Below are 144,179 nucleotides of genomic sequence, written 5' to 3'. Positions count from 1 at the left end.
ACTTCGAGTCGGACATATCCGTCGATTCTCTCGATTCCGACTCCGAGTCCGACTCCCAGGAAGAGATAAGCGGTAAGTAGCATTAATTCATTTTCATTAATAATTGAGTAGGTGTACTGTCAGTGCCAAATCAATGGCGGGAATAGGAATTTGTTATGTTTTTGCAATTTTCGAAATTGTATGGCTAGATGTACTCTTGACAGTTGTGATGTTTCAAATGTTAAAAATATCTACCATACCATGATCGACATAGTAGAAACAGCCAACTTCCTTGTTTAGTATTTCATGAAATATGAATCTTAGAAATGATTTGAACATGTTGAAAGAAAGGCTCTCATGGTAGTGAAATTTTAACATGTCAATATGTGGCCTACACGTGCGTTTGCTAAAGTGCAGTATGCAGTAATATTAATGGAAAAATGTCTTTGTTAAAAATTAAATTTATCTTGAAGGACACACTAGTTCACACTTTGGACCTGAAGCCATATTTTTAAAGGAGTATAATGTGTCAGTCCTCATAAATCTGAAAGGTCTTACTTATTTTGAAATATTAAAAATAAATGAATATGTGTCATACATTTTAAATGTAAATTGTTATTGATATATCATTGAGGATGTAGATTAATATTTATTATAACTTACTAAGGGGAAAGGGAGTGGCATTGCACCAAGTGACTGTTGTCCTTGCGCCAATGGGTTGGGGGGTCAGCGCACTGAACAAATGTTCCCTCACCGGGCAGGTAGCCCGGAGCCGCGGAAGCTATGGCCAATTTTTTTATGAAAATTTACCATCATTGTAAAGCTTTTGATTTTAGTTCTAACCCTGAAAATGTTTGTGTCATGATTACACAACTGTTTCCCTGTGACTACTCAAGGAAGCCCTTCATTAGTCATTAATAAATTCATTTGGTGCACATAATGATATGATTATCCTAATCTTATCTTTATCTAGTAGTAATGAAGAATAAGTCTTTCAACATGTTCAATCTGTACTGAAACTAAAAAGGTCAAAGGTTATACATATTAATTAAAAGCAAAATATTAGTCTTGATGAAAATAAAGTTGCCACATGATTATTGATACTGTGTTGTAAAATATGCACTGGATCTACAGGGTCTGAAAAAGTTCCTTCAATAAACTAAATATATGTCTATATGTCTATAGGTCTATGTGTATATATATAATATATTTTTATTTTTATTGAAATTTAAGATTGATAACAAACATAAAATACATTGGAGAAATGACAAACTTCCATGAAGCAATTTGCAAAATGGGAGTACATTCAAGGGAGAGGGACATTAACAAATCAAATTATCTCCCCTTGATCAATAAATTATAATAAAACATGAGTCAGCAGTTGCTGAGTTCCAGTTATGATAAGGAACATCCATGAAAATTTGCAAATGCAGCGATAGAAAAAAACATTTTAGTCCACCAGCGTTAGAAATTGGCACTAGTCCTGTAGTCCTCACCAAACTGCCCAATGGTAAAGGTATCCTAAGGACTAGTAGAAATTGGCCAGTTTTAAGGTTTTGCTGTATGTTATCATTATGAGGACTAATGGACAAAAACTGTTAGTTTCTACCCCTGTCCACTAGTCCATATATTATAATGATAACGTAAAGCAAAACCCTATAATAAGGAATCCTTTCCCTTAGCACTGTTATATGAGATTGTTATTAATAAGAAACATTATTTCAAATTTCAGATCATGAGGAAAACACGGAGAGTGAAGAAGAGGCAGGGGCCAAACCAATGGTCCGTGGCCCCTGGCTGCCCGTGCTGGACACGGACAGCTTTGACCTCGGCAACAGTATTGACTTTGCCGAGGAGTGCGGCCCTGTCAACCCTCCAGGGAAGAGGAAACAGTGTGTTCTCTGCAGAAAGAGACAGAGGGCCATCGATGGCTCTGCAGGAAAGGTCAGGACCTGGTGTCCTGACTGCCACGTTGGCCTCTGTGCACGCTGTTTCCGTCAGTATCACACAGCTGATCACATTGAAGAGTGAAAGGCTGTGTGTACTGGCATATGATGGAACATGACTCATGTTCCATCATATCAACCCTTCAAGCAGTTTCCCCATCTGTGTGCTTCATTGTAAATAACTAGTGAGTGAGTAGGACTTACGCCGCACTTGCAATATTCCAGCAACATCGCAGCGAATCTTTGTAAATAGATGATAAATATATTGTATATATGTACTTATTGTAAATGTTTCATATGTGTGTATATATATTAAAGGATGTTTTTGTGAGAGAGTATGACCTAACGCCGTATTTGCAATATAACAGCAACATCATGGCAATTCATTGTAAATAGATCATTGTCTATTGTATATGATTATACTACTTATTGTAAAGAAGTGAGTTTGTCTTATGCCTCTTTTAGCAATATTGCCGCAAAAATATGGCAGTTTAAGGTACATATGTTCATATTATGTTCTCTATTTATTGTACATGTAATTATTGTGTGTATGTAAGGATCTGTTTATGAGTAGGACTTCCCACTGCATCTGCAATATTCCAGCAACATTGCAGCGAATCTTTGTAAATAGATGATAAATATATTGTATATATGTACTTATTGTAAATGTTTCATATGTGTGTATATATATTAAAGGATGTTTTTGTGAGAGAGTATGACCTAACGCCGTATTTGCAATATAACAGCAACATCATGGCGATTCATTGTAAATAGATCATTGTCTATTGTATATGATTGTGTACTTATTGTAAATGAAGTGAGTTTGTCTTATGCCTCTTTTAGCAATATTCCTGCAAGAATATGGCAGTTTAATGTACTTATGTTCATATTATGTTCTCCATTTATTGTACATGTAATTATTGTGTGTATGTAAGGATCTGTTTATGAGTAGGACTTCCCACTGCATCTGCAATATTCCAGCAACAATGCAGCGAATCTTTGTAAATAGATTGTATATATTGTATATTGGTACTTACTGTAAATACTCTATTTGTATATTTCAGGATATATCTGTGAGAGTATGACTCCATGCTGTATGTGCAATATAGCAGCAACATCACAGCGATTCATTGTAAATAGATTAAATTATATTAATGATATATATAAATATACTTACTGAAAATAGAAAATGGATTTGTGTATATATTAAAGGACATGTTGGTGCGTGAGTATGATTCAACGCCACATTTGCAATATTCCAGTTAATTCGTGGCGATTCATTGTATATGGATTATCTTTTGTTCACAATTATGTACTTCATGTAAATATAGTGAGTATGATTAATGCCGCTTTCAGCAGTATTCCAGCAAAGATGCGGCACTTTTTTAAAACTTTATTGTACATAGTTTATATATTATTCACATGTAAATACTGTCAAATAAATATGTATATATTGAGAGATTTGTACATTTGTCTTATATATCTCATTTAAACAGTTACAAGATTTGTTACTGATGATACTTTTCAAAATATTAAATTAAGGACAGTAAGTATAACAGTAAAGACCTTGGAATAAGAAATAATTTTCTAAGTCTTTCCAATTACAGCCATAAGAAAGTGGCTTATGAAAGTGTTGTTGTTCCTCTGGAATATTAACAAAATATTCAAAAATGTTCACAGATTATTCATGTATGCATTTGTAAGCATACTTTTTAATTATTAATTGATATATATAAATCGATTCTCCAATGTAATCGTAACCAATGACTTACATACATCTACACAACTAAAGAAACTTTTTACTTCTAGTCCTTATTATGATAAACCCTTAAAAATTGAAAATTTCTTCTTGTCCGTATTATACCTTAACTATTGGTCAGTTTGGCAAGGACTATTGGACAAGTGCCACGTCTTTGCCGTAACGTATTCTGATAAAGTTCGCTCAACGGACATAATGTAATCCATAAATTTTAGCGGTAAATGCCACGAGCAAGCGCGGACGTGAGAGAAGACAGCAAGCCGTGAACGTATTTGGTACGGCTTGCGCTAATCTGAAATGATGTTCGTTTTTTTCGGGCGGGTAACCTGTGCCTTTTTTTTACAAATTCTTCATAGATTACCTTTTTTTCAAATTCGTCAAACATTACCAGTTATACATAGATCTAGTTTGATTTGTATTAAATGTCCGTTGAAATATACTTCGGATAATGGTATTCATAACAGCTAGTCTACCACATCGCCATGGAAATCATTCGTTAAAAAGTTCCCGAAAGAAAGATTAATTATCGAGATCAATTTTTATTATACTTTGAACATTTCATGACAAAAATCACATATACATCCAACCGACTGTAAAAATGTTAGCTAATACAGTTCCTTTGGGTTTGTGATCAGTGGATCCATGTCTTTAATACTGCTTGATGGTCACTCAGTGGCCGCTGATGCAAGCAGGGACGGAGAGGGAAATCGGGAAAGTATGACCAGATCGCAACGTTTGAATATTTCATGAATCAATGCGTTTATCATCTCCAAATTACGACAGATTGCAGACCATCACTAGAACACTAAGCTATGCTTACAGAATGATGTTCAAATATACTTACTATCTCGGTTGCTGTCAAAGATGTTATAGTAAATCCAAAATCCCAAACACCGCTGAACACGGTCGACGACATTTTGAAATATTCAAAACTAAAGCTGTCGACAACACAAAAGGCATTTTCGTATTGTTTTTGCTTCATGTGATTTTTTTAAATTGTTTTGTGTTTGTATAATCGTTATTGGTTAAAAATGAAAATAAAACAACGTTATTAAGGATTCATTAAGATACGAGACTAACTCGTTCAAACGTCTGTATGCAAATTTCGTCGACGTGCAAATGGACATGTCCGCCATCGTCCGGTAGGAGTATTTTCAGTGAACCGATTTACATGAGCCGTGAGGAATATTTTTCGGTGCAAGATAAGTAAAAATATGCCATGCATAAGGGCATGTTCTTTGCAGATTACATAGTATGATTTTCTTACTAAAATAATGAATAATGGCCGAAAAGAAAAATCATTTATTGCAAATGAAGAAAACACAACACCGCGTATAAGTTTTATTTTGAAATGCGGTTTCGTTCTCTTCTTTCTAAAAGTACGTAATTTTTAATTTCATAGTTAAAGTTACACATTAAAATTTATATCAGCATGTAGGTAATAAACCACAGATTTTAGGGATAAGATTTTATTCCTAAATCATAAATAGCTTTTTCATTAATATGCATTTTCCGACATGATATGCAAACGATAACGTTACAATTTCACTAATTTACGGACAAAATGGCGTCACACATATTTGAACAAATTCGTAATCGACGATTTCGCGGACGATTTTCCACGGAGATGTTTTATTTTCAACACGGTAATCGAGAAACAAACGGGCTTTCGCAAAATGTTTTTGGTTTTTACATTGGTGGAGATTTACAACCTGACAAGACGCACAAAGTATCCAGTGCGCAATGTCAACAAAACTGCCGCCATGGACATTTTGTAAAAAATCGCATATTCAATACGTTTGCCGAGCTATAAACTACTGGTAATCACTTTATACTTTACAATATTTACATAGACAGTTAGGGAAATGGTTGTACTGTTATAGTGTGAAATTTGAAAATTGTGGGTTTTACCGTTGTTAAGTTACGTCGTTTTTAGACGAAGGTGTGCAGTTTCCAGAACGTCACTCGCAAAAAAACTCGGCACAGCGATAGTACACAGGCTATTTTTAGGTGGCAGCCAGAGGGTTAACGCCGCTTTTAACAGTATTCCAGTTATATCACGGCGTGTCAGCTTAATGTGGATGGAAAGCCCGTAGTGATGCAGGTCTCAGACGTTTACCACTTCGGTTAAACCTACGAGCACGGGTATGGTGCTGATATTACAAACATAACATTTGCAATACAACCCTAAAAGAAATATGGGTTTAAATGAATATTGTTGCGTCTCGGACTTTTTAGTCTGACTTCTCAATTCTACTCCATCCATGAGAGCGTTCATGTATAAAAAAAGCACAGTAAAGTTCTAACTCTCAGGCACAATATAGTAATAATTAAATAAGTGGAGTAAGATTGAACACAGTTTTAATAGGCTAGCGCTTTCAACTCGTACCACGTACGAGTCTCATCAGGCCATAACTGAATAACGGACATGAAGTAGTAACATATAGTTACGTGACGTCATAACATTTAGGAAACTATGACGTCACAATACCAAGGTGACAATGGACAAATAACTTACGCCTTTACATTTAACTTAGGCGCGTATTTATGAATGAAATGTTGCTCTTTTTGAAACAATGTAGATTCATGATAAAAACTTAGCAAATATAGCGGGAAAACTAAAAAGTTGCCGTTTCCACATGTATCTAAATGTTCACTGAGTGGAATCGTGCGGTTGTGTGGCTGCTTTATTTTTGGTATCGTTGAACCATGGATAATGTTTTTTCATGATTAGGGTTGAAGGTAATAACTAGAGTTAAATTATTCCCCATATTGTTTTCTTCAGACTTTTCTTTCAGTTTTAGTTGCTTAATACTTAGCGCCTTCTGTATGCTATCTTCAATTAGCTTTGCGGGATAATTTTGATGCAGTAGGAAACTCTTAAGTTAAGCAAGGCGAGTAGTTTTGACATCATTTCCGGAAACAATGGTACAAATACGTCTTGCGAGACAGTAAGGGATATTTCGTTCAAGGATTCAGTTGGACATCCTCAAGACAATAAAGGTGAGCCCATTCAAAATCCGTACGTTGCAGAAATACAGAATCTTATGGTAGAAAGAGAAGCATATAGACAGAGGAAGTTAATGGAACACCTATGGAAATCTATCCGTAATGCACGGAGTAAAGCTTTTTGGAACTATCTAAATGTGAGAAACCACTGCATCATGTATGAAACGTGGTTGAATGAAGAACACATTATGCTGCCTCTTAAATATCGCATTCGACCAATAGAAGGCAAGAGTGATGAAGCAAAAGATATTCGTATCAAGCTAGCAGTTTAGATATTTCGAAGTAACATTCCGCTGATGCAAATAAACGCGGATAATTATCACCGTAAGTTTGATGACACAGATGAACATATGCGGCAATTGCTACATAGAAGAAATTCAGGGCATGTTCTTGATAAACTTCCTAAAATCTGGAAAAATGAGTGCAACAAAGATGAAGAAAGCGCATTTGAAAAGTGGCGACAAAAAGAAAACTGGTTGCTGAGATATCAAGAAAGATATGGGAATTTTCTTTTTCAAAAATAAGAAGCAAACAGATCACACCCTTCATGCATCTGTTAATAAACCCGTTGTCATGAGGAATCAAGGATCCAAGATAAAAATGCCTCAGACAAATAACAACAAGTCAAAGGTTGTTAAATGCGGGAAAACCTTTGCCGATGCAGTTACAGTTGGGAATTCTGAACCAGTTCATTCACAACAGCAACCCCTTTCTCAAAAAGAGATACGAAGGCGCATTAGTAATAAATACAAAGGTGGGGATAAACTAAAGAATATTAAAACATATGACCGACAACGGGGTCCCAACGGACCAGGACGTGATCATAAAAACAAATCGTATAGAAACAAGTGTGATGGTGACAACGGTACCTACATCGGCAATGCAATAAAGAAATATTTTTTAGGAAGAGGCAGTTTCCACGAAAAGCCAAGACTCCCAGGTTGGAAAAGGCAGGGAATCAAATAAAAGATCCTAAAATCATAAATCTGTCTTGTCATCCCCTCAGTGTAAATGAAGTCAGTTTACTGAAAAAAGGTTTAAAGTTTACACCTACACCTACGCCCAATCCGGAGGCTATCAAACCAGACCTAAAGAACTTTACTCGAAAAGTGAGACTGGCTGAATATTGTGAACCTGAAGTGGACAACGACGTCAAATTGGATGATGACGCAGGCAATAGGAAATATGGTGAAAGTCTGGTGAAAAATAAATCCAGTTTTATACCTCCACGCGGGAGAGAAAAATATTTGGAAGACTTTTGTGATAGACTTGAAAGTGCTCCTATTCATGGAAAACAAACAAAGCCAAACCTATCTGAATGTGAATTGAAAGGCCTTACTAATCTTAAAAATAATACAGACATCGTTATTAAAGAAGCCGATAAGGGGGTTGCTATTGTTATTATGAATAAATCATTTTATCAAAGAAAGAAAATGTCCATTTTAAATGATGATCAATATTATAGCAATTCTAGTGAAAGGCAAGAAAAATCTGTCCAGAATAAGGTTAAGAAATTGTTAGATAAGTATGATGACGAAATTCTAGACAAAGAAAGGGACTATCTTACCAATTTTGAACCTAAAACCGCTAATTTCTTCTGCCTACCCAAAGTAAATAAAAGTAAATGTATTGAAAAGGAAATTAATGATACAAATTGTGAAGTCATTTCTATTGAAAATTCCGAAGATTTACCATTTAGACCAATTGTGGGAGGACCCGAGAGCTGTACTCAGCGTCTTAGCAATTTCATAGATATTATTCTTAAGCCTTTATGTAAACTTGTAAAAAGTTTTCTCAGGGATAACATTGATTTTTTATGTAAATTACCTACTGAGGTACCGGAAGGATCTATGTTAGTTAGTTTTGATGTTGTTAGTTTGTATAGTAATATTGAAACTAAATGTAAAGGCGTAAGTTATTTGTCCATTGTCACCTTGGTATTGTGACGTCATAGTTTCCTAAATGTTATGACGTCACGTAACTATATGTTACTACTTCATGTCCGTTATTCAGTTATGGCCTGATGAGACTCGTACGTGGTACGAGTTGAAAGCGCTAGCCTATTAAAACTGTGTTCAATCTTACTCCACTTATTTAATTATTACTATATATATATACACAAAAATGAGGTAAATGTTCACTCGGTGTACATGTAATATATAATAAAATAATAAAGTCCACGTTAGTCCACCATCTTCTTTATATCAGTTTCATACATAGTACTTTCGCTGTCTCATGACAGCTCTTCAGTGTAACTGACAATGACATATAATGACGTCATACTTATGATGACGTCATAAATTACAAATGTGACGTCATAATGTATTTACACACTCCAGCGACGACACCATGTAATTTAACAATTGTAGGGAGACATTTGAATTAAATATACAGTATTTGTAAAGTAACAGTGCAACATTTACGATTGAAATGACAAATCTATTAATACATTCTAGAGTTCAAGTTTGGTTTCATCAATTGGATAAACATTTGTTCTTTTTCCAGTCTCAGCTGCTTGTTACTTGTATACAATTTATAAAACGGAAAAATAGTAAATTTCCCGTTTCCGCAATCATCAATGTGTTTGCTGACACCTAAGCATCGAACATCAGGGTCTCTAATCTGCTGTTTGTGTACAGTGACTCTATCTTTTAATTCCATGCCGGTTTCACCGATGTAGTTTTCGCCGCATCCCGAACATCTCATAACATACACCACATCTTTGCTGCGGCAGTTCATGTCGGCTTTCACATTGAAACCCTTGCCATTTGCAAAAAGGAAAGTAGTACCTTCACTTATGATGTTACACGTGCCACATCTTGGTGTGTTACATCTACTTACACATGGTACACTCTCTGTACAAGAATATTTGGATGGACAAAGAATTTGCTTGAGATTTTTTGGTTGCCTGGTACTTTTTATAATTTTACATTTATTCAGTCCTTGTTTCATTTTATCGCTTTGCTGTAAAATTGGGAGGTTTTCCCTTATGAGTGGCATGATATCACAGTTATTAGGATTGAAGATGGACACAAACGGTATAATTTGATCGCCCACAGATTTTTCATTAGGTTTCAGGAGAGTATGTCTTGGAATTTTTAAAGACTTTTCTATTGCGTCATTTATGACGCGAAGCGGATATCCTAGCTTTCTGAGATACCCCATCAATTCTTTCAATCTTAAATCTCTTTGATCCGTTTCCGACACGATGGTACATACTCTCCGCGCAAGTGAATAAGGAATGTTAGTTCGTGTATGCCTGGGGTGACATGAACCGAATTGTAGGTATTGATGGGTGTCCGTTGGTTTGTAGTAGATATCAGTTTTCAATTTAGTATCTTCCTTAACTACAAGGACGTCCAGAAATGGAATTTCACTCTCGCTAGACTCCATAGTAAAACTGATGGAAGGATGGAGCTCATTAATAATATCCAGAAAAATGTCTAAATTTTCACGAGTTGAGAGCCAAACTAAAAAGCAGTCGTCCAAGAATCGCTTCCAAGTTTCGCGCACATGTTTGGCAATGGATTCTGACATGGAATCGTGTACCTTCCTGTAAAGAATATCCTCTATGTAACCCATCACAAGTGTAGCGTATGTTGGGGCGACTTTCGTTCCCATGGCCGTTCCCTTTCTTTGATGATAGAATTTTCCGTTGAAACAGAAGGTATTATTTTCTAAGACTAATCTTAAAGATTCCACGATGAAACTTTCCGAAAATTCAGTGTCGATAGCCTCAGGATGTTTTCTCAGCCAAAACTGAACTGCTTCCAATCCCAGATCATGGGGTATGTTGGTAAATAAACTCTTCACATCAAAGGTGGCTAGAGTCGCATCAATCGGTACGGCATCGGGCAGGTGGGAAAGAATGTCTACATCGTCTCTTACAAAACTCGGTACATGCTTTGTTAATGGTTTTAAAATGATATCGACGAGATTACTTAGGCGCTGAGTCGGGCTGTTCGGTCCTCCGACAATCGGCCTGAATGTCAAATCAGGACAGCTGGTAATTTCGATATACTCCGCATTCTGTTCGGCAATAGCATTATTTATCAATTTACTTTTATGGATCTTGGGTAGTCCATAGAAATTAGCCGTCTGCGGGTCACAGTTTATTAAGTAGTCTTTTTCTTTAGGGTGTAGATCCCCAGAGAAGTCATCACTATGTTTTTAATCTTCTTAATTACAGCTTTTTCAGTATTATCTGTTTCAATGTAAAATGAGGTAAATGTTCACTCGGTGTACATGTACTATATAATAAAATAATAAAGTCCACGTTAGTCCATCATCTTATGTCTCCCTACAATTGTTGAATTACTTGGTGTCGTCGCTGGAGTGTGTAAATACATTATGACGTCACAGTTGTAATTTATGACGTCATCATAAATATGACGTCATTATATATCATTCTACCATGAATTTGGAATTTACTCGATTCTGATTGGTCAATCAGAGGCTATTAAATCACAATAAACCCCCTCTGATTGAAACAGCTGGTTTGACGGCCGCATCTCCGCGGAAGCTAATATTCACAGATTAGTACTATTTTCAGTCATTGTCGGTAGGCATATTTAAATAATTATATCTACAATTACAGGTTACGAAATGCACAGATGCGGTTACTACAATATTCAAAGTATGCGTGGCAATACATTTCGTGCAGAAAAACACGACAGAAATCAACAAAGGGATGGTATTTACGTTTTGGAGACAACAGAGCGCTTGGAATTTTGGCGCTTTTCTATATACGACTGTGACGTCATATTTTTGCGTCACAATGAGCGATATGACGTCATAATGGTGACGCGCGATGTAGAGCGAAAGCCTTGCAAAGCTTGCTTTGTTTTCTTTAGGGATGCCCACCTCATGTTAGCTTACCAAGTTGCCGTGCTTATATGCTTTCAATGCCTGTCATATGTTCGAGTGAAGTATAACGGTGTAAACAAACTGCTTGAGTACATACAGCACCATATTTTGTTTGGTGATTCCGTAATTCAGATCGATAACCCACTCAAAACACTGAACTCAACCCATGCCGCTTCACTCAGTATATTTGCTAACACCAAAGAGTTCGCGTTTTATTTAGTCATGGTAGAATGGAGATAAGCATACTGTGTTTTCAATGTAGAGCTAGGTTACCTGTAGATTTAACCGCGCTAAATATAACATTTGAAACCTCACGCTGCGCGTTCGGTTCCAAATTCAATTTAGGGGGGTTAAATCTACAGGTAACCTAGCTCTACATTGAAAACACAGTATGTTTATCTCCTAATTGTCAGTTACACTGAAGAGCTGTCATGAGACAGCGAAAGTACTATGTATGAAACTGATATAAAGAAGATGATGGACTAACGTGGACTTTATTATTTTATTATATATTACATGTACACCGAGTGAACATTTACCTCATTTTTGTATATAAATACGGTGTATATAGTCCAACATGTCCAAAAGAGATTGTCGTTCCAAACCAACCATGAATCCCGTTGAGATGGACGACATTAAAGGGAGACTAGGAGATATTGTTGAAAGACTGGATACCACCAACAATACATTGCAGGATATCTTAACGGAGCTGAAGAACAGCAAGGAAGGAATTGGAAATATTAGTGCAAAAATTCGGGAAAGCGAGAAAGGAAACAACGTATTCACAGAAGGACAGGGACGGTTAATAAAGGTATGTGAAACTTTAACCAAAACCATTACCTCTCTTAATGCTAAGAGTAATGACACGTCGATCAATTCCATGTCTGTTGAACATGAAGCTTACCTGACGAAAAATCGCATGTATTCTGAATGGCAGAGCAATCTGAGTGATAGAAAGATTGCATTCTACAATGCGTACAGCACTAGAAGGAAGATTGAAATATACAAAGACTGGTTAAATAATGAACATCCAATCCTTCCACGTAAATTCTGGATAACTAAAATTCAGGGAGAACCCAAAGAAGAAACTGACATTCGTAAAGACTTGGCAGTTAGAAGATTTCAAACGGAAATCGCTCTTTTTGAGAAGAGACTGACAAGATATGAAAGTACAGTTCAAACCAAAGATGATCATATGGCGTTAGCTTTTCATGATAAATCTTCAACGGAAGTTAAAGAGTTTCTTAATAAACTATGGAAGGAAGATACATGTAAAGCAGAAATGAAGTCTGTTGAAATATGGAGTGGGAAAGAAGTATGGTTTAACTCATATGCAGAGGAGTACTGCAAGGACCAAGTGTGTGTGAAGGAGAGAAAGTGTAAAACTAAGCCGTCAAACTCTAATTGCACAACACCAAGCACCCATCCGTCTAATCGGGCCACCCGAAGTTATGCTAGTGTTGTGAAAACTAACCAGCAAGCTACTTCAAACCACTCTACTCGATTGAAGCGAGGTCAGAGCGCAAGACGGAACGAGGCCGCGATGTCGACGAGACCAAAACATGCAGAATATTTGAACCACTTTAAATCAAATCTCACATACTATCATGGGAACCAGGAAAAACGTTTCCTGCGTGGTACAGGACGCGGAAGAGGACGTGGCAGAGAACAAGGAAGAGTCAATGATATACAGCATGGTGATTACAGCAGACCAAATAATGCACAACGTGAGGATTACAACAGATATTTTTTAGGGTACAGCCACCAAACAAGGCACAGATTCAAAGAAATGTGACTGCTGCAGAAGAAAAACAACGCGTAGACCCGAAAATAATTAATATTTCTAAAAGACAACTCACTACAGCTGAAATAACTTTACTAAAACGGGGTCTAAAGTTCACGCCAACTCCGTCACAGAATCACGAAGAGCTTAAAGTGGACATTCATGCATTCAGTAGAAGACTGAGACTCATGGAATATTTTGAATGCGATGATCAAGAGGATGATATATCCGTTTCCGATAAAAATTCGATCACAAATAGACCAATATTAAGGAACAAAAGCATGTTCAATCCAAAAAAGAACAGGGATAAATACCTTGATGACTACTTAAACAACCTGGAGAAATATCCTCCACGGAACATCAGGAAGTGCCATCCTAACTTATCACTGGAAGAACGTAAAGCTGTGGAGGATCTTAAAAATGACAAATCGATTGTTATTAAGGAAGCAGATAAAGGCGGCGCAGTCGTAATAATGGACTCGGAATATTATGAATCAAAAATTTATGAATTATTGCAAGACAAGGAATTTTACATTTTACATTGAAACAGATAATACTGAAAAAGCTGTAATTAAGAAGATTAAAAAACATAGTGATGACTTCTCTGGAGATCTACACCCTAAAGAAAAAGACTACTTAATAAACTGTGACCCGCAGACGGCTAATTTCTATGGACTACCCAAGATCCATAAAAGTAAATTGATAAATAATGCTATTGCCGAACAGAATGCGGAGTATATCGAAATTACCAGCTGTCCTGATTTGACATTCAGGCCGATTGTCGGAGGACCGAACAGCCCGACTCAGCGCCTAAGTAATCTCGTCGATATCATTTTAAAACCATTAACAAAGCATGTACCGAGTTTTGTAAGAGACGATGTAGACATTCTTTCCCACCTGCCCGATGCCGTACCTATTGATGCGACTCTAGCCACCTTTGATGTGAAGAGTTTATTTACCAACATACCCCATGATCTGGGATTGGAAGCAGTTCAGTTTTGGCTGAGAAAACATCCTGAGGCTATCGACACTGAATTTTCGGAAAGTTTCATCGTGGAATCTTTACGATTAGTCTTAGAAAATAACACCTTCTGTTTCAACGGAAAATTCTATCATCAAAGAAAGGGAACGGCCATGGGAACGAAATTCGCCCCAACATACGCTACACTTGTGATGGGTTACATAGAGGATATTCTTTACAGGAAGGTACACGATTCCATGTCAGAATCCATTGCCAAACATGTGCGCGAAACTTGGAAGCGTTTCTTGGACGACTGCTTTTTAGTTTGGCTCTCAACTCGTGAAAATTTAGACATTTTTCTGGATATTATTAATAAGCTCCATTCTTCCATCAGTTTTACTATGGAGTCTAGCGAGACCGAAATTCCATTTCTGGACGTCCTTGTAGTTAAGGAAGATACTAAATTGAAAACTGATATCTACTACAAACCAACGGACACCCATCAATACCTACAATTCGGTTCATGTCACCTCAGGCATACACGAACTAACATTCCTTATTCACTTGCGCGGAGAGTATGTACCATCGTGTCGGAAACGGATCAAAGAGATTTAAGATTGAAAGAATTGATGGGGTATCTCAGAAAGCTAGGATATCCGCTTCGCGTCATAAATGACGCAATAGAAAAGTCTTTAAAAATTCCAAGACATACTCTCCTGAAACCTAATGAAAAATCTGTGGGCGATCAAATTATACCGTTTGTGTCCATCTTCAATCCTAACAACTGTGATATCATGCCACTCATAAGGGAAAACCTCCCAATTCTACAGCAAAGCGATAAAATGAAACAAGGACTGAATAAATTAAAAATTATAAAAAGTACCAGGCAACCAAAAAATCTCAAGCAAATTCTTTGTCAATCCAAATATTCTTGTACAGAGAGTGTACCATGTGTAAGTAGATGTAACACACCAAGATGTGGCACATGTAACATCATAAGTGAAGGTACTATTTTCCTTTTTGCAAATGGCAAGGGTTTCAATGTGAAAGCCGACATGAACTGCCGCAGCAAAGATGTGGTGTATGTTATGAGATGTTCGGGATGCGGCGAAAACTACATCGGTGAAACCGGCATGGAATTAAAAGATAGAGTCACTGTACACAAACAGCAGATTAGAGACCCTGATGTTCGATGCTTAGGTGTCAGCAAACACATTGATGATTGCGGAAACGGGAAATTTACTATTTTTCCGTTTTATAAATTGTATACAAGTAACAAGCAGCTGAGACTGGAAAAAGAACAAATGTTTATCCAATTGATGAAACCAAACTTGAACTCTAGAATGTATTAATAGATTTGTCATTTCAATCGTAAATGTTGCACTGTTACTTTACAAATACTGTATATTTAATTCAAATGTCTCCCTACAATTGTTAAATTACATGGTGTCGTCGCTGGAGTGTGTAAATACATTATGACATCACAGTTGTAATTTATGACGTCATCATAAGTATGACGTCATTATATGTCATTGTCAGTTACACTGAAGAGCTGTCATGAGACAGCAAAAGTACTATGCGTTGCTTAAGGATGTTGCTAATGCCATTGCGAGAAATGTGGTTTGCACATAAATGTCAATAGTAGGGTTGACTATTGGTCTGGAAATCACTATTGCGATAACTATTAATATTGCAAGAAACTATTGCGATAACTATTGATATTGCAAGCAACTATTGTGATAAATATCGATGGTTTTCAGTGTATCATTGTAGATGGATTTTAGAGTTGAATTAAACCTTGGAACTGAAGTTTCCTTTGAATGTAATAACCACAACAACAAATAATAAGTACAGAGTGAGATATGACTGATTTTCTTTTCTTTTACCTTAATAATTTAAGAAAAAGAAACTTCCACATTATCATGTGTAAATTGCTAACACTCATGATCAAAAGAAAAACAAATTTAAACAGCATTTGACTCAATCGCATGAAATGGTGAATACAATCGAAACTATCGATATTCTTAACTGAAATCGATGCTATTGATCGGAAACTGATTTAACACTCGATTTATTGACTTTAAGTGCTTACCAATAGCAATATATTGATATTTCGATTTATCGTGACACCCCTAGTCAATAGAACAAAGATATTGGTATTCAGTAAAAGTGGAAACCTTCAAGAAAAGGAAGAGTGAGCCCAATAGGGAGAACAATAAGAGATGGGTCGTTAGTTCAACTGTCTAGGGAACACATTCACTCACATTGGCATCTTCTTCTTGTTCTAAAATTCTTGAAGGTACAGGTTTAAAAGCTGTATATGTGTTAAGTCTTTGAATGACATTAAGAAGTGATACACATCTAGAGTTATGTATGTTAACTTCTTTATTATGGAGTGTATGCTTACTCCTTCATCAAGTTCATCAGATATATACTCAGAAATGTTGTGTTTCTCATCATACAGAAGTAGACATCCATGCATAAATTCTCTCGCTGAATGTGTTATTATCACAGATTAAGACCAGTAATGTTTAGTCCCAAAACAGGTTGTCAACTGTTTGACATTTTTTTTAACTTTTACAATGTTATGGATGTGAAGTCTTGGATGTTGTTTATTATAATGCGCCGGACATTGAATTGCAAATGTCAACCTGCAGTTTTGCAATTCTTTTTTCAGTCTTCTTATACGGCGAACTAGGGCGGTACCCTATCATTATTTTAAGATATGTCAGAATTATACAATGTATGGTTTAATTATTTAATACTAATAACAGTTTGTTGGCATTATCCTACAACATATCGTTGCAGTACTGTGAAATGGGTGTTTCAAATTCGGCTTTCCATGTCAAGAATTTTCTTAGTACAACTGTTTCTTATACATATTCATAGTCCTTTCCATTGTAATCCCTAAAGCTTTGTTGTGTATGTTTGAAACAACAGCAAAAAACAACTTCTACGGTACATTTTAGTTAATTTTGACTTTGAAATGTACTTATTTGAAAATATTTGACAATGATTAGAATTTCTTGTCATCAGCTAAACATTTAAACCGGTCGTTACAAAAAAATTGTACAATATTGTAGATATTGTGATTAATGTTATCAGCAATCTGTAGACGCATCCTAAATACAATTTTAGTAGAGTTGAGTACATGATGAAATGTTACAGTGAGACCGCCTCATCTATTTCATCCCTGAAGTCCACGACAGTGATTCATGTTTATTTCTGTAGATTTCGCTGAGATTAATATATGAACATGGGATCGTAAGCTGATTCCAGTATTTACAAATATTGATATTGTGTTATTCCTGATAAATATCTTGTTGAAAGGCCTCAGTCCACAAGACACTGTCGATACCACAAACACCAAGCAGACATTCCTACTGTTAACTTCAGGATACAGCTGAATGGCTTTCCAGTAGTTTTTAGACTATAAGCCGAGGGGTATGTTGATAAAGACGTTGTTTGCCAAAGCGGTCCTGAATAAGTATATCTGATCTGATTTAGGAGGTTATTTCATGTAAGTGGAGCTGTATTAGCAAAGGTTTTATGTCCATATCCCTTAGACCTTACTCTTCAGATGTTAAAGAGTAGCTGATTTTCGGATCTTCGAGAGTGTGATAGGGTGTATAATGTATACCACCAGGAGATCAGACAAGTAAGGCGGGGCGCCCTGTTGATAACATTTGTAGGCTGGGCTAGTATGATGTATAATTTTGGAAGTATAATTTCCTTCACGAGGATTGATGTAATATGATCGTATTTCTTGTTTTTCACGACTGTTCTCGCAGCTGTGTCATGGATAATTTGCGGATGTTGAAGGTGACACTTGGATATGTTGACTACCCAGGAGGTACTGTAGCTGGAGTCTGAGATGACAGATGACATACATGTAACTTTGACTGCAGTGTCACGAGTCAGATATGACCGGAGCTTTCTAGTGCTCCTCAGATGGTATCAGACGGACATTTTCTGACAATCTTGACTGGCCACGCACTGGTCTTCATCTAATAAACAGAACAGAACATGAACGTTATTCCACACAGACTGCTAGAAGCGGGATAAGGGGTACATTGGATGAGGATGTGATAATTATCTACATGAACATAGTATTAAAAAAAATTATAGACAGGTACATTAGGTACACATGTATAAAGGAGGAGGAGGACGGAGGACGGAGGACGGAGGACGGAGATATAGATACGAGTAGTAGAAGGCTTTGTTGATGGGTTGAGCAGAATGTAAATGTACGCAGTCTTTGAGCGCATATTTTGTAGGGCTTTCTCACCATTCCGACTATTTTCTGCTGCATAGGTTGCACATTTTAAGCATATTTGGATGTTTGTATTAATAGGGTGAGAGATATATGCTTATGAGTGTTACTGATTCAAACACTGGACACATGAAAATATCGTGGATACAACATCTACATTTCAATACAGTGCAACATTAACTGCTTTTCAGAGACAAAATATTCTTAAAGTAATTAGTCTTTAATAACTATATATGGCCATATATGATAATTTCTTTCAATCCGCCATATGTTGATTAGTATTAAAGTTTGACTTAAAATCGCCTCTCCTGGGTATAACTGAAACCTTTTCAATGAAAATATGTTGAACAAATTCTATCCAATTATGATTAACATTTACAAAGTAGTGGTAATTTGTGTAAATCAACTTTTGAACTTTCACCACGTAAAAGCTTAAGCTCAGAAACGCAGTATAATTTTTTTAAATGTATATATTAAGGGTTTGTCTCAAAATTCACCATAGATCACATAATTTGGCGTGCTACAGGGAAGCAAAACATTATAGAAATCTCAACGTATTTTTTTCTAGATATTGAGTATTTTCAAATTCCTAAAATTACGAACGTACATAAGAAAAGGCACAAACCTGCATTCAAACAAATCAACTGAAAAGATATTTAACCATAATTGGTATTTTTTTTTCTCGCAAGCAGTGTTAAGTAGAAAACTGTTGTTCGATACAACTTTCTATTGCCATCAAAGTTCAATACAGCAGCTCATGTATACTTATAACGAACTACGGTTATTACGAACTAAAATTAGTGATCCCTTTGAGTTCGTCATAACCGCAGTTTACTGTATTTCGGTTATAGTAACATTGATGCTGAGACGCATGTTACAATAACAATAAAAATGTATATTTCTTTGTTTTAAACATATTTTATTGACATATATGGTCAACGGGATTGGGCAAAAGTTATCCAACTTAGATGGCCCTTTCCCTACTCTATATGTACAGACATTGATTATACATATATATACACATATACGTACACACATACATATACATACGTATACACATAATCATATATACACAATCATACATACTCATACATACATACACATACTCAAATACATATGCACATATTACATTTATAGTAACAAAGAGAAATATAATTACACAAGAATATAAACATAATGTTTGCAAGAATAACATAGACATGCATAAGAATTGCCTAGAGACACAATTTACTTGTATATACACATTAATCCCAAATACATGCAAGATTACATATATAATTACACAATCATACATACACTTATGTACATGTACATATATACACACATACACACACTACATGTACATACATACGCATATACCCTTGAATACGCATGCATACATGTATATATATACACATATTTACACACATACACCAGAATATATATACCCGTAAAAATTATGTTTACAGAAGGAGGTAGAGATACCCATGCATTCATATACATGCATGCAGTCTATTCACTGATGGCGTAATTAATAATAAATGGTACAGATATATTTTGTATTAATGATAATGGGTTACTCGAATCTATTAGTCGACAGTATATATTTTTGAACGCTGTTGAAGATGAGGTTATTGTGACTTTCAGATAGGGATACATCACCGTAGAGAATATTTTGTATTGTACATGAAGTTCCAGCTTTTATAATGCTAGCGAACATGATAGTTCTGGGAATAGTGTAATTGGGACATTCAAGAAAAAAGTATATGTTGTTTTCACATGGGTTTCCACAAGAGCAGGACAAAGTATCAGATAAATTTACTTTAAAGAAGAAGAATGCCTTAGGCGTGTATGTAAATATTAGCTCTACGGTTGCCGATTGAGAAGTATGGAGGTGGAGCTGTAATGGTTTTTTTAATCATATGTTTAAAATTTGATAATGATGTTGCACTTCTGTATTTAGGGGTAACTCATTCCATAATTTGATTGAAGAAGGTATAAATGATTGTTGGTATGTAACTGTTCGTGCTTGCGGCAAATTCAGATTATTCTGATTTCGTAACTCATATCTACTAAAAGTTGATACTTTGGGTGGTAACATGTCATGTAAATATGATGGGCATAGGTTATTAACAATACTGTAGATTGTACAAAGTTTTTTATTTAACCTTCTATAAAATAGTGATTCCCATCCTGTCTCAAAATATAAACTCGATCTTGAGGAGAATTTAGGGAGACCTGTTGCTATGCGAGCGGCTTCGAGTTGAATCATTTCAAGATTTTCGGAATTTTCATGACTGCAGTTGTCCCATACCTCTGAAGCATATTCTAATATAGGCCTTATGAAAACAAGATAGACTTTGGACAGGGTTTGTCTATCAAGCAAATATTTAACGGTTCTTAAAGAACAAATAATTTTTGAAGCTGAGTGGCAAATGTTATCAACGTGAGTTGTCCACTTCATATCATGGGAGAGAGTAACGCCCAGATGTTTGTGCGAGATAGATGCGCTAAGTGCGGTATTGTTATAAATAATATCTGCAGTGCGGTTTTTACAATGAGTGAACAGAATAAACGTTGTTTTGTCCGGGTTAAACTTAACTAGCCATCTATTGGCCAAGGTATTGAGAAGCTCTAGATCACTGTTTAATCTGTGTTCTATAATTTGTAAGTGAAGAGATGATGTACCAATGGAAGTATCGTCTGCAAAAAGGCGAGTGGAATTCACTAGATTATCAGCGAGATCGTTGATGTAAACCAGAAACAAAAAGGGACCTAATACCGAGCCCTGGGGGACACCGGCTCTGGTGAATTTCAAAGATGAAAAGCTGCCAATACAAAAACCTTTTGTCTAATATAGTCTTCTAACCATAGTAATAGCTTGCCCGTTACACCGTATTTTTGTAATTTATGAAGTAATTCTTTATGCCAAACTCTGCCAAATGCTTTCGATATATCACAAAATAACATACAATAGTATTCGTGTTTGTCAACAGATGAGACATTATCATTATAAATTTCTAATAATTGTTAGGTAGTAGAATGTCCTGGTACAAAGCCGGATTGATATTTGTACAGGAGACTATTCCTATTGAAATAGTTGTATAAGCGTTTAAAAACTATTTCTTTACCATTTAGATGAAGTAAAAGTTAATTTGATGTACTGACAAAACACTTTTGTTTTAAGCTGTGCACCATATTTGTGTTTTTCAGAAGTATTAAATAATTTAATGTGAACTTTTGATCTGCCTTTGAACAGCCTTTGCGAAAACCGACTTGTGTTTTGTTTTGTATATTTTATTTATTGGATATTGATTATTTCAGTAAACACGCGTAAGCCACGCGTTTAGAAAAGATGTAAAAGGCAGCTTAGCAGTGTGATTAGTCGGTGATGTTCTGGTTCCTACGAATCTTCTGATCTTTATATAAATATGTTTGATAATGCCAGTAGCCTTATAAATACGTATAAATACATAATAATATAATGCTTGTAGCTCGTGGTCTTTCAGAAACAATGCCAAAACAAGTGGCTCGTGTGACATCTTCAGCTTTGTTGTTAGCTGCCTTACACTCTTTTCATATCGATCTTTTCTAATCTCTTGCAAACCTTTTATGAAAATATAAACTGATTCAGTGATACACAAGCTGGTTTCAGAAACGACTATTCAACAATAATGACCTATACATTTTTTATCCTTTTTATAAATCTACATTAACCTTAAACAAAAACTGTAACCTGCATTTATTGACTTTAGTAAAGCAGTCGAATGTTGGTTTGTGAAAACAATTATTAAAGCGGTATGCGAAGTAAATGTTTCAATCTCTATCCAAACTAATTGTTTTCATTGTCGTAGCTTGCTACAGTGGGCGCTTCCATTGTTGTTGATCTCTGGATTGATTGCTTGCTTTCTGTAGCAACGATGGTCGCATCCGTGTTGAGGCGTGTTATAAACTAAAGAGACAGGAAGAAGTGTATCACTGCAAACACGAAAACGTCGGTTTTTTCCGTATATGGTCATTGGACTGAAAAACGACTAAAGATTCATTAAATTTGATTAATTGGTGAGCGTCTAGAAAGTGTCCAGAAAAGGGTCGAGTTTTTCAAGCGTAAAATGGACGGAAAAACGATGCTTTTTGCTCCGCCTTGTATAACTGTAAACAGCCAATCAGATGGCGCTGGTCCCGCAACGCACGTGATGCCCAAGGCTTCCTTTCGGAAGCTTTAGCTTTCGTATTTCTGGCATGCCTTGCTCTAGTATCTGTCGCGCGAACTGCAGCGAGATTTGCTGATAAGCTAGTTTTAGATGTGTAACATGTTAATGGAATTCAGACACGCGCCAAGAAGTCAAACCAAACCAAGAAGTCTTTGAACTGGCATGTCAGACTTCTATTTCATAACTCAGTTTTATTTGCACTATGGAGGGGTGTGGGGTGTGGGGTGTGGGGTGTGTGGGTGTGTGTGGTGTGTGTGTGTGTGTGGGGGTGGGGTGGGGGGGGGTGGGGGGGGGGGGGGGGGGGTGGGGGTTGGCACGGGTGGCCAAGTCGTCTGAGGCGCCACGATTCGCTGTGCAGAGTTGTGTCCCTTGGGCACGCCAGAAACCTATGATTGTGGGTTCGAATCCCGGTTCGCCCCGATTATGTTTCTAGGTTTGTCAGCACCATACCCGTGCTCGTGTGTTTCACCGAAGTGGTAAACGTCTGAGACCTGCATCACTTCGGGCTTTCCTCCCACATTAAGCTGACACGCCGTGATATAACTTGAATACTGTTAAAAGCGGCGTAAAACCCAACTCACTCACTCACTCACTATGGAAGGGACATTGTCGCGTTGTCGCATTGTCGCATTGACGCCCTTACAAAAACAGGCAAAACGTGTCAAAATTAACAAAAGCGCGACAATTGGCCATTTGTCGCATTGTCGCGTGTTCGCATTGTCGCTCTTTGATAATCCTTTTCTTTATTTTACAAAAGGGCGAAGATGCCGTAACGCGACATTTTCAAGGTCAAAATATGTCTCGTTGTCGCATTGTCGCCCCATCACAAATGTGTATAAAAGGCGTAAAGTTCAGTTATTGTTACAGTTAGGAAACGGTAACTGAGTTACATCTGTCGTAGAAGTTCAACCTGATACATGTACGTCTTGAAATGAAACCACAAGCCTTCCGCGAGTCCATAACGTTTTATTGTGAGCTCTTCTCTAAAAGTGCTTAGTGTTCAACTCCCAGTTCCAAACACGTAGTACCTCATCAACAATCCACATACCTCTAGTGCAGTGGTCTTCCGGAAGATCTTACTCTTGACCGTATTAGACAACTGATGAGCGCACACCTGACCTGTGACCTCGTTGCAACCCTCATGAGGTGTTTGCCGAAGTGAGAGGTGTAGGAAATGTGGGCTCCAGCCCAGCGCAGAGCTCGCGACACACTGTATGCTGATGTATACAGTATATTGCAGTTGATATTCTGTATACTGCATGTGATACTTATTTGCGGAAATGTTACAACTTTCAAGATTCAAGATTCAATTTGCATTTATTTCATATACAACAGACCGCCGTCACTGGAATACTGCTGAGGGCGGCGTTAAAACAATTTGTTTTCATAATGGAGAGCTGCAGTCATTTAAAATTGAACCGTATACATATGTAGTACCAACCCACTCTTTCTGTTTCGAATATTCAGCAGAAAATATATTATTAACCCGGATATCGGGAAGAGATGTCAGATTTTTACAAGCAGCCACATAGGTATGATCAAGGACCCCTCGCTGATTAGGTTCTTGTTTACTTAAGAGCAGAGATGGCCATGTTAGATGATATAACCAAAATCCGGGAGCTCCGGCGGGGGTCAAACTGGTCTTGTTAGTGTATGGTATGAGCTGTGACGTTGACCCAAGAGAATAATGTAAAACATGAAACCAACTCAAGTCTATAATGATTGGGAAAGTCTAGATTTCCACAGCTCTAGCCTGAAATTAAGAATTGTTCTATGCTCCATTTTAATTGTATTATTTTCATTTTGTAGACGTGGATGGACCAACCAGGAAAGAAATTGATGGAATATTAATATCACATGTTACCACACAATAATAATTCATCACACAATAATAAATTAGTATTTGACATTACGGCATTTGATTATTAGGGCATGATCATGTACATGTTCACTGTAGTAATGTACGCACCAGTCAACTTGATTATAATTTTTATCATAGTGTAGCGCGGCATCAACGATTACTTTATGATATCCTCACTTGTCATCGATGCATTGACATCGAACAATGGACGACAATTCGAAATTCTTATACATAGCTTCAATAGGGACAGCGCCGGTGTCAGTACAATTTTCCTAGTTAAAAATCTGTATCTACAAAATATAATCTGAAGCAGACAAGAACAATATGTTTTTATTAATGCTTACTTTCATGGATAGAATTGAGGCAATCTGGGCTTGCCAAATCGTTCTAGACTTGAGCTGGATTCCTTTGAAATTTATTCTGTATGGTCTGGGAACGGCCGTCAGTATTGCATTGAGAACTGGGACAGCCTGAATCAGTGTAATCGGATATGTTGTGTAGTTTCGGTTTAGGGCAAGGGCTCACGAACAAGGGCATCATTTGTTATTGTGATTTGAAATCTCTTTTGGACAATTGCGAGTTATGTATACTCTGTATTCTTTCGTCATGGTAGCATATATATTTTCTATGTTGCTTTTTGAATTATGCACAAATAATGAGAACTACAATGTAAACCTCTCTCTGGAGATATACAATAATACTACTGAAGGGCATATCTGAAAAATATCGACAAATATTTGTTTCTTAAATGCTACCCGTTACAGGTATTCTGATCATTATATCAAACTTTGTACAGTTTAAAAGTCAAATAATGACAAATTGTGTATCTTTCTACATTTTGAATAATTATAATTTCTGCAATAAAACCTTAGCATCAGATAGTGATATAATCGAATATGATCTATACTGTGATAAATGAATTGTCAATTTCGTATTATGAATTAGATATTATACAGAAATATGATAGTAAAACAAATTATTTTATTCTATTCGTGTGAGTAGGTAACGAGAGATCTAGGCAACTCACTAACGTAGCCATTTGTGAAAAATGAAATATTAAAAGTTGAGGGGTTTGAACATGTACTTTGAATGACAGAGGAGAAAGCAACGCAATAATTAAATTATGAATCAAATTATGTTATAAATATAACAGAATATGTAGAAAATATAAGTTTAATTTCTCATTGTTGGAAGGTGTTTAATAATAGGTTTTGTTTGTTTGTTGTTTAACGCCGCACTCAGCAATATACCAGCTGTATGACGGTGGTTCGTAAATAATCCAGTCTGGACCAGACAATCTAGTTATTATCATCAAGAGCACCGATCTACGCATTTGGAATACGATGACATGCATCAACCAAGTCAGCGAGCCTAACCACCCGATCATGTTAGTCGCCTTCGTACAAGCATGGGTTGTTGAAAGCCTATTCCAACCCGGATCTTCACGGGTATTTTTTTAAATAATAAGGTACAATGAAATTCTGTATATGTCCATAATAAGTGTGTATAAGTAGATGGATAATATGTCAATACACGCCAAGTAAATGGTATATGCATTAATTTAAATGCATATGGTTCAATGATGAGTTCTTTCGCAAGTCCATATTTCAGGACATGTATTTGATATTCATAATAACGCCACAAAAGCTACACAATAGCGGCAAAACGGTACCAGCATCACAGATACCAATAATACATGAGATACATATAATTACTTTAAAGTTAAAACATGTATCTAAATAGAAAATTAGAAGGATACACTTCCGACATTTTTCGTATTTTGTTTTCGTTTGGAGAGAGAAGTTGTGATTGGTATCTGATGGGTGCAAACAGGTGTTCCCTTCCGCCCAGGCCTTACGGCAATGCAAAAGTCCAAAATGAAACAAGCCTTGTTTAACAGGTTCAGGCTGAAATTTCCATCCCATTTGGGCTCCTTTTAAATTTAAATATAGTTTCTCGTGTCTCGTTTGTCGTGTCGATATGATAGAAATGAATTAAATATTACAGCACTGGTGAATAGGTTATATGTGCATGTCAGCGTCGATCCTACAATATCCTTTTATGCAAAATACATATATACTGATGAATTAACGTAGTAATACTAGAGTAGACGCAAATATATGTCCAGATGTATACATCAGTATCATCTCGTGATCTTTATTCGTGCTTTAAGCTCTTCTTTCTACCGGAGATTCTGGGGTGTTACATCACACCAGAAAGCCAGTCCAAATTCAAGTAATAATTTCATGGTCCGTCTTGTATGTTGGAAACCAATATCGCAATATGGCTGAATAGTGCTGAACGTGTTATCAACCCGATTACTCACATACTTATTCCATTTTCTACAGTCATCTACGAACACTATCTTTAAGGAGGTATATCTAGATCATCCAAATGTCAATACATATATGTCCACATTTATATGTATAAAGGAAGTCGTCCTGCACTCTTCCTTAAAAGATAAATGCTAAGCATTTCCTCTGTATGTTTTTATATAATGTAAATATCGTTTTAAGGTAATGCTGATGCAGTGAACGTACCGCAGACCTGATGCTTGAATAACATCTAATTTCTGAAATGAACATATTTTCCAGAAAATAAACAGTCGTTAAACAAAAGTTATAAAATATAATAACAAGGAGCCAAGAGCCAAATATTGGGCTGTGTTGGACATATTTGTTTCGGGGTCTTATGACAGACAAACCTGATGCCTTTAAGTATAAAGATAAGTAAGTATAGCTATTGTACATATTCAAATGTGTTTGTGATTAACCCAACCTTGAAAAATATTGAAAGATGAGTGGTAACTATTTATGCCATTATTTCAAATTAGAATGAGAGCACATCAGGAAAGCATGGCACTTTAATATACGTGTCTTGTTAACCAAATATTCTTTTTTAAGTAAGAGCAGCATGTATAACGAGAGTATAGGTTTGGTGCGTGACTTATCACACAGTACTTTCAGAAAGTGTGCATATTCTGTTTATCGGCAATAAATAACATAAGACGATTCATAAGGGTAAATACGATTTACTTCAGAATTAGTATAGATTACTTAAGGTTGGGGGGAAATGTATGTAATTAACAGAACTTTGGCCGGGTTTAAAGGATTTGGGTCCTGGCTTGGGCTTTATGTTGGACGTGTACACGGCATTTTCAGGTTTGACGTATCAATGACCAAAATGATGTCTGATGCAATTCTCTGCCTTTTCGGGTGAACAATTGGCTTGCCTGTGGATGTGTTTGTGGCGGGTGCCACTAGTGGATCGGAATGAGCTCGCGTTTTTGCGAGCATCCAGTGTCATCATTTATTATGATGAATCACGAAACATGCTCCTGATGTTGTCGCAATCGTGCAGTTGGCGCTACTTTTGGCAAGGGTTTCTCATGAGGGTGTTAAATTAGGAAAAAAATACACACTTTAAAATTACCCGTACTTAAATAATGATGACTCCTTGAATAGAATCCGACAGCGGCCATGCTAGTTAAATTCATTTTAGGATTTGAGTTTGGTCTTTCCCGCATATTCTCATAATTTTCTCGTCGGCTATCTGTACCTTTTCCACCAATACCGATTGTCATATCACTCTCACTTTCGGATTCGATTGTTCTGGTATTGCGTTTATCTACCTTCTCCAGAAACATTTATTGGGAACAACTCATTAGCCACATTCCTCTCAAAAATAAGGTCAAATTTACGACGTTTTCAAGTTGCGAGTACATGTTCGAATCTCAATAAATGACGTCATGATAGAACAATGTTTTATCGTGAAATAAATATCGCTTCCTTCTTTGTTCTAATATCATCAAATGTCAATTTCTAATTGCTTTATCATGACGTATCCGTGTTATGTAGCAATAACATACACACATATCGTTGACTTCGACGTAGAATAGTGTCATGAAATATGATTATCCTCTTGTATGCAATATTTCTGGTTGATAAATCTAACATATTCTTACTTTAAGAAATACGACTATACATTATTATATCCCTTATAAGGTCTCTGTAACATTTGCAAAATGATACAAATATAAAAATACAACTGAACCTAAATGTAATGTTTTAATATCCTCACGTTGCTGAGTGCGGCATTAAATAACAAACAAACAAAACATAATATCTTTAAGAATTATGTTAACAATTCCGATGCTGAAAATAATCTCACAATCTCCATACCTCTTTCTCTCTGTTAAATATGAAAACATATTAACTTTTTTTAATAATCTGAAGGAATAATAATGGCAATACTGTCATAATTATCTTCATTATTTATGTTACTTATCCTCAAGTGAAGTAGTCCTCCACACTATTCATTCAGTGAAGAAGACCATGAACATATGAACTATGTAACATACATAAATGGAAATTAGATGAACAGTTGAAGTTAGCAAATGATATTATTCGGTCGAACGTCTATCAGCCATCTATTCTATTCATGAAGAACATTTCAGAACACTATCGACTTGCTAATTATGTTTTTATATTCATGCTAGCTCAAACGATCTATTGCTTTGATTTATTGTTAATGCACTACAAAAGAAGTAGGATTCGATTTTTTCCGTTTTTGTTGAAATAAAACTGAATTATATTAATTTTGCTGTTTACATATCAAAGTTTGCCATATTGTTACAAAATGTTTGCCCACAGCAAGGCTACGTTTTCCCCAACATATTGTGCGAGGCACACTATAACTGGACTGAGGGAGGGCGGCATTCCTCCTTGTGGGTCACCTGCTAGGCAATATGGGACGTGAAAACTGCAGGGGGTGAGGGCAGTTAAGTTGATGGTACAGACAGATAAGAGAGATCATTTTACAAATGTGAAACCTCACTCCACAAAGGAAGAGGCGAAAGCTGAAACTTGGTGAGGTTATTTCTAGTTTCAAAATGACTCTCGAGGATACAGAGAGAGAGAGAGAGAGAGAGAGAAAAGAGAGAGAGAGAGAGAGAGAGAGAGAGAGAGAGAGAGAGAGAGAGGAAAAATGGCTACGTATGTAGTTCGGGTAGATATGTAGAATGCCCGGCCAGTATGACCTTTGAGTCACTACAGTTTCAGTCATTAATATGCGTAAAACAGTATTTGAGTGAAAGAAAACACTTTAAGTGAGTGAAACAAACGACCTCAGTACAGGCACACCCAGTCCCCCAACCCTAAGTCTGCATGTATCAATACTCGTACCTGCGACATCCTCAACCACTTAACTTACTCACACAACCATTTCACAACATGTTCGCCAACACTCGTATCAAAACGCATGCACGCATACACGCACGCACACACACATCACATTCTTCTTTCCCCACCCTTGTGTCTACGTCAGCCATCATGGATCCATGCGATCTCCATTACGAATATCTTAAGTATGAATTAAGATCACAGCTTGCTGTGACGTGTACTGCATTCCTGCAGAATTAGCAATGTCCTTAATTTTATGTCTAAATGCTTATGTAGACAAAGACCCAAATGTATATAGGCATGACCATATTATATACTACGCAAATATCACCACATTTTAAATCATAGCTAGATTGAGTCTTTGAAGGGCATTAAGAACTGATACACACAAGGAAAAATATTTATGGATGTCAACGGAGGAACACAGCGTTTCGGAGTATATACTTTCTCCTTCATCAAGTGAATATTATTAATTGCTATGAGGCAGAGAATATATATATATGTACCTGTAAGAACAACAAAAGTAAAAAGATAGCAAAGAAGGAAACGCAACAAGGGAAGCCAAATGATAACTGGCGCTGATTACCCCGCCTCCCGTTTGCCCATTGTCCATTTCCCGTTACCAATCATTCATAAGTTAAGTTTTGGCTTTTAGTTGTCCATCGATAATCAACCATCAACGTCTATTATCTCAACCCTTAAATGTACGAGAATATGTAGTTTACTGAGAAAGTGTTATCCAAATATAATATGTGTTACTGTTAACCACTTTCTTAATGACATTTTGGGTTCAAAGCTTTCGGCCATAGAAGCCGTGCCATTTTTCACTTGTCAGAGGAGTACACAAAGTATATGTAATCTGGACTAACATTTTTGGTTAGGTGGCTGGGTTAGATCGCTGACTTTACTGGCGATTGGGTGCCTTACTCACAGTGTGGGTTCAAATCCGGACGGGACTCAACCCAAGCAAGTACGAGTATCTGTACTTTATTCAGAAAGTGTTATCCCAATTATAACATTTGTTGTCAAGAAAGCACAATAAATGTATATTCGGCTTTGGATGGGTAATAATATCACAGACATATACGGATATTGATGATAACTTGGAGGAGCTTCGTAACGCACGTCTTCTCAATTCAGGGATTGGTAAATCAAAATGTGGGCCTGTTGGATGTTACATAAAACATTCATCTTGAGCGGGATGGTAGTTGTGTTAACATGTTAGCTATATGATCTTCTTGAGGTAGAGAATGCCGCGCATGAATGTATTAATGAGATTCCTAGGTACGTGGGGCCTTTTCGTCCCCAGGAATACCCACAGTGGAGACTTCAATGGGGGTAGGGTGTACACAATGTGCTACCAGGTAGATTGTGTGTCATCAAACCGGACAACGTTGGTCTTTGACTGATTGTGTCGTAAAACACACTTATTCATTTACTTATATCGGAAATTGAATGTTCATCTTAATTGTTATTGATGAACACGTAATATATTTTTAAAGAAATACAACTGTGACATAATAACTACAACTTAATGTGAGCACGAGTAGCTCTATTGGAATGAGTGAGTGAGTGAATATGGTTTTACGCCGCTTTTAGCAATATTCCAGCATTAGAAATGGACTTCACGCATTGTACCCATGTCGGGAATCGAACCCGGGTCTTCGGCATGACGAGCGAACGCTTTAACCACTAGGCTACCCGACCGCCCCTCTATTGGAATAAATTGAATAAGTCTTATAAAGTTGTAAGCTTCTTCACGACCGTGTAACTATGAATTGACTTTATTGGGTAATCAAAAAAGAAATAGGACCTAAAATAGCCAAATATCATACGATTTCACTTGTCCACCATCTTGGAAGCAAGGCGAAAACATTTCAGCGCGTTTGAAGCCACTGAGAATGCCCCCTGCAGAGTTGGACGAACTTTCTGTGGTTGCGCGGCTGAGTTTACTAGAGGCTGTCAGCAGTATTTCCTGTCCAGGTTATTTAGGTCCGTTGTTTGTTTGTGTGTGTGTGTGTGTGTGTGTGTGCGTGCGTGCGTGCGTGCGTGCGTGCGTGCGTGTGTGGGGTGGGGTCTGGGTGGGGTGGGGGGGGGGCGTGGGGGTGAGAGTGGGGGGATAGATGATAGATTTAGCAACAAGTGAGGTCATATTGAGTAGGACGGTATTCGGAGATGGTATAGCATATGAACTATGATTCTCTTAAGGCAGAAAATGAGGATCCACGATGTTCGACCTGGTAGAAGTGTGTAATCAAACCTCACAGCATTGGTTTTTTGACTGACTGTAACGTCAAAACAAGAAAGGGAGGAGCTTAACGGTATCGTTCTCTCCCAGTAAATTCCGATGTCAAATAACGACGTTATTTGGACGGAAAAACGATGGTTTGAAAACGTCCAAATAACGTCGTTTTTCTGTCCAATGACCATATACGAAAAAACGACGTTTTCGTGTTTGCAGTGATTTCTAGAAGATGTTTCAGTAGTATCAATGAAGCAAGGTTGATTTAATGGATTTCAACTTCTTTATTCTTTCATATATTCTTTCGACTCTTCGGTGCAGATCCTGGTACTTTTATCAGTATTTTCTATCAGTCAACATTGCTATAGTGGTAACCGTTGCTTCCAGAATTGTACAAGTAGCCTCATACCACGCCGCTTGAATTGTTTCAACTTTGTATTGTGCTTTAATTGTTGAAGCCTGCCAAACTGGCTGCTTCCATTGATACAGCTTTCTACCCGTCTGTATTATGTACTTTTGGGATCATTATGGATACTGTCGAAGAATATGCCATAAATGGGCCAAAAGAGAAGAGGAACCTGTCTTTCAGAGTGGGTTAAGACAGTGCGTGATGTTGTCATTCGTAGAATGCAGAAACTTAAAAAGAAGAAACGGAGTTGGAATGAACCCATTCTGTCTCAGCCTGCTGTCATCCAAAGTCTGGCTGCCCCACATGAAAAGTTTGTAGTTGTTCCCACTGACAAGACCTCAATTAACATAACCATTATATGTAAGCATCACTACATTAATTTGATCAACGAACTTGGTATAAATGACATTACGATATCAAATAATGCCACATATTAGGACAGTATATTACCAGAGGAAGAAATCTGCCAAAACCTTAAATCAGTACTGTCAACTTTTGACTTGACTTTAAAACCTGAAGACAAGATTCCAAAGCTGCATAAAATCCGTACAAAGAGAGAGTCCAGTAAATGTACCACAAAATCCCTGTCTCAAAGACTAACCATCATCCTTAATACAATCAAGGAAGGACTTTCTTTATATTCACTGGAAGTATTTGAGACACGTGGAATTGATATTACCATGTGGGATTGTCAAAAACTCAAAGGATTGGTTTGACGTTTTGCAATACCAGTAAAGAACCAGGTTCCATTCTGTCAAAACATTTGTTTTTTCAACTTTGTACACCACTATCCCAAATGACAAACTTAAGGAAAAATTTCATTCCTTTATCCATGCGACGTGTGTTACAAAGCGTGGTGAACACGGATACAGCTACGTATCTATATTTTGCGATTCAGAAAAATCTTTGAAAAATAATAGCAAATGCCATCGGAAGTTTACTGAGACAACAATATGTGAAAGGCTTCACTTCTTCATTGATAACATCTATGTAACATTTAGGCTTAAGACATTTAGGCAAGAAGCAGGCATTCCCATCGACACCAATTGTGCTCCCCTATTTTGGATCTGTTTCTTTATACATATGAATCGGAATTTCTGTTTGGATTGGCAAAGTTAAAACATGGTATTTTGGCTAAGAAGTTTTAACTTAAGCTTCAGGTATATCGATGATCTGATATCGTTCAATAGCAATCACATAGCCAAGTCCCTTCCCTTGATTTACCCTCCTGAACTAGAAATGAAGGCGACCAGTGAGACCGCCTCATCTGTTTCATATTAAGATGTATGCATAAAGATTTAGAGTGACAAAACACTATGTACAAGTCTGTATGACAAGAGGGATGACTTCAACTTTCCAATGGTCAACATTCCCTTCATGTCGAGCAATATTCCAGCAGCTCCAGTTGTTTACATTTCACAACGTTTGAGATACAATCGAGCATGCTCTTTCAAAGAGGGTCATACCACTCTTGCTCAGAAGTTGTTTGATCAAGGTTACAACATTCAAGGCCTCAGTCAAGCTTTCAAAACGTTTTATGGTAGACATATGGATGACATTCCCATATCTGACGCATCAGTGACAAAAATGATGTCTGATGCCATTCCCTATTTTGACTTGTACCATATGCTCCCGTGTTTTTCAGCTGAACAATTGACTTGCCTTTGCACGGGTTTGTGACGGGTGCCACCGGTGGAGCTCACCTTTTCGCGAACTCCTGGTGTCATTACTATTTGAAAGTGGTTCATATACACATGCTTATGATATAGTTGGAATCGTACATGTACTGAACCGGTTCATTTTGATGGTAAGAAAGTTTATATTTGCTGAATTACCAAGGCAAGGCAATCAATTCGACCTTGGTTCTAATGAGGCTAGGGTTCGTTTGCAGAGCATTAACTCAAAATCTGTTAAGTATTTATTTGTGAAACTTTGCATACACATTGGGCAAAGGCTGAAATGCTGCCTGTGTGGTCATCAATAATTCAACAGTTTATACTTTTGAGTTTTCAAGGAAGTAAGTTGGAATTCGGTTCAAATGAAGGAAGAATATGTTTGTGGACGATAACCGTTCAACATTACGTCATGGAACACAATAGAAAAAAGCTGTGTTGGTAACTTTTGCTGTTCTGGAATGTGTTAATGTTTGCTTTGCAAAGACAGCAATATTGACTTAGGCCGATCAACAGTCAAGGGCATATGTCGTATTCCATTAATTCATCATCTTGATGAAACTTCATAATTATACAAATCAGATATCATTTATCATAAACATCTGTGGGGATTCTCTGCTACCTATTGCTATGTCTGACATCGTACCCTTACATGGGGGATAGCCCCGTGAAGGTCCGGGGTAGAACAGGTCTTCAGCAAGTCATGCTTGCCGTAAAAGGTGACTATGCCTGTCGTAAGAGGCGACTAACGTGATCGGGTGGTGAGGCTCGCTGACCTGGTTGATGCATGTCATCGTATCCCAATTGCGTAGATCGATGCTCATGATGTCAATCACTTGATTGTCTGGTCCAAACTCGATTATTTACAGATCGCCGTCATGTTGCTGGAATATTGCTGAGTGCGGCGTAAAACAACAAAAACAACAACATTGGGTATATTGCCCGTAATATCACCGGATATAGTCTGGTCCAGAATAGGTTACTTCTACAATACTTTTACATGGCAATAAATTACCTATTTTTAGGAAAGCTACCTGAACAAAACGACAAATTTTGGTGTCAAGCAAGAAAAATAAAAACAAATTCAACATTTCTGCTACAACTTTATTTATTTGTTTCAGCTGATTGTCCTCGTGATCACATCTTCTCCCGAGGAGCCCATCTGTGTATCAAACCTGGCGTGCAAACTGACTGGCAATCAGCAAACGCCACATGCAGTGATAGTGGGAAGAGACTGATCAAGATAGACACAGACGCGAAACAGAAGCAGATGGCCTACATGTCCTCTGAACTGGGTCAGTTCATGCGTCATTCGTGACCACTCGTATCATTGCGGGGAAAACTGAATGTCAACTCGTACTTCTCTCGTGGCCATGTAATCAACTTGGTTCTGGCCAAAAACTCAACATGTTTTACCGTTTCAGCGATTGCTTTGTTAGTTTTCACGGATCGTTTCTGATATAATGACGTTGCCAATTACAATCACTTGGTATCTAGTTTTGTGATAGTCACGTTGGTATATTTCTAGATACAACAGAAATGTAAAATGAAAATAATTACTAAGGAGGGATTGACCAAAGTACTTGTAATCACTGGAACATTGTGAGGGCATTCTGATGATTTGTTTTTTAATCGTTCATCGTAACATAGGGGGCGAGTCTTGACATTTCTTCACTGGGCAAAAATGCATCCATGCTTTTTGCCACTAAAACTAAGCATCAAACATTGAGTTTATAAAATAAAAATGTGTATTATACACAATACAGATGACAATGCGACGTATACACATACTGTCATGAGACCCGTGAAGATCCGGGGTAGAATACATGTAGGTCTTCAGCAGCCCATGCTTGCAGTGAAAGGAGACTATGCTTGTCGTAAGAGGCGACTAACGGGATCGGGTGGTCAGGATCGCTGACTTGGTTGATGCATGTCATCGATTCCAATTGCGTAGATCGATGCTCATGAGATCAATCACTGGATTGTCTGATCAAGACTCGATTATTTTCAGACCGCTGTCAAAGAGCTGGAATATTTCTGAGTGCGGCGTTAAACAACAAACAAACAAACAAACAAAACACGCTGTCATGAGATGAATTATTTACCCAAGTCATCAAGAGTTGACATGTAATATTTACCCCAAGGATATGAAGCATTAGATTATGTTGGAGATCATTCTAATTTTGCAAAATCGAAGTATAAAATATACACCATACGGGTAAATGTTGTTAACGCCGCTGTTAGCTCTACTATTACTGCTATATCGAGTCTAGGCCAACCGAACGAGAAAGCATAAGCGTCGACGTCCTTCCCATTTGATTCATCTTCTCGGGGCAAGAGCGTTAACTGACTTTGAAAGTCCAGTTTCCACCCTTGCCGAACTGGGCTCGAATTCCTGGGCTCGATCGTATCGCCACCAGTGGTTATTACGAGTTAGGTCCATTCTATGCCTCTCCCATATGGACCAATCAGATTCCACCTCTCGTATCACATGCATTTGCTTCAAACAAAATGGTGGCGCCCAGTCAAGACGATCTGATCTTCCATCATTATCTATTTGGTGATAAAACGGTTCTTCCTTCGCGAAGAACATCAAATTAGGTGCGCGCCGTGATTAAAAACATGAAAAGATTTGGAAAATATCTGTTGACAACGAATTGGCGGTGCACATGCTTTGCAAATCCTGCAATCGACCGAACTGTTTACGAACCGGATTTCGATTTATAATCCCAGCCTAGTTCGGCAAGGGTGGAAACTGGACTTTTATATTCAGTTAACTCTCTTGCCTCGGGAAGTTGATTTGAGTCGGGTGGAATGTGTTTGCATTGAACGATACACGATTGTGGGATGTTTCTAACTACGTTAACTGCCTGACAATATTGGGATCCTTGTTATCCTTCATTGTTTGGTTCAGTACAGATTGCACCGCCCGTGTTATTATAGAACATTGGTCTAAGGTCTCGCAATATTCATAAGCGCGTCAGGATCCACTGATCAAGGCTTCGATCCTGATTATAATTATTAGTTTTCTTTTTGTAAGCACGGTACCCCTGCTCTTGTGTTTTTTGCTCCAACAATCATGATAACAAGCTTAGGATGAACTGAAACACGCTTGGTGTTAAACCGAACTCTCTCACCCACTCACTCATTTTAAGGCATAGTAATGGATAAAAATACATTTTGAAAATTGTTTCCAGGTGACATATGGATGGGGCTGTATCCTATTGACGGCGAGTTCAGATGGACGGACGGCTCCCTGGTTAACTATACCTGCTGGTACCCAGGGCAACCGAGGATATTCTTCGACTTTAAGTGTGTCGTCCTCTATGATCAAGTTCCAAGAGCCTGGCACATCGGGATCTGTGTCTTTCTGCTTCACACTGTGTGTGAGGTGGTGTTGTGAAAAAGAAGACGAGAAAGGAGAATTACTCCAGTTTGGAATTGGACATGAAGCAACCTCCGTCAAGATATGATATACTTTGGTACATGTACTTTTTGTAAACATCGTTAGATGTGCTTATAACGATAATACCAACACCGGATGGTTTAAGAAGAACCTAGAGTCATGTTAAAATGAACATAAAATATTCATTATGGGTCATATAACATATGTCAAGTCAAGGATAATACTTACCGCTGCTGACACGTGAGCAGGTTTCTTAACGATCACTAAAGCTTAAGAAAGCACACTTGTCCAAACGTATTCAAAACCCTTCGATTCAATCCACAGATATCTCTTTGTTCACTTAAGCAAACTTATTAACATATGAAGTTCTTGTTAATTTTAGAAATTATGATTATGAATAATAAATCTTCATATATAGCCCTCAGCAGACATTCCGGGCACCAAGTGATCGATATATTGATTGGAGTAAACAGGTTGCCAATGTATGTCCATGTTTCATGCCTCACTTTGATTAATAAACAAAGCCAGAACACTCAAACACAATTTGTCATTGTCGAAATTGACTTAGCATTAAGGTATCCATATGTTGCAGTAACACTTAAAACCTTATATATATTTCGTTAAGGTTGTTGGATAATCTTACTGAATCTGTTACTTTTAAACAAGAAAGCGCAACGGCCCTAGCTCTGTTTGTAACAGACCGCCTCCGTGGTCTAGTGGTAGAGCATCCGCCCGGAGACGTTAAAAGATGGTACTTGTTGTTACCATGTCTGGCGCTCGGCATTAAGGGGCTAATACAAGGACTGGTCGGCTCGGAGTCAATATACTGTGTCTGAGTGGGGTATTCATGTTAAACTGCGGCATGGTATCTCAGTGTGCTAGCACTATAAATCGGCATCAGTCCGGAATAGGGCGAGCAGCCACACACACACACACACACACACACACACACACACACACACACACACGTACATGCACGTCGCTATAGAAGTGCAATAATCGGGGACGCGACGTTAAAGCCCATTTCACCTCAACTGTTTATAACAATGCTATTAGCACTTCTAGAAAACTCATTCTTACTCGATTGGAACTGTTGTATCAGAAAGTACAAGAATGATAATTCCTTTTTGAATAACTCATTTCAAGTTTCAGAAAAATACATATACCTACTGTAGTAGACATGTAGCGTTTGAAAATTTTCAATTTAACATGGCTGCGAAACAATCTGACCCATGATCTGAGACAAACAACAAAAGATGCCTGGCATCTGATGCTGCTTAACGTGCCAAGTTTGTCAGTCAGATGAGCTGTTCATTCTCTGTCACTGTTGACACAAATGCGATTGTCTGGAAAGAGAAAAACATGGCAAATATGAGAACATCGCTTCCTAAATGTCACGCATGCTTCCCAAGTACCAAAGGGCGTCATGGAAAATAATAAATACATCGTATACAGCCCAAGACCTATCGTGGCCAACAAACCTGATCTTGGCCTGTTTGATAAATCGAATGAAATCATTTATGTCATTGAATTTTCGGTCCCCCTGGACACTGATGTGATTTACAAGATTTAGGAAAAAACTGGGCACATATGCCGACCTCGCTTTCGAAATGTGACGCTCGCATCGAAATAGCCAAGTGGTTCGACTCCCCATTGTTCTCGGTCCTTTAGGTTTGGTACTTCCCAATCAGTTGACTGACATTGGGAGAGGACCCGGGTTTGCTACCAGGAATACAGCCCGTCTAACAATCTGGGTAATGCAGAAGGCTGCAGAGTTGGGGAGTCTTCACATTCTCCGAAAAGTTCTGGGTGGGTTCGACTTGGCAGCGCTTCCTGAGGGAAGTCCCATTCGCTGTCTGGACTGCGTGCAGAGGGGGCAAGGGCCCTGAGCTGAGATGAGCCTAACCAGCCTGACTGTGCCAGGATCACCCAAACCCTCTTTGCTGCATTTATTTTTAAATCTGTACATCTTCCGCCTCCGCTTCCCTCTGGTCCCTAGCTCTAGGTACTATCACCAGTGAAGATATTCGTCGAAGGCCAGGGATGCTTCTTGCAGTCACTGTTGCTGGCTGGAATCGATTTCGTAGGTGTGTTGTTCGAATCAAGTTGTCTTGTCGAATATTGGTTACGCGTGGCCTGCCTCTCCGAGGATGGTCTCTGACTGCATTCGTCTGTTGCCAACGTTGCTATAAACACCAAATGGTGTTTCTATGGACGTTAAATTGTCTTGCAACATCACGTTGACTCGATCCTGCTTCAAGCATACCAATGGCTCGCAGACGCTCATTTTCGGACAGACGTGGCATTTCGTAATGTTGAATAATTGCGTAATTTTGTTGTTTTTCAGGATCACCCAAACCCTCTTTGCTGCATTTGTTGTAAAATCTGTAATCTTCCGCTTCCCTCTGGTCCCTAGCTCTAAGTACTATCAGCAGCCACTTCAACCAGCATGACACCACCTCACTGATTTCAACCACACATTGCCAGATGTTCTCAATTGTCAAAGAAACATTATTAAACTATACTGAACAACAAAAGTTCCTGTGGCATTGAACAAGATTTAATTAAGTTATGTTTTGTACCAAATTCTGAAACAATTTCGGCTTGCAACAAGTAAAAGACTCATGTAAGTGTTCAAATGGTGTAATTTGCCACACTGACTTCAGAAAATGCGTGATTTCATTAAAAAAAACAAAAAAAACATGAACATGACAAAATTTCAATTTACAAATCAAAAGCGTGTGTGTCCACCTCTGATTGCGATGCAAGCAACACATCTTCGTCTCATGGAATGGACCAGGCGTCGCACAAAGTCCTGTTGGATATCTGTCCATATCTGCTGGAGCATGTTTCGAAGTTCCTGGAGTGTCTGTGGAACACGTTGTTGACGTCGAAGGCGCGGATCCATCTCATCCCACATGCCCTCGATTGGTGAGAGATCAGGCCAGGGGATGACATTCACGTTGTTTCTTTGAAGAGAATCCTAAACAAGTCGAGCAATATGAGGCCGGGCGTTGTTATGTTGAAAGGTAATGCCTGGACCATGACGACGCAAAAACGGCAGAACAACAGGGCCGATGATCTCGTCGCGGTAGAGCTGTCCATTGAGATTTCCCTCTACCACTATCAAACGGGTCCTTTGTCTTGCTGTAATCCCACCCCATACAATAACGCTGCCGCCCCCGAACCGACCTTCTTCCATGACACAATGATTGACGTAACGTTCACCTCGACGTCGGTACACTCGAATCCGTCCATCGCTGTGGCTGAGGTGAAAACGAGACTCGTCAGTGAAAAGAAATTGTCCCCACTACATGGCCGTCCAGCGTAGACGATGTCTGCACCACTATAAACGTGCTTGACGGTGGTATCCTGTCAAAATGGGACGTCTGGTGACAATCCCTGCACATCTGAGGCGGCGACGTACGGTTTGTAAAGATATTCGTCGAAGGCCAGGGGTGGTTCTTGCAGTCAATGTTGCTGGCTGGAATCGATTTCGTAGGTGTGTTGTTCGAATCAAGTTGTCTTGTCGATTATTGGTTACGCGTGGCCTGCCACTCCGAGGATGGTCTCTGACTGTTTTCGTCTGTTGCCAACGTTGCCATAAACACCAAATTTTGTTGTTTTTCAGGATCACCCAAACCCGTTTTTATGAGTGGTTGTTGTCAGCACGATGCTGAACAATGCATATGCAATCCCGTTAACGCACGTGCTTTTATACCCATTCTTGGGTAGTGAAATGCATGTGGCTTGCATAAAGGTCAACTTTTGCATGGAAACCTATGATTGTGGGTTCGAATCCCGGTTCGCCCCGATTATGTTTCTAGGTTTGTCAGCACCATACCCGTGCTCGTGGGTGTCACCGAAGTGGTAAACGTCTGAGACCTGCATCACTTCGGGTTTCCTCCCACATTAAGCCGACACGCCGCGATATAACTGGAATACTGTTAAAAGCGGCGTTAAACCCAACTCACTCACTCACTCTCTCTCTGTAATTAAAGCTGAGCGCACATTGGCCTTATAACAGGCTGATTCCGTTTCACTGGCTCCAGTCAATGGTCTAATTCGGTTAAAATTTGGTTAGCAACTACACCACAAAGCGGTTGCATGTATTCACGGGTGATGGAGGAACCTAAATGATGTGTATGTAAACCTTGTACCAAGTCTTCCGTGTGAGAAAAACGCTTTATCTCGGAAAGCGCACGTAAAATCCCCAACTCTCTCTCTCTCTCTCTCTCTCTCTCTCTCTCTCTTTCTCTCTCTCTCTCTCTCTCTCTCTCTCTCTCTCTCTCTCTCTCCATGAGGGGGCACGGGTGGACAAGTCGTCTAAGGCGCCGCGATTTGCTGTGCAGAGTTGCGTCCCTTGGGCACGCAAGAAGCCTATGATTGTGGGTTCGAATCCCGGTTATAATAATACGAATAATACAAGTTTGCTAAAATAGATATGGTAACAATTTTCATTGTTAATGTCATTTAAATATATAATGCCAGTGCTAGAAAATCATAAGTCTAGATTATACGCTGAAACAGATTCAAATTAGCCTAACGAGTGAAATAGCTGTGAAAATATGTGAATGGACGACGGAAAGTCGGTATGACACCAGGTGTTTCCGAAAAGGGTAAACATGTCCTGCCCAACCGGAAGCACCCGCACACAATTTGCATGAAAAAGTAAGTGAGGTGAGGTGAAATGGGGTTTAACGTCGTGTCCAAGATTATTGCACGTATATAGCGACGTGCATGCACGTGTATGTGTGTGTGTGTGTGTGTGTGTGTGTGTACCAGTCCGGACTGATGCCGATTTATAGTGCTAGCTCACTGAGATACCATGCCGCAGTTTAACATGAATACTCCACTCAGACACAGTATACTGACTCCGAGCCGACCAGTCCTTGTTTTAGCCCCTTAATGTCGAGCGCTAGACATGGTAACAACAAGTACCATCTTTTAACGTCTTTTGGTATGACGCGGCTGGGGATCGAACCCCGGACCTTCCGCTCTCCGGGCGGAAAAAGTAAATGAGAAGGGAGGAGCTTGATAATATCGTTCTCGCGAAGAACATTCCGATGTCAAATGAGGACGCATTTTCGGCTGACGAAAACGACGGTAAGAATGCAAGGGACTCTCCAAGGCACATTAACGGAAAATGACGTTTGCAGTGTTAATCTCACGTGGTAAAGGCGGACTGTGTCATCAAAGGTGAAACTATGGTTAAAAAACAGAAATTCTAAATGAATCCGTTCTTAAACGGCCCGCAGTGTTGGATGTTGGAGGACACGTTGACAGAACTAATAACATTGTTTTAAACTGAGCTACAGTCGCAGGAATAGGCTATACGACAACGAGGACTATGACAACATATATAATATTTTTAAACATCACAGTGACCGTATCGCCAGCTATCCATTGTGCTTCGGTTCTACTCAACCAGTCAGACAATCCATGTATTAGACACCGAGTTGTCAGACACTTGAGTGAACAAAACCGTCGGATTACCTGTTGCTGTAATGGACCTGTTAGTCCAAACTAGATGGGCTGATTAGAGTGAGTGGATGAGTTGGGTTTAACGCCGCTTTTAACAGTAATCCAGTCATATCACGGCGTGTCAGCTTAATGTGGGTGGAAAGCCAGAAGTGATGCAGGTCTCTGACGTTTACCACTTTGGTGAAACCCACGAGCACGGGTATGGTGCTGACAAACCTAGAAACATAATCGGGGCGAACCGGGATTCGAACCCACAATCATAGGTTTCTGGCGTGCCTAAGGGACGCAACTCTGCACAGCGAATCGCGGCGCCTTAGACGACTGAGGATAACCAACTAGTGAAAGGGGATTTAAATAACGGAGTTAACCATAAGCTCTCTCAGAAAAGGAAATATAGTGTATAGATACACATGTATCTTATGAGAATGTTAATTTAAAATATTCTTTTGTTTGAGTAATTTCACACCTACATTTGAGACAACCTAATTTAGAATTTAATAAAACAGTAATTTACCAAATCATACTGAGTTCTTACCATTAAAGAGAGGCGGTCGGGTAGCCTCGTGGTTAAACCGTTCGCCCGTCACGCCGAAAACCTGGGCTCGATTCCCGACATGGGTACAATGTGTGAAGCCCATTTCTGGTGTCCCCCGCAATGATATTGCTGTAATATTGCTAAAGGCGGCGTAAAACTATACTCATTCACTCACTCTTACCATTAAAGATGTGAACCCTATATAGTCCTTGCATTGAAAGAGAAGGCAGGATTGCAACAAGTCTAATATATCATGTCATGTAAAGAAACCCCACAGGTAATACTTCCCACGGTTATTTCGTCTAACGCAGTGAGATCCACCAAACATGCACGCATTAGACGTGTACCACTGTTTCCACTGTGGCCAGCTTCTTAGACCACAACCCTCCGCATCCAGATGCATCTCTTCCTGGGTCAACGACAAGGGTTGACGACGACTCCCTGTGCTCGATACTGTTGTGACGAACTAACGACTGGTACCACTGTTTCCACTGTAGGCGACGGCCTGATGTGGCCAGCTTCACAGACCACAACCCTCCGCATCCAGATGCATCTCTTCCTGGGTCAACGACATGGGTTGACGACGACTCCCTGTGCCCGAGACCGCCTCCGTGGTCTAGTGGTACAGCGTCCGCCGGGAGAGCGGAAGGTCCGGGGTTCGATCTCCGGCCGCGTCATACCAAAAGACGTTAAAAGATGGTACTTGTTGTTACCCTGTCTGGCGCTCGACATTAAGGAGCTTAAACAAGGACTGGTCGGCTCGGTCTTACGCGTAGAGACAGGACGGGATGAGAATGTGCCGCACGTACTGTACACAAATAATCATGTATTAATTGCCCATAAAGAGTCGATGATTGTTCATATGTTCTCTCCTTGTATGGATATTTTAGATTAGAGCTTTTGTAACATTATAACCGCCTACGTGGTCTAGTGGTAGAGCGTCCGCCCGGAGAGCGGGAGGTCCGGGGTTCGATCCCAGGTCACGTCATATCAATAGACGTTAAAAGATGGTACTTGTTGTTACCCTGTCTGGCGCTCGACATTAAGGGGCTAAAACAAGGACTGGTCGGCTCAGAGTCAGTATACTGTATCTGATTGGGGTATTCATGTTAAACTGCGGCATGGTATCTCAGTGTGCTACCACTATAAATCAGTCCGGACTAGTACCAGCAGCCACACACACACACACACGTGCATGCACGTCGCTATATAAGTGCAATAATCTTGGACCCGACGTTAAACACCATTTCACCTCACCTCATCATTGTATAAATGAAATTAGCGAATTTTATTTTTCATACAAGGCAATGGTTTATGATAATGTATATTATCAAGCCTAAACCTCACCTAGCACGCTTCAAGTGCCTGCAATGACGTCAACGTATATATGTTTAAGGAACTACAGTAAAGTACGGTTATAACGAACTCAAAGGGACTACTAATTTTAGTTCGTTATAACCGTAGTTCGTCATAAGCATATATACAGTATAACTACAGCAAATAGTCGGGACCAAAAAAGTAAGTTCACTTCGTTATATCCGTCAGTTCGTTATAAGCGTGTTCGTTATAACCGTAGTTTACTGTAAATACATATTTATTTGTGTGTGTATATATTTTTATCTTTTTAATATATTTTAATGTTATATTTTCATGGCACATCACAGAGAACTACAGATCCTTGAGCAATGAGCCACCTGGGTCTATTCAGCTCTGGGGACAATCACAGAACAGTGTGTGTGTGTCCATGCACGAAGTGTATAATCTACAATATAAAAGACGAACCAGCGCGCGTTATTGTACTTGGATGCCCCGCCCGGATCAGTGGATTTGTGAATAGCTCTCGCAATGGTGGAGAGATACTTCCTTGTACCTTAACAGGGGAGATGAGACAAGACGCCTCAATAAATCACTGAAACTAGCCGACGTGAAATGTTCCGGGATCTACGCTAGCCAATGAAACTAGAAAAAACATAACTGCCGCTTTCTTATAATGTTATTGTGTACTGTGTATTTGATACCCGGATAAACAACCACACAACGTATTATGATGAGAGAGCTTCACGCACTCACCATTGTAAAGGCTAAAGTATGTTGATGATATACTATCATAGTATATGGGGCTGTTGGGAAGCCTAGTGGTTAAAGCGTTCGCTCGTCACGCTGAAGCACCGGGTTCGATTCCCCACTGAGTAAAATGTGTGAAGCCAATTTCAGGTTTCCCTCGCCGTGATATTGCTGTAATATTGATAAAATACTCGTAAAACCATACTCACTCACTGATAACTACAATTTATCATTTAACTTAAGCATTTATCCATGACATAAGCTTATGACATAAAAACATGTATGTCATACCCCAATGACATAAGTATGCAAATTAGATATGCAAATTAGATAACCGGAAGAGCGAGCGGTTTGATTTGAAACTATATATTATAAGTGAAGTTACACCAGAGCTATAATCAGATTACTCAGAATCGTTGTTGTTACCGTTATTAAAGTTTCAATTATTACGCAAAAGTCTGTTCCAGTATTTTGTTTAAAATAATCCGAGGAACTTTTTTTCTCAGCGAATTGTTTATTTTGGTTTACATGGCTATGGAAAACATGTATCACTTCGCACGATCTATACGTAAGATTTCGACAAGTTGCTGATGTTAATGTTTAATGCAATTATTCCTTAATTGGGAAGCAAAAATGTGAAAATGATAAATAGAATTCATCACTCGTGTTTTTTAATATGGGAAATATCAACCTCGTCCCGTTAATCGGTATTTGCCTCGCCAAAGGCTCGGCAAATACCGATTAACTAAGACTCGGTTGATATTTCCCATATTAAAAAACACTCGTGATGAATCCTCTATGTATATTAAACACTAACCCGCAACAACTGTTCCGCCCACTAAGACGAGCACCAGGCTGGTCTGTCAAGCATCAACCATTGAAAGGCTTTATAAATGTTGTGTGTTGACAGGCCGCTTTCCCTCCTGCACACTCCCACTCGTGTCAATATATGCACACCCTTGGACACACACGGCCACTCTATCCAGCTTACTTCGTATGCTTGACAGCGGACGCAGGTACAAGCCCCTACGGCTATTAGCAGACACACGCCAGTGTTAGTACACTTTGGCTGAGAGGCAAATATCCACAAGAAGACGAAGATGTATTAAGTCCGATAGCTTTTATCTTATGTATAACATGCTTATATTTTCACTTGTGACCCTATTCACTATTTGACACATTTGTAAATCCATTCGACACCTGGCGAACGTCGTTGCGTTGAATGTTGCACGTGCAGGACATACACACAAGTGAATCATTGACATTTATGAAAGGACAGTTATGATTAAGTTTATTCCCTCTTCCTCTTGTGTGAAATCGCACATTTTACAAATGGCTGCTGGTGAACTGTCATGTTGACCCTTGAGAGTTATTATTCTGTACATCGAACTATTTTCGAAATATAACGTTTGCATTAGCGTCGCTTTTCCATTTCAAACATGTTTCTGCGGCTGTTTGGGAACATTTGCTGGTACTTATTTTGTATAGCATTGTGCATGTTAAGTGTGTTTTGTCGTTTTTAACATTTTAAAAACTTAAAGGCATGCCTTCTTTTGACCCGCAGTTAACGTGAAAACACTTTTTGTGTGATCAACTTTGTTGATGCATTTGCAAATTCTTTAAGACGGCTCATATAACGTTGATATTTGAACAATCGCATTAAAATCAGTTCTCGCTACCGCTTTCTTTATAAGATTGATATTTGAATGAATTTGTAAAAATTTTTTAAGAAGGCTCATATAACATTGACATTTTAACAATAGCATTAAAATCAGTTCTCGCTACCGCTTTCTTTAATACGTTTGATATTTGAATGAAGATTATCATCACCATTGGAAGGGGTTGGGGAGGATGTTTGCAACAGCAGCTTTAAGCCAACTAACAGTTTACCCTAGTTCCGGTGACTAGTGTAATATACGTAATGATTCATTGCATATTTAAAGGTCAGTTTATAGCTACATAAAGTATACAATACTAATTCTTATCAGCTCAGAATCCCGTTTATGTTGCTATTAATCATCCAAAACTGGCTCCCACAGGAGATATCGCTTGGATTAGATCAAGCGATATCTACACTGTAGATAACGCTGCAATGAAATTACATCACAATGCTTTGCAGACCAGTGTGACGTCACTGGTTATCATGACGTCACAATCAAATGACATCACTAATGGCTCTGCTACTAAAGCTGTTTGCGGTACTTTTTACACTGAAGACACTGCTAATTACTGTCAACAAATTGAAAAATTTGGAAGAATGATGTTTGATGATAAATAAAATCTCACCCTCGTGTCTTTAGATATCAAACATATCAACACTCGTTGATGAAAGTGGCAAAAATCCTCGGCAAGCCTCTGAATTTTTCCACTTTTATCAACTCGTGTTGATATATTTGATATCAAAAGACACTCGGGTGAGATTCTCTATATGTATGACAAGAAATATTAAATCTGTTCGACACATAATTAATTCTGCACAGCACACATATCAATGGTATATTCCTAACCGTTTGACCAGAAATACCAAATCTGTTGCGCTATCCCCCAATAAATGAGTTTTTTATTTCGTACGGAATAGCATCTATATAAAACAGAGAATAAATAACATGAAAACATATTCCCAGAACATTTAGTTTTTTTCTGAGAAAATGAAGGGATGGCCGAGGGGAATGAGTGTGAAATATTACCCCCACAAAGGACAAGGACGTGTACATAAAAAAGTGACGTCAACGCCCTGCCCTGAATAAATAATGTATTCAAATTCAGTATAAATGTTACACAATGTAAGACGTGTAGAAAATAGCACACTTGCAAAACCATCACGTTCATAACATAGACGCCTGCTTCGGAAAAAAACAGGTTTACAGCTCAACACAATAACATTAGATCACACTAACCTGGACCACATCAGACAGGGTCACATCCTGGTCTAACATACCCGGGAAGCTATCCCATTGGACACCAGTGTATTGAAACGAGGCTGGCCGTAGGCATACCATATTTCATCCAGGAAGTGTTTACAATTGAAACGAAGATGTGATTGGTCGTGATTAATCAAGGAAATCAAGGTTGTTTTTAACTTGAAATAGGATGTTTCGTCATCGATGAAATACGTCTCCATTGAAAAATACTCAAACTCAAGATAACAATCGAATTAGAGAAAAATTCAGATGGAAAGGACATGTTATACGACGCCCAGGGATATTGTAACAGTGCTAAAATTGCTATATTTTATTCAACTTTTTGTGAAATTCGCCTTCAATTCATAAGTTGTCGGTTAACCATTTAAGACCTGTCGGTACATACAAGTGATATGAAATTGTATAACAACACCTGGCACTTCAGATTTACGCCGCCACAATCAGGTCGGTGGGCGAAACTTTAATTACATGTTGAATAACAACTGGTAGTGGTCAGCGCGTTTGGCACTTACCAGTGTACCGTTATCAGCTATTTAACGGCAACTGACCTAACTAGAAAATTCAAAACGCGAAACCAAACACGAGCTGAGTGATTCTATCGGCATTCATAATCTTCTATTACTCAACTTTCCAAACTGACCGTCTGCTTTGGCTATTAACAGACCAAACCCATCATACAAAAATGTATAACATGTCCAGTCTTTATTAGTCCAAAGTCTCAAATTTCAAACTGGACATGCACATGTAGACTTGCCTTCAGATTAACAAAGGAGGTCTCAGGTATAATATAGGGGACAATCGACTGTTAGACTCCTGCTTTGCCTGTGGCTGCTTGTACTAGTCTCTCTGTTTGTCTTTGAAGGTGTGTTGATCCCGTGGCTAATTCCCCGAAAGTCATTCTAGGTTTTGATCCGTTTTAGTGTAAAAATTAACTATGTTTCAATTTCAAGGTATGAAATGAACTGTTTAGTTTTCTTATCAGTATACACTGACTGCAAGTAATTGGTCTACATGACGCATTTAGGTTCAGGAGGATGTATCAGAAAAAGGCGTGACGTTCATATTTCTGTAAAGTTTCGTTGTGAGACTTGAAAAGGTGAGGTGAGGTGAAATTGGGTTTAACGTCGCGTCCAAGATTATTGCACTTATATAGCGACGTGCATGCACGTGTATGTGTGTGTGTGGCTGCTTGTACTAGTCCGGACTGATGCCGATTTATAGTGCTAGCTCACTGAGATATCATGCCGCAGTTTAACATGAATACCCCACTCAGACACAGTATACTGACTCCGAGCCGACCAGTCCTTGTTTTAGCCCCTTAATGCCGAGCGCCAGACAGGGTAACAACAAGTACAATCTTTTAACGTCTTTATGCATGACGCGGCCCGGGATCGAACCCTGGACCTTCCGCTCTCCGGGCGGACGCTCTACCACAAGACCACGGAGGCGGTCGAGACTTGAAAAGCTATGAACAATACACATACTGCAAACTGCCTAACGCTGTCTGTGACACAGAAATACAACCATAATGTACTCTATGAGCTTCATCCTTTATACATATCGTAAAGAGATAATGACATCTTAGTGAAAGGTTGCATTTCTGTACGGGGCACGTGTGGCAGGGCGTAGGCTGACAGTGAATAGCACATATGTCTATCCTTACGTCCGAAAGACCGCCTCCGTGGTCTAGTGGTAGAGCGTCCGCCCGGAGAGCGGAAGGTCCGGTGTTCGATCCCTGGCTGTGTCATATCAAAATACGTTAAAAGAGGGTACTTGTTGTTACCCTGTCTGGTGTTCGGCATTAAGGGGCTAAAACAAGGACTGGTCGGCTCAGAGTCAGTATACTGTGTCTGAGTGGGGTATTCATGTTAAACTGCGGCGTGGTATCTCAGTGTGCTAGCACTATTAATCTGCATCAGTCCGGACTAGTACAAGCAGCCACACACACGTGCGTGCAAACCACATTTCACCTCACCTCACCTTACGTCTGACGAATCTTACGAAATGAGGATTAACTTTGTATTACAACAGGATTGTTTGTAATTTTCTGTGTGCATGTATCGAAGGACAGTGGTCACAATCTGTATAAAATCTTATTATTTATGGTTAAAGATGCCAGGGTTGCTGCGATTGTAAAGAATAAATAAAAACGTCTTTATTTAATTTTTGTTATTGTACATGTTTTATCTTAAACCTGTTATACAAAATACACGCGAAGTATTGCGTGTTTAGTATAGGACAGCCACATTTGTCACACATACCATGGAAGTATACAAAGGCTTCTTATAACTGTTTCAGTGGAATATAATGTACGCAATGATTAAGCTAGCTGTACACAGAGTATGTATGATATATACGTAACACAAAAACACAAATATAAAGCTGAATTTGTAACGGTAAGGCAGGAATATAAAAGTGAAACAACACTTTCCATAAAAATAAAACAAAAACATCCATTGACCATTGTGCGATTCCCTTTATCTCATAAACATGTGTTTTTTGAATCACTATCAAAATAAACGTATCGTACCTCACCAGTGGAACCCGTCACAAACACATGCAAAGACATGTGCAGTGTTCACGTCAACAAACATTGGAATAAATGGAACATTTCACACTGGGATATTGCTCTTTATGAGCTTTTATAGTGTTGTCTTACAGATGTAGTGTTGTCTTACAGATGTAGTGTTGGAATGCTGTCGTGGTGCTGTTGGTGTAGTGTTGGGATGCTGTCGTGGTGCTGTTGATGTAGTGTTGGGATGCTGTCGTAGTGCTGTCGATGTAGTGTTGGGACGTTGTCGCAGTGTTGTTGGTGTAGTGTAGGGATGCTGTCGCGGTGCTGTTTATGTAGTGTTGGGATGCTGTCGTAGAGCTGTTGATGTAGTGTAGGGATGCTGTCGTGGTGCTGTTGGTGTAGTGTTGGGATGATGTCGTGGTGCTGTTGATGTAGTGTTGGGATGATGTCGTGGTGCTGTTGATGTAGTGTTGGGATGCTGTCGTAGTGCTGTTGATGTAGTGTTGGGATGCTGTCGTAGTGCTGTTGATGTAGTGTAGGGATGCTGTCGTGGTGCTGTTGATGTAGTGTTGGGATGCTGTCGTAGTGCTGTTGATGTAGTGTTGGGATGCTGTCGTAGTGCTGTTGATGTAGTGTTGGGACGTTGTCGCAGTGTTGTTGGTGTAGTGTAGGGATGCTGTCGTAGTGCTGTTGATGTAGTGTTGGGACGTTGTCGTAGTGCTGTTTATGTAGTGTTGGGATGCTGTCGTAGAGCTGTTGATGAAGTGTTGGGATGCTGTCGTAGTGCTGTTGATGTCGTGTTGGGATGCTGTCGTAGAGCTGTTGTATAGTGTTTGGACGTTGTCGTGGTGTTGTTGATGTAGCGTTGGGATGCTGTCGTAGCGCTGTTGATGAAGTGTTGGGATGCTGTCGTAGAGCTGTTGTATAGTGTTTGGACGTTGTCGTGGTGTTGTTGATGTAGCGTTGGGACGTTGTCGCAGAGCTGTTGTATAGTGTAGGGACGTTGTCGTAGTGTTGTTGATGTAGCGTTGGGATGCTGTCGTAGTGCTGCTGATGTAGTGTTGGGATGCTGTCGTAGTAGTTTTGATGTAGTGTTGGGACGTTGTCGCAGAGCTGTTCATGTAGTGTTTGGATGCTGTCGTAGTGCTGTTGATGTAGTGTTGGGACGTTGTCGCAGAGCTGTTCATGTAGTGTTGGGATGCTGTTGTAGTGCTGTTGATGTAGTTTTGGGATGCTGTCGTAGTGCTGTTGATGTAGTGTTGGGACGTTGTCGTAGTGCTGTTGATGTAGTGTAGGGATGCTGTCGTAGTGCTGTTTATGTAGTGTCGGGATGCTGTCGTAGTGCTGTTGATGTAGTGTTGGGATGCTGTCGTAGTGCTGTTGATGTAGTGTTGGGATGCTGTCGTAGTGCTGTTTATGTAGTGTCGGGATGCTGTCGTAGTGCTGTTGATGTAGTGTTGGGATGCTGTCGTAGTGCTGTTGTATAGTGTTGGGACGTTGTCGTGGTGCTGTTGATGTAGCGTTGGGATGCTGTCGTAGTGCTGTTTATGTAGTGTTGGGATGCTGTCGTAGAGCTGTTGTATAGTGTTGGGACGTTGTCGTGGTGCTGTTGATGAAGTGTTGGGATGCTGTCGTAGTGCTGTTGTATAGTGTTGGGACGTTGTCGTAGTGTTGTTGATGTAGCGTTGGGATGCTGTCGTAGCGCTGTTGATGAATTGTTGGGATGCTGTCGTAGTGCTGTTGTATAGTGTTTGGACGTTGTCGTGGTGTTGTTGATGTAGCGTTGGGACGTTGTCGTAGAGCTGTTGTATAGTGTTTGGACGTTGTCGTGGTGTTGTTGATGTAGCGTTGGGACGTTGTCGTAGAGCTGTTGTATAGTGTTTGGACGTTGTCGTGGTGTTGTTGATGTAGCGTTGGGACGTTGTCGTAGAGCTGTTGTATAGTGTTGGGACGTTGTCGCAGAGCTGTTCATGTAGTGTTTGGATGCTGTCGTAGTGCTGTTGATGTAGTGTTGGGATGCTGTCGCAGTGTTGTTGATGTAGCGTTGGGATGGTCCGACATCCACACTAGTGTTGTCAGCATCCTACATTCAGTTGAAAGGATGGGCATAGCGTCATTCAACATTTTACTTCCTTTCAAGTTCGGCAAATGTGACGCACATTCGCTACATCAGCTGGTCGCAGTCTAGTTGTGTACCTCTCGCTGATTTGTCCTCAGAAGCGGATACGCCGACGATTGGGAGGATCGGCAATGTGATAGGCGGCTGTAAAGATATAAATACCCTCGACGCAAGTGAAAGAATAATAAAGAATATCACTGTCCTGGAAACACGTACAAGCGTTGTTCTGTCTCGGGTAAGTTTTACCGAGGAGTTGATTATCGTTACTGTGCATGTGTTATACAGGATGATAACAGGATTGATTAATTTTTATATTGTTCATATTACTTACATATTATATTACATTTATATTGTTCATATTACTGACTTACCTACATGTCGCTATTTATAGAACTAGGTAATATTGCGCATCTGACTATATTTATATACCGGTGTATCCCACTCAGTCAACACATTGATCAATATGCCGGGAATGAAACAACAAATTTTGTTATATTCCCGTTTTTATTAAGAATTACAGTGAGCGATGAGATAGCTCAACGCAACAGATTTAAAATACAAATTATTTATTAAGACGCTTCTAGTGTAATTACATTTTCAAACCTCCTTTTAATTAATATTCATAATTTACATTAACATGCTTTATTGGTTTGACAGTGCATCACTTTAAATAATTAAACGTTACACTGTATGTGTTCATTGTTAAACCTCTTCTCTATCAGGGGCGGTCGGGTAGCCTAGTGGTTAAAGCTTTCGATCGTCCCGAAGACCCGGGTTCGAATCCCGACATGGGTACAATGTGTGAAGCCCATTTCTGGTGTCCCCCGCCGTGATATTGCTGGAATATTGCTAAAAGCGGCGTAACACCAAACTCACTCACTCACTCTTCTCTATCATACACAGTTTATACAGAACAATTTAGTAATTCGTCGCACTCTACTTTAAGTGTTAACGGTGTTCTATTGTCATTATGCAGAACAACAATGATGAAGCCGACAGCGATTAGTTCGCAGCTGATTCTGCTGCTGATGGTGGCTAAAACTAATGCAGCATTGGCCCCCCTCAGCGTCAACTCTGGAAGCCTCAGCAACCTCAGAGAAGCAAGCATCAGCGACAGTAACCCTGCGAGAATCAGCAACCTCAACGCAGCAAGCATCAGCAACCTCAACACTGCGAGTATCAGGCTGAACAAAGTCGAACAGCAAGTTGCTGTTTCTCAGGCACAATTTCAGCTTGAGGCAGAACGGAGTCAGGAAAGTGCCTTTCAGTCGTTAGGTGAGATACGACTCATAGGGTGCAATAGCGTGGTCCAATCTTTTAAATGCACATAGCTGCTCGCTGTTATGGAGCGTTACTCCGAAAGACCATAGAGTCAGTTCTACAAGACTTGTCGCCTTTATGTAACAACTTTAGGCCGTGGTGTGTAAATAAAGCGACAAAACCCTTGCCATACCCAAAAGAAATCTCTGCATAATAAAGCAGAGTCGATGGTACGATTCCAGCTATATCATGAACATCACTATCACAATCACTATCAAATAGTAATGATACTAGGTGTTCGCGAAAAGGTGAGCATATCCTGCCCAACCGGTGGCACCCGTCACAAACACATGCAAAGGCAAGTCAATTGTTCACCTGAAAAAAACACGGGAACATATGATACAAGTCAAAATAGGGAATTGCATCGGACATAATTTTTGTCCCTGATGCGTCAAATTTGGAAATGTCCTCCCCATGTCTACCATAAAACGTTTTGAAAGCTTTACTGAGGCCTTGAATTTTGTAACTTTGAATAAACAACTTCTGAAACTATTGATTTTGTTAAGGTTCATATTAAGCCAGCTGAGATTTGTGTTTATAAATATAAATGAATACATGATTTCCCATGATGTAATATAACCATCCTACGCAGTATCATTGTAAGGTGCATGTATATGGACATTTTACGAAATATATTTCTAGTTATTGTCATTGAAAACAGACACCTGAATGTGTTTTCCTGCATCTTCCAAATAGCACGACATTGAGTCATGTCCTTTTCTTTCCACAGACCGAGCTGCATCAGAACCTGGCTCTACAACGGACCAGCTCAACAAGTTCACATTCACAGCACCTGAGAGTATTATCAAGGGAAACAACCATCGCCTCAATGTCCTCCAAGTTACACAGTTGCTACAGGCGTAAGCATGCTTCCGAATTGAATTATTTATATAAAGTGAGTGAGTGAGCGAGTGAGTTTGTTGCTTAACGCCACACTCAGCAATATTCCAGCTATATGACGGTGGTCTGTAAATAATCGAGTCTGGACCAGACAATCCAGTGATTGACATCATGAGCTTCGTTCCACGCAACTGGGATACGATGACATGCATCAACCAAGTCAGCGAGCCTGACCACCCGATCCCGTTAGTCGCCTCTTAGGACAAGCATAGGCGCCTTAATATAGAGCCTTTTATACTATTTAGTGTCAAGTCAAGTAGCCACATTTCAGAAGTACGATAAGATGCTTCGATGCATAAACCGAAACAACGCATGATATCACAAAAACGATAAACAATTCCCATTCATCGTTTATGTTTTAAATATGTACCAGGAAAATAATTAAGCACCCTTCTGCTCTTGTGTCCTCTATTTATTTATTTATTTATTTATTGGTTTATTGAAACACGTTTGTTATGATTTACAAAGTGACATACCTATATTGAAATACACAAATATTATTATGACTACTTTCCTTCAGGTATCAGTGAAATCTTAAACATTTGATCAAAATGAGGTCAATGTCATATGTAGACATTTAAAAATAAATAAAGGACGTCCAGAGTGTTTACAAATGTAGGAGTGGTTCTTTTTTCAGGTGCATATGTAGTATATAAATAAGGTCGAATAACAGTTAAGCATAACTTTAGTTTGTAAGCGTTGTTTTATATATAAAGTGGGATTAAACATCCATATACGTATTTGGTATAACTTCTTTATCTGCGGTGAGGCTAGCGCCCTTACAACCCTAACAACAGTCATATGGAAATTTACCTTTTCATGTTCTGTCCTAAGTACGTAGTTTACTCAACCGTATGAAGTGTCCTCGAATGTTAATTGCTTTTGTTTGTATGTCCCAGTGTCCTTCGTAACCCTTCGCTGTCGAGAAAGACCATTGGCTAAATTGTTGGTAGACTGTCGGTTAAAATAAACGTAATATTTATTCAAGGATCGGTTATAAATGCCCTCATATTCAAGACATTCGGCAAGACTGCACCTTGTGTGTACATAAACGCGACAAAACATTTCCATGACAAAAGATCCTGTCATATCGACAGCCAGTTCTGTCCCTACATTATAGCTCTCCTATCAGGAGAAATATAATATTATTATGTCTGCCTACACTTAACCGGGACTTCGAGCCATGATACTTGCATACGATTGATGACTACGTGTGACTACTTGCAGATTAAATTTTTTTAATAAGCCGAGAACGTTTAACGTAGATTTTAGTGAGTGAGTTGGGTTTAACGCCGCTTTTAACAGTATTCCAGTCATATCACGGCGTCTCAGACGTTCACCACTTCGGTGAAACCCACGAGCACGGGTATGGTGCTGACAAATCTAGAAACATAATCGTGGCGAACCGGGATTCGAACCCACAATCATAGGTTTCTGGCGTGCCTAAGGGACGCAACTCTTATTTCATAGAACACTTTATATTCGACACAATGCATCGCCTTATTATGCTACCATGGTACAATAGCAATGGTTACATTAAATAAATGCACTTTCAGCCTTTGTTGAAAAATATGAACACTTTCGTTTTTATAGATATTGTACAATTTGAGGTTGGTTCGCTTGGGCCAGTGCCCAAGGGTGCCAGAATTCGCTGTAAAGAATGCCAGGATCCGCTGACCGCCGTGGTTCGAATCCCACATTAATCACAATCTTGATCCGCGGAGCTACACCGAGCTCGTTGGTGTCATCAAGGTTGTACACGCCTGCGATATGTGTCACTTTGAGTCCTCCTCAACCCTTAGTGAGTGAGTGAGTGAGTATGGTTTTACGCCGCTTTTAGCAATATTCCAGCAAAATCACGGCGGGGGACACCAGAAATGGGCTTCACACATTGTACCCATGTCGGGAATCGAACCCAGGTCTTCGGCGCTCCCCAACCCATAACAAGCGGTGATAAATAGAATACTGTTCAAAGCGGCGTTAAATCGAAGGCATACTTAGAATTAAATATTGGCATCGTTTACTAATGCAGGGCGAACATATCACAAGAGGCCATCCCTTCGGTCCTGAAGAGTGGTTTTGGCCCAAGGCTCAACTGCGCTTCCAGCCTTAAGTGTAGCAGGTCATCCAAGTACCGCACAGCTGATGGTTCCTGCAACAACCTGGCGCACACAAGCTGGGGCAAGGCATCCATTCCAATGAGGCGATGGTTGATCCCAGACTATGATGACGGTGAATATTTTGAGAACATGTTTTCTACACAATGTTTTTTAATATAAGTTGGGGCACGGGTGATCCAGTCGTGTTAGGCGCCCTGTGCGAATTTGCGTTCTTTAGGCGTAACAGATACCTATGATCGTGGGTTCGAATCCCCAATTTGTCCTGATGCTTTTTTAAGGATTTTGAGCACCAGACCAGTGCTTGTAAGATTAAACAAAGGGGAAGCAACTCCTGCATCAATTCGGAATTTCCCATAACATCAGGCTGACATGCCGTGATTTATCTGATGAGTGAGTGAGTGAGTATGGTTTTACGCCGCTCTTAGCAATATTCCAGCAATATCACGGCGGGGATTTATCTGATGTACTTTTGAAATCGGTTATATCGGTGAAATCAAATAATCCCATTCTCTCTAAAATACATATTCAAAGCCATTATGATGTCATGTTATGATTAATATTGTTATCATATTAGTGGCTGTGGAATTTTTAATTGAGCACATGATTTCACTACGCAGGGTATACATTATACTATGGTGGTCTTGTAGGATAATCCTTTGGGGTGTGATGGTAATTATTATCTCGTTATTCGGTTCTTTATATAAGGGGACCACAGGTGGCCTAGTCGTCTAAGACGCCGCGATTCGCTGTGCAGAGTTGCGTCCCTTTGGCACGCCAGAAACATATGATTGTGGGTTCGAATCCCGTTCGCCCTGATTATGTTTCTAGGTTTGTCAGCACCATCCCCGTGCTCTTGGGTTTCACCTATGTGGTAAATGTCTGAGACCTACATTACTTCGGGCTTTCCTCCAACATAAAGCTGACACGCCGCTGGAATACTGTTAAAAGTGGCGTTAAACCTAATTCACTCACTCTTTATATAAGTTTCCTAAATCTGGAATCTGTTTTAGGTGTCTCTTCCCCACGAGAAAAAGCCACCCTAGGGTCGTCCTCAAAGTTACCCAGTGCCCGCCTGGTCAGCACGACTGTCCACACCCCGTCAACAAACGCTGACCGCCACGCCTCCTACACCCACATGTTGATGCAGTGGGGTCAGTTCCTGGATCACGACATCACCAGCACGCCAACACAGCAGCTGTCTGGAAGTAAGAGTAAAAGCTTTTGTGAAGATGATATTTAAGAAATGAAATTTGCTCTACCCCTGTGTGTAGTGTAATAAACTAGTATTGATGAAGCACAAGGATGATTATAATAGTTCAGGGCAAACTTTATAACACTACGCATGGAGGTACATTTCTAAGATGCCGAATTTAAAACTAATCAGAGTTTTATTGGAGACAGTGTTTTACTTGCCGTAAATTGAAAATCCTGGAACAGGGCTAACTGACGGGCTGTTCCACTCGAATGCCTGTGCCCTTAGGTTAAGAGACATATTTATGTTTTAAACATAATACAACATCACTAAAATGCGTAGTTTATTATTTAAAAAGGTCATATTTCCTTATCAGTTCATTGTGTGGTTATCCATAAACCCATGAAGCAATAAGGTTTTTTAAATTATTTTTTTATTAATTTGCTTCAATGTAATCACGTGAAACATTCCACAAGTGCATTGTGGGGCCGAGCTAACATGTCAACATAACCGAGGCAAACCCATTGTACTATTCCTACTTATGTCCTTTTCGATACAGGTCCGTATGGCGGTTCTATTGGGTGCTGTGGTTCTAGCTTTCATAAAGGAAAGAGAGCAGCATTTAGAGCACCACCGCTATCACGTCCATTCAACAGGTGGGCACATTACAATTATACCTAGGCTCCTATACATTATCCGCATTTGCCCGTCAACCTTTATCGTTCCGTCAGACATTTTGGGAATCAATGATTACTTTACTTGTAATTGTTTGTATATTACATAATTGAAAATTGTATTTTCCGACGTACACAAAACTAAGATCGCAATGATAGCGATAAGAACGTGAAAATGTCTCGACACACTATGTTCTGACTAGCTGTGCGCTTCTCATCAAAACAAACGTCGTCGCGATCATGATGATATTCTATATTAGTACTTTATATAAATGAGACCTTATTTACTTTTCTTGGTCTTAATACTACCATTCCAGAACACACACAATAGTGGTAAGTCTTTATTAAAGCTTTAAATGTATACACTCTGTCACATTGATCCTTTGTTGTTTTGTAACGATCAGTATTTGGTCCTTGCAGGCCCCAGTGCTTCCCCATCGATATTCCACAACCCGATCGACACTTCAGGTCAACCTGCATGAACTTCGTGCGCTCGGTTCAAGTAGCGAACGCCGACTGCCAAGCAGGTAATGTGATACACATACTTTTATAAGATATTATGACGTTATATACGGGTGACACGGTGTGGTGCCGTGAGTTGGGTTTTACGCCGCTTTGAACAGTATTTCATTTGTATCAGGGTATGTCAGCTTAATGTGAGATGAAGTCCGAAGTGATGCAAATCTTAGACGTTTACCATTTTTGTAAACTACGGTTATAACGAGCACGCTTATAACGAACTGACGGATATAACGAACTTACTTTTTGGCCCCGACTACTTGCTGTAGTCATGCTAGGGGGCACGGGTGGCCCATTCGTCTAAGGCGCCGCGATTCGCTGTGCAGAGTTGCGTCCCTTGGGCACGCCAGAAATCTATGATTGTTGGTTCGAATCCCGGTTCGCCCCGATTATGTTTCTAGGTTTGTCAGCACCGTACCCGTGCCCGTGGGTTTCACCGAAGTGGTAAACGTCTGTGACCTGCATCACTTCGGGCTTTCCTCCCACATTAAGCTGCCACGCCGCGATATAACTGGAATACTGTTAAAAGCGGCGTTTAACCAAACTCACTCACTCACTCACTGTAGTCATGCTGTATATGTACTTATAACGAACTACGGTTATAACGAACTAAAATTAGTAGTCCCTTTGAGTTCGTTATAACCGTACTTTACTGTATTGTAATAATAATCGAGCACAGGTATAACAGGAGTCATGACAAAACAGGCATCAGGGCGAATCTGAGATTCGAACCAACGACATAGGATTCGGGCACGTCTAATGAGGTGAGGTGAGGTGAAATTGGGTTTAACGTCGCGTCCAAGATTATTGCACTTATATAGCGACGTGCATGCACGTGTGTGTGTGTGGCTGCTTGTACTAGTCCGGACTGATGCCGATTTATAGTGCTAGCTCACTGAGATACCATGCCGCAGTTAACATGAATACCCCACTCAGACACAGTATACTGACTCCGAGCCGACCAGTCCTTGTTTTAGCCCCTGAATGTCGAGCGCCAGACAGGGTAACAACAAGTACCATCTTTTAACGTCTTTTGGTATGACGCGGCCGGGGATCGAACCCCGGACCTTCCGCTCTCCGGGCGGACGCTCTACCACAAGACCACGGAGGCACGTCTAATGGAAAGACATTCGGCGAGTTGTGCCGCATGAGACACCTTCCCGTGCCCCGTATGGTGCAGTGACACATACTCGATGTTTCAATGGCACAATATGCTTGTTCCAGCTCCCGTGGAACAGCTGAACCAGATCACAGCCTACATAGACGCCTCACAGGTGTACGGGTCGTCACAGGGGGAACAGAACAAGCTACGCACATTTGTTGACGGTAGGAACGATCATCATAATAATGTTTTCATTTCCTCAAACTTATGACTCATTTATTCCATGTTCCCAAGTCAAGCTTTCGGTGATAATATAAACGAAAGTAACATCTAATCAGAGTTCAGATAGAAATAAAAACACGCTTCACAGAATTCGATAATTCACCACTGTCACATTAAATGTGACCCGTGAAGATCCGGGATAGAATAGGTCTTCAGCAACCGAACGCCGTAAACGGCGACTATGCTTGTCGTAAGACGCGACTAACGGGATCGGATGGTTAGGCTCGCTGACTTGGTTGATGCATGTCACCGTATCCCAATTGCGTGGATCGGTGCTCATGATGTCATTCACTGGATTGTCTGGTCTGGATTCGATTTTTTACAGACCGCCGTCATAGAGCTGGAATATTGCTGAGTGCGGTGTTAAATAACAAACACACACACAAACATATTAAATATAATTTCGAGTAGCGCCTATTATATTGTATAGTATATATATGATATATGTCATAGTTCTTGCAAGAGGTATTGGCGTTGATTTTCGGGTCTCGAAAATTTTCATCTGCTTGTACAATTCTGTTTTGAAGTCCACACTCCGGGGCAGTGATAACTTAACATTACACCACTGCCACAGGCTAATTTGCATATCACGCGACCGGACGTTTCTCTTCTTTGTAATCAAACTCGTTCATTCTGAAATCAGAACAGACTGGCCTTATGCAAGCCTTTCGGTGTGTTTTGCATATTGGTTTGCATAATTACCCTTAAACTGCGACAGTGAGGTGCATGACAATATAATTTGTACATCAAATTATATGACCATATCGCTAGGTCTCCGTTGGGCTTCGATGACAGCACGTGGAGCCGTACAACCAATGTTAACAAGAGATAACTACGCAAATGGAAATAGTTTTTCAATTTTTGTGATATTTCTCAATTAAGTTTAATATTATATGACATATGTTTATCAAGATGCGTAGACTCGTCAAAATGAAACATATGAAAAACATATGCAATATTTGTATAGACTGAGTAAGATGTGACAAATCATCACATGGCGCTGACCTGTGGCGGAAGTACTATGCTGGCCGCATGGAAGTCTGGTAGAAGAGTGGTTGAGGTCACACAAGTTCTTCCGTCATTAACAATGAAAGACGTTACCTACAATATTTCGGAGAATGCAATGAAACCATCGAAACAATGGGACCATAGGATGTGAACAAGTCATCAATCGTGAAGAACTAATAATTATTTTCAGGGAGACTTACGATAACAGTTTTCTTCAGATAAGCAGAACTTCCGTGGTTACGTGGAAACATGAAATCTAAGTCTGCAATCAATCCAATCTTTCAGGAAGTTATAATTACATTGAACCTTGTTTCAGGTCAGCTGAAGATGAAATCGACTCACTTGCCAAGCGATTCAAAACGAAGTTGTACAACACCAAGCAGCCCCAGCTACTGTTTCCTAGCAGGTAGGTAGAGCGTGTACGGACCAAAATATGTGCAGATGTTTTCACACACTGAGTGAGTGAGTTTGGTTAAACGCCGCTTTTAACAGTTTTCCAGTTATATCACGGCGTGTCAGCTTAATGTGGAAGGAAAGCCAGAAGTGATGCAGGTCTCAGACGTTTACCACTTCGGTGAAACCCACGAGCACGGGTATGGCGCTGACAAACCTAGAAACATAATCGGGGCGAACCGGGATTCGAACCCGCAATCATAGGTTTCTGGCGTGCCCAAGGGACGCAACTCTGCACAGCGAATCGCGGAGCCTTAGATGACTGGGCCACCCGTGCCCCCTGTTTCGACATAATATTAAAGTATAGTACTATGGTTATAATTAATATCATGCATTAAACATGATGTGATAAGCTATTGTGTTCTGCTCTTTTTATATTCATGTTCTAGCTCATAATCTGAGAACATTATGAATCATTTAATCGAAGAACGTTGGAAATTTAAAAGGTATGCATGTTGTTGCGTACATGGGAACATAATATGGCATTTCGTGATTGTCCAGTGTACTTCATACATAACTCTATTGAACTTTGATGAATCACTGCGCCAAGGGCATTTTAATACTGGAGACAACGTTTTTCGTCCTTGCAAATGAGCTTGTCAGAAAATAAAAATAACACCAAAAGACCAGAATACTTGTTTTGGCCTAAAGGAACAATTATCTTTCAAGGTGACCACCGAGTGAATGAGAACCCGACTCTACAGAGCCTGCACACCATCTTCATGAGAGAACACAACCGTATAGCAAGGAAGCTGAAGCAACTGAACTGTCACTGGAGTGATGAGAGAATCTTCCAGGAAGCCAGGAAGATAGTCGGCGCTATCATACAGGTTGGTATTTTCTAGTTTTCTAGATTTTACAGATTTTTTCAGCCGCCGTCTATATGTTCATTTATTGTAACTTTTATCGATTATTACGAGGACCCAAAGATCTAGTGCGAATATCGATTTGGGGGCGATTCTCACAGTCGTTCCGCTTATGATTCTTGGTCTGTCTGACCATACTCATCCTCTTGGGTTTCACGAAAATGGTCAGCGACTAAAATCTGCACGATTTTCGTAAGAACTTGACAAGCCATGATTATCTGATGTACTGTTTAATGTATCGATCAACCGCACTCACTCATGTAAATATGACATGTAAACTGATCACGTTATATCTATGTACTGCGAATGAATGTAAATTAAATGTACTCGGGATTTCAGAAAATCACGTACGATGAATACTTGCCTATTATCATGGGCCAGCAAGCCATGACCCAATATGGCTTGCCAATTGGATCTGGGAGCAGTTACGCCAACGTATACAGCACTACGACCGACGCCAGCATCAGGAACGCCTTCGCTACGGCGGCTTTCAGAATGGGACACTCCATGATTCACAGCTTCTTAGCTAGCTACAGCTCTTCATATAGTAATCTCGGCCAGGACCAACTAAGCAAGACCTTCGGCAACACGAATCTCATTTTGAACGCCAACAACAGGAAGGTGGACCATTATTGTAGAGGGCTGGTTAAGGACGGTGTTCAGAATGCAGAACACAAACTGACGCAGGAGGTCACGGACAAGTTGTTTGCTGACAGTAACGGCAATAGTCTGGACCTGGCAGCTCTCAACATCCAGAGAGGAAGAGACCACGGGCTACCGTCTTACACCAAGTGGAGGAAGTACTGTAACGTTCCAACAGCTACATCCTTCGCCGGTCTGGCCTCCACGACACACACAACAACTACAGCGAACCTTTTGAAGAGCGTTTATAAGTGAGTGCGGTCCCTTTTCAGAAGAATATATTTTCTATTGAATCAGGTAGTAAAGTATATGTAATTGTACATGTGCATTTAGCTGTACTTCTTCTTAACAACAGCTTCCTTTGAGTCTAATATAACAATAATTGATAATGAAATGGAAAGACCGCTTACTATTTATATAATCAGTTGGTAGACAGAACAGTTAATCAGAACTCTCATTTTTGCTCTTTGGGACTACTGTTTTATTTAAATGTTTTTGTGGAAAGTGGGAGAGCCAAACGGTTAGAGCGTTCGCTCGTCATGCCGAAGGCCCGGGTTCTAATTCCCACATAGGTAAAATATGTGAAGCCATTACTGGTTGTGCCCCCTCCGTCTTCCTCTGCCGTGATACCGCGGGAATATGTAAAAAGTGGCGGAAGCTGACAAGTAGAAAAGACGTAGAGAGTGCTTTTTCTGCAGATGTAAACGCCTTTGAGCCAACACCCTGAATCACACCGATCCATAGTTACATGTCTCTTTCCAGACACATCGACGACATTGACCTGTTTCCTGGGGCTCTGTCTGAGAAGCCTGTTCCAGGAGGACTTCTGGGACCGACATTTACCTGTCTCCTTGGGAAGCAGTTCCAGGCCCTGAAGGAAGGAGACCGATTCTGGTTTGAAGAGAACAACGCATATGTGAAATTTACTCCGAGTGAGTTATATTATGTTGCGACAGTTAGTGGTATTGAATTACAATAAACTCAATCATTTGTAAAATGATTATATGTACGATTATACGTATGATGGATAATGAATGGAGAGTTGTGTTATGTATATATTTGAGGCAGGCAAAGTATATGTAACATCGCTTTTATAACGATTTATCAACATAAGTGAAGGAGGTTTTTTCTGTCGATGTAGTTCTGCTTTCGCTAACGATCGACTTGGATAGTCGGGAGGAAAATTGACAAAAAATTAATTTGCCTCATGTTAATCTCTCTCTGATCACATACGCAATTGTTGTTACTGTTGATCTTCCGCCTACTATATATATATATATATATATATATATATATATATATATATATATATATATATATATACTGTACCAAGCCTTGCTGGACAACGGTATAAGGATCTATGTGGAAAAAATGAAGTGGTTATACATAAGTTTTGTATGCTTAAAAATCTCACAAGTAATGTTACTCTTGAGTCATAGGTTATAATTAAAAGTATCAGTTTCTTTAATGTATACAATTATGATTATTATCAGACCAGCTGAATGAGATCCGGAAAGCCAGTCTGTCCAGGGTAGTGTGCGACAATACGGACACCTACAAGATTCAGAAGAACGCTTTCATCAAGGGATCTCCGTAAGTAGCATTCAATACTTTGCGTTTATAAAACAATGTGAATTTTCACTTGCAAAATTTTATTAACACGTATACAGCAAAAATACCCGTTTTGCTCATCCACACTTATAATAAGGAATTTTGTGAATTTAACCTATTTTCCAGGGTCTCATGCGGTTCACTGGGTGAAATTAACCTCAACCACTGGAATGAGCCGAGCACAGGCACCTGGAACACCTGGACGTCCTGGGGAACATGCTACTCCAACAGACAAAGTAGGAGACGCTCATGCAAGACCTGTGGCTGCACTGGTCAGAGCTCACAGAGTCGTAAATGTGGAGGATGTAGTTGGTCAAGCTGGGGACAATGGAGTAGCTGTGTGTCCGGAAGAAGAAGTCGCTCACGGTATTGTCCCAACAACCAATGGCGTGGTCGCAGACGGGCGGTGTTGGAGGAGCAACTTCGTCCTAGGTTTCCTATCGATCCTATTGGTCCATATGATCCGATTGGTCCTATTGATCCCATCGATCCTATTGATCCTATTCGTCCATGTTCGTGTAGCGGGTCCAGCAGACAATATGGATCCTGCGGGTGGAACTATGATAGAGGTCCTGTGGACTTTGAAATGGCTAGAGAGGAGAGATTTGCGCCATTGGCATAGTATCTGGATCATGAGAAGAAACAGCCTTGGCTTTACACTGTCGGTAATACTACGGGAAACGAGTGTCGCGTGTTTCTTGTCTGTCAATAGTCTGCTGAAAAAAATAATAATAAAAAATGTCCCTTTGTACTTGATCTTCATGTATGTATTCATCGCAAAATATACCCATTAATATTAGGATAATCATACAAAATATACTATCCATGTCCTTATTTAGTCCCACAAGCTGCGAGTAGCTGTAATATTGCTGATGCGGCGTAAAACAATACTTATTCATTCATTCGTCCCACAAACTTGATCTCGAGTACATTTATTTTTGTTACACTGTCAAATGTATATTGGATAGAAACAATACTCATGTTATTCAGGTCTTTGTTCTTGTCAGTTTGATGAATAAAATTTTGTTGTCACAAGATTTGTGTTATTGTATGTTACTAAAACATTGACTGTGGGTTCTTTCACTGATATGATGAATGAGTGAGTTTGGCTGAACGCTTCTTTGACCAGCATTTCGGTCATTTTACATGACGGCGTGTCAGTTTAACGGGAATGTTAAAAAATACGCTTATCGTAAAGACGCTTACCACTGATGCTGACACATAAGGGCTCGAACCCATGGTCATTGGATCCTGGCGCTAAGGGCCGCAAATGATCCCGGCATAGTTATTGAGACGCCATCTCCACCGTTGTATTGGTAAGCTAATACGTCGTTCCCAAATCTGTTTAATTGTAATATGTCAAAACCGTTGATGTATTTTGTAATTCTCCACCATCGTTGTTGTATACTATTTTAACACGTCACAAGCATTGCTGTACTGTTTAAAACACATGTATACAAAAAAAACGTCATGTAATTGTTGTATAATTAATGTAAACGTCACAAACGTTGCTATATTATTGAAATACGTCACAACCGTTTCTGTATTATTGTAAGACGTCACAACCGTTACTGTCATAATGTATTACGTCACAACCGTTTCTGTATTATTGTAACACGTTACAACCGTTGTTGTAATTTTGTAGTACGTTACAACCGATGCTATATTATTGTAATACGTCACAACCGTTGCTGTAATATTGTAATACGTCACAACCGTTGCTGTATTATTGTAGTACGTCATAACCATTACTGTAATATTGTAATACGTCACAACAGTTACTTTAATATTGTAATACGTCGCAACCGTTGCTGTATTATTGTAATACGTCACAACCGATGCTGTATTATTGTAATAGGTCACAACCGATGCTGTATTATTGTAATACGTCACAACCGTTGCTGTAATACTGTAATACGTCACAACCGTTGCTGTAGTATTGTAATACGTCATAACCATTACTGTAATATTATAATACGTCGCAACCGTTGCTGTATTATTGTAATACGTCACAACCGTTACTGTAATATTGTAATGCGTCACAACCGTTGCTATATTATTGTAATAGGTCACAACCATTACTGTATTTTTTGTAATACGTTACAGACGTTGCTGTACTTTTGTAGAAGGTTACAACCGTTGCTGTATTATTGTAATAGGTCACAACCGTTACTGTAATATTGTAATACGTCACAACCGTTGCTGTATTATTGTAATAGGTCACAACCGTTGCTGTATTTTTTGTAATACGTTACAGACGTTGCTGTACTTTTGTAGAAGGTTACAACCGTTGCTGTATTATTGTAATAGGTCACAACCGTTACTGTAATATTGTAATACGTCACAACCGTTGCTGTATTATTGTAATTGGTCACAACCGTTGCTGTATTTTTTGTAATACGTTACAGACGTTGCTGTACTTTTGTAGAAGGTTACAACCGTTGCTGTAATATTGTAATACGTCACAACCGTTGCTGTATTATTGTAATAGGTCACAACCGTTGCTGTATTTTTTGTAATACGTTACAGACGTTGCTGTACTTTTGTAGAAGGTTACAACCGTTGTTGTATCATTGTAATGCGTCACAACCGTTGCTGTATTATTGTAATGCGTCACAACCGTTACTGTATTATTGTAATGCGTCACAACCATTGCTGTATTATTGTAATGCGTCATAACCGCTACTGTAGTATTGTAATACGTCACAACCTTTGACGTATCATTGTAATACGTAACAACGGTTCAACATAATCTCCCATTATCTTTCAATACACTTCTCATATCGATAGTGAAGCTTTTGAATTCCAGTCAGGAATACGTTTTCTGAAGCCACCCTGAAATACGCATTCAAGGCAGCCTTGAGGTCATCGTTGTGGTCATAGCGCTTTCCATGAACGCGTTCTTTCAGTTTAGGAAACAGGTGTAAATCACTTGGTGTCAGGTCTGGCGAGTATGGAGGGTGGGATAGCTCTTCGAACCCACCTTGTCGCACAGCAGCCTTTGCAAGTGGAGAGGTATAGAAGAGGCATTATCATGAAAAAGTAGAACTCCAGCAGTCAGCGATCCTCGCCGCTTTTCTTTGACAGAATCTCTCAGGCTATGACACAAATCACCATAGCAGGCACCAGTGATAGTCTTTTGACTTTCTAAGTTATCAACAAGAATCACACCCTGTGCATTCCAGAATACAGGGGTCATAACTTTCTTCACTGATCGTAAAGACTTGAATTTCTTTGGTGCTGGAGAAGTGGTACTTGACACATGTTACATGCGGTCATGAATTTCTTGGGGAGTACTTTCTCTATAGTCAAAAACTTGATGACTGCTCGGTTCTCGTTCCTTTCCATTTCTGTGTTCATTTGGACTCCTATCACATTCAACAGACTGTCATTATTATACAAACGGCCTCAACAGACTGTCACTATTATACAAACGGCCTCAACAGACCAAATACACTTGAAATGAACTGCTCAAACAATGTACTACATTGATTAGGTCACTTTTTTATGGCCCAGAGTTGAGAGTTAATCAGGCTTAGAACTATTTGCGAGGGCCTCGTACAACCGTTGCTGTATTATTGAGGTACCACTGTAATACGTAAAAGAGCAATACGCACAATCGCCGTATTCCATTTAAATGTACCAGCACTATGAATATTTATTACATTGTAACATTTATATTTCGCATAAACTTTGAAGGGATATGTTGTGCACAAGTAGACTTTATAGATGATTCTCGTCTATTTTAAAACTTTAATACTATAATACTATTGTATACGTGTTGTATTTAATATATATGTACAAGTATGTTATGACTGCGTCCGTCCATAGGCCTTCTCGTGCGATCATTGTGAATTGACGATGGTGTGCTACCTCGACGTTTCTCCTGTTGAGTCGTCAGTTTATAAAATATTTAACTGAGAATTTAACGCAACAATACCCTGATAAAATCAAATTGATTTGTTTTAAAGTAAAATGTTGTATGTGCATTCGGTGTGCAATATCTACACTTTTAGATTGTCTTTCTGATTAGGTTCATATTCCAGCTATTAACAAATTTCAAGTAAGGATTGTCATCACACCAAGCGCATGTTCATTGGTCTGACACTAGTGCACGGAGTTCCGCGAACGAAGCTGGTGAGGACGCCTGTGGGCACGACGTTGGACTTGATTGACGTGCCACATAGGCTTTTACTGTTACTTGCCTTGGGGCCTTGTCAAAAGTTCAGTGATGCGGAATAAAGAAAGGCGGATGTGTTTCTGTTTCGAGCCCTCGCCCCACTTAAAACTAAATATCATAAACATTGTAATACATGCACTACATTTAAACCAAGACATTGTTTTAACAGGGGACAGTTGAATACTATTGAACACATCGATTTAACATTAAACTAGTTTATTGTCATGACATGTTTTCTGTGAATTGAAAGCACACATGTAACGTCAACGTCGGAGAATAATCAGTGCCTGCTGAAACAGATTTCATTGGAAATAAAAGGCTAAATAGTGATCATGGGCGGATACAGAGCGCACCCCCTTTTTTATTTCGATAAAAATCTTTATTTCTGTATAAATTACCACCAAAGACAATAAATTGATGTTAATTGTGCCCCCCCCACCCCCCCTTTTAAAAAAAGCTGTATCCGCCCCCCCTTTTAAAAAAAGCTGTATCCGCCCATGGTGATGGTGATTATATGAATGGATAACAGAAAATTAGTGATGACACCTGGTGTTCGCAGAAGGTGAGCGTGTCCTTCTCTACCAGGTGCAACCGCCAAGCACACAATGTGCATAAGTAAATATATAATTTCATCCTCTTTCAATCCTAAATTAATTTTTCTCCTTTGAGAAGATCCCTAAGTACACATGTGGGTCACATCGCAGCATGACGCAAAAGGTGTGTTGTCTTCTCGGAAACATTCAGAGTACACTGTCAACATAAAATCCACAGAAACTATTACGCGTTATGTCAAATACAGTGTTGGAGCATAGGGGTCTGAAGTGCCGCAATTTTCCGTGCGGAGTTGCCTCCCTTGGACTGTAATAATGTTTGTTGCGAGACAAGGTTCAGCCTGACTATTCACTCTTCAAAAAATGAAAAGCACAGGTAGATTTTTAGTAAATATATTATGCCTAATAAAGTCGATATATTTAATTTAATATCATAGATACAATTACGAAATTTTGGAGCTCGATAGTCACATGTTGTCGTTGTACAAAGGAATTCAAAACATTTCATTGGCATGTCACATAAGGCCACAATGTTGCGCTGAACTCAGTACCTCTCTGACCGCCCCGGGCAGCAATCACGGCTCTGCATCTGGATAAGTGTATGAATTCTGTCCTGCTGAATTCTGCTTGTAATGTGTTGGCCAGTTGTGGGAGTGTATGTGGTGATCGATTGGGTTGAAATCTGGAGATCTCGACGGCCAGGGCAAGTCGTTGATGTTGGTATTATGAGGTAGTCTACCGTGACACGAGCTGTGTGCGGTGGAGCGTTTCCCTGTTGAAACAACTCCCTCTGGCGGGCAATGATTGGAAGAAGGTGAGGTTGAAGAATTTGAGTCATGTAGCGATTTGCTGTCAAATTTCCCTGAACCACAACCAAGTCAGATCTCGTGGTGTAGGATACGGCCACCCACACCATGACACTATCGCCACCGAATTCGTCGAATTCACGTACACAGTGTGGGGTAAAACGCTCATTTCGACGATGACAAAAACGTTGTCTTCACTCTCGCCGGTGAAGAAGAAACTGTGATTCATTGCTAAACCCCACTCGTCTCCAGTTTCTCATATTCCAAGGCTGTAAGGTATGGCACCAACGCAAACGTCGCTGTCGATGGATCTGTTTCAGAACAGGAACGATGACTGGTCTTCTGGGTCAGATTTCAGCCTCGCGAAGATGGTTCCTGACAATCTGGACCGATATCCCCCTCAAAACAGGATGCGTCCTGCAGTTTTCGTAGCTGTGGCATTGCGAGTACCAGGTGGAACAGTTGAATTTAGCGATCCTGTGCAGGGGTGGTAACTCTTGGTCGGCCGGTACTCGGACGGTCTGCCGTGGAATTGGACTGTGTATGTCGGTCCCAATCCGCGCTGAGTCTCGGCACTTGAAAAATGTTGACAATTGAATGAAAAATATTTGCTTATGCCTTTCTTTTTATAGAAACTACCACGAGTTACGAAGGGCCATAACTTGCACGTGCATTTTGCTTTACTCTTAACCTCCATGACATCGTGTGAAAACAATGCTGTCTAAGAAATTGCAAATCGACAATGGCTGCGTTTTGACGAACCCTTTGTCGAATACAATGTATCAGGCCACCAACATTTTCAAGTAACATATATATATATATATATATATATATATATATATATATATATATATATATATATATATATATACCGGATTTGTTTGTGTAGTTCAGGTTCAATGAACTGCATACTACCTGTGCGTTTCTTTTTTAGAAGAGTGTACTTCTTGGTTGGCCAGTACAATACCCGTGCTGTTTAAAGACTCTGTTCGAGATGTCCTCCCACACATCTAGCTGACAAGCCGCGATATAACTGAAATACTGTTCAAAGTGCCATTGAAACCAACTCAATCATTCATTTGGGTGTTCAGGGTCTGATGAGGACGTACAGACGCTAAAAACAAATAGAGAGAGACGGGCCGAGAAACGGACCGGTCATTAAGTACTTTCAAAGATATATCGCATATGGCCCACGAGCTACGATTGTGGCACCAGGTTTTCCATAAAGACAAATCAATCCTGGCTTGAGTCTGTCGATTGCATGATGAGAGTTTATTCTGAAGACTTCAATGAATTTGAAAACACAGTAGTGTTCGTCTTAATAATAACAAAATGTTTCTCCTAAACAGAACCCAAACGCTTTAGTTTAAACATATCTTATTCACACACGTGAATGGAACTGGTAATGAGCTTTGAATACCAATGCACATAGTTACTTAAATGTGTACAGGGGGCACGGATGGACCAGTCGGCCAAGGCACCGCGATTCGCTGTGTAGATTTGCTCCCTTGGGCACGCCAGAAACCTATGATTGTGGGTTCGAATCCCGGTTCGCCCCGATTATGTTTCTAGGTTTGTCAGCACCATACTCGTGCTCGTGGGCTTCGCCGAAGTGGTAAATGTCTGAGACCTGCATCACTTCGAGCTCTCCTCCCACATTGAGCCGATAAGTCGTGATATAACTGAAATAGTGTTAAAAGCGGCTTTAAACCCAACTCACTCACTCACAAATATGGACAATTATGTAGTCGTGTAAGTTATCTGCATGTCTGCAACCTTTACTCAGACCTCTTTCCTCACTCATTCACTCACCAAGCCACTCACTCACTCGTTGATATTTTATGAAACATTAAGTCTTTGAAAGGCATTTAGAATTTGTGGGTGTTAACTACTTTGTTATGAGGAACACAACGTTTCCGGTATATAACTCACCCGATGAAGGAATAAGTATATACTCCGAAACGTTGTAACCCGTGAAGATCCGGGGTAGAATAGGTCTTCAGCAACCCATACTTGCCGTGAAAGGCGACTACGCTTGTCGTAAAAGGCGACTAACGGGATCGGGTGGTCAGTCACGCTGACTTTGTTGATGCATGTCATCTATCCCGACTGCGTGGCTCGATGCTCATGATGTCAATCACTGGATTGTCTGGTCCAGCCTCGATTATTTACAGACATCCAGTTATTGACATCATGAGCATCTATCCACGCAGTTGGGATCGATGACATGCATCAACCAAGTCCACGCAATTGGGATCGATGATCAGGATTCACGGGTCAGAACCTTTACAACCGCTTCTGGCACTTACAATGTGTAACATGTTCAGAGGGAGATATTTAACACGTAAACATAACACAGTTTTATAATTACATCCCTCTGCTGAGTGTTATAACAGCTATTATACCACACATTGTAGGTATACTCAGTATATTTCTTCGATTTGTGTGATTTGTGAAGGTAAAGCTTTTATTACCATATAGCAACCGATCGGTTTTACATGGCGTATCATATGTTTAAATTGGATAAGCATAAGAATTATTTTATAAACGTTTAAAAAAGCACTATCAACATACAGTGTCTGACACTTGAATAGAAATATTTCATCTTCCGTCACAGGGTTCCTTTTAAGTCCCAGCACAGAGAATCCAATCTCCAACCGACGTATTTTTATGTGCGCTTGTTACATATTTTATTTTCATTAGGAAACAATTATTTTGATTATTTATAACTGGGACTCATGAAGGGTGTCTTTGTGGCGTCACAGGTAAATCAGCAGAATACATGAAACTACTACTTGGACGTACACTCTTACATGTCCAGGTATTTCTGGCTTCATTGATACGTCTATATACAAGTATATGTGACATGTTCATTCACATTTTAAAGAGCAAGAAGCAGCCCTAAAACCGTGTGTACAATAAAGATTGAAGTTGCTATCCTTAATATTCCTTGGCGCGTTGCGGTCGGTGAGATTAAGGGGAGTCATGAAAATACGACACATCAAAAGAGGTGGTCGGCACAATTTTTTCACAACTATGAGGGGAAGACCCGGGAGCACGAAACAATGACACAGTTCGACTTTATGTCAAACTAAAAGTTAAATATTTGAACAATATTTAGGGACTGGTCATAAATTAGGTTGGAGGGGTGTGGGGTGTGTGTGTGTGTGTGTGTGAGTGTGTGTGTGTGTGGGGTGGGGGGGGGGGGGGAGTGGGGGGGGGGGTGGGGTGGGGTGGGGGTGGGGTGGTTGTGTTGACATGTATTTTGGGGGACCGGATAGCAAAATATGATACAGTCCAAAGACCAACCCCATCTCAACTCCCCACCCAGCCCCTATAATAAATGTCCAGTCTCTTAGCTATCATATCATTCTCCATTGACGATTGACAAAATTCATTAAAACAGACATAAAATATATGTACAACACCATTTTCCGAACAATAAGAATATTTTGAAATATTTCTACCACCACTAATGTCAGAGCCTTGAAGATCACGACATGATGTTCGGTGCATGTACACACATTCCGTGTGTATGTGAGATTGTGTGTGGTGTGGGAGAATATGTGTGGTGTGTATAAGAGAGAGAGAGAGTGTGTGTGTGTGTGTTTGTGTGTGAGAGAGAGAGAGAGAGAGAGTATGTGTGTTTGTGTGAGAGAGAGTGTGTGTGTGTGAGAGAGAACTTGTGTGTGTATGTGTGAGAGAGCGTTTGTGAGAGAGAGTACTAGTGTGTGTTTGTGTGAAGGGAGGGTGTGAGAGAGAGCACTAGTGTGTATTTGTGTGTGAGAGAGGGTGTGTGTGAGAGAGAAAGCACTAGTGTGTGTTTGTGTGTGAGAGAGTGTGTGTGTATGTGTGAGAGAGAGTGTGTGTGTGAGTGTTTGTGTGAGAGAGTGTATGTGAGAGAGAACATTGGTGTTTGTGTGAGAGAATGTGTGTGTGTGAGAGAGAGTACTAGTGTGTGTTTGTGAGAAGAGAGTGTGTGTGTGAGAGAGAGCACTAGTGTGTGTTTCTGTGAGAGAGAGTGTGTGAGAGAGCACTAGTGTGTATTTGTGTGAGAGAGAGTGTGTGTGAGTGTGTGTGTAGTCTGTGAGTGTGAGAGAGAGCGCTAGTGTGTATTTGTGTGAGAGAGGGGGCGTTTGTGTGAGAGAGCACTGGTGTGTGTTTGTGTGTGAGAGAGCACTAGTCTGTGTTTGTGTGTGAGAGAGAGAGTGTATGTGTGTGTCAGCGAGAGTGTGTGTGAGTGTGTGTGTGCTGTGTGTGTGTTTGAGAGCACTGGTGTGTGTTTGTGTGTGAGAGAGTGTGTGTGTTTGAGAGCACTAGTGTGTGTTTGTGTGTGTGAGAGAGTGTATATGTGTGTGTGTGTGAGAGAGAGAGAGAGAGAGAGAGAGAGAGAGAGAGAGAGAGAGAGAAAGTGTGTGTGTGTGAGAGAGAGAGAGAGAGCACCGGTGTGTGTTTGTGTAAGAGAGAGTGTGTGAGAGAGAGAGAGCGCTTGTGTGTGTGAGAGAGAGTGCTTGTGTCTGTTTGTATGAGAGAGAGGGTGCGTGGGAGAGAGAGCACTAGTGTGTGTTTGAGTGAGAGAGAGTGTATGTGTGTGCGAGGGAGAAAGTATGTGTGAGTGTGTGTGTGGTGTGTGTGTGAGGGAGAATGTGTGTGTATGTATGTGTGTGTCTGTTTTGTGAAAAAAATGAGTGCTCACTTTTATCAAGAGATCGAACTGCATCCTATCTGTCCATTAAATGTACAGGTGAGGTTATAGGAAGCGACATTGTTCTTCCCATCACCAATATGCCTTCAGCAAATACTTTCACCATAATATATATAGATGTAAGACATAAATGTGGGTTAAAGATTTGATCCCAGTAAGATTTAGCCATTCTTATGTAATTGATCATACCAATAGGAAAAAACACTTATAGGTGAAGGGAAGAAATGGGCCTTGTTGTAAGTTTTGTTTGTTTGTTGTTCAACGCCGCACTCGGCAATATTCCAGCTATATGACGGCAGTCTGTAAATAATCGAGTCTGGACCAGACAATCCAGCGATTGACATCATGAGCATCAATCCACGCCATTAGGATCGATCACATGCTTCAACCAAGTCAGCGGGCCTGATCATGACCACCCGATCCCGTTAGTCGCCTCTCGCGACATAGTCGCCTTTTACGGCAAGCATGGGTTGCTGAAGACCTATTCTAACCTAGATCTTCACGGGTATATTTGTAAGTAATAATAACATGTCCGATGTAATTGTCTTACTACTATTTTAAGTTTTCTGTAAATTCAAAATTTGACATATTCAATGGGACGCAATGCTCTTTACATCTTTTCCCTCGTCCCCCACGTCGCTACCTGAGTGTAATAATCTTGAACGCGAGGTTAAACCCCATTTTACCTCACCTGTTACCCTGACCGATCTTATTCACTTTCAGGTTTCGACAAATCTTGCCATCCATTAAATCTCTTGGCAACTCCGTATTCATCCAAAGAACCCTTAATCAGTTCGTGATTGTCTGTGTTGGGTGTGGGTCTCACTTAGAATCATTATATGTGATTATTCGTTATATCCGTCTATTCGTTAAATCCGACTTCGTAACTCAGATATTTTTGCCTTGGCTAGGAAGACAACCTGGCTTATTCCTCACGACACAGTGGAAACAAATACGTCCAGAACATATAACTGCATTTATTACAAATGTTTAATATACCAAATATGACAAATTGTCAACTGGGTTCATTTCTCCGGCAATATCTGTCTTGACACGGCCTCCTGGAGTCTCAGAGGCTCAGAGGCTCGAAGGCTCAGAGGCTCAGTATTGATCCCAAACTACCAGACACGGCTGCAACAAAAAATAATATGATATACAAGAAAAATGAATATCATTCACTGATGCTGAGCTGACAATGTCATATTTTTGGTTTACCTTTTTGAAAATGACATATACTGGGTTTAGTTTTATTTACCCGACTGTTCTATCTGTGAAGGATTAGATAAATATCGCTCAGTCACTTTTGCTCTGAAAGGAGGAGTCTGCACTTGGTTTAGAACTCATTTCTTCTCAGGACATCAAGTAGATAATTATTTGGATGTAAAACCTGAGGTCAAATTCTTTTGTCCCAGTGTATGCTGAAATAATCATTTTAAAAATCCAGATATCTCAATTGATTTTCATGTTTATACAGTATGGAGAAAGACGTCATTAATTTCTTAGTTTGTCCTGATTAGATTATCGACACGAAAGGTAAAGTTGGATAGATTGGTCAGGCTTTCTGATATTGATGACAGCAAGGCATCGGTCCCGATCGTGTCGGCGTTGCTAATGCCTTCAGTTTCTGGTTTGTCTAGTCTCAAATATTTACAGACATCTGCAAACTTGACCATTTCCATAGTTCGCTAATTAATGTTCAGCTAATGTTACCCATGTTCAGTGGATATCGTTCAGGGAAGTGTTCATTCTCCCGCAGTCAACTTGTCTCTTTATCTTATCTCACATCAGATCTTGATTTGATTTTACCAAACTTCTATGACCAAAACATTCACAGCGATATATGACTTTGTTCACGGTTTAGATGAATCTGAATAGTCTTGCTAATTATTCTTTCCATTTTCCATAAAAAATATAACTGCAGTATATAACATGTTTATTCTGTACACGATCATCGTATCCGTGGAATCGATACATCCTATGTGTAAAACAGTTCATTGCATTTAAGGTGAAAACTCCATGTAGTTATTTTGATCATTGTAATGTCTTGTTTATGAGATGCAATTAATTCCTGATAGTTTTTATTGTATTATTGTTTGTTTGTTTGTTTGTTTGTTGTTTAACGCCACACTCAGCAATTATTTCAGCTATATGACGGTAGCCTGTAAATAATCGAGCTTGGACCAGACAATCCAGTATTTATTATAAAGGAGGGGTAGCCCAGTGGTTAAGGCGTTCGATCGTCACGCTGAAGGGCATCTGGGGTTTAATTCCCAACATTGGTACAATGGAACCCATAATGGTGTCCTTCGTTAAAAACTTCATGAAGTAGCGAAAAACGCGTCTCTCACTACGTTTAGCTTCCGCCAGTAACAAAAGTATCAAAAGAGAAATATCCCAGCTTCATTGCAATTCACTGCATCATAAGATGTCCATACATGTATATGTTTGACGTTGAGAAAATGCCATCAGTGTCTGTGCTGAATAGCAATAATTTGAGCAACAATAAAGGCTTAGATTAAGTTAAGTGAGTTCTGTTCACGCAGCTTTTAAACCCATGTCAGTAATGAACACGCAATGCCATTTAGAAAGAGGTCAAATGTAACAAATGTTATAATTCGGATAACACTTTCTTAGTAAAGTACAGATTCTGATACCGTTTTAGTTGAGGATCTTCTGGGATACGAAACCATACTCAAGAGTGGGGCACCAAAGAGCCAGCACACAAAGTCACCGTTATAACCCACTCAACCATTTCTACCAATATGAAAGTCCGACAACTGTTAGTCTAGATCACGTAGTTTGTGTACCCCTCTGATAAGAGTACATTGGCACGCCTCCCATGGCCGAAAGCTATGCACACACAATGCCATCTGGAGTGAGTGAGTTGGTTTTATGCCGCTTTTAGCAATATTCCAGCACGATCACGGTGTGGGACACCAGAAATGGGCTTTACACATTGTACCCATGTCGGCAATCGAACCCGGGTCTTTGGCGTGACGAGCGAACGTTTCAACCAATAGGCTACCCGACCGCCCCTAAATGCCATTTGAAAAGTGGTCAAATGTAACCATTGTTATATTTAGGATAACTCTTCCTTAGTAAAGTACAAATTCTTGTACTTTAGTGGGTTGAGTCCCATCCTAAATATACCCATGGGGGTTCTGGCGCGACTAACTGACTGCGAAGCAAATGGCGGCGTTGATTGGTTAGAACATACAAAAAAACTTACCATAATCAAATGCATCAGAACCTCCGGAAACGGGGTTGTAGCTGTTGGATTTCGGTCTCACTGTTCGCTGAACCGCCCTGTAGTTATTTACGACGGGCCGAGGACGGAAGATCACGGGGCGTAAGTAACGGACCACTGGTACAACATAACCATCAACTGTTGCCGTGGCAACGACACACGCAAGAAGGATTAGCAGACCTTTCATTTTCCCGAAATCTGTAAAAGTTAAACAAAGCTATGAATTTACCAAGTGATATAAAAATGAACTATGTTTTAATATTGCATGAGATATTCATAAATTAATTCATTTAATTATTTCATAGATCTTAATAAAACTACTATTGCCACAGAAACAATAAACGTGTTCCCTTTGCTATTAGTTTCTATTATTCATATTATCATCTTAACAAATGGGATAGGTATCTGAAATTGCCTTAGGTGTTTCTCTGTCTATATAGAGAATTTAACCCGAGTGCCTTTTGTTATCAAATACATCAACGAGTGTTTGTTATCAAAAGACACGAGTATGAGATTTTATTTATCATCCAACATCATTCTTCCAACTGTTTCAGTTTGTAGACAGTAATAAGCAAGGTCAGTGGCAGAGCCATTAGTGATGTCATATGATTGTGACGTCATGGTAACCGATGACGTCACAATGGTCTGCAAGCATTGTGATACAATTTCAATGCAGCGATATCTACAATGTATATCTCCTGCGGGAGCCAGTTTTGGAAGATAAATCTTCGTCTCATCTTTCCCGGATCCCTATGCACTCTAGTCCAAATTTGTTTTCTGTATTCGTTATTTGAAGTGATTGTGTCTGAATGTTAAAATGCAATGGTCGTCCCGGCCAAATGGGTCCGTCCTACTCCATATACATTCGTGGCTCCTTATATTATTTGTTATAATTATATTTTAAAGAAATAAAAAAGAAGTTGATGACTATAACAGTAAAAAAAATATCTTACAATTGACAAAATCAGCACTTTATGATCCACAGCAACGGAATTGATGTGGCTACATTTCTGGTATAGTCCATGTATATTAATGACAATGAATACGAGACTTACTTGATATTGCACTGGCTTCATGTGTTATCAAAATACGCCGAGGCGGCGAAGTATTTATATGTGATACCGACTTAGAATTAGGTAATACCGCCCGTACTATTATGTAACGCAGTGTGTCCCGGTCTTTGTGAGCAGGATGTGTGTCTATCAACCGTGAATTGATAGGTAGGATTGGTAACAGAATTTTAGTCTGGTCACAGACAGCAATGTGTGTGAGCTGGCATCGTCATAACTCGTGATCATGCACTATTATCCCCTACCAACATGTATTGGAAATACGAAAAGTATTAAGTTTGAATAACATTGCACATATTTTTAATTGTTTTGATCGGGGGATACATTTATGCACGCATACATACATATAATTCATTTCTAAAACAAAACCATTAATATTTTGATCCAAAATATAATTTCCTAACAAACGAACCCCTTGGAAAAACGGGTTAGAATTGGTACCAGAGCCCTATTTTTGGTAGTAAGGATTAATGTTTTCATCGCGAGTCGGACTGTAATTTGGCTGAATACGTCTCATTGAATCCTGATTGCGTACAGCGTTGTTGGTGTTTGTAAAACGTTCGGTATTTGCAGGCTAATATAACAATATTCTGTGGTAAAATCTGCAGTAAAAACATATCCAATTCCCCCTAAAATATTAGTACAAACTCATTTGGAAAAACACGAATCCAAATCGGAAACGAAATTATTCAACAAACTGTTGTTATAAACAGTTATCATTGGATAAGACATACAATGATGCAAGTAAATATACATAGTGTCATTGATATTTCATCATGGTTAGATGTAAAGGTAACTTATATAGTCATAATACCACAAGAATGTTTACAAGTGAGAATTATTTATTTGTAATTTCGTTTTGTCGTAGGATTCATGTTTTGTATGTTTGAAACGCATGTTAAATATTTAGTCATCATTCGTAGGAGAAAAATCGTAAATAATTGTAAATAATGAACATTAGTGTATTGAATGATAACAAAAGGTAGATGCCGCGATTTTTCTGCAATTCCACGATTGTTCTGCAATCCCACAATTGTTCTGCAATTCCACGATAAGTTGTGTCTTCTACAAATCTCCCCGCGATCGCGGAATATTCGTCTGGGACTGATAAATAGACGATTAGTGATTGCCGAGTTAAACAACATTCACTCAGTCCTTCAAAACGATGTATGTATGTACAAGATATTGTATGTACAATATGACATAGTAATATAGATGTTTTGACCATCACACAAGATGATGAATATTCAGATATTGAGATGAACCTTACATAATTCATTCAAAGAACAAAGCAAAGTATACTATTCCATTAAAGTAGATAACATAGTTACAGAATGCTGTGTAATATCAGATGAAATAAATGAGGTGCAGTGACGCATAAATTAATATGTCAGATGATTGCATAATGATTCAATGTCACCAAACGTGACACATTGGTAGATGATTTGGAAGCTATTATGCGCAGAACATGACAAGGAGTTGATGGCAATGAATCTGGTCTGTCATGATCAATAACAAGTACATGAAACGTTGTAATGTTGAAGGACTCATGCATCCATGGAATTCGAAAACATGATCCATCATCAGTTGCAGCTCCACCTGTTGTCTGAACATGAGCCAAAGTCGTGACATCTTGATCTTAAATTAGCAACAACAATACATCTCTTTTTTCTGTTTATAATTGAGCATGGATGTAAATATAATCTATTCGACAAACATATGATTCTCGTATTTCCTTGTTTTGTTTCTCTTGCAAGAAAAATATGATATCCATGCGTGGGTCATGTGGAACTGATATACAGTTTAACGCCGTTAGCAATTCTCCGTTAATCTGGAAACCCGATTTCTGGACGTTTATTGTAGTGCGCATCTTATTGCTCATGTTTTGAGGGGGCACAGTAGGCCCAGTCGTCTAAGACGCCGCGATTCGCTTTGCAGGGTTGCGTCCCTTGGGCACGCCAGGAACCTATGATTGTGAGTTCGAATCCCGGTTCGCCCCGATTATGTTTCTAGGTTTGTCAGCACCATAACCGTGCTCGTGGGTTTCACCGAAGTGGTAAACGTCTGAGACCTGCATCACTTCGGGCTTTCCTCCCACATGAAGCTGACACGTCGTGATATAACTGGAATACTTTTAAAAGCGGCGTTAAACCCAACTCACTCACTCATGTATTGATACTTGTAATAATGCATAATAGTGCTGTACGTTTAAAGTGTAAACTCCATCCGCAAATGCTCGAAACTCTGCATTATTACCTCGGTCACTGGATGTGCAGTTTTCATTATCACCTCCCTGGGGAGTATACAACCTAAGCCGCCTGTGGTGCGCTAGAAGGTTAAACTGTAATCCCCAAAAGCCTCAGTGACAGTGTTTCACTTCATTGCTGTCTGCTGAAACATGCATCAGGTGATAACGAGTCAAAGTAAAATGACATATTCGTGATAGTTGAGATTGTTACAGTTGATGAATGTATGTATTATAAGTACATACGTGTATCACGTGTTATGCATTATTAGTAAATATTAGGCACAGTTTCAATATAGAGACATGACATCACTTGGTCTTTTAGGTACATGCATCTAATTCCGATTTCAGCTTTGAAAAACATTTCCATGTCAGTCGTAATGCCTGTATGGAAGCCATGAAGCCATATACATAGACGTGACGTCACGTGCTTGATACGTCACAATTGCCTGTTTGCACTTTAAATTACTATACCAAACGTCTCCTGGCGGTCACACGATAGATTTAATATGTCACGCAGGATATTTCATGAATAGGAAAGGATGAATCTCACTATTGACCATATGCTTCTTGGTTTTTGCGCAGTTTGTTTTGAAAGTGTAGTTATCTTGACAATGCACGTTTTGTGCTCCCCGTGTTACATTCACACAAAGCAGGTAGTGTGCAGAGGACGCCTATCCTGGTACCTCCCTAAACTGAGCCTTTGATGCATAAAGATCGATCGTATTGTGTATTCGTTTGTACGTGATATTATTTGTCAAAATGTGATGAACTCCATTTATTTAGTAGGGAATGTTGTGCATGAATATGAATGCATAGACCTTGAGCAATATACATGTATGTAGGCACTGAATTTAATATTGTTAATGTAATAATTTGTGCGAGGGGAACTTCCATTATGCACAATCTAACAACTAGGAACATCACCAGATAGTCTGATCAAGACTCAGCTGTATACATGCCGCCGTGGCATGGCAGGAGTACTCATCACTATCCTTATCTTGACTCTTACCAACAACGTCATCACCATCCTTATCTTGATTCTCATCAACAATGGCATCACCATCCTTATCTTGATTCTCATCAACAATGGCATTACCACCCTTATCTTGATTCTCATCAACAATGGCATCACCATCCTTATCTTGATTCTCATCAACAATGGCATTACCACCCTTATCTTGATTCTCATCAACAATGGCATTACCATCCTTATCTGGAATCTCAACAACAATGTCATCACTAACCTTATCTTTATTCTTATCAACAACGTCATCACCATCCTTATCTGGATTCTTGTCGACAATGTCATCACCATCTTTATCTGGCCTCTTGCCAACAACGTCATCACTATCCTTATCTTGATTCTTACCAACAACGGCATCACATCCTTATCTGGACTCTCACCAACAATGTCATCACCATCCTTATCTTGATTCTTACCAACAACGTCATCACCATCCTTATCTTGATTCTCATCAACAATGGCATCACCATCCTTATCTTGATTCTCATCAACAATGGCATTACCACCCTTATCTTGATTCTCATCAACAATGGCATGACCATCCTTATCTGGAATCTCAACAACAATGTCATCACTAACCTTATCTTTATTCTTACCAACAACGTCATCACCATCCTTATCTGGATTCTTGCCGACAATGTCATCACCATCTTTATCTGGCCTCTTGCCAACAACGTCATCACTATCCTTATCTTGATTCTTACCAACAACGGCATCACATCCTTATCTGGACTCTCACCAACTATGTCATCACCATCCTTATCTTGATTCTTACCAACAACGTCATCACCTTCCTTATCTTGATTCTCATCAACAACGTCATCACCATCCTTATCTAGATTCTTACCAACAACGTCATCACCATCCTTATCTGGACTCTCACTAACAACGTCATCACTATCCTTATCTACATTCTCACTAACAATGGCATCACTATCCTTATCATGATTCTTACCAACATCATCATCACTATCCTTATCTTGATTCTCATCAACAGCGCCTTCACTTTCCTTATCTGGCCTCTTGCCAACACCGTCATCACCATCCTTATATGGACTCTTGCCAACAACGTCATCACCATCCTTATCTTGACTCTTCCCAACAATGTCATCACTTTCCTTACCTGGTCTCTTGCCAACAACGTCATCACTTTCCTTATCTGGATTCTTCCCAACAACGTCATCACTTTCCTTATATGGACTCTTGCCATTAACATCACCACCCTTATCTAGACTCTTCCCAACAACGTCATACATATCCGTACATCTTGAAAGTTACCAGAATGCGTCAGCTTCAGCCAGACTTAAGAAACAGTGCTTAGCTACAGCGCAATGTTTTGTTCCGAATGGTGCGTCTGTAACAGTATCAACTGCGCCGCTACCAATGTCGTGTAGAAAACACTCGAGCAGACTATGATGGTGTGAACCTCACTGAAATCGATGCCGACCCTCAACAACTTATCCGTCTTATATATAACCAGTATCATGATCCAATCCCGAACTATTTAGTTTGTTCCAAGTGTGACACTGGGAGCAGTACCGCCAGATGAACACAATCTCAATGTACATGTATATAGCAGGCGAATTCATGTAAGATCAAATCTTTTCGTTATTGTTCATTGTTCCATACTGGTCTATACATCATCCAATAGACATGTACACATGAACATTGAATCCTGTCTCTACTGCATGGAAACCTGTCGCGTTCTTGCCCTTACAAAATCAAGCAAAAAGTATCAAAGTTAACAAAAGCGCGACAATGCGACATATTTTAACCTTGAACAATGTCGCATTGACGCCCTTTGATAAAACTACCAAATATACAAAGCTCGACAACGTGACAACGTGACAATGAGCAAAATGTCACGTTGTCGCATTTCCGCACTGTCGGGCTTTGGTTGATTTTGACACTTTTTTTCCTCTTTTTGTAAGAGCGACAACGCGACAATGTCCTCCTTCTATACCACTGTGATATAAACATTGTCAAAAACAACACTGGCAAAGTTTTTTTCTGTTTTATTGTTTAAAAATGAAATAAAAGAAAAAAACATGGAAAAATATGTGATGTGTCATCAATACATGACCAGGTAAAGTGGATGTGTTATTGCTTGTGGGACAGCGGACAGGGTTGCCTTTCAGGGATGCTGGCATCTTCTAGTGGCATGTCAGCTGCAAACGTCCAACAAACAGCCGGGGAAAAAGTTTCCGAGCCATCAGCGCTGCTCAGTAATAACCCCCTCGTCTTCCTCGTCCTATTAATAAATGAAAATAATAATTACGAATACGGCAATATAGTATAAATAGTGTTGCATTTAAGTGAAACATATTGATATAAGAAGACTGTGAAGCTTATGGCAGCACACGTATGGTACATAACCAAGTATGGACGATCCTTCATGGTCTTGGTACATTTTTCAGTTTAGGCCCAGACGTCCATAAGTGAAAATGCGAAGTGAAAGTAGAGTCATTTTGGCTGCTACAATGACATCTCCGACCAGAGTCGTACACAGCAATGATCATGACTATCAAGAGTGAACATCTAAACATTACCAAAGAATACCGTTACTTCTTTGAACAAATATTGGGATTGTTGATACTTCTCAGGTCGGGTATGGTGCTGATAAACCAAGAAAACATAGTCAGGGACCAAAACCTGCAAATTGAATTGCAATGTCTTTAAGTTGGAAGTTTTTTGCTTCAGCAAAACAAAAGATACAGGTGAATGTGTGCATACCGTAGTCGCCGAAATCAGGGGAGTCACGGCCGTAGTCTCCATAATTATCGTTGTCATAGCCACCATATCGTCCTCGGCCTCCCATTCGGCCGTATCCGTTGTCGTAGCCGTCATATCCGTCATAACCGTCGTAGCCACCGCCGTAGCCACCGCCGCCACCGCGGAATCTACCCATGCCACGACGCCCAATCCCGCGATGCAACATGGGACGGCGGAAACCCATGAAGGCATCACATGTAGTCAAGGCAATCAGACAAAGGGCGACAATCACTGTTGATTGCATGGTTGGTAATATTTGATCTGAAAAGAAGGTCACCGATAATGATGAGTATGTGACTCCAAAATGAATGTGAAGGACGAGGTTTGTATGTTTTTTAGCTATATGACAGCGATCTGTAAATAATCGAGTCTGGATCAGACAATCCAGTGATTGAAACCATGAGCATCGATCTACACAATGGGGATACAATGACATGCATCAACAAAGTCGCCAAATCTGACCGCCCGATCCCGTTAGTCGCTTCTTAGGACAAGCATAGTCGCCTCTTACGACAAGCATGGGTTGCTGGAGACCTATTCTAACCATTATAAACGTTATCTAAACCTTTCTGGGCTAAACACAGACAGCGAAACACTGCAAACTGAAGGCCCAAAACACAACTACGATATACGCACAAAATACATCCCCATTGAATATCCATTTCTTGTTTGTTTCCTTTTAGCCACCTTCAAACATGGGTGTATTTATAAATCATAGTCAAAGGTTGGTATAAACGACGGACGAGCGATGTCAAAACATTACAGAGTCAAAACGAAATTGCCGTAGAATGTTGTTTAAATAGTTCAGTCCACTTTAAGGATAAACCGCATACGTGTCATCGTTCAGATCAACATAGACGGAGGCTCTAAGAACCAAGACTATACTTGTAGACTGGTCTTAACACGGAAGAAAAAACTCGATTAAGGATTGGTACAAACATTATTTCCCGTTATTTTCATTGTTTCACTTTACCAAATACCATTACGGATATTCTTCTGGTTTAGAAATACTTGCAAATAGACATGCCAGTTGACTTAGTCTATCTCACATCAAGCTGATTCAGCTTACCTTCAGATGTGTGTCTTCAACGATGGAACACCAAAGATATGATTGCATGGACAATTTTCGATTATATTTATACCAAAGTCTTGAACATGAATTGTGTACATCGTTGTCGTCACAGGTGTCAATGATTGAAGAAGCAATAACTCTTGGAGTGACAGTGCACTGTGTGTGTGTGAGGCAAACCATTGTTCCGTCATCGTGGCTGATTGATGATGGTCAACTTCCGTCATTGCGTTTGGGCAATCGGTTTTATTGTCATCTGCTTTGTTTTTTTATCATCAAATTTCATTTTTCCGGACAAGGTAAAGTTAAATTTTAGAAACTTTGACAAAAATTACTCAGATATTTAAATGACAACTTTTCATGCGTTTGTTACTTGGATGACGTTTCTTTTGCGGTTCAGCATATAATGACATATTCTTGATTCGTGATAGTTGAGATTGTTACAGTTGATGAATGTATAATAGTAACTCACTGAACACGTCCCATTTTAATTCTGGAAACCCAAAAGTATACTCTACGGTCTTTGCCCAGTCTCGGTCAAAGGTATTTACAAAAATAAACATGCTGTTTTCATGGGAACATACCAAGGAAGAAAAAATGAAAAACAAATTGTTCAAAAACTCAATATTTACACTATGTCGCCCATGGGCCTGCACATGGGCGAAGACTGGCCCATGGGTAGGCCCATCGGCGAGAATATGTTCCTTTACTTAGAATTCATGTTTTTGTTTCGCAAATACATTAAATGTATTCGTTCAAGTATCATGACACAAAATTTAACTCATTTTAAGTTAACTCAACTATTTTATAGCGATATTGGAATATTTCGGTTTAAAAGGTTTGGCCCATGGGCGAGAATATTTTCCTTTACTCAAAACTCATGGTTTTTTTTCGCAAATACATATATGTATATCTTTCAAGTATCATGACACAAAATTTAACTCATTTTAACTTAATTCAACGATTTTATAGCGATATTGGAATATTTCGCCCATGGGCGAGAAAAAGTTTGGCCCATGGGCGAGAATATTTTCCTTTACTCAAAACTTATGTTTTTCTTTCTCAAATACATATATTTATATTTTTCAAGTATCTTGACACAAAACGTAACACATTTTAACTTAATTCAACTATTTTACGGCGTTATTAAAATATTTCGCCCCTGGACGAGAAAGTTTGGCCCATCGGCGAGAATATTTTCCTTTGCTCAACAGTTTTAGTTTCGCAAATACATAAAGGTGTTATAAGCATGACACATGATTCAACTCATTTTAGCTTAATTCAACTATTTTACGGCGTTATTAAAATATTTCGCCCATGTTTTCGTCAGTCCCTTTAAAGCATTACCTAACTGTGTGCAAAGTATATTGTATCATGTGAAATATACTTAATATTATATCATTACATTACTATTTAAAAAGGGCCTTTGGTTGGATGTCTCCTTTACAGAAGTTTTACAAATTTCACCTGTTTTACATATTGTAGCGATCTTTAATGAACCCGGCCTTACCTCTCAAAACGTTTTGAGAGTTTATCATACGAATTCATGCGCGTGTACTCCAATTCATTGGAGTTATTTTCCACAACATTAAAGTTTAGTTAGTTTCTATTTCAATTCCCATTTTATGTCCCGTTGATACATCACACTGGGAAATTAAGTGACACTAGGTATGCAATATACAGGTACGCGTGCGCGTGTTTTAATGGAAAAAAAACTATTCGTCTTTTATTACATAACGACTGGCTGAATATCTCGCATTCCAACGACATCTCGAAATAATTATTTATTTATATGCGGTGTCGAACTGACCAGTGGGAATTATGTTTCAATGCGATTGAGGAACACGTAAGTGAATATTGTGACACTAAAGCAACTTTTCAGGCATTGTCAATTTTGGTATGAAAATGGTAATAGTTAAGAAAAACGCAACAGCCTTCTTCTGATAATTCTCATATTCTCATTAGTACGTTGTATCTAATTACAGTGTCGGCCTTATTTACAGGTGATTCTACAATACCTGCTCTCGGTCAATTACAATCTGCCACACCACGCGTGAATAAACAGTTAAGCAGGTGTTGCTGTGGGCAAATACCTAGCCTGTACATGTATATTTTTGGTGGATACATGTATTACATATTTTCGTTGATATGTGGATATATTAAGCACAAAGACACAAAAAGTTTATGAAAGATTTGGTGCCTTGATATATATATATTCAACGAGAACGAATCTTGTATTTCCTCCGCGGTCCTGATGTGTATCATCGTTTAATGGATCATTCATTAAAAGTATGTTGTGAGGCGATATCAAAGGAGCCGCTCAATTTACACAGTGTCTTCCGTCTCGCGTGAACTACCATCCCACCCTGTCAGTAAGAGTTATGTAATCGGTACACAAATATATTTGATGCGATGTCAGTGTGGAAGGAGTTTGAATTACGTCCGCCACTGGCCACAGAAATCCTCAAAGTATAGTACCAAATCAACAAGGCAAATGCCGTACTAATAACCTAGTGACCCACGTATCAACGGCTATCAATCTGTCTGCTACAGCTACCATACCATCATCCCTGTCACAACTGGCGTATTAACGACTTATTCAAAATATTAATTGCAGAAACGTCGTTAACAGACTAACGTACGTCCTATTCAGTCCTCAAATGGATGTTACATTCCTTATATCAGCAAACAGCCCTGTTTGTGAAAATATTTACTAGACATTAGATTTAAAGACTAATAAAATCAATTGTAAGACCGCTTAGACCATAAAACCGAATAAAATATGTCTTGGTATCATCTCTTGTGTATTAGATGATGTTAATGACCTGAAATGTTATAACGTTAGATTAAGAAGGAGAAACACTAAAGTGTTTTACAATACTTGGAAACATGAGCAATAAGATGTGGCAACATAAACATGCATGGAATAGGGAAACTGGTGAAGAGAAATTGAAAAGGATTTTAATACAAAATTATTGAACTAAATAACGTACCTGAACAGAAGGGGTACCCAAACTTGTTTGACAGTTATTCGTGTGTTGTAGACTGTCGAATGGGACTCATGTGTGGACGTAGGGTACACATATCTATTGCAAGTTTTAGTACTCATACACTTTCTCTTTTTGTGTTGATATGATTTATTGTTTCGTACATGATATGATTTCATTTTTATCTTTGGCTGCTCTGTTTATATATGTTCGAGTAGTTGTCTGCCCCTCATAAATTGACATAGTTCTGCCTCGCTATTGTATCTCTTGACTACAGGAGATCTACAACATATAGCGGATCTAACTGCAATTCTTGTTTTAACCAAGCCCGGGTTTGACATTCCAGGTTGATTGCAAGATATGCAAACATCGCCATAGTGATTGTTGTGAATTCCTCAAAGTTTTGTTTGTTTGTTAGTTGTATAACGCCGCACTTAGCAATGTTTCAGCTGTATGACGGCGGTCTGTAAATAATCGAGTCTTGACCAGACAATCCAGTGATTGACATCATGTGCAACGATCCACGCAATTTGGATACGATGACATGCATCAACCAAGTCAGCGATCCTGACCACCCGATCCCGGTAGTCGCCTCTAACGACAAGCGCTGTCGCCCTTTTACGCCAATAATTATGGAATTATATTACCTCCTTGGAGCCCTCCTTCCCGACCTTTTCTCTACTGCAACAGACCTGTTATCTAATGAATACTAAATGTATAAATAAATCCCTAGCCTCCCTTGTCTACAGAATGCACAGGCGCCGTAAACTTTATATAAACTGTTAGCTTTTATTTTAATTACTTTTTATCCCATCCATAATGTTATGCATTGTCTTATATATGCACGTAGGTGTGTAGGCGGGTGTGTTTATGTACGTTAGTACACAGTGCCTCTCATTTATATCATCTGTTGTATTTAATGTATGTTCATACTGTATTCAGTACGACACTTGTATGGTTGTATTTGTGTATGTATATATGGACTGTGGTGTGAATGGATGGATATATGTATGGTTGTATGTGTGTATGTATATATGGATCGATATGTGTATGGATGGATATAGGTATGGATGTATGGTTGTATGTGTGTTAGTATATTTGGATTGAGGTGTGTTTGAATGGATATAGGTATGGATTTGTGTTAGTATATTTGGATTGAGGTGTGTTTGAACGGACATAGGTATGGATGGACCTGTGTATGTATAATACGGATTGATTTATGTTTGATGGATATAGGTATGTATGTAGGTTGGTTTGTTAGTATGGATGCTGGTTATACATGTAGGTTAGTATACACGATTGATGAATTAAGTTGTGTGTATATGGACGCATATGTGTATAGATGTATGACATGTATGAGATTGCCGTGAGTGTTTTGTATGAGATTGCTGCGAGTGTTCTGAATGAGATTGTTGTGAGTGTTCTGTATGAAATTGTTGTGAGTGTTCTGAATGAGATTGCTGTGAGTGTTCTGTATGAGACTGCTGTGAGTGTCCTGTATGAAATTGCTGTGAGCGTCCTGTATGCTTACCTGTTTGTATGCTTACCTGTTTGAATGCTTTGAGCGGGATTTTAATGCGGATGTGTGTGCGTTGGTGTATCGGTGTGGGTGTGGGTGTGGGTGTGGGTGTGGGTGTGGGTGTGGGTGAGGGTGTGGGTGTGGGTGTGGGTGTGGGTGAGGGTGTGGGTGTGGGTGTGGGTGTGGGTGTGGGTGTGGGTGTGGTAATATACAAAGTTGCAACTAATTTTTCCTTTCTTTTTTTATATATTTTAAATGTACCATTATGTAATTAGTGTCTCGTAGGCCAACTGGCCGGGTGCTGTTTTTTAATGAAATGTTTATATGTCCATATATTTAGTACTGCAGCATGTGACACTTTAATAAAACAATTTTCTTCTTCTTCTTCTTCTTCTTCATGCATCAACAAAGTCAGCGATCCTGACCACCCGATCCCGGTAGTCGCCTCTAACGACAAGCGCTGTCGCCCTTTTACGCCAAGAATGGGTTGTTGTAGATCTGTTCTACCCCGGATCTTCACGGGTCCATTGACGCAGGGATTTGTGTAAAGTCATTCTGACAGCATACAATGCCAACTTAAAAGTTATACTCATTGTCTCCTAAAAGTAATATAGTACGGTACTTAGAGTTCATGTGAGATTATACTCAGGTTAGGGAGATGTTTAATCTATATAACTTGTTATTATTCTACCTAACAATGTATTTAATGAAATGAATGCAAAACAAACTCAACGGCTAAAAGGTTTCATTGAAAAACTACCACTGGTCTTGCCTAATAAAACAACTGACACAGATTAAACGCAACTTACAAAGACAATCATAATCTGGTTAAAATCTGTATCACTCAACGAGTTGGAGTAGCTTACTCTGCCCACAGTATGACAGTATTGGGCAGCTAAGTAATTAGGAGGTAAAACCAGACAGGTACACTGGTCACACTTGACTGGTCTGTCTGATGATTAGGTCGTCTGACAATTGGGAGTGAACCATAGCAAGTACAGCGGGATATCTGCGGAGCTATTTGCTCCTTTTATGGGACCGATAAGTTTAATGACCACGGGCCTCGGCACAAGCGTGGTGTTGGAAGACAAGTTATACATGTACATCCCATATGGTGACTGTTTTTCGCTATTTATATTCTAAATTCATTCATGATACCACAACAATTTAGTACTCCTTGAAACTCTACAATCACTTCAATATGTACAATAGATTGAACGAGAACAAATGATATATTGCAGAATATTCATATTGTCTCTATTATCAGCCGCTACATTTGTATCGTTTGCATTGTACAAAGAAATATTTTGTCTGTCCTTTTGCAGATTTAGCCTCAGAATGTGAACGAAAATAATTGCTTATCATGATATATATGATACAGTTAAAAGTTACTTGTACAGTGTAGATGTATTAACTTTAAAGTCGTATACGACCTTTGCGAGCGAGTTGAATGATTCAGGTTTATTGGAACGAAGTCTAGAAAGGGTGATACAATTTTGTATTTGGTAATGTGTAGGTCTGTTAAATATGATTTTTTTAATTCCTTCTATTCAGAATGTAAAAAAATAATTATGCGCTTAAAAACAGAGCGGACTTGATGGGAGATATGGCGTTAACCACCCGAGATTGTCTGGTGGACACGGTTTAACCTTACTGTGCCCTCAGCCTGGTTGTTGTTGTCGTTGTTATAAGGGATTAAGAGCTACAGCTCATTGCATTTTTGGTTACAGTCTGTCTCACTAAAGTGGACATGTGCAGGTGAACTCTTTTCAATTAGTATATGAAATGCCCAAAAATGTGAACTCCAGACAATAATAACCTGAGAGTAAATCCACGTGCGTCTGCCTTTCCCCTCGTTCACCTTCGAAATCCTTGATTATCATATCATGCCAGAGTTCTGAAATTCAGTAACAATGTTGCTGAACACTACAATCTGATGGACGTATTGTGCAGAACCTGTTTGACACTATGGGTTCGTGGACCACTAACACTGGGAAGAGTGCCACTCTGAGCTGAAAAAAGTTTGGTCCCAACCGCCCCAACATCTACAAGTTTGTAAGCTTGTAGACATCATTAAGAAGAAATTAACAGTCCCATGCTGAGACCTTTCTCAAACTTCAGGCCGGTGGCAGGCTGCCAACAAAGAGAAGAAAGTATCACAACCCCGATACAAGTGTGCTCAGTCAAACAATGAACTGACGATCGGCAGAAAACAACCCCAGTTGAGTATGCCGATGCTGTATCTCAACCGTGTTGGGCTGAAAAATTAAACGTGCTCATTAAATCCATAATCGTATAATTATTTTTAATGGAAACCGTATCTTAATTTGTTCTTGCACTGTATCATATCGTGTATTTCATCTGTATATGTGTAATGTGTATATGTATAAATGACTACACTTATCCCGCATATTCTGCAAAAGACTATAATTAATCACCATATTATTGTCTCTCCATTTACCATGGCTGACTGCACTAATAGCCTTTTAACAGTGGACACCGATTTCAGTATACATGTAGGCTTTTTGTTCAAAAAGGTTAATGCAGGAAATCATATGTAACAATTAACTGTGTACTAATTACATGTTTGAATGTTATCAGATTTGCGTTCTGAGATACAGTGCTGTAAGCATCTTCTACAGTGAGGTGAGGTGAAATTGGGTTTAACGTCGCGTCCAAGATTATTGCACTTATATAGCGACGTGCATGCACGTGTATGTGTGTGTGTGGCTGCTTGTACTAGTCCGGACTGATGCCGATTTATAGTGCTAGCTCACTGAGATACCATGCCGCAGTTTAACATGAATACCCCACTCAGACACAGTATACTGACTCCGAGCCGACCAGTCCTTGTTTTAGCCCCTTAATGCCGAGCGTCAGACAGGGTAACAACAAGTACAATCTTTTAACGTCTTTTTGTATGACGCAGCCCAGGATCGAACCCTGGACCTTCCGCTCTCCGGGCGGACGCTCTACCACAAGACCACGGAGGCGGTCAGCATCTTCTACAATTAACAATACCTGTATATAATAAAATACAACGTCTCACTCCTGTACATACATAAAACAGCTTTGTACAACTTGACATAGATAAAATGTACAGAACCATTCAACAGAATTATGAGAGACGAATTATCACAGAATTTATACATAAATGATATAAAGATGATATAGTAAAAAGTTATCCATATAAAAGATGTTTTCTACGATTAAGAATTAAAAAGCAGACGTTGGCAAGTATAAAACACACACTGGAGTCACTGAAAATTAAACAAAGTTTGTCGATATCAGGTATATCTAAAACATTATAAGATTTAGCAATACATTCATTAAAAAGAGTTGCCCTGATATCATCATATAATACAAAACTCTCTGCCGGAATTTTTCGTGGAAATCATTCGATCAAGTAAAAATGACTGCGTAACAAGACGAATCAACTGTTTATAGCCGATAAAAGAAACTGCCTTATTTTAGGAACAGTGCCATTACAGGACATTTGAAATTTCTAACAAGCAGATACATTATCATACAGCGACTAGACTACATGTACGTCATCCGTATCAATCAAAGGTGTAAAAAAAACTGAAAATCATATTTGTCGGAGACCTACCAAATTACCAAGTTTTATCATTACTATATTTATTACAATGCAAATAATTTAGTGATACATTTTTCAGAGGAGAGGGCATACACACAAGTATATTGTGTGAATGCAGGTTGTACTTTGCATCTCAGTTCTCAGTTTCATACCGGTTGTATATCTGAATTTGTATATGGAACCATGCGTACAGCATGACAATTACTTGTTATTCGTCAGTCTACAACACACATATCACGGTCAAACAATTTTGTGCACCGCTTTTGCAAGTTATGAACCAACATCTGAGTGAGATGGAATATGCTGACCACATGGGCGACCTCCGTCATCTGCAGTAATGACATTAAATCCATTATGATATTAATATGCTATTCATATTCATCAATGTAAAGTTTTGATGAATATGTTATCCTTGTTGAATAAAAAATGAGAAAACAAGACTTGTTTTGTTATATACGGTAACCTGTTAGAATCACAAAGCATGTTTTGACAGCATAGCCGCGTGGGCCACATTATACAATCACGCAACCATAACCATTGCCGCGAGAGCCACATCAATTTGGGCTATCTATTTTCGAAATGTGGCTTTGCCGGCCTGTAACCATGGAACCATGCATACAGCATGACAATTACTTGCTATTCGTCAGTCTACAACAAACATAACACGGTCAAACAATTTTGGGCACCGCTTTTGCAAGTTATTTAGTACAAAAATGTTTTATTAAAATCTATTTCAATTTGTTTTCACCATTTTCCCTCTTCTATGCATGTTTATGTTGCTACATTTTATTGCTCATGTTGCCCAAGTATTATAAAATACTTTAATGTTTCTCTGTCCTAATCTAACGTTATAACATTTCAGGTCATTACCATCATCTAATACATAAGAGATGATACCAAGACATATTTTATTCGGTTTTATGGTTTTATTGGTCTTGAAATCTTATGTCTAGTACATATTTTCACAAACAGGGCTGTTAGCTGATATAAGGAAGGTGACATCCAGTTGAATTCCCAGTTGACGTACTTACTTTTTTAAATCAAATATGAGGACTGTATACGACATACGTTTGTCTCTTAACGACGTTTCTACAATTAATATTTTGAATAAGCCGTTAATATGCCAGTTGTGACAGGGATGATGGTATGGTAGCTGTAGCAGACAGATTGACAGTCCTTGTTACGTGCGTCACTAGGTAATTAGTACGGCATTGACCTCGTTGATTGGTACTATACTTTGAGGATTTCTGTGGCCAGTGGCGGACGTAATTCAAACTCCTTCCACACTGACACCGCATCAAATATATTTGTGCACCGATTACATAACTCTTATGGACAGGGTGGGTTGGTAGTTCACCGGACGACACTGTGTATATTGGGCGGCTCCTTTGATATCTCCTCCAAACATACTTTTGTTGAATGACCCCATTAAACGATGATAAACATCTCGTTGAATATATCAACTAATTCATCTTTCATAAACTTTTTTTTGTCTTTGTAGTTAATATATCCACATATCAACGAAAATATGTAAAACATGTATCCACAAAAAAATATACCTTTTCAGGCTAGGTATTTGCCCACAGCAACACCTGCATAACTGTTTATTCACGCGTGGTGTGGTAGATCGTAATTGACCGAGAGCAGGTATTGTAGAATCACCTGTAAATAAGGCCGACACTGTAATTAGATACAACGTCCTAATGAGAATATGAGAATTATCATAAGAAGGCTGTTGTTTTTTCTGAACTGTTACCATTTTTATAACAAATTAACAATGCATTTAAAAGTTGCTTTAGTGTTATAATATTCACTCAAGTTTTCGTCAATCGCCTGTAAACATAACTCTCATTGGTCAGTTCGACACCGCATATAATTAAATAATTATTTCGAGATGTCGTTAGAATGTGAGATATTCAGCCAGACGTCATGCAATGAAAGACGAATCGGTTTTGGTTTCCATTAAAATACGCGCACGTGTACCTGTATATTGCATACCTAGTGTCACTTAATTTCCCAGTGTGATGAATCAACGAGACATAAAATGGGAAATGAAAAAGAAACTAACTAAACTTTAATGTGTTGGAAAATAACTCCAATGAATTGGTGTACACGCGCATGAATTCGTATGATAAACTGTCAAAACGTTTTGAGAGGTAGTGTAAATAGGCGACATATACATAGTGTAAATATTGAGTTTTTGAACTTTTTTTTTTCATTTTTTCTTCCTTGGTATTTTCCCATGAAAACATCATGTTTATTTTTGTAAATACCTTTGACCGAGACTGGGCAAAGACCGTAGAGTTTCTGGACTTTTGGGTTTCCAGAATTAAAATGGGACGTGTTGGTCACTATGTATTATATCATGCATTATTAGTTAATATATTACATTTGAAAACGAGAAGTTCAAAATATTACGAATAATCTGTAAAATACCATGACATGTATTGCGACTAGCATATGCCAGCAACATTCACATTGATGGTATGAGCTGCTAGACAAGGAGCATAATCACAACTGATGAAATGATCGAATTGTTTGTCCAGCTTACAATGGGAGGACAGCCTAAGATTACGCTGGTAAAGGATTCGAACTCAGGATAAATAGATCCTTCCACGACAAATTGAGGCAAAGTTTTCATATAGAGACATTACATTACTTGGTCTTTTAGGTACATGCATCTAATTCCGATTTCAGCTTTGAAAAGAATTTCCAAGTCAGTCGTTAGGCCTATATGGACGCCATGAAGCCATATACATAGACGTGACGTCACGTGCTTGATACGTCACAATTGTCTGTTTGCACTTTGAGTTACTATACCAAAAGTCTCCTGGCGGTCACACGATAGATTTAATATGTCACACATAATATTTCATGAATAGGAAAGGATGAATATCACTATTGACAAAATGCAAATTCGATTTTGCGCAGTTTGTTTTGAAAGTGTAGTTATCTTGACGATGCACATTTTGTGTTCCCTGTGTTACATTCACACAAAGCAGGTTGTGTGCAGAGGTCGCCTGTCCTCGTACCTCCTTAAACTGAGTCTTTGATGCATAAAGATCGATCGTATTGTGTTTTCGTTTGTACGTGATATTATTTGTCAAAATGTGATGAACTCCATTATGCACAATCTAACAACTACGAACATGACAAGATTGTCTGATCAAGACTCAGTTGCATACATGCCGCCGTGGCATGGCAGGAGAACTCATCACTATCCTTATCTTGATTCTTACCAACAACGTCGTCACCATCCTTATCTGGACTCTCACCAACAATGTCAACACTAACCTTATCTTGATTCTTATCAACAACGTCATCACCATCCTTATCTGAGCTCTTGCCAACAATGTCATCACCATCTTTATCTTGTCTCTTGCCAACAACGTCATCGCTAACCTTATCTGGACTCTTGCCAACAACGTCATCACCATCCTTATCTGGATTCTCACCAACAATGTCATCACTAACTTTATCTTGATTCTTATCAACAACGGCATCACCATCCTAATCTTGATTCTTACCAAAAGCTTCACCACCATCCTTATCTGGACTCTCACCAACAATGTCATCATTATCCTTATCTGTATTCTTACCAACAGCGTCATGAATATCCTTATCTTGATTCGCATAAACAGCGCCTTCACTTTCCTTTTCTGAACTCTTGCCAACAGCGTCATCACTAAACTTATATGGACTCTCACCAACAATGTCATCACTTTACTTGTCTTGATTCTTCCCAACAGCGCCATCTCCATCCTTATCTCGACTCTTACCAACAACGTCATCTCCATCTTTATCTGGAATCTTCCCAAACAGCGTCATCACCATCCTGATATGGACTCTTGCCAACAACGTAATCACTTTCCTTATCTGGACTTATCTTTCCTTATCTGCCATCAACATCATTGCCATCCTTCTATGGATTCTCACCAACAATGTAACTACTATCCTTATCTACATTCTCGCAAACAACGGCATCACCATCCTTATCTGGACACTTACCAAAAACGCCATCTCCATCCACATCTACACTCTCACCAGCATCGTCATCACTATCCTTATCTACACTCTAATTAACAACGTCATCACTATACATATCTACACTCTCCCCAACATAGTCCTCACTATACATATCTACACTTAAATTAACAGCGCCATCACTATCCTTATCTACATTCTCACTAACAATGGCATCACCATCTTAATCTGGACACTTACCACCAACGTCATCTCCATCAACATCTACACTCTCACCAACAACGCCATCTCCATCCCTATCTACACTACTCTCTCACCAATAACGTCACCATTACCCTTATCTGGACACTTACCAACAACGTCATCACCATACATATCTACACTCTAATTAACAGCGTCACCACTATCCTTATCTACACTCTCACTAACAACGTCATCACTATACTTATCTACACTCTCACTAACAACGTCATCACTAAACATATCTACACTCTTATTAACAACGTTATTACTATCCTTATCTACACTCTCACTAACAACGTCATCTCCATCCCTATCTACACTATACTCTCACCAATAATGTCACCACTATCCTTATCTACTCTCTCACCAACAACGTCACCATTACCCTTATCTGGACACTTACCAACAACGTCATCACTATACATATCTACACTCTAATTAAGAGCGTCACCACTATCCTTATCTACGCTCCACTAACAACGTCATCTCCATCCCTATCTACACTAAACTCTCACCAATAATGTCACCACTATCCTTATCTACTCTCTCACCAACAACGTCACCATTACCCTTATCTGGACACATACCAACAACGTCATCACTATACATATCTACACTCTAATTAACAGCGTCATCTCTATCCCTATCTACACTACACTCTCAGCAATAATGCCACCTCTATCCTTATCCACACTCTAATTAACAACGTCATCACTAAACATATCTACACTCTCACTAACAACGTCATCACTATACATATCTACACTCTCACTAACAACGTCATCACTATACATATCTACACTCTAATTAACAGCCCGCCGTGATATTATCTCACTAAAAACCTTATCTCCATCCCTATCTACACTACACTCTCCATCCACATCTGAACTTTCACCAATTATGTCAACATTATCCTTATCTACACTCTCAACAACAACGTCATCGCTATCCTTATTTGGACTCTCTCCAACAACGTCATCAGTATCCTTATCTACACTCTAATTAAAAACGTCATTACTCCACATATCTACACTCTAATTACCAACATCATCACTATACATATCTACACTCTCACTAACAACGTCATCACTATACATATCTACACTACACTCTCACCAATAATGTCACCACTTTCCTTATCTACCGGTAGACTCTCACCAGCAACGTCATCAATATACATATCTACACTCTAATTAACAGCGTCATCACTATCCTTATCTACACTCTCACTAACACCGTCATCACTATACATATCTACACTACACTCTCACCAATATTGTCACCACTACCTTATCTACACTCTCTCTAACAACGTCATTAATATATTTATCTACAATCATAACTATAAAGTCATCTCCATATATTCCTATCTATACTCGTACAAACAACGTCGTCGTCACCTCCATCCATATAAACATTCCCACAAACATCGCCTTCGACATCGATATTCCTACCTAAACTCTCACAAACTATCTCCATCTATATCTACACACCCACAACAAAACCAGCACCATACCGTTCTGCATTAGCGAAAAACAGAGTTGGTAACGCTAAAGCACTAAAGAATATATGCTCGTAAAGTTAGAATGTTGTAAGTCTTCGTGTACATGTATGTAAGGTAAATACGGTAGGAAAGTGAAATTCACAAAGTAAAAATGAACCTCTGAGCACCCTGCCTCCAGCAAACCATTGCCATCAACATCATCACTTTCCTTATCTGGACTCTTCACAACAACGTCATCACTTTCCTTATCTGGCCTCTTGCCATCAACATCATGGCCATCCTTATCTTGATTCTTCCCAACAACGTCATCACCATCCTTATCTGGACTCTTGCCAACAACATCATCATTTCCTTATCTTGATTCTTCCCAACAACGTCATCATCATCCTTATCTGGACTCTTCCCAACAACGTCATCACTTTCCTTATCTGACCTCTTGCCAACAACATCATCACTTTCCTTATCTTGATTCTTCCCAACAACGTCATCACTTTCCTTATCTGACCTCTTGCCATCAACATCATCACTTTCCTTATCTTAATTCTTGCCAACAACATCATCACTTTCCTTATCTTGATTCCTCCCAACAACGTCATCACCATCCTTATCTGGATTCTTCCCAACAACGTCATCACTTTCCTTATATGGACTCTTGCGATTAGCATCATCACCCATATCTAGAACCTTCCCAACAACGTCATACATATCCGTACATCTTGAAAGTTACCAAAATGCGTCAGCGTTAGCCAGACTTGTAACACGACATAAGAAATAGTGCTTCGCTATAGCGCAATGTTTTGTTTTGAATGGTGCGTCTGTAACGGTATTAACTGCGCCGCTACCAATGTCGTGTAGAAAACACTCGAGCAGACTATGGTGGTGTGAACCTCACTGAAATCGATGCCGACCCTCAACAACTTATCCATTTTATATATAACCAGTATCATGATCCAATCCCGAACTATTTAATTTGTTCCAAGTGTTTCACTTGGTGCAGTACTGCCAGATGAACACGATATCAATGTGCAGGCGAATTCATATAAGATCAAATCTTTTCGTCATTGTTCATTGTTCCATACTGGTCTATACATCATCCAATAGACATGTACACATGAAGATGGAATCCTGTCTCTTCTGCATGGAAACCTGTCGCGATCTTGCCCTTACAAAAACAAGCAAAAAGTATCAAAAAGTAGCGCTAAAATTAACAAAAGCGCGACAATGCGACACATTTCGACCTTATACAATGTCACATTGACGCCCTTTGATAAAACTACCAAATATACAAAGTTCAATTGCGCGACAACGTGACAATGAGCAAAATGTCACGTTGTCGCATTTTCGCACTGTCGCGCTTTGGTTGATTTTGACACTTTTTACCTCTTTTTGTAAGGGCGACAACGCGACAATGTCCTCCTTCTATACCACTGTGATTTAAACATTGTCAAAAACAACACTGGCAAAGTTATATAGGTTTTTTCTGTTTTATTGTTTAAAAATGAAATAAAAGAAAAAAACATGGAAAAAATATGTGATGTGTCATCAATACATGACCAGGTAAAGTGGATGTGTTATTGCTTGTGGGACAGCGGACAGGGTTGCCTTTCAGGGATGCTGGCATCTTCTAGTGGCATGTCAGCTGCAAACGTCCAACAAACAGCCGGGGAAAAAGTTTCCGAGCCATCAGCGCTGCTCAGTAATAACCCCCTCGTCTTCCTCGTCCTATTAATAAATGAAAATAATAATTACGAATACGGCAATATAGTATAAATAGTGTTGCATTTAAGTGAAAAATATTGATATAAGAAGACTGTGAAACTTATGGCAGCACACGTATGGTACATAACCAAGTATGGACGATCCTTCATGGTCTTGGTACATTTTTCAGTTTAGGCCCAGACGTCCATAAGTGAAAATGCGAAGTGAAAGTAGAGTCATTTTGGCTGCTACATTGATATAGCGACCAGAGTCGTACACAGCAATGATCATGACTATCAAGAGTGAACATCTAAACATTACCAAAGAATACCGTTACTTCTTTGAACAAATATTGGGATTGTTGATACTTCTCAGGTCGGGTATAAACCAAAAAAACATAGTCAGGGACCAAAACCTGCAAATTGAATTGCAATGTCTTTAAGTTGGAAGTTTTTTGCTTCAGCTAAACAAAAGATACAGGTGAATGTGTGCATACCATAGTCGCCGAAATCAGGGGAGTCACGGCCGTAGTCTCCATAATTATCGTTGTCATAGCCACCATATCGTCCTCGGCCTCCCATTCGGCCGTATCCGTTGTCGTAGCCGTCATATCCGTCATAACCGCCGTAGCCACCGCCGCCACCGCGTAATCTACCCATGCCACGACGCCCAATCCCGCGGTGCAACATGGGACTGGGGAAACCCATGAAGGCATCACATGTAGTCAAGGCAATCAGACAAAGGGCGACAATCACTGTTGATTGCATGGTTGGTAATATTTGATCTGAAAAGAAGGTCACCGATAATGATGAGTATGTGACTCCAAAATGAATGTGAAGGACGAGGTTTGTATGTTCTTTAGCGCCGCACTCATCAATATTTTCAGCTACATGACAGCGATCTGTAAATAATCGAGTCTGGACCAGACAATCCAGTGATTAACACCATGGGCATCGATCTACACAATGGGGATACAATGACATGCATCAACCAAGTCGGCAAATCTGACAGCCCGATCCCGTTAGTCGCTTCTTAGGACAAGCATAGTCGCCTCTTACGACAAGCATGGGTTGCTGAAGACCTATTCTAACCATTATAAACGTTATCTAAACCTCACTAGGCTAAACACAGACAGCGAAGCACTGCAAACTGAAGGCCCAAAACACAACTAAGATATACGTACAAAATACATCCCCATTGAATATCCATTTCTTGTTTGTTTCCTATGTTAAATCATAGTCAAAGGGAGGTATATACGACGGACGAGCGATGTCAAAACATTACAGAGTCAAAACGAAATGGCCGTAGAATGTTGATTAAATAGTTCAGTCCACTTTAAGGATAAACCGCATACGTGTCATCGTTCAGATCAACAGAGACGGAGGCTCTAAGAACCAAGACTATACTTGTAGACTGGTCTTAATACAGAAGAAAAAACTCAATTAAGGATTCGTACAAACATTATTTTCCGTTATTTTCATTGAATAAGGATTCCTGTAAGACCATTAGTTTTTAAATTGTTTCACTTTACCAAATACCATTACGGATATTCTTCTATACACGTAAATTGTAAGCTCTATTGTTCTCGATTCGTAACATGTCCAGCTCCTTGTCTAAAGTTTTTCTTCATCACTTCAAAACTCTGGTTTAGAAATACTTGCAAATAGACATGCCAGTTGACTTAGTCTATCTCACATCAAGCTGATTCTGCCTACCTTCAGATGTGTGTCTTCAACGATGGAACACCAAAGATATGATAGCATTGACAATTTTCGATTATATTTATACCAAAGTCTTGAACATGAATAGTGTACATCGTTGTCGTCACAGGTGTCAATGATTGAAGAAGCAATAACTCTTGGAGTGACAGTGCACTGTGTGTGTGTGAGGCAAACCATTGTCCCGTCATCGTGGCTGATTGATGATGGTCAACTTCCGTCATTGCCCCCCGGCCTCCAGTCAATGACGACCTATTGTGTGACATCACATCTTACATGGAAGTCACGATTTATATGTTGCTTTGGTAAGTGTGCTGGTCGCGACGTCATGTATATCATGTGCTATTATATCAAGACAGTTTCGTATGAAACAGTTTTCTCTTCCATATCCAGATGTGTCGAGTCACGGCACCTGTGACGATGAAGGTTAAAGCGCTAAGAAATATCATTTTGAAACTTGATGAATTCACTTTTCTCTAAGCGAATACTTTGATTTAGTCTAAGATTATTTGAGCACGCTGTGATTTGTGTGTGAAATCAAGCTATATGATATTAAAGCACAGCGGCAACCGCGAAGTTCTCAAGTATAGTCGTGTCCGTTTGAATGTTTGATTTTAGAAAATGCTAGGTTAAACTGTATTGTGGACTATCGCCAGTGCCAGTTACGAGTTCACGTCTCTGCTTACGTTATTGCGCCCCGCGCTCAATACCCATTCAACAAATTGGCACTTAAATACAGGTATACGATGAAATGACAATATATTGTGCGTGTTTCCTCAACGAACAATTCAGCTGCGAGAAACTGATTATCCACATAATACACGTGTGTATCTTCTTGTCAAATATCATGTTCATATATGTCATCGAGTGCCCTGCCAGAGTTCCAATATTCATGAGTGTCGCATCCAGGCATCCTTACTCTCTGGTCAATGGATCAATGTTGTTATATTCAAGGCCTCCGCAAAGCTTTCAAAAGTTTAATGGTAAACATGTCGAGGATAATGTGACCAAACTGATGTCGGATGCAATTCATAATAATGCTGATGGTGTGAATGTCTTAAATATTATTACTGAGTTAATAGCTTCATAATCTAAAATGTTCATATCAAGCATCTACATTTTATCAATAGGGTGCAGTGCTGGTAAAGCAAATGTGAAAAGGTGAAATTAGATATTTGGTTTTATGTGTAATGTCCATTGAGATCTGTTGATAGCTTCAGTAAAATTCAGTTCAGTTTAGTTCCAACTGAACAGATTGGTTTGTGAAGAATATTTTTAAAGTTGCTCTACTCCTCTGTTTTCGATGGGCATTCTTTCAATACAGGATTGCACGTTTCATCATAACTCTAAACATCACTCAGTGTACAAGCAAAGTGGCAAAACCTGCGTCATTTGGGGCATTCGTCATCCATTACACTGACGCCATGTAGATGTTATACCACAAAGCGGCTTAATGCCAACTCACGTACCTTCATGCAAGATTGTCTTTCGTGGTCACTTGGAAATTGCATGTCATCCTGCCTCATGCCTGTATATATATATATATATATATATATATATATATATATATATATATATATATATATATATATACACACACACACACACAAATGAGGTAAATGTTCACTCGGTGTAAATGTAATATATAATAAAATAATAAAGTCCACGTTAGTCCATCACATCATCTTCTTTATATGAGTTTCATACATAGTACTTTCGCTGTCTCATGACAGCTCTTCAGTGTAACATATACAAATACAGTGATATATATATATATATATATATATATATATATATAGGCATGATATATATATATATATATATATATATATATATATATATATATATATATATATATATATATATATATATATATATGCTTGCCAGCCATACTCTGCACATCACTTGCTTGATAACGGTGTTAGAACCTACACCAAAACGCCGCTCCTAATTGTAATAAAGTGAGTGAGTGAGTGAGTTGTGTTTAACGCCGCTTTTAACAGTATTCCAGTTATATCACGGCGTGTCAGCTTATTGTGGGAGGAAAGCCCGAAGTAATGCAGTAATGCAGGTCTCAGACGTTTACCACTTCGGTGAAACCCACGAGCACGGGTATGGTGCTGACAAACCTAGAAACATAATCGGGGCGAACCGGGACTCGAACCCACAATCATAGGTTTCTGGCTTGCCCAAGGGACGCAACTCTGCACAGCGAATCGCGGCGCATTAGACGACTGGGCCACCCGTGCCCCCAATTGTAATAAAGACGTAGTTCATCTATATATCTTCTCCTAACTTACCCGTCGTTTGTATCAGTGGTCGAATTATATACAAACATGACTTAACGAAAAAGTGGCATTATGCATTATCGTCTTTAATCCTTAAGACACTCCACATTGGCACATGGTATAGTGACAGGAAATACAGTCTAACACCGCTGCGTTGAACTCTGATGTGTCGAATTCTTTGTTGTGTCGAAATTATTGTCTGGTCATGGTTCTTATTTCACCCCTGATATATCAATTTTGAAGCGTTGAAGAGTCGGTTGTCTCGAACTACTTTGTAGTCCTAATTGACAAATACAAAATTGTCCTTATATGTCATGGTTAGTGATGCACGTAAGGAAGATTTCTAAAAGAATATTTATGTTGAATGTCAACAGCGGACCACGTAAGCCAGTAAGAAAGCAAACTGTTAAAAAACCGGGTGACATCCCTTTGATCCTAACGAATGAGTGAGTGAGTGAGTATGGTTTGACGCCGCTTTTAGCAATATTCCAGCAATATCACGTCGGGGGACACAAGAAATGGGCTTCACACATCCTAACGAATGATATAACACAAGGTAAACACAAGAAAATCTGTTTCTGTAAACTATTTAAGTTATTAGTTAGGCGTAGAACTACAGTAAAATACGTTTATAACGAACACGCTTATAACGAGCTGACGGATATTTCGAACTTAATATTTGGTCCCGGCCATTTGCTGTATGGATGTTGTATATATGCTTATAACGAACTACGGTTATAACGAACAAAAATTAATGGTCCATTGGAGTTCGTTATAACCGTAGTTTACTGTATATAATCAGTAATACAAAGGATTTTCCTTTGTGCATGCCTTACAATGTGTAGTTACGCGTTTCTTTCTTCTTTTCTCCTGTCCAAATAATGACAAATAAAGAAGGACGCGTTCCGGGCCCAACAAAGTATCTACTGATTATTCTTCTTATCTGTTTGTTTTTCTTCTAGTTCAAAGAGATTCGACTGTATGAATAAGTTACTTTTAAAAGTAAAACATACGAAAATAGCACGCAAAGTAATTAAATATGTGTGAAAAGAAATATATGTTCTGTCGTTCCAGAAAGAATGCATGAAATTTATTTCAGTAGGAACAAAAATACAAAATCCAGCAAAGTTCGTCTTGCACAGTATATGGTTTACACTCACTGTGCCGACAGCATGGGGTTGTTGTTGTGGTGGTCGGGAATTATCGGACAGTGTTGGTAAGCATGTTTAGGGGTGGTGTGAAAGGTATTAACGTGCAGGTATGGTGTACATATTATAAAAATCAGTGATTTTCTTATTTGATTTGTATGTGCCGTTTGTGAATACATTCGGTATCAAACACAACAACGACTTTCTCCACCGTAAGAAATTAATATGTATCTATGTCTTGAGATGACCCCCGTCGGTTACTATTGTTTAAGGATTAAGCATACCTGTCTCCACCAGTAGTCCAGAACAACAGGTGCCGACACAGTGGGGAGACTCCCATTATATTGATCAATCGTTGACATGAGCTGAGTGATTGCTGTCCCGATGGATAGCGGCATGGACACCTTGGGATAAAATGTAGTCTTTTACCATAGTACTATATACCTAGTACCTAAAAAGCTATTCCACTTGCTGCAATTTCACATCTTGCCAAACAGTTACACATAATACAATGTCAGGTATTGCGATATTGCAATACATAGTTGTGATTCTGTCAGGGAATAAGTAGGAGAGGTACATTCAACTGTCACCATTGTTGTTGTGACAACTGGGACACGCGATAAATGCCCCAGGGTCATGTGGAATGGGTCGTGAATGTCTCTATTTGTATCATTATTTGAAGTACTTCCCAACTGACTCACTTGATGCGTATAAAATGAATCCCATGTGACGGGAATCATTGGCTGCCGGTTGCGAGTAGGTCTGTCCACATTAATGTCATTGCTGTCATGTGATTTGTGTTTGGTAGGATTTCAGTTTGAAGGCTGTCGTTCTTGCAGTGCGAGTGTTAATTTGTGTGGATGTTGTGTAATAGATGCTTGTGTAGATGCTTGTGTGGATTCTGGTGTGAATGATGGCGTGGTTGGTGGTGTGGATTCTGGTATGGCTGCGGAAGGCGATGTTGGTGTAGATTCTGGTGTGAATGATGGCGTGGTTGGTGGTGTGGATTCTGGTATGGCTGCGGATGTGGATGTTGGTGTAGATTCTGGTGTGAATGATGGCGTGGTTGGTGGTGTGGATTCTGGTATGGCTGCGGAAGGCGATGTTGGTGTAGATTCTGGTGTGAATGATGGCGTGGTTGGTGGTGTGGATTCTGGTATGGCTGCGGATGTGGATGTTGGTGTAGATTCTGGTGTGAACGCTGGTGTGGATGGTGGTATGGATGGTGGTGAGAATGGTTTGTTTGTTGTTTAACGCCGCACTCAGCAATATTCCAGCCATATGTCGGCGGTCTGTAAATAATCGTATCTGGACCAGACCTATCCAGTGATTGACATCATGAACATCGATCCACGCAGTTGGGATCGATGACATGCATCAACCAAGTCAGCGGGCCTCACCCGATCCCGTTAGTCGCCTTTTACGACAAGTACATGTATAGTCGCCTTTAACGGCAAGCATGGGTTGCTGAAGACCTATTCTACCCCGGATCTTCACGGGTCAATCCTAAAAGGCGACCGACCGAACCCTGCATCGATCTAGGCAATTGGGATACAGACAGACAGTTTATTCAGCATGCAAGGCCATAGTACAGTTCGGTTTTAACAGATACATTAACATCAACGTGATCTTGAAAATAGCATATTATATTCACCTGAGTCTAAATACATTGCTAAAGATTTGATAACACCTTCATTGGTCCATTTCAACAAATTGATCATTAACTAATTGTCTTTTTATGTGTCATTTATAGATTAGGTAGAAACTTTAATCTCGACGTTTTATATTTTTCACATATAAAAGGAACATGAAACTCGTCTTCAATCTCCTGGTTGGTACAGTTGGTACATATACAAATTACAAAATCACTATCTTTGGTTCTACGATATTTATTGACAAGGAAGTTATGGAGAGATATTCTAAATATACAAAGAGCTCTCAATAGAGCTTTATCTTGTAATATACTTAAATAATTTTCTTGTTGTAACAATGATTTGATACTAGTATAATGCTTGAGAAAGTGTGAAGAGGAAACTTGTTGGTGCCAGTTTTGCTGAAATATATCTAATAATCTTTGTTTAAATGTATGTAAAAATAGTTTTTCATTACCAGTGTCTTGTAAGATCCATACAAAGGAAAATCCAGTATCAATTAATATGCTTCTTACACAAGACACCCAATTCGTTTTCCCTTCACCATCGAATTGCTTCAGCATTTTGTAACATTGAAATGGGTACCTGTGAGCATCCATATTTAATAATTTTATCCAGTATTTAACAACACGCAGCTGTCTGTGAACATATAAACTATAGCGGCCAGTTTCACCAATTACTGCATTATTTGAAGCATATTTACCAATGCATAAAAATTGCTTAAAATACAAAGTGTGAACTTTCTCAATGGATTCAAAATATTTAATGCCCCATGTTTCCGAGCCGTATAACAAAATGGGTAGATTTTTACCATCAAACATCGAATTTGCTGTGAAAAATGAGATATATTTATTTTCCTTGAACAACTTATTAACAGGAAACATTGCCTCAGATACCTGAAGCGCTAAGGTCTTACAAGCCTTTGACCAATTTAGCCTTGAGGACATTAATAGTCCTAAATACTTATGATAACTTGCAATTTTTAAATGATTATAACCATATATCCAGTTTTCATGCTTCGATACAATTCCACCGTTTCTAAAAACAATAACATTGGTTTTCTCAAGGTTTACTTCTGAACTCCACTTAATACAAAGGACTGCAATGCATTAAGCTGTTTCTGCAAGCCTACCACACAGTAGGACACCAGAGCAACATCATCCGCGAACAGCAATAGTAGATCATCAATAATGCCTTGTGTCACAGACAAACCATGATGACATTCTTTGTAAATTTCAGAAAGAAGTTCGTTTATAAAAAAAAAAAGATGAATAAGACTGGGCTTAAGATGCAACCTTGACGAACACCACTGGAAGTAGTAAAACAAGGAGTTGTACCCGAGAAAGTTTTAATACATGTTTTGATTCAGGAATACGTATTCTTAAGAACTATTGACAGTTTTCCACGACATCCTTTAGTGATCAATAAGTACAGCAGTTCTTTTGCTATCAACGTGATCAAAAGCATTGCGGGAAATCAACAAAGGCGCAATAAAAACGACCTCTAGGTTTACATAAATATGTTGAGCAAAGTGACTGTAGAACAAAGAATTGTCAACTCAGAGCGAAATCCTGCTTGAGCTTCAGATATCATTTCATTTACTACAAGCGAAATTCTAAGTCGTTTTTCAACAATAAATGCAAAACTTTCTCATGACAATCAAAACAGATATACCTCTGTAATTGTTTGGTTGACTGACATTTCCTGATTTGTATGAAGACATTACCATTCACATAGCCCATGCATAGGGGAAAATACCTGTATCAAGGATTTTATTGAATAATAGCAACAAATATGGTATTAGAAAATCTCCTGATATTTTGTAAAATGCTGGTGGGACTCCGTCAACGCCTGACGCTTTACCATTTCTAAGGCTTTTTAATGCTTCCCTCACTTCTTGTTGTTTGATTTCACCAGATAACAATTCTTCCGTGAATGGAAGATCAGTTCATTCATCACACATATGCGTATCTTGAAAATCAGATATATTTAGATCAAATTCTGTTTTGGCCGTCATGCACATCGGATCCCATAAATTCTGAAAATAGGAAAGCCATATACTAGGAGTTATAGAACTGTCTGGTTATTTTATACGTAACGGCTTCTTATGTATTTTCCAAAACGTTTTACAATCTCCATAATGCGCTGCTAACTTAATTTCTTCACTCAATTTTATGTCATACAGTTTCTTCTTACGTTCACAAATCTTTTTAAATTTTGCTTTTGCACTTATATGTCTGTGCAGGTTCAAATCATACTTATGATTTCTGAACTTGTTGAGATATAAATACTTTCTAGATTTCATATTCTGACACTCGCTATCAAACCAGGCTTGCTGATATACACGACATTTACTGGACCAAGAACAAACAGCGCCAGCACTCGTAGCTCAACATATCACAATGCCAGTGAGCTTAGTAACTGCTGCGTTGAGGTTATCCTTCAAAATGACTGCAAACTCATTAAACATTTCTCCACTCAACGTTTTACCGAGATGGAGGTGGTAGGAAACAACTTGCTCAGGAGGAAGTTTATATTTTGGTACTGGGGTTAATGAGGCAGATGCAGTGTGGGCATTATTATTTTGTTGAAAAGAAAAAAGGTGTAAGATTTGTCAAGTGACAGACAATAGGCAAGTGATCTAAGTCCGTTCTTTCAACCACTGACATATTTGTACAAGATTCAAATAAACTCAATGAAACAATAATAATAATCTACAGTACTACTTCTTGTGTGCGAAATGAAAGTAAGATTACCTGGACTATCTGAGTTTGTGCTATCATTAACGATGTGAACCCAAGTAACTTACACAATTCAAGTAAGGCTCTACCATAGTTATATTTATGTGCAAAACAGTGACACATCGTTGTTGACAAAATTCATCTGAAGTGTATTCTTTATCAATAGGTAGATAATCTATCTCATTATCTATCAAATAATCTAATTCCTTACCAGTCCTTGCATTAAAATTTCCACATAAGATGAATTGGGATAAGATGACATGCATCAACCAAGTCAGCCAGACTGACCGCCCGATCCCGTTAGTCGCCTCTTACGACAAGCATGGGTTGCTGAAGATCAATTCTAACCCGGAATCTTCAAGGGACGGCGTGGATGTTGGTGTGGATGTTGGTGTGGGTTGTGGTGTGGATGGTGGTGTGTATGATGGTGTGAATGCTGGGTGTGATGCTGGTGAATATCACGGCGGGGGACAACTGAAATGTTTTTCACACATTGTACCCATGTGGGTACGAACCCGGATCCCTGAGGTGACTAGCGAAAGCTTTAACCAATGGGCTATTGAACATGCTGGTCGTCATGAAATGAAGGAATACGGGTAGCCCAGTCCTCTAAGGTGCCTCAATTCAATAGCGCGAGTTGCGTCCGAAACCTATAGCCGTGTTCGTGTGTTACGTCCTGTGTGTCGTCCCGTGTGTCGTCCCATCACTTCGAGCTGACATGCCGTCAAATAACTGAAATACAGTTCATTCATTCACTATTGCAGTGAAAATAAAATAAAACAGTGACGTCGTTGTGTAATTCATGATTTATTTGTTTCAGTTCCATTTCAATACAAAAACTTGCTATTTCACAATTAAAATCGTTGTCGTTACGGTAAGACGAAAAGGTCATCATTGTCCATGCCTACCCGTGCGTCAAACACGAATGTTCCTCGGCGATAATGACCTGTTAAATAAAAAGGAAAGCGTTAAAGGAAAAATATATCCTTTCAAGTCTAACATGATAACATCAAGGCACTACACAGAAAAGTAATAACTTCATTATCGTTGTGTTTGGTCTTAGAACACAAACAGGTAAGATGGAAGGGTCGTTCGTTGAAGCATATGGGCATATGAAGACTAATTTTGGTTACGTTGGAATATATATTTCAGCTAAGCTGACTCACCTGATTTGAAGGTTTGCGCCTTGCACCTGATTGCGCCTTGTTTATTTAACTACATGTACCCAATCGAATATTAACTTTATTGAATATTGAATTTGCTGATGACACACTTGAACATAATTTATTAAAGTTTTGTTCCATTTACATGTATTTAACGTCTATCAAATGCAATTAATTGAAAGCTTATTCATTTATTTCATTGAATATTTCAAATAATTTTACAGAATAGATACCTAGCCATCGACTGGCATAATATAAACATGTATATCGAGACGCAACATCGTGGACGACCTATATGTGTAGCAGAACAGAGTATATTCATGTTTTGATAGAACCCGTGAAGATCCGGGGTACAATAGGTCTTCAGCAACCCATGCTTGATGTAAAAGGCGACTATGCTTGTCGTAAGAGGGGACTAACGGGATCGGGTGGTCAGGCTCGCTGACTTGGTTGAAGCATGTCATCGTATCCCAATTGCGTGGATCGATGCTCATGATGTCAGTTACTGAATTGTCTGGTTCAGATTCGATTATATACAGACCGCCGTCAAAAAGCTGGAATATTGCTGGAACCGACGTTAAACAAACAACCAAACATGTTTTGATAGAGCCTGCTGAAGCAGCTTCTAAACTATTTGACGTAGAAATGGTTTTCAGAGCACTCCAAATATCTTACCGTTGTCAGACTTCATCCTAATATCCGCGACCTCTTCCAAAGCGGTTGAACACACCTCCGACGCCTGATCCTATACCGGGTCCGACTCCAAATGATCTTGAGTTGAATCCGTTTTGGTACCCGTTAAGATTACCCAAACCGGTGTAACCATTGTGACCATTGTAACCAATGTTGCTGTTTCCGAGCCCATGTCCATGATGGCTGTTGCCAGTATACAGATGAGGCACCCGCTGGGTGATGGTATGCGTTGTGTCACCATATTGAAGGTGTCGCGTATCATAATCATAGTGGTTAACACCGCGTCCGTATGTGACACGGGCCTGGCGGCCGACGCCGTGACCATGTCCTCGCCTAGCATTGTACACTTGGCATGCTGCTCCGGCAACCAGAAACGCTAGAGCAAAGGCGACAGTCTTCATATTTGTATCTGTAAGAAAGAGGGACTTCCAGTAAAAAAATCAGAAGGAATAATTTCATCCACCGGGAAAGATGAATTTACAAACCATACTTACCGCAGGACGGAGAGCTACGAAGAGTACGTCAAAGACAATACAAACCTCATTTTCAATATGATGATAAATATATATATTTATCGAACATAAGGTTGTTATTATTTTGGACGTACTCTCCATAGTTCTATACTATTTATGAATGCGAGTGTGTGAGTGAGTATGGATTTACGCCGCCTTTAGCAATATTCCAGCAATATCACGGCGGGGACACAAGAAATGGGCTTCACACTTTGTGAGTGGGCAAGGGAGCGTGACTTCAGAACGCAAATAACCACTAGGCTACCCCACCGCCCAAGTCCTATAATCATGGTCAAAATACATATCTATATATGAATATGTATCCAGAAGTCTATAAGATGAATATGTATAAATGTACACATGCTCAGTTGTGACTTTTACATAAACACAATAGTTTTTGTATGATAATTGTTTATTTATAGACATAAGGTTAACATATTAAAGCATGACAACATAAAAGTCTAGCATTAACCAAATCTTCTGACATATCAACTATACGAAATGTTGAAAACATTTAACCAACTTGCATGTTCTATCTGTTATAAAGTATAAAGATAAGTTAGTTTAAAATACAATTTTGATATATTAAACTATATCTAATTTCTATCCACAGAAACTGCCTGATCAAAGCATGCATGCCAAGCCATACTCACACGTGGTATCTTTGCAATCAAATGATCAACTGAAATCTTCGTGATGCAGATGTTATTTATGCGTAAAATTTCTTTGCATCTACGTGGGTGAGACGTCATTAGTAACATCAAAATCACCGCCGGCGGAGTTGATGTGACAATTATAAGACAGGATAATAGTAACAGAGTGCCCAATGTTTAACGGGTGACCTTTTAGGCTGGCTGATCAGTCACTATATCACTGATGACTTCCTTCCGCCTACAGTTCAGACAGGTTGGCGGGTGTAACAACGATATGTCAGTACTAAACGTCAGGAGAAACGTCATCGTTATGTGAAAAAGGGGATAAAGTGATAGCCAATGATTTTGTATCAATAGGAAATTTCTTCTCGCTGAGTGATTTTAAGTTACTGTACTTTCTAATCAAAATCGGCACAATTTTTAAATATTCTATCAATTTTCATTTTTGCGATCCCTTTGGATTTTAATAATGTTTTTTCTGTTCTGTGGTGCTGCGATAAAATTTATTATTGAAAAGTAAGTACCATGGTAATGTTAAGTGTGTTGTGCAATGCAGTGTCGTGCTATGTTGTGCTTAGTACATGTTATGTTTGTGTGGAATAAAAACTGCTCTCTTATTCTGTTTATAAATAGCAAGTATAACCCATTTTTCCAACATTTAATTGTAAATAAACAACAGTTATAAAATACCGATCACGTACGTGTTTACACAATCGAGTTGTACATGTGTCAAAGGTGCTTATTTTGTAGGTTTTAAGAAGGCGTGTGCCAAGTGAGACCGTCTCATCCGTTTCCTTTTTTGGTGTAAGCATAAAGATTTAGGATGACCCCTTCCACAAAACTGTATGACAAGAGGGATGAGTTAAACTTTCCAATAGTCAACTTCATGTAGAGCAATATTCCAGCAGCTCCAGCCTTTGGTGTTTACATTTCACAACTTTTGAGATACAATTGAGCATGCTCTTTCTACCAAGATTTCAAAGAGCGTCATACGACTCTTGCTCAGAAGTTGTTTGATCAAGGTTACAACATTCACGTCATCAGTAAAGCTTTCAAAACGTTTTAAGGCAGACATTTCCAAATCTGACGCTTCAGCGACAGAAATAATGTCTGATGCCATTCCCTATTTTGACTTGTACCATATGGTCCCATGTTTTTTCAGGCGAAGAAGAGGGCGTCGGATGTAGACCTATTCCCGCTGCTCTCTGATTCAAATCGTGTGGCGATGTGGATGACGAAAGTTCACAAAGTTTGTCTAAAGGTCAGTTATATGACAGAGAAGTGCTTGATAATTCGTTGCAAACTTTTGACACACACCTTTATGAAAAAACTAACAATGTTGGGATTCGTCTCTCTGGTGACGGGGCAGTCATTAGTGGTGAGGGTGAATATGTTGTCAAACCGGAGTTCCACAACCAGAGAGGACATTCAGAACGTATTGATTATCTCATGTCAGACCTGTCCTCTGTTCCAAAAGAAGACTTTGTGTCAAAACTGGTAGAAAGTGTAAACAATGGCACCATTGAGTTAGATGCTCTACGCCATGTCGTACTGAATATGTGTAAACAGCATGAAAATTTCCCTCACCCCACAGGCTCCTTAACCTCACCCCACAGGCTCCTTAACCTCACGTCACAGGCTCCTTAACCTCACCCACAGGCTCCTTAACCTCACTCCTCAGGCTCCTTAACCTCACCCCACAGGCTCCTCAACCTCACTCCTCAGGCTCCTTAATCTCACCCCTCAGGCTCCTTAATCTCACCCCTCAGGCTCCTTAACCTCACCCCACAGGCTCCTTAACTTCACTCCTCAGGCTCCTTAACCTCACCCCTCAGGCCCCTTAAAGAGAAGAATGGATAGAAGATCGAGATATGGAGAAACTTTGCCGAGATAACTTAGTCTAGCAAGAGATAATTTTGTATTATTCAGAGGCTATCTTAGAAATTACAGTGATGATTTATTTGAAGTTTTATCTGGACACAGACTTGAGAAGGAACACATGAACATTAAACTGATGAACAGAAACAATAGACTTAATATGATGTGCTGGAACGCAAGGTGAATCGTGTCGAGTGTGCTTTACCTCAACATGTGGTTATCTGAGCATTGTATTGTGTGCCATAGCAGATCACCAACTTAGACAGTACAACTTGTCTTTTATGGATGTCCTTGATGAAACCTACTTCAATATTACCAGCCCAGCTCCAGAGCACCAACACCACACTAACAGTGCGTGTTGAAATGGAGGCACCGCCATACTGTGCCATAAAAGGCTCCAAAAGTATATATCCGATCTGACACTGGACTTTGATAGTGGTCGGATAACAGGGATAGAGCTCATCAACCAAGATTCTAGGTATACTTACTTGTTCTCGGTATACTTACCTCCCTCAAACAGATCACTAGTTGTGTTCCTGCAACAACTGCAGGACATTTATGAAGCATACGCTCTCAGAGGACAAGTTGTCCTCCTTGGTGATTTCAATGCAGGACTATGTGGACCAAGGTACTGCAAGAAACTTGAGTGGTAAAGCCCTCTGATGTGGTCAAGAAAAATAGTCTAGTAGCTGTCAATATGCGGAATGATTGTATAGGTCAAAGTTTTACTTTCCAAGCGTATGATGCTGGATAACATTCGATTATATTCTGATTTTCTGAGTTTGTGCAAGAAGGGAGATAATCCCTATAATATCTCTGATCATCACCCAGTAATATGCTCCTTGATTAAAGCATCATTGAAGAAGAAGACAGTCAACCTCACTTCTCCAAACCTTCGTAGGAAAAGGTCAAAAGGAATGGCACGCTAAAGGATTACACCAGTAGCGTCTCCAACCTGCTGCGGTCAGTCTCTCTTCCAAAGCAGGGGTGTAGTTCAGAAACTGTTGAAACATTTTATGGATAGTTCGCTGTGGTATCATATCATCAGATCAATGTGTTCCACAATCCAAATTATCTTAGCACTTAAAGCCGTATTGGTAAGGTGCAGTAAGAGAACATCACCACGCTATGATGGTGCGCAGAGATATATTGATTAAGGATGAACGTCCAAGGGGAATGGATCATGAGGAGTTACCAAGAGCCCTGTATGGATATGAATTGTGGTGTGGCTTAAGCAAAGCTGAACTGTTATCATTAGAGCGTGTCAAGAGAGCTGCATTAAAAATTGCACAAGGCCTCCCTCGAAGCACGCGGACGGATAGTTCTAATGCCCTAATTGGATGGACAGCCTTGGATATGTCTGTTTCCAGTGAACCTATGCAATAGCAGAATGACGCTCCTTCCGAAAAGAATCTTCAGTACTAGGCTCTCAAATTACTATTGCTCTACCACTTCCCTGGGTTATGTTCCTGACATTAAACGTATTATGGCTAAATATAATCTTGAGCAATTCCTGAGCAGCTTTAATACCCATGCCACATTCCCCAGCTGTCATACCTGGAAGAAAGTTGTGAAAGATGCCATTAAAGTCAATGTTCTTGGAGCCTGGAGAAGACGCATAAACTCTGATCCAGACCTAAAACACTTTAAACGAATTCATCCGGTTATCTCCCCCACAAAGCATGGGACATTCCTAAAAGACATCCAGAACTAAAACAAGCTGCAACCTTCGTGATCCAGTTGTGTGCAGTCTGGGGACCTGGGAAAGTCCAGGGTGCGTGTGGCATGTGCAAGCTTGCCCACCAGGACTTGCTCGTTCATGTTGTGTGTATATGTCCACAGACAGAGCAACTCAGAGACAATTTGTGGTGTAGCATAGTGGACACTATGACTCAAGTCCGCGTGGCTCTCCATAACAAGGAGGAAATTGAGTTAGTTTGATGTCTCCTAGCATGAAAGCCCCCAATTCCAGCAAATCAAGAGGAGCTAGAGAACTTTGCAAAAGCTGCAAAAGAAATATATTGACCTTGTAAGATAGACGTAACATAAGAATACTTGTTTACGTACACTTGGAAATAATGCATTAATACTCAGTAAATAGAATAGAAACTCAATACGGATATCATTGCTCATAAAAGCAAAATTAGCGGACCAAGAGGTGCAAAATGAAGAGGTTTAATGTGTTATGGTGTCAGTGACAAGTTTCACGGATCACAATGATCACAACAAGACATGCAAACCATTAGCATGGGTCAACACGTGATCGGCCAAGGTCGGGACGACCAAGAGGAACCAACCCCGCCCAAGATCGCTACATCTGACTGCGACACCTACGTGAGAGGACGACCTCAGCCACCTCAACGTGCGGAACGTCTACGGACTATTGTCATGCTGGGAACTGAAGTCAGCGTGCAGTGGCCAATACCTTCAATGTTTCACAGTCTGTGATTAGCAGACTATGGAACAGGTACCAACGTTTCAGGTCAATGACAAGAGTATAGGCTTTATCAATCCGAAACCAGGCTCAAACGGCGAATCAAATTTGCTGCAAAGTTTCGATCAGGCTACTGGAGCTACGGGTCTCGAATAGAAACCGCCTACATGCAGCTCATCTCCATGCTCGACGGCCACGTGCTGTGCCGCCCCTTACAAATCGTCATATTCCCACTAGTCGTCAATAGTGTACACAACGTCCAAACTTGGGTAATCGTCGCTCGTCACATGTCATGTTTTCAGATGAGTCCCGATTCACTTTGCACGTCTTTGATAGGCTTGGTCGTGTATGACTGATTTGGTGGTGTATCGTTTATGATGTGGGGTGGCATCACTATGACTAAGCGAACCATATTGTGCAAGGAAGGGTCACTGAACATTTACCATCAGGATAACATACTAACACCCTTTGTTGTGCCGTTTGCAGGGTTTGTTGGTCGACGTTTTGTCTTTCAGAACCACAACGCCCTGCTCACCGTACACGAATGGTTAATGTTCACCTCCAGCAGCACAACATCCCTAGAATGCCATGGCCAGCAATGTGCCCAGACCTTTCCCCAAATGAACATGCCTGGGACATGATGAGGAGTCATATGCGTCAACATCAAACGCCCCCGACAACATTGGCTGAACTTGGCCCGGCGCTACAAGAAGAGTTGACCAGACTCCCTCAAATTGCCATTGGGAGACTTATACGCAGCATGCCTCGCTATGAATGTTTGACAAATCGTGATATTTCCCATCCCATCCCTATCGCCCTTAATGTCTTGGCATCTACCACCTACTATCATACTTCAGTGCCGGTTGCTATATTATTTGTTCCCAATTCGTTCATTACATCATCAAACTAGTATTAATAGTAACTAATATCTCTTACAATGTTTAAAGGGTATATATTTGTGTGTCTGTGTTATCATACTAAAAACAAGGTGTATTAGTGCACTACGGGGTCATTAATATGCTAACGCCATTAAATCATTCTATTTATCATACTACTAGCGGACAAGATGGACAAAATTAAGTGAACAAATTAATATCTTACTGCCATATGGGATAAACTTTACTTAAGACTTTACAGATGACGTTGCACATTGGTCTGTAATGAATATATAATACACCTTCATGTGTATTTGGAACCTGGCCTCTGGTGTTTGGTGTCTGGTGTACTCTTAAGTGACATGTATGCTATTAGTTATACTCGATAATTGTTCCTTCCCTGACACGACCAGGCACATAATTACCCATATGTGATGGTACATTTGTGATATAAATGTTTACAGCCTATTCAAGTATGTTAATAAAAGCTTTACAAATATTAACCGGTATTTTAAAATTTTATGAATACAAACCAATTTCGGTGATGTTAGACGTGTCCATGTTATGACTGAGTGAGTAATTTGGGTTTAACACCGCTTTTAACAGTATTCCGGTTATATCGCGGCGTGTCAGCATAATGTGGGGGGAAAGCCCGAAGTGATGCAGATCTCAGACGTTTCCCACTTTGGTGAAACCCACGAGCACGGGTATGGTGCTGATCACCTAGAAACATGCTCACCTTTCCCGCTAACAACTGATATAATTTTTGTATAGGTTTTCAACACATAGCTATCGTACAAAGGGAACTGCTTTTAGTAGATATTTCTAATGATTATTGAAATTAACTGTGTGATTGGCATTCTAGAAGTAGGCAAGACAAGTTTAATTTACTGCACGTCATTTGAATCAGAGGCGTCAGTGGTTTAGGGAACGTCAGCACTCGGATAATCGACGTCGGGATAATGCCATGCTTCTGACGAATCGAGGTTCATTCTCGACTTCCATGGCCGAAGGCAGAGTCACAGGTCAATACTATCGGTACAACGTCATTGCACTACTCGTGGTGCCAAATGCATGACGCGGTTTATCTTTCACGATGATGTGGCACGTGCTCATCGTGCCAGGATTGTAACCCGATACCTCAAACAGCAAAACATCCATGTCATGCTAAGGTCAGCACTCAGTCCTGACCTTTCCCCAATGGAACACTCCTGGGACGTCATTGGCAGATGTGTACGCCAACGTCCAAATCCACCCACCATTCTCAAAGAACCCGGTGTTGCTCTCACATGAGTGAGTGAGTTGGGTTTAACGCCGCTTTTAACACTATTACAGTTATATCACGGCGTGTCAGCTTAATGTGAGAGAAAAGCCCGAAGTGATGGCGGTCTCGGACGTTTACCACTGCGGTAAGATACGATGATTCTCACTATCCCCTACTTTTTTTGCATCGTATATGATAAAGAAACAAAAGCAGAATCGACACACCAAACCATGTTAGCTACAATAACGTTAACAGGTTCCAACAGACGGAGACATCTGATTGGCTAAGGTTTCATTAATAATGACGAATGGCATGTGGCCGCTTCTCTGCTATTGAATACGACGTAGATTGCTCGTGTATACTTCACAGTTTGCATTTGTTTCACCTTGACGTGCTATGATATTGCACAAATGTTTCACCTGAACTTTAATTGATAATTTCACGATATCTCACCTGTCTCACATCATATTGCACACGTGTTTAACGTATACTGTACCTGGTATTGTATATGTGTTTTACTTGGAGTATACGTGGTATTGCACGTGCCTACTCGCGAACACCTGGTACCATCACTATTTGACAGTGGTTCATAAACACTTGCTTATGATTAGTCGGAATCGTAAAAGGGAAATTGGTGTTAGCAGAGATGTCTTATGACAAAGGAAAGGTTTTGTGTAGCTTTTATTTTCACCTTGACCATAACAGATGTTGCAAAAGTGTTTCACCTTTACGATATTATTATAGTTCACATGTGCGGTATATGGTCTTGTATCTCAGTTACATGTACCTGGTAGGATCTGATGGCAATGTGGATGTTAACATTCTAACTCCTAACAGGCAGCTTGGCTTGGGTTCCCCAGGGAGTGTATATTACGTATGGATTATCAATATCATGTCGTTTCTGTCCTGACACAATGTATATGCCCTGAATCCATTGGTCGGAAAAATAACGAACATCCCACAAAAACATGTATTGATACAACTCAAGTGAGTGAATACATTTTTCACTTGCGTTGCAGCAATACTTCCAACGAACGGTATCGCACACTGGACACATGTGGCAAATGCGAACTGGCTATTCCGAGTGATCAGGTGTTTGTTTAGTCTGTCTTACAGACCCTGATACAAATATATAAACTACAGCCCATGCAAGTCTATAATGTTTGGCAAGTCTAGATTACTGCAGTATCTGAAAATGAAGAGAATCACTGGGCTCCCTTTTTATTATATTTTTATTAAGATAACTGAACAAATGTTTTTTTCTGTACGATATGTTCATTTCAGAGACTATATGTTAGTCTAGTGTTTGTTCATCCACGCCTTAGTCGGCAATATTCCAGTTATATCACGTTGACCTGAAAATACTCGTGTCTGGATCAGCTGATGATACCTGGAGCAACATCCCACGTCATCGTAGCATGATGTCACAATGTTTCAGAGCCTACCAACCCGACCCTCTTACAACAAGCTACGGGAACCTATCAAGATTCGCCACTTCAACAAGGTGTGTCACGAGTCAACGCTGTAATCAAAGACTTAATCCTACCCTCACTCTCTGATTGATGACCGCCTCCGTGGTCTAATGGAAGAGCGTCCGCCCGGAGAGCGGAAGGTCCGGGGTTCGATCCCCGACCGCGTCATACCAAAAGACGTTGAAAGATGGTACTTGTTTTTACCCTGTCTGGCGCTCGGCATTAAGGGGCTAAAACAAGGACTGGTCGGCTCGGAGTCAGTATACTGTGTCTGAGTGGGGTATTCATGTTAAACTGCGGCATGGTATCTCAGTGAGCTAGCACTATAAATCGGCATCAGTCCGGACTAGTACAAGCAGCCACACAAACACAAACACGTACATGCACGTCGCTATATAAGTGCAATAATCTTGGACGCGACGTTAAACCCAATTTCACCTCACCTCACCTCTGATTGATAGTGTAGATATTACAGGAAGAACACTAAATCACAAATGTTTACATACATACTTTTATAACAAATTCAGGCAGAACCTTAATACTTCAAATACAAAATGAATTGAGTATGTTGGTGCAAGAAAAAAGCGTTTACGTCATAATAACATCCTTCCTTTTGACTTTGGAGTATGTCCCTCAGTGATGGTGGCCTGTAATGCGAAATCAATTGAGGATTATCCTAAGAACATAAGAAACATTTAAATAATCTCATGAACACATATCAGCTGAATTAAAGTTACTGACAACACATACGCTGTTAAAGTATTATCTAGCAGATAATTAGTACCGATAACATCGCAACAAAACTTCATGTAAAGAAACACGAAATAATTAATCGGACTATCATTTTCCAGATTAAGCTTTGTGTTGTGATGACAGTTCCTGTAAGTATTAACTACTCATCCTTTGTTTTTAAAATTGATATATTGAATCAGTACTGTACACACAGGTTGTCAAGCATAGCTGTGGTAAAACATTAATCAATGCGATACCGATTGTAAACTATTGAATAACATACCGTGATCCAAGTGGTGGCCAAGAGCTCGCTGATATACACCAGGCTTTGTCTGTACAAAACTGGTGCCGACATTTCCATGTCCATGGCTACCAAAAGAATGTTCAGGTCCATGGTCACCATGCCCACCATGTCCGCCAAATCCATGAGTAATTCTAGGTCCATGGTCACCATGCCCATGTCCGCCAAATCCAGGATTAATTCTAGGTCCATGATCACCATGCCCATGTCCGCCAAATCCAGGATTAATTCTAGGTCCATGATCACCATGCCCATGTCCGCCAAATCCAGGATTAATTCTAGGTCCATGATCACCATGCCCATGTCCGCCAAATCCAGGAGAAATTCTAGGTCCATGTCTGTCTATCCCATGTCCACCAAAACCAGAAGTAATCCCAGGTCCACGAGTACCAAATCCAGGTCCGCCAAATCCAGTAGCTATTCCGGGCCCGTGGTTACCAAAGCCATGTCCGCCAAAACCAGGAGCTATTCCAGGCCCTGGGTTACCAAACCCAGGTCCGCCAAAACCAGGAGCAATTCTAGGTCCATGGTTACCATGGCCATGTCCAATTCCACCATTAATTCCATTGCCTGTATACACATGGGGAACCTTTCTTGTGATGGTGTCGATATGGTCACCGTGTCGGACGTGGCTCACTTCCAGGTCGACGTGGTCAACACCAAAACCAGGGCTAACATATACAGGACCAGGACCAGCACCAGGACCATGGCCTGGGCCAGGACCATAGTTGAGTCCTCGAACATCGAATCTTCTGTTTGTGTATCTACCTCTATACATTTGGCACGTAGCCCCGACAACCATCAAGGCCATAATCACTGCAAGAGTCCTCATCTCACTTGTCTGCAGAATACATGGAATTTATAATTATTAAACACATTTTTTCAGACATAAATGATACTAAAACAATCCTCAAATATTAATATTAAATATGTTTTCAATACATGACAAATGTCAAGTGTTAGATATTCCTCGCCAAAGGAAACGGGAATACCATACATGTTGATATATGAAGAATTACTCATATTTAAGAGATATTAGATTGGTTCGATGCACAAACGAACATACTGGTATGTTGTGTGAACCGACACTCATGAACGCATCACATGTGACGTCATAGATCCATGACTCGAGATGCGCCATTTGTCTCGTGCAATATTAGAGTGTAAAGTTTGGAAATCACATGCAGCATATCGTGATAAGAATAGAGACACTGTGGTAACACTTGACTGATCGCTAGTTTTGTCATTAAGTGGTACACATTGGCTACATCTCTTCTTAACGTACATGTACATACTTCTCTATATGTTACTATTGTTAGCGTTTTATTTGGCGGTGAGTATATTTCCAAATGATTTATTTTCTGACGTCAGCTATCACAAACTTAGCCAGTGAGTTGAAATGATAAATTTCAAATCAAAACAAGTGAGTGTTGTCTATACAAAGAAATTAGCTTGAATAAACATTTAGCCATTTACCTATGTTGTGTCGCCAAAAGGCCAAAAATGTACCAAAACGGCAAACGTATATGGCCCCGAATTTCGTTATACAGAGCTGCACCCTACAGACATACCAGAAACCTACGATCGCCACGAATACCATATTCGACCTGATAGTCCTTCTAGGTTGATGAGCACCAATACTGTGCTCATCGGTTTCACGGAAACGGTGGGTTTCGTCAAGCTTATGCGTCAATATATAACTGAAAAACTGTTCAAATGGGCGAAGAATCAAACCAACTCACTGCACGTACTACATGCGCTATGATGAATGTGGAGGCAAAACTTACCCTTTCAGTGGAGATTTACTATGAATCCTCTGTACCCGGCAGGTGGTACTTATATATAAACAGTTAAGATGAGTAGGCGTGTTGCACCGTAAATAAAACGTCATTGTCCATAACGATATTCCTGGGGTCAAATACATGACAGAGGACACTACTGGCCCTGTCCACATATTACCCGAGGGTAGTGATACAGTATGTATTGCTAATCTCGTTATTTATGTATAATTGCGCCCGTGTCATCTGTCAATACGATACGGTCAATGTGACAATAAAACTGAGTAAACATATGGTCATGCCATGTCTATATTTGTTTGAGGTCAAGTTGGCATGCAGAGTTGAATCATGGATTTTGTTTTGAAAGAATTCGCAAATTATAAGGATTTTTTAAATAAGTTATTATTATTATTATTATTATTATTATTATTATTATTATTATTATGTTCACTACAAAATCACTACTTGTCTTTCTATTGTGTGATGTTTACATAAATTAAATTTTGTGTTTTACGCAAATTAGTCAGTCTCTATACATTTGCTATTATGTCTTGCTAACGTATTCTTATGCTGTATATGTGTAACCTAATGGAATCGATAAGGCTAAAATGGAATACATATTTAATTTCTTAGAGATTCCATCGGAAATACACATTTCGTTGTTTATCTTTACCTTCCTCAAGATTTATGAAACAGTAGACTTTGGTAAATTGTGACAATTCAGGACGATTTTTAAGTACTTATTTTATCTTAGTTGAAGAGTGCATTGTCATATATTTCCACAGTTTGCGACTCATTCATCAACACATTACCAATTACATAAGTTATATTTCTAAATCAACTGCAGTGTTGACATTTTGATGACTCATTGCTAGCTTAATGACCGAAATTATGTCCGTTGCAATCGCATATTTTGGAGTAGCCTGGTGATGTAAGCGTTCGCCTGTTACGCCGATAGCCCGGGTTCGGTTCCCCTCAAGGGTACAATGTGTAAAGACAATTTCTTGTGTCCCCCGTTTGAAGGAATATTGCTAAAAGCGGCGTAAAAACATCCTCACTCAATCCCCTATTTTGACTTGTGCCGCATGGTCCCATGTTTGATCGGGTGAACACTTTCCTTGCCTTTGCATGTGTTTGTGACTGACGCCGGTGGAGCAGTACGTTCACTTTCTTCTAACCTCTGGTATCTGAAATCATACAACTGACTCTTAGCAGAGACTGCTTATAATCCCTGAAATGGTATTTTCTGCCCGTAGGGTGGAAGATCAATAGAAACGCCAAAAGAAACGCAAAATGTAGAAACATATGGAAAAGTATGTACGTTAAGAAGAGATGTTTCCAAAGTGGACCAATTAATGAGATAACTAACAATCAGTCAAGTGTAACCACAGAGTGTCTTTATTCTTATCACGATATGATGCACGTGATTTCCAAAATTTAAATGCACATCCTGCGCGAGACAAATGGTGCATCTCGAGTCACGGATCTATGACGTCACATGTGATGCGTTCATGAGTGTCGGTTCACACAACATACATGTACCAGTATGTTCGTTTGTGCATCGAACCAATCTAATATCTCTTGAATATGCGTAATTCTTCATATATTAACCATCATGTAGAGTATTGGCGTTTCTTTTGGCGATGAGTATATATATAGCCACTGAGGACAATTAATAGAACAAAGATGATACTTGATTTGATAATGGTTGTGATATGAAATGAAAAAAAACCAAATGCCCCCAAATATAAAATTGATATTTTAGCTGACCGCAATATACAAAAAACTCTGACGAGGATCAAGGATGCATTAGAGTCATAAACTCACTCGATGCACCCGATCATAGCCTGGACAAACGGTCGGCTTTGACAGTTGACGCATAAAAGACCTTGACACATGACATCAAGAATTTCTTTTGTAACCTCATACTTCCGTTACAGGCAGGTGACAGGCAGTTGTACGATTGCGGTTAAAAGGTGTCACTACGTATTGAAGCTATCTCCAATCAGCTGATTGATATATCGTGTGTTTTATGTTTACATATTAATCTAACTTGGAAAAAGGTTGTGGGTATGAGAGGTGAGGTGAAATAAGGTCTAACGTCGCGTCCAAAATTATTGCACTTACATGTATATGTGTACGTGCACATGTGGATGGCTGCTTGTACTAGTTCGAACTAATGCCGATTTTATAGTGCTAGCTCACTGAGATACCATGCCGCAGTTTAACATGAATACCCCACTCATACACAGTATACTGACTCCCAGCCGACCAGTCCTTGTTTTAACCCTTTCATGCCGAAAGCCGCTCTGTCAACTAGACCACTTGACAGACATGAAACAAAGAACACGTTGGTTAAAAATAATGTTTATTTGGATAGACTTTTAATTTGGTTACAGTTAGTACGACAACATTTGGTCGTATTTCATGAAACGTGTAGGTTACATTTAGCTCATTTGGATTTGTTCTCATAAATTATGTAACATAGAAACTTTCAAAACGCTGTATGGGAGACACGTGGAAGACATTTCTATATTTGACGCATCACTGAAAAAAGTGATGTCTTATGCAATTCTTTATTTGGACTTGTTCCATGTGTTTCCGTTCGTGGTCAGGTGAACACTTGCCTTGCCTTGCCTTGTGTTTGTGCCTTGCCTTTTAACATATTAATAGGTTGCTGCTTCCCGATGTATTTAGACTTGAAGGTAATTAATGTGGATTTAGTTATCCAAACTTAATGAAATGAATATAAAATGTCAACCCCAGAGAAAAGTCAGTCTCTTTTATCCACCGAAACATATTTCTTTGGGCTTATAGGTTAAAGAGCGATGAAAAGTATGTGAATGGATCATTGGGAATCAGAGTGACGACACCAATGAAAGCCTCTTTAACTAGACATCTTCCAGGGTATCAAGTCATTAGTGCGATGTAATGTCAGGCTGTACACAGATGATCGACTCAAAAGTAATCGTATAGTATCTGGGGTTGATAAATGAGGGCCGGATTAATGTACTGTTTCACTGGTATTGGCTCAAGTACCCAATGCAACGAAGGTTAGTTCTTCCAGTAATGCTCGCGTGGGATTCTGAGTTAGAATTGGTCCCCAGCAACCACTTTATAAGAGGCTACCAAATGGATGGAGTGATCAGACTCGGTGACTTGGTTGATATCACCCTATCATACCCAACTGCGTTGAGGGTTTTCACGGTATTAATCACTGGATTGTGTTGTCCAGACTCGATTATTTTCAGGCCGCCGTCAAATAGTTGGAATATTGTTGAGACTGGCGTTAACCAATAAACAAACACTCAGTGATGTCCTCTATAATTCACTGTAACCCCGCTATTGCTACGATTGTCCAATGGGGTTTACTATGAAAATAAAAGTATTTATTTACATGATTTCTTTATTGATATTCTGATCACCAGCCTTGTATTACCGCTTCGCCTTCCAGCCGATGTAAAACGATTTATTGTTTATTTTGACTGATAAGCTTCCATAGCCTAAGGGGTGTAGTAATATGGACTTGCGTCGACGCCCATGTCAAAGTACCTCATCATCAATTGTTTGACAGGCATTACTTAGAAGTTGACGGATGACAAGATAGACACAAATTTATGGATACAACTTCTTTAACTCTGTAAAAAGCGACGTAAGTCTTGCTTGACAACGGTATAATGAGTGAGTGAGTGAATATGGTTTTACGCCGCTTTTAGCAATATTCCAGCAATATCACGGCGGGGGACACCAGAAATGGGCTTCACACATTGTACCCATGTCGGGAATCGAACCCGGGTCTTCGGCGTGACGAGCGAACGCTTTAACCACTAGGCTACCCGACCGCCCCGACAACGATATAAGGATCTATACCGAACCATCGCTTTTTACAGTATTAAAGGAGTTGTTATTCATGAAATTGTGTCTACCTTACCTCATCATCAGACAGTTAAAAGGGGTCTATTACTTTCTTACTCATATGCGGTTTTCTGTTTAGGAGTCAATGACATTTATTGTGAAAATGAAACCTACAAAACGCGTACGTTCAATACATAGATTACGGTCCTGGATATAACACACACTTCCCCATTCGTGAAAGGATTACTATCGGTTTTCATTATTATTAAAAATGACCCGTGAAGATTCCGGGGTAGAATAGGTCTTCAGCAACGCATGCTTGCCGTAAAAGGTGACTATGCTTGTCGTAAAAGGCGACTAACGGGATCGGGTGGTCAGGCTCGCTGACTTGGTTGATACATGTCATCGCTCACAATTGCATGGATCGATGCTCATGATATTAATCACTGGATTGTCTGGTCCAGACTCGATTATTTACAGACCGCCGTCATATAGCTGGAATATTGCTGAGTGCGGCGTTAAACAACAAACCAACCAACCAACCATTATTATTAATCTTCCATGTCTCCGTGATGGAGTACGACGTAACATAGCCTTCGGTGCGGATACACATCAAAGTCAATGATAGACATACCGTTCACGTTGTGATTAACGAACACCAATACAGATAGTTGATGTTACTATACATGTTGATGGCCCTATTATGAGGTATCGTGTCTTTGTTAAGGAAAACAGTTATTTTAACGAAGTGCTACCAAATCACAAAATAACGTACTGGATAAATCACAAATATCCCCGTTCACAAACGGATAAACTATTCGTCTTGATGTTAGAAAATGTTATTGTAAATCCACATGATTTCTTCTAGAAGATAACATTCGCTTGCCTTTGATTCAGGCGTAGCGGTAGACTAACATTTAGTCTCTGAAATCTTATGTTACACAATATCCTTCTTGACTCTAAAAATAAAATAAAATTCCCTATGCTGATGTGGAATAGAGCTAGCTTGAGCTGGCTAGACTTGCTTTTGTATGCATTTCTAGATTATTATTTTTTTCTCATAAAATAAATATATTCCACGGTCATGGTGCAGGACTAGCGAAGCGGGTTCGAATCCCGCTGCCTACACACATTTTTCATGAAACACTCCTATTAGCAAGGTAAATTAAAGGAAGAAAGTGCCAAGTGGTGGATAACCAACACTGTAGTTAGTTAATGTAGGGATGCAATCCGACGGTGGAGGCAGTTGTTGAGTTGAACTACATGTACTGCTATAAGTGCATGTACAGTATATGGTGTTACGAAGCCATCAAGTTATAACGACGAGGGTAACCAAACGTCGGTACGCTCAGAACTATATTGTGAAATCAGTAAATGACCACACAAGATTAATGTTGGTTGGTTTGTTGTTTAACGCCGCACCCAGCAATATTCCAGCTGTATGGCGGCGGTCTGTAAATAATCGAGTCTGGACCAGACAATCCAGTGATTAATATCATGAGCATCGATCCACGCAACTGGGATATGATAACATGCATCAACTTAGTCAGCGAGCCTGACCACCCTACCCCGTTAGTCGCCTCTTACGACAAGCATAGTCGTCTTTTGCGGCAAGCATGGGTTGATGAAGACCTATTCTACCCGGAACCTAAATGAATAATTCAATATGTTATGTTTATACATATGTATTTGCTTTCTATGAAAAAATACAATACAATGGGCTGGAAGCTGGTAGGAATTCGGTACTCCTAAATATATATCAAAACTCTTGACAAGTTACTTGACTTGACAAGTAAATCAGAAGCACGTCAGTTCGAAAATGTCTTAATCGCCTCCGTGGTCTAGTGGATAGAGCGTCTTCCCGGAGAGTGGTAAGTTGCGGGTTCGATTCCAGGCTGCGTCATACCAAAAGACGTTAAAACATGGTACTTGTTACCCTGCCTGGCGCTCGGCATGAAGGGGCTTAAACAAGGTCGGCTCGGAGCCAGTATACTGTGTCTGAGTGGAGTATTGATGCTAAACTACGGTATGGAATCTCAGTGAGCAGGTACTATAAATCGGCATCAGTCCGGGCTAGTACAGGCAGCCACACACGCACGCACACACACACACACACACACACACACACACACACACACACACACACACACACACACACACACACACACACACACACACACACACACACACACACACACGTGCATGCACGTCACTAGCTCAGTTAAACCGAAATGAAACCTTTAAACTGTCCTGTTTCATTACATTAACCTGACTGCGAATCACGAAATGGTAGTACCAGACGCCATCTTGTTTTCTAGCAGGCGAGTCAATATTTATCACGTGACAGGTCAATTCTGTTCATGTGACGAGTCAATATTCGAGGTCCATGTCAGTCACGTGATTCGGGGGTCTGAATTTAAATGTATAGTTTCGTCACGTGTTACGGATTAACCAATGAATTAGAAAGATTCTTAATACAGGTTGAACCATTTAATGTAACATTTTTCGGAATACATATCATGACCATTGTACGATATTTCTTAGAACAAATATCCAATAAGAAGGAGAATATATGGATGTCAAGTTCTTTAATATGAGGAACACAACGTTTCGGAGTATATGCTTACTCCTTCATCAGGTGAAGGAGTAAGCATATACTCCGAAACGTTTTGTTCCTCATAATAAAGAAGTTGACATCCATATATTCGCTTCCTTACTTTTAACAGCTTCATCACTTTGCTCAGCGACGTTAAACAAAAATCACTCGTTAACTACTTTCAAACATTGTATTTATATGACAAGCAAACTCCACTGTGTGTATGCAATAAGAAATAAAACAACAAGACTTCTTATAAACTACCATCGATTTATTACCATTGTCATACAGCGAGTGAAAAGAAGACATGGCTGCTTCATAAACCTTTTCATCGTGACCTCGGGTTTGTGTTCGGACGTCATTGCTGGTTGCCTGCAATGCATAATCAATGAAATAATGAGCAGAAAAAAGATAATTTCGTATACCTTCTAAAAAACATTGAATTATGTTGTATAAATAAAAATGAGCTCTTTACCATCGAATTCAAATATTAAACAAAAATGCAGACAGAATTTATTGACATTTTATAGATTAAGCAAGTTACACGTTCCGTTTTACTTCTGGAAACCGACCCCCTCGCTATGACACTCGATAATCAGTTTTCAAAATGTAACATGGTGTTTTCATCGGATCATGGAAATCCAATAAATTATTTTAACCTATTGTTCCCATTGGTCCTGTACAAATGAAGTTTGCAGAATAAGAACAGGATGTGTTTTATGTTGCGTAATACAAGTTGAAAAGTATTAAAATATCTTTACCAAATGTATAGAAAGTCAAATAAGGCTGTGTCCAAACTGGTCAAATGTGTTTTCGGTAGTAACCAACTGAACACTACACCTGATTGACGATACTTTGGAGCTTATATTTAGAAGACTAATTAACGTACCATGTGGGGCGTGTCCGACAATTCAATATCCGTGTCCACCAAAGTGGCCACCATGATGGTGTACTGAGATGCTGCCGCCCCCATATCCATGGCCATGACCGCCATATCCATGTCCAAATCCACCATGCATTCCATTGCCTGCGTACACATGTGGAACATGTCTGGTGATGGTGTCGATATGGTTGCCATGGGGGACGTGGTGTACCTCAACGTCGACGTGGTTAGCACCAAAACCAGGGCTAATGCGGGCGTGACCAGATCCACGACCATAGCCATAGCCATGACCAATGCCATGACCAGATCCACGACCATAGCCATAGCCATGACCAATGCCATGACCAGATCCACGACCATAGCCATAGCCATGACCAATGCCATGACCAAATCCAGGACCATAGCCATAGCCATGACCAAAGCCATGACCAAATCCAGGACCATAGCCGCCTCCATATAACTTGCATGTCGCCCCGACAACCATGACTGCTAGAATAACGACAGTAGTCCTCATCTTATGTCCCTGAAATCAAACAGATTTGGAATAATTTAATACGTTAAAAAACATACATGAAAAAGGTCTTCAAATGTGTTTTTGCCCACATACATGTACAGCTGACACACCGTCATGTAGCTGAAGTACTGTTGTAAGCGACTTTCACTCACTCAAGAAAGTGGCAATCGTTTATGACGCGCATCGCTTATATCGTAACTGCACTACCAAACTATCAGAGTGTAACTTACCTGTTTACAAAGTCAAGCCTTGGAATGCCTCAACTGCATGTCTTAGGGGAACTTATATATCCATCAGTTTAAGTAAGCAGCCGTATTGCACAAGTAACTATGACGTCATTGTCCATGGTGACATTACTCCCTGAGGTCAAATACAAGCTTAAGGCAGTGGACACTACTGACCATGTTGACAGATAACCTTGGGCTAGCTAGTACAATGATATATTGCTAATTATTACGTTTGCCACTGCTACCTAGTGTCATCTGTCAATAAGGTAGAACTTTTTGTAACTATGTTTTTGCTTTCGTGAGACAAAGAAAATTGTAACACACACATAGACACACACACACACACACGCACGTGCACGTCGCTATATAAGTGCAATAATCTTGGACGCAACGTTAAACCCCATTTCACTTCTCCTCAACTTTCGTTTTGGCGTCCAAAGCAATGCTATTCGGCAGATGGGCGGTCGGGTAGCCTAGTGGTTAAAGCGTTCGCTCGTCACGCCGAAGACCCGGGTTCGATTCCCGACATGGGTACAATGTGTGAAGCCCATTTCTGGTGTCCCCCGCCGTGATATTGCTGGAATATTGCTAAAAGCGGCATGAAACCAAACTTACTCACTATTCGGCAGACAATCGAGACAGAATATTCTTTGGCGTTGGCGTTTTGTTATATAGAGATCGATGTTTTGCTACTGATAACTATGTGGTTCATGCCTATTTACTCATTTCTCTGAATTAGATCTGAATTGACCATACATAGAAGTAATTTTACAATAAAAGAGAGGAATATTTTTTTTTAGGTGCCAGTTTAGAGCATTGTACATTTGGATGTTCTAGCCATAAATTCTTTACTGAACGAGTGAACTACAGTAAACTACGGTTGTAACGAACTCAAAGGGACTACTTATTTTATTTCGTTATAATAGTAGTTCGTTATAAGCAAATATACAGCATAACTACAGCAAATAGTCGGGACCAAAAAGTAAGTTCGTTATATCCGTCAGTTCGTTATAAGCGTGTTCGTTTTAACCGTAGTCTACTGTTTTCGCAACGAAGTACTCTATGTCCAGTTTAACTGATTAACTCTGCGTTTGTATGGTTTGTCCTTCCAATTGAAGTTTAAGAAATAACATTGTCCCGACGTATTGTATTCCCATGCTAATAGTTATTGCCACTCGCTTGATATCTGCGTCTTAGCATAAGGATGACAATAATTATTCAATATAACTACAGACAGTTGTTGTCTAGCAAACCTTATATAATCAACTATTTAATCAAATATATTTTCTTTTCAATGATAAAGACGTCGCTTTTATATCGTGTATTGTGTACGTTGTTTGATGCATTTTGTTTCTGTCACCCTTTTTTTAGAAATCAACACAATTTCACAGTATTGCTTTATTGACCCAAGGTTATTCGGATATCACATTCGTAGCTGATGTAAGTTTGGGTTGCAACACAAATATATTTGATTGTATTAGATTTTATGTGGCTTCAAGCAGTCTTCAGTCGTCCAATTGGTGTCGTGGTACGGAAGTAACCCGTTTGCTGATAATTAATTACCTTTGATGGTAGATGATGATTGGCTTCCAGAAAACATTTTACTTTTATGTGCCATGTATATGGGAAATAAGAAAGGTTTCTCTTAATGAAATTTGAAATATCAAGAAAGCTACACCTCGTAACTTTTTTATCCTAGACATGAATGTATGGATGGTGATCGCTACTGCTGACAGTGAGAAAAGCTCTTGTTTGTACACTAGTGAATGTGCATATGTATGCGTGTGCGTATGCATATGTATATGCGTATGTGTATGCGTATGCGTATATGTATTATGCCTATGTGCATGTGCATGTGCATGTGTATATGTATGCGTGCGTGTTTGTGTATGTGTATGTGTATGTGTATGTGTTTGTGTATGTGTATGTGTGTTTGTGTTTGTGTATGTTTATGTAATGCCTCGAGTTCACTAACTTTTAACTGCTGATACCTATACATGATACAAACTACTCAATCATACGGATCTGAAACAAATATATCCAATACAGCCAATGCAAGTCTAAAATATTTGGCAAGTCTAGATTACGGCTGTATCAGAAACTGAAAATGAAATAAGTCTCTTGGCTGCTGTTGATTATATTTTATAACTATAATTTAACAACTGTATTGTTTGTAAAATATGATTATTTCAGAGACCACATGTTAGTCGGTGCAAACATGAAAACGGTCATTGAGCAAGGTACTGAAGATGCTGCTGTCCAACACCAACAAGGTGCATTTGACTTCACACAAAAGGGGTGTTTAGAACTTAATGGATGCTCGAATGGCTGCCACAGCCCCGATACCTGCGCTTGATGGGGCTACAGAAGAAAGTGAATAATTAAGATAAAATGGAAAAGTCATGATGTCGGTATTGAAAAATAGATGGACCCAAAGTCTTTGTAGTTTCATATAATATCACCATAATATCATATCACTTCAACGCACGAGATAATGTAACTCGAATGTTTAATGGACCGTTTAAAGGATTCCAATAGGTGTACAAGGAAATATAGTGGTGAAAAGTAAGTGAATGGATCAGTGATGATACAAGGTGTTCATGCAAAGTGAACGCATGTCCTGCTCTACTGGTAGCACGCGATACTTAACTACCACAATTTAAATTAGCATATCTTGCAGTAGATTGGTCGATATATCGAAAAATAACATTTATAGCGCACCTGGTACGAAGTTCCGCGGTGAGATTATGTCAGCTCCACCAGAAGATCGAATGGTCGGTCCCTAACTGACATGAAATATTCTACAGGTCGCATGCCCAATGTCCCTTTTTCGCTGTTTTCAATCAACAATGGTCTTACTACAGGACATGCTTCATATCCGAAAAATATATGCTTTTTATTGACGGAATGTAATAAAAAAGTATCTTTTCATGGCTATTTTTGAGTCGACATGGTCTGTTTCTTTACGCATTTGAATCGGAATTTATGCTGGGATTGGCAAAATCAAAACAAGGTAATTTGGCCCAAAAGGGAATAATTTAAGTTTCAGGTATATCGATGATCAGTTGTCGTTTCATAATGGTCAAATAACCCATTCCGTTCCACTGATTTACCAACCTTAACTAGAAATAAGAGAGACCAGGAAAAAACTCTCTACACGACTCTATGACAAGTGATATGACTTCAGGATTCTTACAGTCAACTTTCCCTTTCTGTCGAACAAAAGTTCATCGGCTCCAGCCTTTGTTGTCTATATTTCACAACTTGTAAGGTACAATCGAACATGCGCTTTCTATCAACATGTCAAAGTGCGTCATGCGACTCATGCTCAATCGTTGTTTGATCAAGGTTACAACATTTAAGGTCTCTGTAAAGCTTTCAAAATGTTTTAGGGTATACATGTTGAGGACATCAGGGACATAAATGATATCCGATGCTATTCCCTACTTTGACTTGTGCCATATGGAGCAGTGTTTTGTCAGGTGAACATTTGACTTGCCTTTGCTTGTATTTGAAACGAGCGCCGCCGATGCGTACTCTCATCTTTCGCGAACACCCGTTATCATCACTATTTGAAAGTGCTTCATAAACACATATGATATACCGTATTCGACGTAATAAGCGCCCAGGGCGCTCTCAAAATTAGAAATAGGGGGCTATCATTAGAATACTATTTTTGTTGAAAGATCAATTTCGTGGTTTATGCTGACAGTCTAAAATTTGTTCATATACGACAGATATATTTTTCCAGAATTTAACTGCCCATAATTAAGGGTGCATATAACACACAAGTGCGTATTATACGCGAATAAATAAGTCTTGTGTACATTAATCAATCGGAAGGGGTGCTAATTGGGATTGTTCACTAGCCAATATATTAGCAAATATCGCCGTGGGCGCTTATTAGAGCGGGGCGCTTATTACGTCGAATACGGTAGTCGGAATCATACAAAAGGTATTTTCTTCAGGCACCAAACAAACCCTTTTGTATGAAAAAAATGTGTTGGAAAGAGGGAAAAATAGCAACTACATCAAGAGAAAGTTCATTACGTTAAGAAAGACGTCGCAACGAAAGAGAAAAACACGCGTCCAGGGAATATGGAAACGGAAATTGCACTATTTTGTTAATACCACTGTGTTTTCACTTTAATGCCAAACACGCATCAGTCAGTTTGTCCCTGTTAGCATTTGGGGTCAGGGTAGATAATTAATACCTCATGATTGCTAGAGAGCCGTCTAAATGGAGATTGGGTGGTCAGTCTCTGTGTCTTGACTGAGTGTGTGCCAGTGTGCTGAGGGTGGCATGGCGCGTTGCTTTTGCTTTCAAATATATACTCACCGCCAAAAGAAACGCGAACCGTCGAAACTAATAGAGAAGTATGTACGTTTAGCAGAGATGTTTCCAATGTGTACCACTTAATGACAAAACTAGCAATCAGTCAAGTGTACCACAGCGTGTATTTATTCTTATCACGATATGCTGCATGTGATTTCAAATGGTGCATCTCGAGTCATGGTTCTGTGACGTCACATGTGATGCTTTCATGAGCATCGGTTCAGACAACATACCAGTATGTTCGTTTGAGTATCGATCCAATCTAATATCTCTTGAATATGAGTAAGTCTTCACATATTAAACAACAGCGGTTTTTTTGGTGATACGTATATATAAAACGTCACCCAAGGGAATAATCAGTCTCGATTATCTAAGGAAACAGGTTCCACTGGGCGAAATAGCGGTTACAAAAATATGAATCTATTTGCCTGTTCCAGATTCGAATATTTACGGAAATCTGGAATATTGCATCTGCATCGGTAAACAACGTTCACTCACTCACCAATCATCTTTGGAGTACATACACTGAACAAATGGATCCCATTATGTTACATGACCTCCGGGGTAGAATAGGTCTTAAGCAAACCATGCTTGCCGTAAAGGGCGACTAAGGGGATCGGGTGGTCAGGCTGGCTGACTTGGTTGATATCATCGAATCCCAAATGCGTGGATCGATGCTCATGATTTCAATCACTGGATTGTCTGGCTTAATTCGATGCTAACTACATTCGCTTATATTTATTGCTCAAGGTAAATGTTATTTTATGTTGCATCATAACCTTCTTAATGCTAGTATATATGTTGATTACTACTTGTAACCTCGTTGATCCATAGCGCAAGCATAGCATCAATTGACCATTGATGCACGTATGTTAATTGAAAATATTATGCTAACGTAAAGTGAAGTATATGTATATACGATCCGTGAAGATCCGTGTTAGAACAGGTCTTCAGCAAGCCATGCTTGCCGTAAAAGGCGACTGTGCTTGTCGTAAGAGGCGACGTAGGCTGGCTGACTTGGTTGATGCATATCATCGAATCCCAATTGCGTGGATCGATGCTCATGATGTCAATCACTGGGTGTCTGATCCAGACTCGATTATTTACAGACCGCCGTCATACAGCTGGAATATTGGTGAGTGTGGCGCTAAACAACAAACACACTTTTAAACAAACATCACCTCCTATAGTATGCCTTTCTAACGGAATACACGAATTGTTTTAGCGGCTTTGCAATCCGATTTGTGAAATGCGATGTTGATATACTCGGGTATGCACGGTGTGGGTTCCAGGGGGTTTTAACACGTCCGCCTCGCTCTTTGGCGACTCTCTCCCGAGATAAGTATTTCATTCGTTTATTATTCAATCACCTAAATATTACCTTCCGATGTCGATGGGCATTTTATGATTAAAAATAACCATGACTCATTCATTCCCCTGATGAAGTAGTACTTAAACATATACTCCGAAACGTTGTGTTCCTCGTAATAAAGTTGACATCCATGAATTCCCTTCCTTAAGAGTTTTGTGTTAATTTATATCTTTCTTTACTAACGAAAATGTATTAAATCTTGAATGTTTAGAGTAAATAACAGATTACAACACAATAAGCTACTGTTAATGACGGATCAGCTATTAGGTGAGGAGAGGTGAAAAGGGGTTTAACGTCTCTTTCCAGATAATTGCACTTATATAGCGACGTGTAGGTTCCACTAGCTATCCACACGTCCGCCTCGCTCCTTGGCGACACTGTCCGGGATAAGTATTTCATTCGTTTATTATTCAATCACCTAAATATTACTCTCCCATGTCGATGGAAATTTTAATGATTAAAAACCATGACTCATTCATTCCCCTGATGAAGTAGTAAACATATACTCCGAAACGTTGTGTTCCTCGTAATAAAGAAGTTGACGTCCATAAATTCCCTTCCTTAAGAGTATTGTGTTAATTTATATCTTTCTTTACTGACGAAAATGTATTAAATCTTGAATGTATAGAGCAAATAACTGATTACAACGCAAGAAGCTACTGTTAAAAACGGATTGGGTACTAGGTGAGGGGAGGTGAAATAGGGTTTAACGTATCTTTCAAGATTAGTGCATGATGTGCCGATTGCATTTAGTGGATATTTAGCAATATTCCAGCAATATCACGGCTGGGAATACAAGAAATGGCTTCACTCAATGTACCCATGTGGGACAAAGAACCTGGTTTTGTATGTGACGAGTGCTAAACCAATGGCTACCCCACCGCCCGCTTTTGTTTGTAAATCTACTCAGCATCTTGATAACCACACTTAATAAACACGCATGTTGTACTGAGAGTTTGGATAAAGAAGAAACACATGACTATAGATCATAATAAAAATATGTTTATTTTCAATATAGAACAACAGCCATCAAAACATCACTCACGCCATTGCATCACGTAGCATGACAACCCCAACTACAAGACGACTAACTGCAGTAGCATCTGTATTACATTTGCCAAGCGGATAGACCTCAGTGGACTTAAGGCATGTCACTTAGATTCCCATGAAAGCGGGGTCATAGGTAGCAGGTCCTGCCGGGGCAACCGCAGTGGCGGCAATAGTTATGGGGACAGCAGCAGAGGAGGCAGCATACGCATCGAGTTCACCAATATAACCAGGACCTGGAATGAATGAAATGGACAGATATGACAATTGACGAATTGCTTGATTTGTTCACATGCTTCTGTACATGTGTCTAAGTTACTGCCTGTTTTCCTGTCACATTGCACTATTATACTTACCGTAACCCTGTGAATGAATTGCACCGGCGCCCTGTGATCCTGGATGGACTAGTCCCTGGTTGAGCCCTGAGCCGAGAGGGGAAACACCCAGGCCGAGAGAGGGGATTCCAAGTCCGAGATGTGGATTTCCAAGTCCGAGATGTGGAATTCCAAGGCCGCTATGGGGGAATCCAAGGCCGACATGGGGGAATCCAAGGCCGATACGGGGGAATCCAGGACCAAATGCACCGAACGGGGGAAAACCGATCCCTCCGAAAGGATGGATACCAATTCCAAAACCATGTGTTGTTGTCATGGCAACAAAGCAGACAGCGGCAACAGCAAGAAGCTTCATTTTGTTAATCTGTGAAAATAGAGAATCGAACTTATTCCATGTATTTGACTACTGTACATGGAAATATGAGGGTCAAACACATTCAGTATTTTACCTTCGTTTCGTTCCGTGTACATGGCCATGCATATCTATGATACCAGAAAGAATGTAAATGTAACTACACTATTGATACAAGTATTATTTAATATTTTCGGTGGGTGTAAGACTTTTGTCAGAGACAAAGTATTTATTCGGTTCCTGCTTAAAAAAATCTATAAAGGGAGCATAACAGCCGACCATTTGTTTTTGTCACAGCACATTTTATTCAGGACATCCTGCATATTCAGCTGATATTTATTTTATTTTTTATTTGTTGTAAAACCCGAGTCAAGATTATTTTGTTTCCAATCTTTCCTGGAACAAATAATTTCTGCTGCCCAAACTCCCAGGTCCTTCAGTATAGATTGTTCTTTAGAGATTGGACAATGTGGTGCTATATATAAATACATATTAATTAAATAATTATAATTGAAAAAAGTCTCTGTTGTCAAATGATTTGAGAGCTAAAATGTAGGCTAATTGATGCCTAAGATAGGTAAGTTATAGTATATCATACATAGAACTTTGCGAAAAAGAATTCACATACACATAAAAAAACTGAGATAGAAACACTTACGTTTTGGTTGAGGTCTACCGGGACTGACTGATTCAGAAAGTGAAGTGTCCACTGCACAGTCCTTCCTTTATATTAACATGAATGCAGGTGTACAAAGCGGGTCATAAATTGTGCATGTCTACAAAATGACCAGTTGACAACTCGTTATACAACGATGACTGTGTCTACCCGACAGGTGATTAATGTATGCTGTATAAGCGCGATACGGTGATGCAATTTGACGGTAACAACGAACAGTGAATTAAATCACCCACTCGATGTTTCTGACGTTCTTGCACTTGTCATTTCAGTTGCAGTATGAAATCTCATTTAATAGATTTAACTTGAAGAGATGAAAAGAGCGTAACATTACGTCAACTGAAGTATAGTTTATCTATGAATAATAGTTATAAGTTAAATGAAAACCATTTGACCAATGTATTTATGTTACATTTTATCATGACATATTAACTCTAATGCCACACATTTTACCTGATGTCAAAGTGACAAAATCCAACATGTATTACGAATATGACTTGATTTATATCCGATGGTCCGAAGATGGCATTAACGATGCAATGGCAAGGTTGGTGTTTTAGCCATGTGATTCAAGCTTTCGATTTTCCGTATGGGTATAAGGTGTGAAGTCCATTCCGGGTCTTATTTGACTTTTTTTTTAGCCAAACTCACTCAAACAAACCTCACTCACTCTAAGAAGCATTTACATGTTAGTCCAATCGATTCTATTGATCATAGTTTTTATGCTAAATGAACTGGCTTTAAAAGAGACATATACAGTAAACTATGTTTATAACGAACACGCTTAAAAGGAACTGACGGATTTAACGAACATTTTTTAGTACTTCCATTTGTTGTACCTATGCTGTATATATGCTTATAACGAACTACGGTTATTACGAACTAAAATTAGTGATCCCTTTGAGTTCGTTATAACCAGAGTTTACTTTATATATGTTTACATATATATGTTTCAAATATACACATATACATTTTGAGTGGAAAGCAGATTATTATGTGTGTGAGTTGTAAATGTTTAAATGTTACTCGATAAGAGTATATTGTTTGTATTTTTCTCCACAAGACACATTAGTTGTGTTACTGGTCTGAATACAAATGTGTTAAATGTCACATGTTCAGCTGCACAGATCATACAGGCTGTGTCGTCGCACTGTACACTATTGTGCTTCAAGCCCTTTGACTTCGATAATAAAACATCGATACCAGTATGACGAGTCTTAATTTTTTCATGTGTATTTTGATCAACCTTGTAACATCAGGACGGTGGTTTGGTGAAGAGGTTCAAGCGGTTCTCTTGTGGGTGCAATGTTTGAAGCATTCATAGAATCCAGAACATCTTGCGGTTGACACGTTTTACCCATGGTGTCATCTCACCCTGAAGGTGTGGATCGTTGCTCATGATATTAGTCACTAGATTGTTTGGTCCAGACTTCATTATTCACATGCTATCTCCTATACCTGGACTATTGCTGGGAGTGACGTTAAACGACAAACAAATAACGCTCACAAAAAATACATCCAATCCCCTTGCAGACCTTGATTTAGCATTTCGTGTAATCATGATAATTGTCATTCATAATATTATTATTTTAAACATGTTAACCATACTTGT

General features: G+C 39.5%; 6 protein-coding genes and 4 long non-coding RNA genes across 11 annotated transcripts; 1 reads left to right on the top strand and 9 right to left on the bottom strand.

Annotated features, from left to right (window-relative positions):
- Positions 1-53,341: 53,341 nt before the first annotated feature.
- On the top strand, positions 53,342-66,902 carry LOC124113902 (thyroid peroxidase-like). The gene is made up of 14 exons (XM_046474379.2): positions 53,342-53,413; positions 54,155-54,453; positions 55,229-55,358; positions 57,431-57,630; positions 58,529-58,723; positions 59,270-59,366; positions 59,805-59,911; positions 61,128-61,229; positions 62,612-62,701; positions 63,418-63,578; positions 63,954-64,507; positions 65,019-65,188; positions 65,750-65,849; positions 65,994-66,902. The coding sequence occupies exons 2-14, from the start codon at positions 54,162-54,164 to the stop codon at positions 66,487-66,489; spliced, it is 2,694 nt and encodes an 897-aa protein (XP_046330335.2). The 5' UTR covers positions 53,342-53,413; positions 54,155-54,161; the 3' UTR covers positions 66,490-66,902.
- A 10,188-nt stretch (positions 66,903-77,090) lies between these two features.
- LOC124113896 lies at positions 77,091-80,428 on the bottom strand. The gene is made up of 3 exons (XR_006857817.2): positions 80,412-80,428; positions 79,339-79,554; positions 77,091-77,240 (listed from the first exon to the last, which is right to left on the bottom strand). It is a non-coding gene; the product is annotated as an uncharacterized LOC124113896 (long non-coding RNA).
- Positions 80,429-83,594: 3,166 nt separating this feature from the next.
- LOC125378301 (putative surface protein SACOL0050) lies at positions 83,595-84,954 on the bottom strand. The gene is made up of 3 exons (XM_048393767.1): positions 84,438-84,954; positions 84,115-84,246; positions 83,595-84,031 (listed from the first exon to the last, which is right to left on the bottom strand). Exons 1-3 carry the CDS (start codon positions 84,952-84,954, stop codon positions 83,595-83,597), a joined length of 1,086 nt encoding a protein of 361 aa, XP_048249724.1.
- A 774-nt stretch (positions 84,955-85,728) lies between these two features.
- Positions 85,729-87,612, bottom strand: LOC124113878. Its single transcript, XR_006857814.2, has 3 exons — positions 87,540-87,612; positions 86,432-86,731; positions 85,729-85,949 (listed from the first exon to the last, which is right to left on the bottom strand). It is a non-coding gene; the product is annotated as an uncharacterized LOC124113878 (long non-coding RNA).
- Positions 87,613-99,366: 11,754 nt separating this feature from the next.
- On the bottom strand, positions 99,367-102,079 carry LOC124113889 (pheromone-processing carboxypeptidase KEX1-like). Its single transcript, XM_046474363.2, has 4 exons — positions 101,927-102,079; positions 101,558-101,702; positions 100,386-100,445; positions 99,367-99,446 (listed from the first exon to the last, which is right to left on the bottom strand). The coding sequence occupies exons 1-4, from the start codon at positions 102,077-102,079 to the stop codon at positions 99,367-99,369; spliced, it is 438 nt and encodes a 145-aa protein (XP_046330319.2).
- Positions 102,080-102,844: 765 nt separating this feature from the next.
- On the bottom strand, positions 102,845-104,922 carry LOC124113877. Its single transcript, XR_006857813.2, has 3 exons — positions 104,788-104,922; positions 103,569-103,856; positions 102,845-103,096 (listed from the first exon to the last, which is right to left on the bottom strand). It is a non-coding gene; the product is annotated as an uncharacterized LOC124113877 (long non-coding RNA).
- An 8,491-nt stretch (positions 104,923-113,413) lies between these two features.
- On the bottom strand, positions 113,414-115,774 carry LOC124113876. The gene is made up of 3 exons (XR_006857812.2): positions 115,641-115,774; positions 114,458-114,884; positions 113,414-113,565 (listed from the first exon to the last, which is right to left on the bottom strand). It is a non-coding gene; the product is annotated as an uncharacterized LOC124113876 (long non-coding RNA).
- An 8,286-nt stretch (positions 115,775-124,060) lies between these two features.
- LOC124113875 (heterogeneous nuclear ribonucleoproteins A2/B1-like) lies at positions 124,061-126,483 on the bottom strand. The gene is made up of 3 exons (XM_046474354.2): positions 126,384-126,483; positions 124,579-125,437; positions 124,061-124,210 (listed from the first exon to the last, which is right to left on the bottom strand). The coding sequence occupies exons 2-3, from the start codon at positions 125,426-125,428 to the stop codon at positions 124,197-124,199; spliced, it is 864 nt and encodes a 287-aa protein (XP_046330310.2). The 5' UTR covers positions 125,429-125,437; positions 126,384-126,483; the 3' UTR covers positions 124,061-124,196.
- A 6,477-nt stretch (positions 126,484-132,960) lies between these two features.
- On the bottom strand, positions 132,961-134,486 carry LOC124113888. Of its 2 annotated transcripts, none has more exons than XM_046474362.2 (3): positions 134,453-134,486; positions 133,715-134,231; positions 132,961-133,197 (listed from the first exon to the last, which is right to left on the bottom strand). In XM_046474362.2, the coding sequence occupies exons 2-3, from the start codon at positions 134,162-134,164 to the stop codon at positions 132,997-132,999; spliced, it is 651 nt and encodes a 216-aa protein (XP_046330318.2). In that variant the 5' UTR covers positions 134,165-134,231; positions 134,453-134,486; the 3' UTR covers positions 132,961-132,996. The 2 variants fall into 2 exon arrangements, with proteins under 2 accessions (XP_046330318.2, XP_048249774.1); XM_048393817.1 differs by lacking the exon at positions 134,453-134,486 and having other exon boundaries at positions 133,715-134,107; positions 134,150-134,213.
- Positions 134,487-141,143: 6,657 nt separating this feature from the next.
- Positions 141,144-142,635, bottom strand: LOC124113874 (postacrosomal sheath WW domain-binding protein-like). Its single transcript, XM_046474353.1, has 3 exons — positions 142,550-142,635; positions 141,561-141,903; positions 141,144-141,440 (listed from the first exon to the last, which is right to left on the bottom strand). The coding sequence occupies exons 2-3, from the start codon at positions 141,892-141,894 to the stop codon at positions 141,313-141,315; spliced, it is 462 nt and encodes a 153-aa protein (XP_046330309.1). The 5' UTR covers positions 141,895-141,903; positions 142,550-142,635; the 3' UTR covers positions 141,144-141,312.
- Positions 142,636-144,179: the final 1,544 nt, after the last annotated feature.

The sequence above is a fragment of the Haliotis rufescens genome, unplaced genomic scaffold, assembly GCF_023055435.1.
Source record: "Haliotis rufescens isolate VD_foot unplaced genomic scaffold, xgHalRufe1.0.p SCAF_12, whole genome shotgun sequence".
In the NCBI taxonomy this organism is placed as follows: domain Eukaryota; kingdom Metazoa; phylum Mollusca; class Gastropoda; order Lepetellida; family Haliotidae; genus Haliotis; species Haliotis rufescens.
This window is presented reverse-complemented; position numbering and strand designations above follow the sequence as displayed.

Excerpts from the sequence above, each read along its gene's own strand:
- LOC124113902 (XM_046474379.2), top strand. The coding sequence starts at position 54,162 with ATGATGAAGCCGACAGCGATTAGTTCGCAGCTGATTCTGCTGCTGATG. Across the intron at positions 54,454-55,228 it reads AAGTGCCTTTCAGTCGTTAG|ACCGAGCTGCATCAGAACCT; the intron begins GTGAGATACGAC and ends TTCTTTCCACAG. Across the intron at positions 59,367-59,804 it reads CTATCACGTCCATTCAACAG|GCCCCAGTGCTTCCCCATCG; the intron begins GTGGGCACATTA and ends TGGTCCTTGCAG.
- LOC125378301 (XM_048393767.1), bottom strand. The coding sequence starts at position 84,954 with ATGTATGACGTTGTTGGGAAGAGTCTAGATAAGGGTGGTGATGTTAAT. Across the intron at positions 84,247-84,437 it reads GGATGGTGATGACATAGTTG|ATAAGGATGGTCATGCCATT; the intron begins GTGAGAGTCCAG and ends TTGAGATTCCAG. Across the intron at positions 84,032-84,114 it reads GGATGGTGATGACGTTGTTG|ATAAGGATAGTGATGACGTT; the intron begins GTAAGAATCAAG and ends GTAAGAATCAAG.
- LOC124113889 (XM_046474363.2), bottom strand. The coding sequence starts at position 102,079 with ATGTATGACGTTGTTGGGAAGGTTCTAGATATGGGTGATGATGCTAAT. Across the intron at positions 100,446-101,557 it reads TGATGATGTTGATGGCAATG|ATAAGGGTAATGGTGACGTT; the intron begins GTTTGCTGGAGG and ends GTATGTGTCCAG. Across the intron at positions 99,447-100,385 it reads GGATAGTGGTGACATTATTG|ATAAAGATGGAGATGACGTT; the intron begins GTGAGAGTTTAG and ends GGAAGATTCCAG.
- LOC124113875 (XM_046474354.2), bottom strand. The coding sequence starts at position 125,428 with ATGAGGACTCTTGCAGTGATTATGGCCTTGATGGTTGTCGGGGCTACG.
- LOC124113888 (XM_046474362.2), bottom strand. The coding sequence starts at position 134,164 with ATGGAGGCGGCTATGGTCCTGGATTTGGTCATGGCTTTGGTCATGGCT. Across the intron at positions 133,198-133,714 it reads TGTCGGACACGCCCCACATG|GCAACCAGCAATGACGTCCG; the intron begins GTACGTTAATTA and ends TATGCATTGCAG.
- LOC124113874 (XM_046474353.1), bottom strand. The coding sequence starts at position 141,894 with ATGAAGCTTCTTGCTGTTGCCGCTGTCTGCTTTGTTGCCATGACAACA. Across the intron at positions 141,441-141,560 it reads AATTCATTCACAGGGTTACG|GTCCTGGTTATATTGGTGAA; the intron begins GTAAGTATAATA and ends CATTCATTCCAG.